The 124413-nt window shown below is 39.2% G+C and overlaps 1 protein-coding gene across 1 annotated transcript; it reads left to right on the top strand.

Annotated features, from left to right (window-relative positions):
* Positions 1–12744: 12744 nt before the first annotated feature.
* Positions 12745–115153, top strand: MRC1 (mannose receptor C-type 1). The gene is made up of 30 exons (XM_080643718.1): positions 12745–12925; positions 28924–29325; positions 32793–32966; positions 38528–38692; positions 45428–45541; positions 48206–48352; positions 53209–53391; positions 58348–58505; positions 59190–59300; positions 65810–65925; positions 68125–68273; positions 70489–70688; positions 73060–73187; positions 73700–73787; positions 74944–75088; positions 76654–76695; positions 78140–78303; positions 79306–79373; positions 80902–81002; positions 81801–81943; positions 82334–82448; positions 86624–86790; positions 88768–88870; positions 91819–92051; positions 95409–95574; positions 96601–96750; positions 106583–106696; positions 107202–107366; positions 110192–110233; positions 111093–115153. The coding sequence occupies exons 1-30, from the start codon at positions 12865–12867 to the stop codon at positions 111344–111346; spliced, it is 4368 nt and encodes a 1455-aa protein (XP_080499844.1). The 5' UTR covers positions 12745–12864; the 3' UTR covers positions 111347–115153.
* The last annotated feature ends 9260 nt before the right edge of the window (positions 115154–124413 follow it).

The following is a 124413-nucleotide window of genomic DNA, read 5'->3' as shown; positions in this document are numbered from 1 at the left end:
GATTAGCTTCTGGCTTTGACTTTGGGCAAGTTCTTTGACCACTGTAAGCCCTAGGTTCCACACCTAACAGATGAACAATTGCAGAGGTGGAGGGGGATGGGAGTGGGTGATAGAGGGATAGAAGGGGTAAAATGGAAAACATAAAATAAACTTTTTGAAAAGATAATTTAATAAGGTTGAGAGGATTAAATGAGGGAACGAATGTTTTTATCACGTTGTCTGGCAAACAATAGTAACTCAATAAATGCTAAGTATTTTAATTGTACCAAATAAAAGAGAGACAGGTAGCTAAATGCATTGTTTTAATTTTCCTTTTGCATTCTTTTCTGTGTCTCTGCTTACCCTCAAAAATAATAATTTAAACCATGCACTTATGAACAATAATATGTAAAGTCTTAAATATACCTTAATAATTCTTTTATCAAGTAGTATTATGTTCCAAAGTGAGAAATGTACTGAATATACAGATTAAAGTTGATGTGAGTTTTTATTAGGCACTTGAGTATCTCCTATGAGTTCTCATAGAACCCAGTTATAGCACTTTAAGACTTTCACTGTATTTTTACTTTTCTGAGTTATCCATTAATTTTTAAATTCCTTAAGGGAAGGCCTGAGAGAATCTTATTTAACAATGTATCTTTGTCTCTGATTTCATCTATCAATCCAACAGGAACTTATAATACTTTACTCTAAAAGAACTTTAATACAAATAATTTCTTTTAAATTATAACTCTATATTAAGAACTTGAAACCAAGTAGTTGATTTGTAATATTCCTAAATATGAAAATATATTGCATAAATGTATATTTATCTTTATATTGGGATATATAGTGTGAACAATGCTCAGATATACTGAAAAGTTTTACTCGAATTTAGAATACATTTTGTATCTCATGTTTGAATGTGGATGTGCCTGATATTTTGGGAAGTTGCAACAATTTATACAAATAATGAAGGCACATATAAAAAATTACATGTAGGAAGAAAATGTAATATTTTATTTTAAGAGTATATACATGTTTATAATATTCAAGTCTGTGGAACATAATAGAAATTGTAACAAATTATGCTAGTGAGACATTCATAGTTCTACAATGTGTGATTAAAAGTTATGCTATTAAAATTATATTGCAATACTCATAGCTTCTAATGGTTATTGATACTAAGGTCCATATCACTTTTGTGTCCTTTTATAAAACTTACTTTTCTGCTATCTGAAAGTATACATGAAAAAAAAAAATGGCAGGTTAGGTAGTAGGCTATATGGTACTGTATTCTAAGCAAAATGTGGAGCCCAGCTGGAAACTGTGTCTTAATTTAATGCCAGGCTCAATAAATGTTGGTTGTAGGAAAGACACACTTTAAAAAGTTCATCTTTTTTTTTTTTAACAAAATCCAACAACTTTTATTGTTTAAAGTATTACGTGTCTCCTTTTTTCCCCCCGATTAACGCCCCCCCCCCCCCCGCAGCTACTCCCACCCCCAGGGCAAGCCCCCACCGCCCCAGTGTCTGTGTCCATTGGTCATGCTAATATGCATGCATACAAGTCCTTTGGTTGATCTCTAATCAACCCCCCTCCCCTGCCTTCTCTCCGAGGTTAGTTCATCTGTGATCAGACGAGTATTGTAAAATAACTTTAATAGTGCCTTTTTCTTTTAAAAGTGAATGTTTAAAATTAAGTGTGAATGTTAACAGTCTTGCTTTTCTTATTAGAGTCCCATTTTACAGAATGACAATTTATATAGTCATGAGAAAGGAAATGGTTTGTTGAGTAACTACTATGTACAGGGCACTGTGCTGTTGGCTTAACGAAAAATTATCTTGTGCAGGGGAACTTGGAGCAGGACTTAGTGAATATATCAATAATGTTTCCTCTTCATAAGCATTAAAATATATTGAATTAAATTTACAAAAAGAATAATCTACTACTTAGAAGCTACAGTACTTAAAATAACTACTTATACTCATAAAGAAGGATGTAGTAAATAACAAATGAAAAATATATTAAATATATATAGCTGAAGCTATTTTATTTTACAAAAGGGTGACTTTTTTCATGTTAATAATTATATGTTTAAGCATATCTTTTTTGTGATGCCTTTTTCATTATGGAAGGGTGTGTTTACTCAATTTCCAGTTCCTGGTTGGCTGTCTCTCAGCCATCTTCCCAATTCTTTAGTAATCTGATCGCAACACACAAGTAACAGAATCAAGAGATGAAAAAATAGAGAAACACAGAGACATGCACACCTGCACACATAGAAATATCTAAACCAAATGCACCCGCATTAGAAAGGTATTCCAGTGTCTCATGAAGAGATTAATTCATGAGCTCTAAATCATGCTGCTCCGTGAAGTTACCAGAACTGCCACCTATGACTGCAGTGGCCTGAGGACAGGGTACCCCTTCAGGTTGAGCAGTGCACAACCTGCAAGTACTTGTGCAGTGGCCCTGAGGAAATGAAACCAAAGTGCCTGTGCTTGGTTGTTTTTGTAACAATAGAGATTTATAAACAATTGTTTACAAGAGCTTTTACATATATTCCCAAATATTTTCTGTTTTTAAAAAATATTTCATCAATTCATTCATTCAACAAATTTTAGTGTCTTTTATATGGTTTTTATGATTAAGTAACCCACAAAAAAAGTCTTGGTAAAATTTACAAAATTACTTTAGACATAGGTTAGGCTACTTCTGGTTTCTAGTTTTATGTATAAGGAGATCAGAAGTTGCCACTATGTACTAACAACAAGTAAAAAGCTAAACAGACTGAAAAATATTAACTCTTCTGAGATTCATAATACAGGGAGTCACAGCTTCTCGGCACAGAGACTCACCAGCTGAAATGTCCATGGAACCAGCACCCAGGTAGGAAAACCTGAGCTGCAACTGACCAAGTGCTGGAGGCTCTGTGTAGATAAATCTTAGTTAAAAGCTGTAGAGCAGTGGTTCTCAACCTTCCTAATGCTGCGACCCTTTAATATAGTTCCTCATGTTGTGGTGACCCCCAACCTCAAAATTATTTTCGTTGCTACTTCATAACTGTAATTTTGCTACTGTTAATGAATCGTAATGTAAATATCTGTTTTAAAATAGTACCATCAGTTTTCCTTCATTTTGCCTCTCTTGATCCGTCACAGTTTTTATGCGTTGCCAAGTGGTGGCATGGATGTGCGTATCTTCATTACCTGCAACATGTTTATATTACTTACTAGAGGCCCAGTGCATGAAATTCATGCATGGGGGGGGGGGAAGAGAGGGAGTCACTCAGCCTGGCCTGCACTCTCTCCAATCTGTGACCCCTCGGGGGATGTCCGGCTGTCAGTTCAGACAGGGATCAGGCCTAAACCGGCAGCCGGACATCCCTCTCGCAATGTAAATATCTGTTTTCCAATGGTCTTAGGCTCTACAGCAGCGGTTCTCAACCTGTGGGTCACGACCCACAGGTTGAGAACTGCTAGCAGGGTCGCCTTAGACCATCGGAAAACACAGATATTTACATTACGATTCATAACCATAGCAAAATTACAGTTATGAAGTAGCAATGAAAATAATTTTATGGTTGGGGGTCACCACAACATGAGGGACTGTATTAAAGGGTCACGCATTAGAAAGGTTGAGAACCACTGCTGTAGAGGGACTCGGTCATTACGGTTCCCTCCAGTATTGAAGGATCTAAATGGAGAAAGAAGAGTATTAGAAAATTAATGTGATGGTAAAATTAAAATCTTTCTTTTTCTTATTCTTAATTGATCTAATTATAGTTTGTTCAAAATAATAGTAGAAACAATGTATTAGACTATGTGTGATTAAGTATATGCTTATACTAGTATATGTGTATATGTATACACATATATGCTTATGATATTTATATATTCGTGAAATGAATGATAGCATGACACAAGGAATGGGAAAAAGGAATTAGGATTATTATATAATACCTTACCTATAAAGTGTTATAGTGTATTTAAAAATATACATATTATTATTAATTTCAGAGAGGAAGGTAGAGGGAGAGAATAGAAACATCAATGATGAGAGAGAATCACTGATCAGTTGCCTCCTGCACACTCCCTACTGGGGATCAAGCCTGCAACCTGGGTATGCACCCTGATGGGGAGACAAACTGACAGAGTTGAGAGTAATGGTTATAAAGATGCTAAAGGAACTTAGGGAGAACTACAAAGAACTAATGGGAACCATAAGGAACTTGGTGGGAATAACCTTTGAAAAGGTCAAAGTAACCATGAATAGGAGCCATCCAGTCATAAATGAAGAATACCATATCTGACATCAAGAATACACTGGAAGGAATTAAAATAGGCTGGATGAAGCGGAAGATCAAATTAGTAATATGGCTGAAAAGGTTAAAAAACACTCAATTAGAGCAGCATAAAGGAAAACACTTAAAAAGTGTGAGGAGAGTTTAAGGGAACTTTGGGACAACAAACTGCACAACATATGCATCATCAGGGTACCAGAGGGAGAAGAAAGTGAGCAAGGGATATAGAACCTTTTTGAAGAAATAATGACAGAAAACTTCCCTAACCTGGTAAAGGAAAAAGTCACTTAAGTTTAGGAAGCATAGAGAGTCCCAGTCAAGATGAACACAAAGAAAAACACACTAAGACATATTATTAATAAAGTGGTGAATGTTAAAGACAAAGAAAGAACCTTAAGGTCAACAAGAGAAAGTCAGTAACCTGTAAGAGAGCTTTCATAAGGCTGTCAGCTGTTTTCTCAACAGAAACACTACAGGACACAAGAAAATGGCATGAAATATTCAAAGTAAGGAACAGCACAGATTTGAAACCAAGACTACTCTATCCAACAAGGCTATCATTCAAAATTAAAGGTGAAATAAAGAGTTTCCAAGACAAAAAAAAAAAGGCTAAAGGACTTTATTATCACCAAACCAACATTGCAAGAAATGCTATAGGGATTGTTGAAAGAAGAAGAAGAAATGAGAGAGAGAGAGAGAGAGAGAGAGAGAGAGAGAGAGAGAGAGAGAGAGAGAGGAACATAAGCATAAAGCAGGTGTGGGGAACCTTTTTTTCTGTCAAGGGCCACTTGTATATTTATAACATTATTCATGGGCCATACAAAATTATCAACTTAAAATTTAGCCTGCTATATTTGGTGAAACATTCAATTAACCCACCCCTAATGCCTTGGCAGGGCCAGACAAAATGATTTCGTGGGCCTTATACAGCTTGTGGGCTGGATATTACCCATCCCTGGCATAAAGAATAAAGATGGAAATATAAAAGTAACTATCAATAATAACTTTAAATGTAAATAATTAAGTGCTCCAATCAAAAGACATAGGGTAGCTGAATGAATAAGAAAACATGACCCATGTATATGCTGTCTACAAGAGACCAACCTCAGAACAAAAAAATCACACAGGATGAAAGTGAAGGGATGGAAAAAATTTTCCATGCAAATGAAAACAAACAACAAAAAAAGTGGGAGTAGCAATACTTGTATCTGACAAAATAGACTTCAAAATAGAGGCCATGAAAGAGATAAAGAATGTACATAATACTAAAGGGATCAATCCAACAAGAGGATACAATCTTGGTAAACATATATGCACCCAATATAAAAGTACCTAAATATATAAGAAAGCTCTTGGAGAACTTTAAGGGAGAGACAGATAGCCATACAGTCAGAGTAGAGCCCTTTGACACCCCATGATACCACTGGATAGAAATTCCAGACAAAAAAAATCAATAAGAAAACAGTGACGTTAAACAACACACAGGATCAGATGGATTTAATTGGCATCTAGAGAACATTTCACCCCAAAGCTGCAGAATATACATTCTTCTCAAGTGCACATGGAATATTCTCAAAGACAGACCACATATAAGGAAACAAACTCTCTACAAGTTCAAGGAGATTGAAATCATATCAAGCATCTTCTCAGATCACAGTATGAAACTAGAAATCAAGTATAATAATAAAATTCAAAGACATGGAGGTTAAATAGTATATTATTAAAAAGTGAATGTGTTACCATGAGATCAAGGGAGAAATAAAATACTTCTTGGAAACACATGAAAATGAACACACAACACCCCCAAATATATGGCACACGGTAAAAGCAGTTCTGAGAGGGAAGTTCATAGCAATACAGGCCTACTTCAAAAAACAAGAAAAATCTCAAAAAAGCAACATAAACCTACAACTCTAAGAATTAGAAAGAGAACAATAAGAAAAGCCCTGAGTAAGTAGAAGGAAGGAAATATTGAAGAACAGAAATAAATGACATAGAAACAAAAACAATACAAAAGATCAATGAAACCAAGAGTAGGTTCCTTAAAAAGATAAAATTGATGAACTTTTAGAGAGACTCATCAAGAAACAATGGGAGAGTACCCAAATAATTAAAATCAGAAATGAAAAAGGTTACACCACAGAAATACAGACAGAATGTCCACTTTCACCACTTTACTTTTACATAGTACTGGAAGTCTTAGCCACAGCGATCAGACAAGAAGAAAAAAATAAAAGGCATCGAAATGCAAAAGGAGGAATAAAACTGTCATAATCCACAGATGACATGATATTGTACATAGAAAGCCCTAAAGACTTCACCAAAAAATTACTAGATTTAATAAATGAAGGCATTAGGGGTGGGTTAATTAAGTGTTTGACCAAATATAGGAATAAATTTAACCAAAGAGGCAGAAGACCTGTACTCAGAAAATTATAGAACACTAGAGGACTGGTGCACGAAATTTGTGCATGGTCGGGGAGGGGGTGTTCCCTCAGCTCAACCTTCACCCTCTCCAATCCGGGACCCCACAGGGGATGTCCAACTGCCGGTTTAGGCCCGACTTCCCTCTCACAATCCGGGATCACTGGCTCCTAACTGCTCACCCGCCTGCCTGCCTGATCACCGCTAACAGCGCCCCGCCCCCCTGCTGGCCTGGTCACCCCCAACTGCCTCCCCTGCCAGTCTAGTCCCTCCCAACTGCCTCCTCCCCCCCCCCCCACTGGCCTGGTCGCCCCTAACTGTTCCCCACGCCGACCTGTTCACCCCTTACTGCCCCCTCTGCTGGCCATATTCACCAATAATACATCTGATAAGGGCTTAATTTTCAAAATATATACAGAAGTCATAGTACAACTCAACAAAAGGAAGACAATTCAATTTTAAAAATGGGCAAAGGCCTTGAATAGACACTTCTCCAAAGGGGATATACAGATGGCCAAGAGACGTATGAAAAAATGTCCAATGTCACTTATCATTATAGATTTGCAAGTTAAAACTACAATGAGGCATCAACTCACACTTACCAGATGGCTACCATCATTAAATCAACAAACAGCAAGTACTGGTGAGGATGTGGAGAAAAGGGAACCCTAGTACATGGTTGGAAAGCAGACTGGTGCAGCCACTCTGGAAAACAGTACAGTTTCCTCAAAACTTAAAAAGGGAATTTCCATTTGACCCAGAAATTCCACTTCTGGGAATATATCCTAAGAATCCTGAAGTACCCATCAGAAAGAATATATGTACCCTTATATTCATAGCAGCATTATTTACAATAGCTGAGATCTGGAAACAGCCCAAGCGTCTATCATTTGATGAGTGGATAAAACAGCTGTGGGACATTACACAATGGAATACTATGCAGCCATAAAATAAGAAGAAAATCTTATTTTTTGCAAAAGCATGAATGGACCTGGAAATTATTATGCTAACTTAAATAAGCCAGTGAGAGAAAGACAAATAACATATAATTTCACCTATATGTGGAGCCTAATCAACAAAATAATTTAACAAAATAGACACATAAGCATAGATACATAGAACAGACTGACAGCTATCAGAGGGAGAGAGGTTGGGGGACTGGGTGAAAAAAATAAATGTATTAAGCAAAAAGTATACACACACACACACACATGTATGACATATAGACATGGACAACAGTATGGTTGGTGATAACCAGAGAGAAGGGGGGAAGAGGTGGAAATGGGCAAAGGGAGAATAAATGGTGGTGGAAAGAGATTTGACTGTGGGTGCTGAGCGCCAGATGCAGTGTGTAAATGATGTTTTATTGAGTTGTACACTTGAAACCTGTATGGTTTTGTTGACCAATTTCACCCCAATAAATTTAGTTTAGAAAAGTGTTCCATCTTTTAAGTTTTTAAATTTTCACTCAGCTGCTTCATTATATCTTCTGTTTCTGAGTGAATCAAAATTATCTTGATACCATTTGTGCAAATTTGTCCATTAAAAAGTGGGTTTCCTTGAACTAAACAAATTTGTGTATCCATCACCAGTTTACTGGATAAAATGATAGAATTTGTTGAGCTAATTTTCTTGGAACCATTTCAAAACAAAGAGTTCTCTAAGTTCATCTTATATGGAATTGAGTGGGTGTGAGTACATGATGTTTGCGACAGAGAATGACTAGGAGGAAATGAAATAGTTCAGTAATTGTCTTGCAAATTACAAAAATGAAGATTTTCTTTATTTTATAAAAATGCTTCTTAAGCTTGAAGAAAATACTAGCTAAAAACAACAATCATCATCAATAACTAAGCAAAAGAGCAAAAACCAGAACCAAAACATAGAAAAAGGATATAAAAAGAATGGTTAAGCGTTGTATTTTATTTTTATTGTGTAAAATATTTACAGCATGAAACTTACCATTCTTTCCATTTTTACATGTACAATTCAGTAGCTTTAAGTATTTTCACAATGTTTTGTAACTATCACCACTACTCATTTTCAGAATACTTTATTATCCCAAACAGAAGTTCTGTACCCTTTAAACAAGAATGCTCACTCTCTTTCTCCCTCCCCACACAGCCCCCCCAGCCCTCAGTCCCTGGTGACCTCTATTCTTTCTGTCTATGGATTTGCCTATTCTATATACATCATATAAATGGAATCATAGAATATTTGTTCTTTTGTGTCTGGTTTCTTTCACTTAGAATAATGTTTTCAAGGTTGTACATGTTGTAGAAGGTAGAAGAATTCTTTTTTATGGCTAAATTAGAGACCTGATACACGAAATTCATGCAAGAGTAGGCCTTCCTTCCCCCAGCTGCTGGCACCAACTTCCCTCCGGCACCTGGGACCCGGGCTTCCCTTGCAGCCCTAGCTTCATCCGGAAGGTTGTCTGGAAGGATGTTTGGTCTAAATAGCATATTATGCTTTTATTATTATAGATAATATTTCCATATACATACAGATTATTTATCCATTCATGGGTCTGATGGACACTTGAGTTGCTTCTATCTTTTGGTTACTGTGAGTAAGTGCCGCTATGAACAATGGTGTACAAATATCTTTTTGAGTCTCTGTTTTCAGTCCTTTGGGGCATATACCTAGAAGGGGAATTGCTGGATCATATGGCAATTCTATGTTTAACTGTCTGTGGAGCCGCCAAACTGTTTTCCACAGTAGCTATGCCATTTTACATCCCTACCAGCAAGGCACTAGGGTTGCTTTGTTGCAATGCTTTGCTTTGTTGTTGTTGCTGCTGTTGAGTTGAACTCCTTTATATATTACTAGAGGCCCGGTGCATGAAATTTGTGCATGGGTGGGTGTGTGTCCCTCAGCCCAGCCTGCACCCTCTCCAATCTGGGACCCCTCGAGGGATGTCCGACTGCCCATTTAGGCAGTCGGACATCCCTCTCACAATCCAGGACTGCTGGCTCCCAACTGCTCGCCTGCTTGCCTGCCTACCTAATTGCCCCTAACCACTTCTGCCTGCCAGCCTGATCACCCCCTAACCACTCCCTTGCCAGCCTGATCGATGCCTAACTGCTCCCCTGCCTGCCTGATTGCCCCTAACTGCCCTCCCAACTGCCCTCCCATGCATGCCTGGTCCCCCACAACTGCCTTCCCCTGCAGGCCTTGTTCCCCTCCCGCTCCAACTGCCCTCCCCTGCCAACCTGGTCGCCCCTAACTGCCCTCCCTTGCCAGCCTGGTTGCCCCCAACTGCCCTCCCTTGCAGGCCTGGTCCCTCCCACCTGCCCTCCCCTGCTGGCCTGGTCGCCCACAACTGCTCTCCCCTGCTGGCCATCTTGTGGTGGCCATCTTTGACCACATAGGGGCAGCCATCTTGTGTGTTGGAGTGATGGTCAATTTGCATATTACCTCTTTATTATATAGGACTAGAGGCTGGTGCATGAAATCTGTGCACTCGCGGGGTTGGGGGGGGGGCGCGGTCCTAAGCCCGGCCTACACCCTCTCACACCCTGGGAGCCCTCTGGGGATGTCCGACTGATAGCTTAGGCCTCTTCCCCATGGGGAGCGGGCCTAAGCTGTCAGTCAAATATCCTTAGTGCTGCTGTGGAGGTGGAAGAGGCTCCCACCACCGCTGCTGCGCTTGCCAGCCTTGAGCCCGGCTAAGAACTTCTGGCTGAGCGGTGCTCCCCCTGTGGGAGCGCACTGACCACCATGGGGCAGCTTCTGCATTGAGTGTCTGCCCCCTGTTGGTCAGTGCATGTCATACTGACTGCTCATTCCACCATTTGGTCGATTTGCATATTAGCCTTTTATTATATAAGATTATTATATAGGATGGATAGTAATTCCTCAATCAGATATACGATCTATAAATATCTTCTCCCATTCTTTGGGTTGTCTTTTCACTTTCTTGATAGTCAACTTTGGTGCACAAATTTTTTGATCTTGATAAAGCCCAACTTATCTGCTTTTTCTTTTATTGCCTGTGCTTTGGTGTCATATAAAAAAAACATCATTCCCAAATCCAGTCTCATAAAGATTTTTCCTGATGCTTTTCCCTCAAAAGTTTTATAGTATTGGGTCTTCCAGAACACCCAACTCTGATATTTGGAGGACAAGGTCTGTAGTGTCCACCCTGTTTCCAGCGAGCTGCACCAGGAAACATTGTGCCACCCTCACTGCTACCTGCCACAAAGCTGGGGAACGGAAGATGGCAGCCACTTCCGCCAGGAAAGGTTGAAAATCACCAACATTTACCAGCCTCTCCACTGAGCTCTCTACTGGATGCCCCAAGTTTTCTACTAGAGTCCAGAGTCCAAAAGAGTCACTTCAGGCCGTTCCTGTAGGTTCAGTAGTTGTTTAGGTGGAATGAACTGGTCGCCACTCTTCTAGCCTGATAAATCTTTATTTCAGTAAAGTCAAGGTCATGGGGTAAATTTCTTTGTGAGAACGCTGGCTTACTTTTGTTTTAAAGCCACAGATTTTACCACTGATCCTAGTTGGTCATATGACACATTTATAAAATACAAAAACACCCTGAATGTGAGTATAAAGAAAATTCAATTAAATTGTATTTGCTTCTGAAATGGATGTAAATCCAAATTAGGCCAAACAATTTAAATTTATACAACTTATTTACCTGTAAAAGCCATGAATGACTCATTCAAAATGCTTTTTTTTTTTCTTTCATGACAAACCAGTGAAACAATGTTTTAGAAAGAAACGTTTTTTGTTCCATCTGTTCTGTTTTTTAACCAACCTTTTTTTTTTTGTCAGTTAAGCATAGGCTTAATGAAAAGAAACAATTTGTCCTGCGTCCTATATTTTCACCATCTTTTTCCTCCTGTCAGAATCATCTTCAATTTTGAATGTTAAAAACAAGAACAACAACAACAACAAAAACAAGCCAGTGAGAGAATAACACATTTCTTATCAGGAAGAAAACTTTATAACTTTAGCATAAAGACAGTGAATCTTGGAGCTGTCCACTTGAAAAACCTCTTTAAACTTTCAGAAAATACACTTGCAGCCGCTTCTTTCAGAATTGCTAACATTTCCCACGTTCTAGTTGTGGGTTGCCTATCTACTAATATCTGGTTCAAAATGTTCTTATTCATGTTTTACTTCTGAAAAATAACAAAATAGATGCTCAGGGGTTAGTATTGTGCTCAATGATAAATTTGTTACCATTTTTTTAAAGAAAGAATTTCACCTGTGATGTAATGACTATATATGTCTTTTTGATCAAACAAGCAGATTTTCTGCTAGCAACAGGGCACAGTGCCTTCCACACTTGAAGAGGATCCCCTGGGGGAGGCTGGACAGCAAAGCTTTTTTGCAAATCCTTTGTGATGTTTTCTCTGGTTTTCTCCAGAACTTTCAAGAGAAAGACTTCTAGAACTTTCTCCCTCCCGGCCATTACTGTAATTCCCTTAGGTTTAGCCTCTCGTTCCCTCTTCTCCTAGCTAAAGGAACAAAGCTATATGTGATCGGTTTCTCTTGAAGCTTTCTAAGAAAAAAAGATACCCATAAGCACTGAATATGGAGAATGAGGGCCATTGATTTCAGCCACTAAGAAAATGTTTCTACCAAAAACTCCTTTTTTAGCTCCTGCCATTTCTGTCCCCATAGAGTGGGGTTGTCTGCCGAGGGACCCTGGGTTCAGCTGCTTTCCTGCGGGAGCCTCCTGTCCAGCCCAGGTAATGATGGCTCCCAGCGTGCTCTCCACAAGCCCCAGGGCAGAGGCTGGAGGTCCCAAGCTGTTTCACTTCTGCCTCCGCCGCCAGCTCGCCCCTCCTCTCTCCCATCGCCCGTTCACCTCCCCCTCTTCCTTAGCTTCTCCCACATGTGTCCCGTTCTCCCCTTCCTCTGTATCTGCTCTTCTCAAAAGTTCGCTTACGAAGCAAAGTTGTAACTTTGAATTCCTGTTTTTTCCAACCACCCTCATGTGACAGGATATCTCCTTATTGGAGGTTTTCCCTAATTTGAGAAGCCCTTTAAAAGGGAGAGCTTCCTCCACCCTTCTTTTCAGCAGGGCTGCTCTGAGAGTTGAGGCTGGGAAGGGGTGACCCAGCACCCTCCTGGCTTTGGTTCTTTTGCACGCCTTCCCCCCCATCCCTGGAAGAAAGGATACACTCTGGGCCATGAGGCTGCCCCTGCTCCTGACTGTGCTGCTTCTCATTCCAGTTGCTGTGCAGCTGATGGGTAAGTCGGCTCTGGGTGGCTTGGCTCTATGGCACCGCTTTTTTTGGGTCCTTGTCAACGGATTCCTTTCAATACCTGTGCTGAGGAGGAGAGCACAGCTCCCCTGGCCACCAGCTCCCCTGGCCACCAGCTCTGCAGGCCACCAGCTCCCCTGGCCACCAGCTCCCCTGGCCACCAGCTCTGCAGGCCACCAGCTCTGCAGGGAACCTGTTGCCTCTGCCTGGACGCCAGGCCTGGGGCCTGAGCGGGGACAGGGCGCTGCTTCTCAGGCAAGAGGTGCCCTGAGCCCCCGGGATCCCCTGTCCTCCTCCTGACTCCTCTCATCAACCGTGTTCCTCCCTGCTGTATCCTTGGAGGGAGTTCTTCTGTGGTCTGTGCAGGCTAGTTTCATTCCACAATATTCCTGTCTAGCCCCAAACATCTTCCGGGTGTTTCTGGCTGAAGGAGGTGCAGCTCTGGTGTCTCTCCTTATCGGAGAGCTAAGGACAGGATCACAGATCAACCCCCACAGGCATTCCATGTCATTTCCCTAATTTGTCTTTTTTTCTGTGAACCGTTTTAATCATTCATAGTTTTTATTGCTAGAAAGTTCATCCTTCTCTGGAGTCCAAGTGGTTCAAACTGATTTATTCCTGTGGTGTTTTTTTTTTCTTCTCTTTTGTTTCTTTTTTTTCTGGAGACTAGTGATTACTCAGGAGGGACAGATTCAGAGCTTTTCAAATTCTCAAAGACATCATTTCTATTTCTTTAGATCGGTAATTTTGAACCTCTTTCATCTCATGGCACACAAAAACTACTAAAATTCTGCGGCACACCAAAAAAAATATTATAGTTTTTGCTTATCTGACAAAAAAAATAGGTATAATTTGATTCATTCACACTAGATGGCTATTGTGTTGCCTGTTGTCATTTTTTTGTTTGACAATCCAAGGGAAAAGAGGTCAATGCCCCTAACTAAATAGTTAAGTATTGCATGTTTCAAAAATTCTTGCAGCACACCGGTTGAAAATCACTACTTTAGATTTAACCTGCTAAAACTTCAGAACGAGAGCGCCTGGAAGAGTTTTTGCTCCCAGTTCTCTCTCTCTTTCTGATCATAAATGATCTTTGTTAATGAATGCATAGTCTTGTGATTCAAAATCAAATATTTTAAAAAATTATATACCTAATAAAAATTGATATGAATGTGTTTTATTTAAGATTTTTATTATAAAAAGTAAATAGACATTTAGAAGATATTTGCTTCATTTTAGAAAACACAGGCTTTAAGGATTAAAGATAACTTTCCAAACTCATTGCCTGGATAGGGTCTTTCTTTCTAAAATTAATGTTCATTTTCTATTGTTGTTTCATCAGTTCATGATTTTTTTTTGGTATAAAAAAATTAGAAAGCTTCCAGTTCTCCTTTGGGATAAAGAGGGATCTCAACTTTGAATATTTGACCCCTGACTCCCCTTCATTTCTCTCAAATCTACAAACACTGACTGCCACGGTGCCAATGGCACTCCATGTGCTGCTGCAATGGTGGGGGCAGGACTGGGGGGACACGGGTAAGACGGAAGCTCCCATGTAATCGGGAAGCATTGCAGGGAGAGAGTATTTGATCATAGAAAATGTTCAATTGTAATGAGCATTAAGTCGTAGTATTATAAAAACACAGGCGAAGGCAGTGTGGTTTGCACCCTGCCAGGAAGCTACTTAATTTCTTTGTGCTTTGGTTTCCCTGTCGGTAACATGGGGAGCTTGTTAATATTACCTGCCCCATCCGTTGGTTGCAGTGATTCAATGAGTGTTAGCTATTAATAGCAGTGACTTTCCCTCCATACCATAGTAGTAATTAATTGTCCAATAAAACAATATATTAAGTATTTAAGGAGAGGTTTCCCAAGAAACAAGGCTGAGAAAAGATTCTTAGAGCCTGAGGAGATAATTTCACCTTAATCCTGACTGCAAAGCTATTCACACCTCAGCCGGTAAGTGGTGCTGAAGGTGAGCAGCTCCGTGCTGGGGAGACCGCAGCATGGGGTTAGCCGTCAGTGTCCATCTTGAAAGCTTGTTTGTGCAGGAGGGTTACTATATCTTCCAAGGGTGTGCTGTCTCCAATAGAATAGTCTGCTTAAGAGAAAGTTCCCTGTCACTAAAGGTCTTCACACAGAAGCTGGATGACCAGTTCAAGGGCTGTGTCTGGAACCCAGACTCTAACTCAGCTCAGTGCAATCCTATATAATAAAAGCCTAATATGCAAATCGACCGAACAACAGGATGACCGGCTGAATAAATAGTCGCTATGATGCGCACTGACCACCAGGGGGCAGATGCTCAACACAGGAGCTGCCCCAGCCTTCAGGCTCCAGGCTGCACAAGGCGGGTGCAAGAGGGGGGCCCCGATCACCCCACCAGTCACCCCAGAGATCGGCCCTGATTGCCGGCCAGGCCTAGGGACCCTATCCGTGCACGAATTTCGTGCACCAGGCCTCTAATAGAAACATAATAGGCCACATTACGTTGCCACATTAGAAAAAGTAAAGAGGCCTGGTCGGGGTGGCTCAATTGATTGAGCCTCGTCCCCTGCACTAAGAAATTGCAGCTTGTATTCTGGCCAAGGCACATGCCCAGGTTGTGGGTTCCATCCTCAGTAGGGGATGTTCAGGAGGCAGCCAACTGATGTTTCTCTCTCCCTCTCTCTTCCTCCCTTTCTCTAAAAATCAACAAAAAACATATTTTTTAAAAAGCAAAAAGAAACAAGTGACATTGATTTTATGAATATATTTATCTAACTCAATATATCCAAAATATTTTTAGTCAACATTAAAAACTAAAATTTAAAAACCTGGGGTGTATTCTACATTTAGAGCACATCTGAATTCAGACTGGCCTTGTATCACGTGTGCTGTAGATCCCTGGGGCTATGGATACCACACTGGGCAGCACACACACAGCCCCTATTTTTCTTTAAACTGACTGTTAATGCTTTGGGGGGGAAAGTGTTTCTTAATTTGTTGAGGGATTTTTCCCTCCTTGAAATAGCAGGGTACCTTACCCGGATGAATGTCTTCCTCTTGATAGGCATAATACGGGAGAACTGGGAGGTGCTGCACATCTGTTTATCTGTTTAGTTAGAGAATAAAAAATAAACAAACAAAAATGTGGGCAAGGGAGCCCCTTCCAGTGTTATTGGTTTTGTTTTTGTTTTTTGAGACTATAATTCTTATTTTACCTTTTCTTGGCTTAAGTGGCACGTGATCAGAGGTGTCTGAATAAAAGTAGAATACCTGCTTAGTTAGCAGGAGAAGGTCGGGTGTATGACTCCTTAGAAACTCCTTCCTGGTTCTTTATTTACTAAGAAAACCCACAGAAAGGTCTCCCTTCTTCCTTGTGGATAATGTCTTTTCCACTCAGAACCCTTTTCCCCACATCCCCGAGAGCAGCTCACATCATCAGCGCCATGAACATCCATGCCACACCCAGCAGGCCAAGCTTAACAGAAGGAGCCACTCTCCTTTCTTAGTTTTTTCTTTAATTAATTAATTAATTTTTATTTATTTATTTATTTTTGAGAGAGAGAGAGAGAGAGAGAAAGAAAGAAAGAAAGAAAGAAAGAAAGAAAGAAAGAAGAAAGAAAGAAAGAAAGAAAGAAAGAAAGAAAGAAAGAACGAATATTGTTGTTCCACACATTCATTGGTTGATTTTTTTTTTTTAATTCTCACCTGAGGATATGCTTTTCATTGATTCTAGAGAGAGAGGAAGGGAGAGGGAGAAAGAGAGAAACATTGATCAGTTGCCTCACCCACAAACCCCAACTGGGATCAAACTCACAACCTGGGTATGTGCCCTGACCAGGAATCAAACATCATGACCCTTCAGTGCACGGGAGGACACTCTAACCAATGAGAACACTGGCCAGAGCTCATTGGCTGATTCTTGTATATGCCCTGACTGGGGAATGAACCCTCAACCTTGAGGTATCCAGACAACACTGAGCTGCCTGACCAGGGCCCCCTTCTTACTCTTCCTGCTCTGCTTTTAGCAGAAAGAACTGCATTCAGTGTTGATGTTTAGATCTCAGCGGGGATATAATCAAAGCAGGGATACAGTGAAAGTTGCTTAGACGCAGAGATTGGACCACAGCAGAGAAGTTTATTTTTATTTTTATTTTTTTAAATATATTTTTATTGATTTCAGAGAGGAAGGGAGAGGGATAGAGAGCTTGAAACATCAATGATGAGAGAGAATCATTGATTGGCTGCCTCCTGCACGCCCCCTACTGGGTGTTGAGCCCACAACCCAAGCATGTGCCCTTGACTGGAGTCGAACCTGGGACCCTTTAGTTCGCAGGCCGACGCTCTATCCACTGAGCCAAACCAGCTAGGATCACAGCAGAGAAGTTTAGCTTGAAATGGCATGGTTTGGTTCATTGGCATGGTTTGGTGTTTTGGTAAACTTAACAGTTGGTTCTCAGAAGAAAAAAAGCATTGATTTGTGGCATTTACCGATTTCCATGATGTAACACTCCCACCATGGTTGATTTCAAACTACCAATGTGATGTCCCTGGGGGCAGAGTTGGGAGGAGATGCCAAGTGCAGGCTCTCACTAGCCAGTGAAAGTGAAAAAAAAAAAGTGTAAACTTGATCTCTAGCACAGACCCATGCTGCATCCAGCCTCCTTGGTTTATGGTTAAAAAAACTGGGTTCCTGACAGGTTAAGTGATCTTTCCAGGGTCTCCCAGCTCGTTAGTGCAACAACCTGTCTAGTACTCAGAATCCTGACTTCCAATGGAGAGTTTTATTAAAGAGAAGCAATGCTTCTCTTTTCCTCCAGGTCCTGCAACTTTCCTTCATAAAATTTAGAGTTCAGACCCTGGACACATCCAGAACTGAACATGATAATCCTGTTGTGATACGACCTGAGCAGAGAAGGGGGCAAACCAGTGTATCTGTGGTGTCCTTAGTTATATCCAAGTTGTTATGTGGAAGAGGTGATGGATCTGTTTTGTGTCAGCACACACACTGGAAAGAGAGTGCTATCTAGAATTAGAGGATGCATTAGATTTGCAATTCTTTGACTAGCCATGTGACTTCACGTCTGAACTTTAATTTCCTCTTCTCTAGTGTAAATAAAAATTAATAATAAACATAGTCTATTTTAAAAAAGAAGCAGTTCATATTTGCTGAATGAATGATTGATTGGTTTAATATCAATGTAGGATTTCTTCAAGAAATAATTCCCCACTGCCATTCCCTTACTAGTTTTAATTTTCACAAGATTTTCCTTATAATATTTCTACTTTTCTTTATTTCTATTCTCTCATCTCTCTGCAGTTGTTAAGCAAAACCAAGTTCTTGTCATTTTTTATTTTTAATTACTCTTATATTTTTCTGTTTTTCTTGTTATTGTTGTAAATGACATCAGATTTTTCTATAATCTGTGTGTGGAGGATATTGGTAAAATAATTGCTTTGTTGCATGCATTTTGGTGTCTTCTAAGCATGTTGGACCTAATTTCTAAGTAGGAAAGTCATCACAGGTTAAATGTGAACTTTAAATAATCAAAAGTGCTCAATCTCAGGTAAAGACAAAGGAGATGGGATCATAGTTATCCTTCAATGCTCACAACCTACAACGCGGCCTCTGAGACTGAACCTTGAGCAACTAAGGGAGAAGTAGGTCTCAGAGGCCACAGGTGAGTTGAACATAGGAAAGTAGCTTCTGAAGTAGTGTGTGTCTTCACAGCAGAGAGGGAGTAAAACTGATGTCAAATGAGAACGGTAGTGACATCTTACCTCTTGGCTATCATCAAGCATTGTTGGATGAAAAAAAGTATGGTTAGGTTGGTCCCCAGAGGACAGCAGTGGAAATCAGGTTGAACAAAAGTGAGAGTAGAAGGAGATAAAAGGACAAGGACCCTTCCCAAAAGAATTGAAACTGACATCAAAAGAAGAAATAATTTGAAGACAGTGTTCCAATTACAAACCAAATAAAGGTCACAGAGCACTTTCGGATCCTTAACCATATGAATTAATCACTTTCACATCCTTCGTCAGATCCTTACAACAACCCCTTGAGACGGGCTGGGTAGGTATTACTATCTATCTTTTACTACACGAAAAAGCTGAGGCTTAGCAGTCAACTAGCCAGTAAGGACCAGAGCTCATTCCTGATGCTGGCCCCGAGGCTAAGCAGTAGATCTAATTTACCAGCTGGGATGTGTTGATTAAGAAAGACATAATGTGCTTCAAAACTACAGTACGTGGAAGACTCAGTCACTCTGTTTGTATCAATTGTTAGACTTTTCACTTGGACAGGGAGGGAGGGCATTAACATCGGAGTGTTTACTACATGCACATGACACGTTGTGCACTTTATATAAATTATTTCATTTAGAAATTCACAGCAACTCTGTCAGAAAGCATTATGATCACCATTTTACTGATGAGCAAACTGAGGCTAGAATGATTAGTTTAACCCAGGCAACATAGCTAGTAAATGGTGGAACCGGAATTTGACTGCAAGTGTGCTGAGCCCGAAGAGCATACCTCTCTCCATCGCATCACCAACGTCCTGAGGGTGGAAACTCTGGTTCTCCATTGTCCTTGTCCTTCTGTCCCTCTGTGTGGGCTGCTCAGCAGGGCTGTGTTTTCTCTTGCTTCATCCTGTTCTGAACCCTTTCGCACTTTCCAAGTTAATGACAATAATGAACTAACATGTATCAAGCAAATTTCTTTGTGTCAGAAATGTTCTAAGCACTTTATTTGGATGACCTCATTTAATTCTCACAACAACCAGCAGGTCCTGTTATTTTGCCTTTATTTTTCAGATGGGGAAAAGTAAGAACAGAGTAGTTTAGAAACTTGACTAAGGTCACACAGCCCGTTAGCCGTGAAGCTCTAATTATGTCATGATCAGGTTGAAATGATACATAAAGATTTTTTTTAAGTCCTCACCCAAGGATATTTTCTCCCATTGGTTTCAGAGAGTGGAAGGAAGGGAAGGAGGTATGTAGGGGGGAGAGAGAGAGAGAGAGAGAGAGAGAGAGAGAGAGAGAGAGAGAGAGAAACATCCATTGGTTGCCTCCTGCACACACGGTCGGGACTAGGGATTGAACCTGCAACCCAGGTACATGCCCTGCCCGGGAATGGAACCTGAGGCCTGCTGGTGCACAGGACGACACTCTAACCCACTGAGCCACACTGGCCGGCTGCATTGAGACATGCTGCATAAAGGTTAATTAGTTAGTTAGGATGGCTCTGAGTGGAAGAAGAAAGAGTGGCGTAGTGTCAGGCTTTGTTTGTCTTAAAATTGGGGGAGAAGCTGGCACTTGGAGGTTGAAGATATAGGAGAGAAACAAAGGACAGTGAGTGGAGAGGCAGGAGGGAGTGGGATCCAGGACACAGGTGAAAAGAGCAGGAGGCTGAGGGAGACCTACTGAGATGGGAGTGAAGGAACCCAGGAAGGGTGAGGTATTCATATCTTTAGGGAGGAAGGCAGGAAGCTGGCAGGTTTCATACTCCTGGCTTCTGTTTTCCTCCTTGTGGTCACAGCCCATATGGATGCATAATTGTACCTCCCCTAATGGGCAAATGCAGTGACTTAAAATAGTAGGTTCTCTGAGTATTTGATGAGTTAGTGATAGATTGAAGTGAAACATAAAAGAACTCTCAAACTTTCCTTTAATCGTTTGTCCGGCACTGCAAAACCTAGCACTGTGATCCCAGTTTTCCCTCCGCTCCCCGGAGTGGGCATAGTCTTTTGGTTTGTTTGTTTTTGTTTGCATGTACTAGGTACTTGATAAATATTTGTTTTTTTTACTTAATTTCAGATCTGTGGGGACACGTGTAGGTTTTGCATACATCGACAGGCTTATAGATTTCTTTGTTTGGGTTGGTCAAGACTGACCTTTTCCAACAATGTGAGTGGTTTATTTGGGAGGTGGTCCCAGGAAACACTGGAAGAGGAGGGGGCAGTGAGGCCAGAAGCGAAGGCACTGGTCAGGGTGTGCTCAGGAGCCAGTGACCCCTGTGGACAACTGGAGCTGCGCGCTGCTGGGGTGCTCTGGGTAACAACATTGTAGTATGTGCCTCAGAGGCATCCTCCCTGAGGGCAAGGACGTGGCTGTTCATTCATCAACTCCCACTGATCCCTGGTGAAGGGCCACTCTACTCGTAGGTGGCATTAGTTCTCCGATTCTTCTTGTCCCCACAGTGTGTGGGCACAGGGGGCTGTGATGGCCAGAAAATGCCCTCAGGCCCAGCGGTGTGGTGTAGTGCTGTCACTGAGGACTGGAGCTGGCATGCACTAAAACGGCAAAAGGCAAGAAGAAATAAGTGGAATGCTGACACTATTTGCTACAAAATAGCCATTTACTTTACTCTTTTCCAGCTTCTTTATCTTCCAGAAGTTATTTTCTTCTTTTTATTCATGTCATCATTTTATTCATTGACAGGGAAGATCTAAACATGTATAAGGGAATATAGCATATATCCAAATGGTCACCTTTAATAACCTAATTTTCTTTGGTGGTAAATTTGGAAATTTAATTACTTGCTCAATGTTATGGAATCATTTCAAACCCACTTAAAAGAAAATTTACACCCATGTTACTGCATGTCAGTTACTTTTAACCTGAGATATTGGGTTGAAATGGATTGCTTCTTGCCTCAATGTATTTTGACCTTTGATATTCTGCCCCTGAATTAACCACAGTGGAGTGAGAGCTCACTGTGGCAGGGAACTTGTCTCTCATTTTGTCACCAGCACGCCACCTGGCACATATGTGTTGAAGGAAATATGTGAGATTAGCAAGATGGAGTTAAGATGGAAGGAAGTTCTCTTCAATTCTGTAAATAAATTTCTGACGTGTGTTAAAAAAAAAGAGAAAACACACATTTTAGTCTGTAAATGAAATTGCAGATAAATTAATCTGGCTATCCAACTGTCCTCATTTACTCACCTTTTTGCAATATTTCAATTACAGCGTAATTAACATAAACAAAATGTACAATATTTCTACATATGGGGTGGGCAAAAATAGGTTTACAGTTGTGAATATGCAAAACAGAGTTTATTTTTATATTACTATTTATTAATTGTTACTATTTTCCATGCAAACATCTATAAACCTACTTTTTTTTTTCACCCCGTGTAAAACAATAATGTGGTTCATAGTGGCAAAAAGGTCACCAGCTGCTTTTTGGTCAAGGCCCTGAGTCAGAGACGGTGCACAGGAACAGTGATAAAAGCTGTTGTCTAGTTGTGGAGAAGAATAATGTATGAATGTAGGAACATGAAATGATAATTTTACATTTCCTTGTATTGTCTGGCAAAGGCAATATCAAACTTGCACTGTTTTCTAGTATTAAAGATAAATACAGGAAACAAGAATAGATAAATTTGTTTTGAAATAGAAGCTTTTCATTTCCAAGTACTCCTTTTATAAGTACAAACATTTTTAATTTGCTCTTCAGTACAAATAAACTTTCAGGGGGAAAACTAATATGAAATAGACTGCTAATCATAATCAGTTATTAAATAAAATAATGTATCTGGGTTACTAGGGAACATGCTTCAGATTTAATAAAAACTCTTTCATTCATTCAACTATTACTTGTTGAGAGATGATTATACTCCAAAAAAGAGAGAATACAGTATTAAACCAGAAAGGTAAAGTCTTTCTACTCTTGGAATTTATATTCCATCAGGGAGACCAGACAAAACATAAGTAAATAAAATTTTTTTAAAAGAATATACTTTAAGATGGTTATGAATATTATATAGAAAATAAAAGTAAAATTAGGACAGTCAGCTTGCTGAGGAGTTAACACGTGAGCTGGGACCTTACCGAGCATTCCAAGAAGTGGGAACTTGAGATATGAAGTTTCAAAAGTGGAAATGAGCTTGAGGTGTTTGAGGAACAGAAAGGCCCTGTGGCTGGAGGTGGTGAAAGAGGCCGAGAGAGGGAGGCAAGTCGGGCAGAGGGGTACGCCTGCTGGATCCTGCCCCTTCTAGTGAGCTGTGTTGTGGAGGCTGGTTATTATTTCCCCCGTGTGCAGTAGTACACTCTTCAAGGGTTTAAAGTGTTGGGACAATGGCGTTTAAAACAAAATCTCCTCCCAACCAAGGAAACCTCTCACAAAGGTAGAAGAAAAAGAAATCAATTTTATTACTGAATAAGCATTCACATCACAGGCAATCTGCTAAAGAAACTGCATAGACAGAAATCTAAGTATAGCTAACTGGAAACCACCCGTTACATTAGTTTGTTTTGCCAATTGTTTTGCAATTTGGAGTCAGGTGATAAGTTAGAATATCTGGGGGGTGGGGGGGGGGGTCAGGCATTATCTTCTTTGACAATTCCATTTCAAAGACAGGAAGACCAGAGCAAGACCATGGTGGAGTGGTCTAGGGTGGTGGCAGTGGAGATGGAGGGAAAGAATGGATTAGGGGATATGGTTCTTCATAGTCAGGGTTCTCCAGAGAAATTGAACTCTGTGTGTGTGTGTGTGTGTGTGTGTGTGTGTGTGTGTGTATGTTTATATCTATCCATCCTTCAAGAGAACGTTATTTTAAGCAGTTGGCTCATGCAATCATGGAGGCTGGCTATTCCAGAATCTACAGGTGAACATGCTAGAAACTCAGCAAAGAGGTGATATTTCAGTTCAAGTCCAAAGGCAGTCTAGAGGTTGAATTTCCTCTTCTTCAGGGATCTCAGTCAGTTTTCTCTGAAGGCCTTCAACTGATTGGATGAGACCTACCCACAGAATGGAGGATAATCTGTTTTACTCAAACCCTATGATTTAAATGTTAACCTTATCTAAAAAGCAAAACAAAACAAAAACAAAACAAAAATATCTTAACAGCAACATCTAGATGAGTTTGACCAAAAATTTGTGCACTGAGACCTAGCCAAGTTAACACATACAATTAATGTAGTATATTTAGGGGTAAAGCCTATAGAGTCTGCTTTTGTCGAAGAAAGTAAAGGAAAACTGAGAATCCAGGATTACTCCTAGGTTTTTGGCTTATGGACTGGGTGGATGATGGTACCATTCATGAGAAAGAGAATATTGAATGTTTGTGCATTAAATACAATCATATTTAGATTAAAATTAGGATGAAACTACACATGAAAATTAAGTACATGAAATAAAAGTCAAATAAGTATAAAAACCTCTGAAAGAGGAATACTGTTTGTGCATAAAGACTTTCAAGCACCTTTTTGTTAAATGGCTGATTATCAATTGGTTGGTTGACTGAATCTGGGTGGTTAATAAGTGTTGGGTGCTTGACAATACAGTCAAATGACTGAAAGTATGAGGTGGAAGATATATTGATGATGAGATGTTACTCTGAAAAGTGGAAGATAAGTCTAGATATGAAAACAATAGGTGGAAAAGCAAACACAGATTAAATTTAAAGGCAGTATAGTTGAGTTTATAGATGTATATGACAAAATTTTCAGAATTTATTACCTTTTTAGATTAGAGGAGCCTAGATTTACATTTGCATGTAGTAATATTTTAAAAGAACCTTTTATTTTTCTGATTTTTTTGTATTTTACTGTGAACAAAACACCATATTATTAAAATTTAACTTTATTGCTAGTGCAGAAAGGTACTCATTTTGTCATGCTAGGACAGCAATTTTCAACTAGTGTGCCTCAAGAATTTTTAAAAAACATGCAATACCTGACTATGCAGTCAGGGGGCACTGACCTCTTTTGTCTTAGATCATCAAATAAAAAAATGCCAAAGCCAGCACAATAGCCATCCAGGGTGAATGCCCTGTCTTGAACCATAAATATATAGGTCATATAACAGAGTTGCATCTTATTGGTCATGTCCCATAATAAGGTTGTATCTGATTGGTTAATTCTTGATACCAGAAATCCTTATATATAAGTATAGGCACATGATTTTTTAAAATAAGTTACTTTGGAGTAAAAAGGGTAGATCATTACTGTTATTATTATTATTATTTTTGTAAATCAAAAATTATAACCAATTTTGTCAAACTGGCAAGAAATATAATACATTTTTTGGTGTGCTGCAGAATTTTAGTTATTATTTTATGCATGCCATGAGATGAAAAAGTTGAAAATCACTGTGCTAGGACATGGGCAACAACCAAATGATATCAAACCTGGGCAGGAGTTCAGCTTGATGGGAGGAGATTCAGCCTGGCATTGCATGATGGGTTGACAGATGTCAATTTTAAGGAAGACAACAGAAACAGATGTTCTGAATTCAGTTTTTGTTGAACCCCGATTACAAGAAATAAAACCAACAGAAATGAGGAACCCATCCCAGGAAGTAGCACTGAATTAGGAACCCAGAGGCAGGAGGTCTCTAACAAGTGTGGGTCAAGAACAGATATAGGAGTGTGGCAGGAGAAAATAGTCTTTTGAGGCAAAGATCCATGATAAGGTTTGAGTTGGTGGTTCAAGAACTGACCTTGCAATGTAAGTGGTGCTAACCTCAGAGGGGTGTTGAGGCCAATAAATACAATATGGCTGATAAAGTGCTTTGTAAACAGTGAAGGAATCTGCTAGTGGTACCATTATTACTATGTTATTTTTCATGACATGATTTGATTTAAAATAATGAGTTCATCTAGTTAGCTCCTCAAGAATCTGTAATACTACCAGCTCATTTTGAAAGAATCATTTAAGTAGAAGGAATTTAGTAAAATTTCAGATATTTTCACAGGAATGGTAAAGTGTGTAATTTATATTTATGTCTTTCATTTGTCTATTCTTAAAAAAATAAACAACAGAAAAGAAGAATCTTTACATAAATTCAATTTTGATTTAAGGAAAAAAAAAACAAACATGCTTACCAGACCTTTTTCTTTTTCTTTTTTATTTTTGGCAAGGGGAAGTTGAGTTTTGCCAGCCAGCAGAAGTGTATTATAAGCATAAACCACCTATACTTATTTATTTAAATTGCCAGCCCCAAATCACAAGCATAAACAATAGATATTTGGAAAGTTAGTCTTATAAATATTACCTTAATTGATATAACAACATTTATTTAACCTGTGCTTCACAAATTATACTTTTATTTTATTTATTTATTTATTTTTAAAATATTTTTATTGATTTCAGAGAGGAAGGGAGAGAGAGTGAGAGATAGAAACATCAATAAGAGAGAATCATTGATCGGCTGCCTCCTGCATGCCTCCTACTGGGGATCGAGCCTGCAACCTGGGCATGTGCCCTGACTAGAAATTGAACCAGTAACCTCCTGGTTCATAGGCCAACACTCAACCACTGAGACACACCAGCTGGGCACAAATTATTATGCCTTTAAATACATTGTTGTATCTTTTTATTGTACATAGGTGAGAATGAATATGCCAGTGAATCAAAACTAAAATTATATACAGATATGAACTTATTTCTAGATGGTAGGTCTCTAAGTTACCCTGGAATTGAAAACAAAAAATTTCTTTAGTTACCCAGACCTAGGCTATGAGAAAGCCCTTAGTTCAAAAATTTGCTGGACCTAAAATGAAAGTAAATTTTCTAACATAAAATTATTTTTTAAGTTATGAAAAACCTCCCTAATGTTATAATTAGAATAATTATGCATTAGTTTCATCTATCTTAAAGAGGGTAGAGGTGAGTCAGACTTCAAAATTCTATTTCAGGATATACATGCATTTAACTTTATAGCTTACTAGAGGCCTGGTGCATGAAATTCGTGCATGAGGGCAGGGGGTCCCCTCAGCCCAGCCTGCACCCTCTCCAATCTGGAACCCCTCGGGAGATGTCTGACTGCTGGTTTAGGCCCGATCCCAGGGATCCTGGACCACTGGCTCCTAATCACTCACCTGCCTGCTGGCCTGGTCACCCCTAACTGCCTCCCCTGCCCCCCCACCAGCTTGGTTGCTCCTAACTGCTCCCCTGGCCAGCCTGATCACCCCTTACTGCCACCCCTACTGGCTTGGTCACCCCCAACTTCTCCCCCCCGCCCGCCAGCCTAGTCACCCCTCACTGTCCCCTCTGCCAGCCTAATTGCCCCCAACTGCAACCCCCCTGCTGGCCTGGCTGCCTCCAACTGCCCCCCCTGCTGGCCTGGTTGCCCCCAACTGCATCCCCACCGCTGGCCTGGTCACCCCTAACTACTCCCCCCAGCTGGCCTGGTCGCCCCCAACTGCCCCCCTCTGCTGACTTGGTTGCCCTTAACTGCCGCTCCCCCCACTGGCCTGGTCACCACCAATTGCCCCCCCGCCAGCCTCATCACCCCACACAGCCTGCTGTTCAGTTGTTTGGTCATCCCTCACTAACCCCCCTGCCATCCTGGTCACCCCACGTAGCCTGCTGTTCAGTCATTTGGTCGTCCCTCACTAACCCTTGCCAGCCTGGTAGTAGGCAGTCATCTTGTGAGGGTGTGAGGGTTAATTTGCATATTACCTCTTTATTATATAGGACTAGAGGCCCAGTGCACGAAATTCGTGCACAGGGATGGGGGGTCCCTCAGCCCAGCCTGCACCCTCTCCGATCTGGGACCCCTTTACAGTTGAAACATTTTATTGGAAGGGAGAGCACATCATTCCCTCCTCTTATGAAATAGGAGAGGAGGATGGTTTGGTCTTCCAGGATCAGGCCTAAACGGGCAGTCAAACATTCCTCTCACAATCCAGGACTGCTGGCTCCCAACTGCTCGCCTGCCTGCCTTCCTGATTGCCCCTAACCGCTTCTGCCTGCCAGCCTGATCACCCCCTAACCACTCCCCTGCCAGCCTGATTGATGCCTAACTGCTCCCCTGCCAGCCTGTTTGCCCCTAACTACCCTCCCCTGCAGGCCTGGTCCCCCCCAACTGCCCTTCCCTGCAGGCCTGGTTGCCCCCAACTTCCCTCCTCTGCCGGCCTGGTCATCACTAACTGCCCTCCCCTGCAGGCTTGATTGCCCCCAATTGCCCTTCCCTGCAGGCCTGGTCCCTCCCAACTGTCCTCCCCTACTGGCCATTTTGTGGCGGCCATCTTGTGTCCACATGGGGGCAGGATCTTTGACCACATGAGGGCAGCCATCTTGTGTGTTGGAGTGATGGTCAATCTGCATATTTCTCTTTTATTAGATAGGATAGAGGCCTGGTGCATGGGTGGAGGCCAGCTGGTTTGCCCTGAAGGGTGTCCTGGATCAGGGTGGGGGTTCCCTTGGGGCGTGGGGCGGCCTGGGTGAGGGGCCTGTGGTAGTTTGCAGGCCGGCCATGCCCCCTGGCGACCCAAGTGGAGGCCCTGGTACCTGTGATTTATTTATCTTCTATAATTGAAACTTCGTAGCCTTGAGCGGAGGCCTGGGCCTGCCAGGGCAGGCAGAAAGCTTGGCTTCCTCCATTGCCAGGGGCAACCCAAGCCTCCTGCTTTCTCCAGCTCCATGGCTGCCGCCATTTTTGTTGGGATTTATTTATCTTCTATAATTGAAACTTTGTAGCCTTGAGTGGAGGCCTGGACCCGCCAGGGCAGGCGGAAAGCTTGGCTTCCTCCATTGCCGGGGAAACCCAAGCCTCCTGCTCTCTCCGTGGCTGCAGCCATCTTGGTTGGGTTAATTTGTATACTTGCTCCTGATTGGCTGGTGGACGTGGCTTGTGGGTGTAGCAGAGGTATGGTCAATTTGCATATACTCTTTTATTAGATAGGATTGTATTCATATCCGGATTTTTTCTCTGATGGGTATTATTTCTTTTCCTATTGCCTACTGTTTATGTTCACTCCATTATAATTAGTATGCATTTAAGGCAGGCCTTTTCATAATGTTCCTTATAATGGATGATTGCCAGCAGCCATGTATTCCCCTCAACCCAGCCTCTCTTTCCAGACTCAGGGATCCCCCAGAGGCAGCTCGGCTGGCTCAGGGAGAGCCAACTTCACCCTCTTCTGGTGACCATAAGTCTTTAAGGAAATCAAAATATTGGGAACTTTTGACCTAAAATACTGTCTTTGTCACATGTATCTATTTAAACATCTTTTCTTTCTTTTTTTTTCTTCTTTTTTTTAAACAGATACTAGGCAGTTTTTAATATATAATGAAGATCACAAGCGCTGTGTGGAAGCAATAAGTCCCAGTGCAGTCCAAACAGCAGTTTGCAACCCTGACAATGAAGCACAGAAATTCCGATGGGTGTCAGAATCCCAGATTATGAGTATTGCCTTTAAATTATGCTTGGGGGTACCATCAAAAACGGATTGGGTTCCTATCACTCTCTATGCCTGCGACTCAAAAAGCGAATTTCAGAAATGGGAATGCAAAAATGACACACTTTTGGGGATCGAGGGAGAAGATTTATTTTTTAACTATGGCAATAGACAAGAAAAGAACATTATGCTTTACAAAGGATCTGGTTTATGGAGCAGATGGAAGATCTATGGGACCACAGATGATTTATGTTCTAGAGGTTATGAAGGTAAGAAGCACAAATTTTTTTACCTTTTTGTCAATTTTGTTTTCATCTTCTCAGTTGAAAACTAATTTAAGAATATAAGCATATTTTTGTTAAGTCTCTACTAGAAATATTGATGATTACTTTTATTTTTGAACTAAGTTTGTGTTCTTGAGAACATGACAGTGAATAAATTTGGTAAAAAGTCCTCAGTGACATTTTAGCTTTTTGTAATTAATGGAGAGACATTTTTTTAAACTTTAGTTAATATTTTTTTAAACATTTTTTATTGCTTCTTACAGAGAGGATGGGAGAGGGAGAAACACAGATATGAGAGTGAAACATTGATCAGATGCCTCCTGCATGCCCCCTACTGGGGATTGAGCCCAAAACCAGGGCATGTGCCTTGACCGGGAATCAAACTGGCAACCTTTTGGTGCCTGGAACGATGCCCAACCAACTGAGTCTCTCCAGCCAGGGCTAGGTAGGATTTCTTTTTAAACGATGGGTTACAATTTTTAGAAATAAATTTTTGACTGAAAGCCTCCCATTTGACATTATGCGGTTGTAGTGATAAATTAATTTAACAATGTTTATTTTCCTTGGGTTTAAGTTATCCCTGGAGAAGTGACCCAGGGAACAACGTTCTTTATCAAGTCAGGTTGCCTAAAATGAAATATTGGCATTGCTTGACAGTTAGGGTTTCAAAATGTTTCTGATTAGTCACCTTATGTGTATTTATAGACTGCAATAATTTACAGAAGATTTGAAAAGCTGAGGAATTAATTTGTAAATTAACATGCAGCATATTTAGTCAGCTATTTTATAAATTAGTAGCACCAGTGGGGCAGGAAATAATTTCATATGTAGTTTGTTCATTAAGCTCTTGAAGTTTAAATAAAAATCATCAGAGTATTTCATCTTCTCTTGGCCAAATGTCATTCTGGTGGCTGCACAGAAAAAGGCAAGACTAAACAAAAAAAATTTAAAAAGAACTGGAAGCCCTTTAGAAGGGCTTCCTGAGTCAGATGGTGTTAAACCACATTCCAAGTTTGGACACTCAGTTATCGTAAAGTGTTATCTAGAAGGGCCTCAAGATCAGAGAAAGCACTTGCCTTTTTTGGGACAAGAGAGTACCCATCTCCAAAACTCCTATGGTGCTAAGGCTGTGAAGTTGAATCTAACTACCATCCCTAAACAGGGCAGAGGAATTTAGATATTTGTAAGGTGATAATTTATCAGTTTTCCTTCTATATAAAGAGGCGGGAGAGTAGAAAATAAAGAGTGAGAAGGAGGGTTCAGAAAGAAGTTACCCCAAGGCATTTATTGAACACAATGTAAGTTTAGAAGTTACATAGTGACACCTATGTGTAGTATAATCTTTCAGGAGAAGCTTGATGGAAAATTACAGGGCAGAATAAGGGTGAACCAGACTTGTCTGAGTCAAATTCCAGACAGGACAATAGTCCTAACTGAGAGATTCAACACAAGTTGGATTGCTGCTACAACATCGGACTTCTTATCTTATTTTAAAATATATCACTGAAGTTCTGTAGCCCCATCCCCTAGCTGTTCTTCTGTTTGCTTTGAGGAAAATATGCATAGGATTTAGGATAGTGGTTCTTGAACTTCAATTGGCTTAAGAATCATCAGAAGAGCTTGCTGAAAATGTAGATTCCAAGGTCCCCTTCCCACCCAGATTTTAAGCTAGCATATTGGGGGGAAGGGCCTAAAAATATGTTGGGTTATTCTTAGGAACACCTAAGTGGTTAGATGCAGATGGCTCAGTGACCACACTCTGTATACTCTCCAACTGTCTCCCTGTGCTTAAGATATTCCTGGTAGAACATCTAGCCCTTCAGAGTGATCTTGGAATTTATTTATCGGAATATATATGAACACTGAAGATAATGTGGAGTGAGTATATGATGAGTTTCTAAAGAAAACTAGCTGAGACCAGGTATTATTTTAGAATAACAGAGTCAGAATTGTAGACTTAGAAGGATCTAAGGGTTGTCTAGAAGTTTGGACCACAAGAGGAAGAGTGAATTGACTGCAGTCACATTATTTGTCAGTGAAGTGGCTGGAGTGTAGTTTGGTTCTTTTGGCCTCATCAGAGCTTTGATAAGTAAATCAAGTTAGTCCTGAAAAGGCCATTCCTGTTTGACATCTATAAATCCAGCACTAAAATTCCTAGGCTAATTTAGTGAACAGTACAACTATCCTGAGGTGGACTTCACAAGCTTTTTTCATATGAAGGAACAGGTACCCCAGTGCTTAACAGTGGCATAATTATTTTTGAAACCAGCATGTTCCTTATACAATATGTGATTTGGAAACTAGTCCTATAACTTAGTGGGAAAAGGACTAAAGTCAAATTAGTTAATTGACAAAAAAAAGTAATCTTGAGGTATTTGAAAATATCCCTAGTTTTTAAGAAGTACTGGAGAAGTATGAGTAAAGGAAAAGGAAAGGAGGTAAAAAACATATTTATTTTACTCTTAATATATTAGGTGCTGTGATAATTATTTTATATACTTTATATTATGTAAATTACTTTTAAGATGTCTTTCAAGAACTTTCTATAGTCATTGAATCCACAAAACTTAACTAAGAAAAGTGTATGCTTACCTGGGACAAATTCTGAACATCAACTGACAGAAAGAGGCTAAACACTTCAGTGTAGAGGGTCATCTCCTAAAGGGAATCTCCCTATCAAGATAGAAACTTTGAACATACTGGAGAATTTAGTGAGGTGAATGGTTTGGTTGTCAATGAAGATTTGAGCTTCTCTAATCCTTTTGGCTTAAGCCAAACCATAATGACCAATGGTTTTTTGTGGTTTTTTTTTTTTTTTTTTTCCAAATTTCCTTTCTAGATGAACCCAGAGCTTCTTATTTTGATCTGTTTGAATTCAGTTTTAAAAAAAGGACCGTATTGATTGTAAATGGTATCTAATGGTTTTGAGTGATGAGGGTTAGAGATATGCTCAAATCCTTTTCCTTCCCATAGCCACTGTTGAGGAACTCAAGTGGAGGCTGGCTTGGCAGAAAGCGATTGTAGGGGATTTCAGTATGAATGGTGTGCTTGGGTTACACAGCTATAAGATAATTTTCAATCTAGAGATTTCATAATTCTCTGCTTCCCACCATGAAGAAGGATGGCCTCTTCTCTGTTCTGGAGGAAAGGCAGAGGTCAAAGCTGGTGTCAATTGAGCTGACGACTTTTGCCTTGCAAGAGGAAAGAGGAAATTTGATTGAAAAGACAGCAGAAATGAAGTGGTGGCAGAGTTACTGCTAAGTAAAGTCCATTATACCTACCCAGCAAAGGCTGGGTTAGAGAGAGAAGAGAAATTAAAAGGAATCCCTCGCACGGGGATACCAAGTGTGATCAGAAGAGTAAGACCAGTGTTTTGGAATGCTTCTTATCGAAGAGTCAATGTTCAGAAGCATCACTTATATTCTAAGTGCGAGTCAATATGTTTCTTTTAGTCATGTACACACTACTGGGCAATGCAAATGGAGCAACCTGTGTATTTCCATTCAAGTTTAAAGAAAAGTGGTATGCAGATTGCACAAAAGATGGATCATCGGACGGATGGCTCTGGTGCGGAACCACTGCAGATTATGACACAGATAAGCTATTTGGATATTGTCCATTGAAATGTAAGTAATTTTATCATCAAGAAAAGTTTTGCACATTTAGTATTGCAATGTAGCGATAACACCTTGTATTTATCTAGAACATTTTCCCTCAAGGTTATTTCACATTAATTATTGCCTCATGCCCTACCACAAACCATTATAGATGTCATTGTCCCCATTTTATAATGGAGAAAATCCCCCACTAGCTGAAGATTAGAACACAGATCTTCTGACTCTTAGCTCTGGACTGCATCCAATAACTCCTTTATTTTAATCAACTACTTTTCTTCAACGTCCACTTTTACTGTCAGTAATTTCCTAAGACTTTAGGTCAAATTATACTGCATATAATTCAACATATATTTAAGAGTAGAGGTAAACATGCCATTCCCCAAACTTTCATTGATGCACCCTTATTAAACATAGATTAAAAACAGAATGTAAACCATGTCAGAAGCATATGATTTGATGGAAAGACACAGAGAGCTATGAAGAGCTTCTGAATTTTGTATGAATGTAATGGAAAGGGCTTCTTCACTGTGAAAAAATGGTAGTAATGATACTCTTTTTAAACTTAACTAAGAAGAGTATTTAACACAGCAATGAATCAAATGAAAGTGTATTTAAAATGAAATTTTACATAGTATTGCAGAAATGCAAAATTGGAAAGGGAACAGAGCATAAGAATTCTTGGTGTTCTTTCCACACTCAAGAGTCTATAAAGGAAGAGTGCAGCAGGGTTGGGGTGGGGTGAAGGGGAGAATTGTATTTGGAGGCAGGGATGGGGCTGAAGAAGAAGGAAAAGCATACATTCTTTTGCTTTACTTCTCTATCACCCCATATCCTCCTCCTGCTGCCAGATGCCCCTTTCCAGTTCTTCCTCCTAAACCTCTTACCCTCTGACCTCTTGCTAATTCAGACTTCATGGATCAGAGCAGCTCCTGGTTTCTGCTATTACCCAGAATTCTCTCTACTGCCAACCTATAAAGGGGTGGGTACAGAGGAAGAACATCAGATGTGGTCTGGGATGGGTGTGAGGCCATCTGAACTGAAATAGCATTACTTACAACTCAACTTTTGGGACCACACATCCATACACAATCACATTATTCCAAGCATTATTGTACAACAGCCCAATTTATGAAAATAGTTTAGTTTGTCAAGTGAAAGCCAGAATTTCAAGAATTGTGCTTATTTATCTGTTTTGATTTACAGTCCCTAAACATCTCATTAAAAATAAATTTAATTTGTCAACTTCATGTATTGTAATTCTCTTCTGTGTTTAGTCCCTCTGTTCTGGGTGAAGACCAAACAAAACTCACAGGCATCTCATGCATAGTGACACTGCTCTCTCATTCTTGAGTGAGGTAAAATACATCCACCTCTCTCTTTTTAAAAAATAGTTATTTAATGATTTTTTAGAGAGACAGAGGGAGAGGGAGAGAGATAGGAACTTCAATCAGCTGCCTCCTGCACGGCCCCCACTGGGGATCAAACTTGCAACCCGGGCTATGTACCCTGACCAGGAATCTAACAGGTGGCCTCTTGGTGCATGGGTTAACACAACCGCTTAACCACACCAGACCATGATATTCACCTCTCTTATTAGCAACCTTTAAAGGTTTGCATAACATGAAAGGTTTATAGGTGTCTGATTTCTGTATTAGAAATCTTTTTGTCTGAAGGCAAAATTGAGCTTATATTTTCCTTAATATAAAGCAACTAGAGGCCCAGTGCACGAAATTCGTGCACAGGGGGTGTGTGTCCCTCAGCCCAGCCTGCACCCTCTCCAATCTGGGACCCCTCGAGGGATGTCCGACTGCCCGTTTAGGCCCAATCCCGCAATCCCGGTAGGATTGGGCCTAAACGGGCAGTCGGACATCCCTCTCACAATCCAGGACTGCTGGCTCCCAACTGCTCGCCTGCCTGCCTTCCTGATTGCCCCTAAACGCTTCTGCCTGCCAGCCTGATCTCCCCCTAACCACTCCCTGCCAACCTGATTGATGCCTAACTGTTCCCCTGCCAGCCTGTTTGCCCCTAGCTACCCTCCCCTGCAGGCCTGGTCACCCCTAACTGCCCTCTCCTACAGGCCTGGGCACCCCTAACTGCCCTCCCCTGCAGGCCTGGTCCCCCCCAACTGCTCTCCCCTGCAGGCCTGGGTCCCCCCAACTGCCCTTCCCTGCAGTCCTGGTCCCCCCCAACTGCCCTCCCCTGCTGGCCTGATCACCCACAACTGCCCTCCCTTGCAGACCTGATCCCTCCCAACTTCCCTCCCCTGCTGGCCATCTTGTGGTAGCCATCTTGTGTCCACATGGGGGCAGTCATCTTTGACCACATGGGGGCAGCCATCTTGTGTGTTGGAGTTATGGTCAATCTGCATATTACTCTTTTATTAGATAGGATTAGATAAGATAGAGGCCTGGTGCACGGGTGGAGGCCAGCTGGTTTGCCCTGAAGGGTGTCCTGGATCAGGGTGGGGGTTCCATTGGGGTGTGGGGCGGCCTGGGTGAGGGGCCTGTGGTGGTTTGCAGGCCGGCCACGCCCCCTGGTGACCCAAGTGGAGGCCCTGGTACCTGGGATTTATTTATCTTCTATAATTGAAACTTTGTAGCCCTCAGCAGAGCTAAGCCTCCTGCTAGCTCCGTGGCCGCAGCCATTTTTGTTGGGATTTATTTATCTTCTATAATTGAAACTTTGAAGCCTTAAGTGGAGGCCAAGGCAGGCCAGGGCTGTGGGAACTTGGCTTCCTCCATTGCCGGAGGCAACTCAAGCCTCCTGCTCTCTCCAGCTCCATGGCTGCCGCCATTTTTGTTGGGATTTATTTATCTTCTATAATTGAAACTTTGTAGCTTTAAGCGGAGGCCAAGGGAGGCCAGGGTGTGCAGAAAGCTTGGCTTCCTCCATTGCCGGGGAAATCCAAGCCTCCTGCTCTCTCTGTGGCCGCAGCCATCTTGGTTGGGTTAATTTGCATACTTGCTCCTGATTGGCTAGTGGGCGTGGCTTGTGGTGTAGCGGAATGATGGTTAATTTGCATATTACTCTTTTATTAGATAGGATACTTGTTTTCCAGTGATTGAGGAGTGTCTTTCTCCTTTACTGTAAGAATGGTATTTTCTAAATGTGTTATTATTGAGTTTCTTAGGGGTATGGACTTCATGGGTCCAACTATAGCATCCTGCACCTAAGTGGTACTGACAAAGAGGTTGTTGGGTGCAAGTATGATTTAATCATTTAATGGAGGAGAAATGGCCAGTCACTAATCGCAAAAAAAAAACTCACCATCTAGGATAGATGTGTGTTGGAGGCGTATCCTGCGTATATTCTAGAATAATCTTTAAGTCCTCTTACTTGTAGCTTATGTCTTCCAAACCAAATTATTTTTTTCTATAAATGTAAAAGTAAAATAGCTATAGAAAATAAAAAAATTATATGAGTTTCAATATGCATTAAAAATCTAAAGCAAATTTTATACATTTCATGCCTTTTTAAAAGGGCTTTTCAATTTCCTAACCTATTTCATTTTCCTTGCTTTGTGTTCCTTTTAAAAGAACATTATATTTTATATTAATCTTAAAACCAATAGATTCAATACAAGAAAATGAAACTTGTTGACCTAGTTATAGTTGACATATATCTTTTGTATTGTTCATTGTAATGTTTAGACACTTATTTTCAAATATTATGAGAACAGGAAAAGAAAAAGATTCCTTTCTCTCAATTCTTCATAGCTTTCAGCTTTAGCTTTCAAGATCAGTTGTACTGTTTTACTGTGGGTTTTTGAAGAATTGGGGGAGACATATAGTCAGCAAACCTATACATTCAGTGACAAATAGGTTTTAATTCCTTGATTTAAAATGCAATATACTCTTTCTTTAAATGAAGAGAAAAGTCAAATTGCATTTTCTTCTTTGGTCACTTATATCCCTTTTCTCCATTCCTGGATAAGAAAATAATCCCCTCTTTTATTTGATATTTCACATTTTTTTACTATATTATAAACAAAACCTCTAGTTTCTAAAAATATTTAAACATTTCCATCTTCAAATAAACATCATTCTCATTTGAATGATCTCTTGTGGAAAAGAATCCATTTGGACATTTAAAATAACAAGGCCTCACACCATGCTAATTTAAGTTTAATATCACTAATTCAGACTTATTTTTAACATAAATATACGTATTGATTTTATACTTAAAACATCTTAGAAATTTCTATAGTGTTGCCTGACTGAAATTTTGATTTGCTTTTCTTCTCTTTGGTGTACCATGGGACCACAAGTTTCATATCATAGTATGTGGTGCATGCATGATAAAGGTCACTTCCTGTCAAATAAGAGAAAGAATCACAGCAGCACAGGCTATGTGCTTATGGAAAACTGCCTAATCTCTTAGCAAATTGAATCCTTCTCAGATAATTTGAGAAGTTACATAATCCTCTCTCACTTCCTTGAAAATAAATGAAAAGATTATTACTCTACATGGCTTGTAAGTAGAATTTTATATTCTTAAAAAGACAAAAGAGAAATTTTCATAACATGAAGCACACAAAATATTTCATTTGTTGACTAATTTTCCAAACGTAAGTAAAAGGCTATATATCAAATTTATCTACCTATATTATTGGCCTTTCATATAGTATAACCAAATTTATAGAATACATTGGAAATCATAAAATAACCTAAGAAAAATAAGCTAAATATTTATTTTTCACTCTAAGGGGAGAAAAATTAACACTCAGCATCTACTGTTGCTAGGAGCTACCTTTATTGACTGTATTCTAGAGATGAGAAAGTAAGACTCCAAAAATTAACAGTGGACTCAGGTCAAACCACTGGTGAATGACAGGGCAGAAAGCAAGTCCAGATCAGTTGATCTATGGAGTTCACGACCTTCCCTTAAAAAAAAAAAAAAAAAGCCCGTGCTGCTGTGATTTCAGAGAGGAAGGGAGAGAGAGAGAGAAGTAGAAACATCAATGATGAGAATCATTGATTGGCTGCTTCCTGCAGGCCTGCTATTGGGGATTGAGCCGGCAACCTGGGCACGTGACCTGATCGGGAATCGAACTGCAACCTCTTGGTTCACAGGTCGATGCTCAACCACTGAGCCATGCCGGCCACAACCTTCCCTTTGGTGCCTGTGTCTTTGGTCTAAAATGACCAAACTAGAATGTGCAGGCAATATATTTACTTGCTGAGAGAAGGCATATACTTATTTTCTCTTCTCTCTTTACATTTTTTTAGATGAAGGAAGTTGGGATGGTATCTCTATTCTTAGTTTTTGCAATTGCCTCACTTCCCAATTCATCTGATCCCAAACGTGCCAATGGAAAAATAGGGAGATAATGCCCCCCTTTTTTTCTTTAGGCACATACGAAGGATTGGATGTGGTTTAGCTTTTGAAAACTGCCCCTCTTCATCAAGAATGAAGAAAATATCATAGACACTTTAAAAATAAGTAAAAAAAAAAAAAGGAAAATAAATATAAGGCTTGAGGCAATAATGTATTAAGGATTTAAAAAAAATATTGTTCACTGAAAATCTTTTCTAGGCATAACAGCCAATTCCATTTGACTTCTTTTACAGTTGAGGGCAGTGAAAACTTTTGGAACAAAGATCCACTTACTGGTGTTTTCTACCAGATAAACTCCAAATCTGCTTTAACTTGGCACCAAGCATGGAAGAGCTGCCAACAACAGAGTGCCGAACTCTTGAGCATCACAGAAATACATGAGCAAACATACATGACAGGTAATGACACGAAAAGAGAAATTTGTAAGTAAAGATCATGGTTATTTTCTTTCGGTATAGTTTAAGGTAAAAGCAGACAACACAATTGACTATAGACATCGTAATAGAATCAGTCCCTAAGCAGATGGTATGACAAATTTGCATTTTGAAACGACTCTGGGAGGGTAAATAGGTTTGTTCTCAGGAGCCAACTTTGTTCTATCAGTCGTGACAGAACCTGTGCTAATAAGGACTCTGGGTGTTCATCTCGGCTCATAGTAGATGATGCCACAATTAATTAGTGATGTGATTCTTGGACATAAGACATGGATACCATGCTGGTCAAATATTGAGGGACTAACCTGAAGCCAAAGATCTTCCATTAGCATCACAGAGCTCACAATGTTAAATGCAATGCTGCCACCACAAGCAGGGCACGCCAAGAGCTGCTCTGAAACGGAGTCCTCCGTCTCCCCTTTCTAGAACTCCCAGGCTCTCTAACGGTTTGCAGGTCTTAATGACACTCTTTCCACGATGTGGTGTTTGTTTTTAGAACTTCTGTTCTTGTAGGATTGTGAAGATTAAAAAGGCCAATGTTTGCTTGAAATGAAAGAATTGGTTGGAGTTTCGACAATCGTCTTGGGGAACAGAAATGAGTGTGAGAGAAAAGCACCCCCAATTCCTTGCTCCAGATACCCGCCCTCTCCCCAGTTTACCCTGGCATTGCTATTAGACTAACATAGGGTGTCCCCCCAATTGTCTACACACACTTTGAATAATTATAAAGGCAGTGTTTATTAAAATAGATTTCATTTTCAAACTTGAGCTATAAGCTGTTAAAGGGTGCATACATTTTTGGGGGACACCCTGTATATCTCTGATCCTGTGACTACCATGTTTAAAAAACCCTTAGTGGCTTCTCCTTTCCTATCAAATAATTCACAAAACACCTTTGCCTGACATTCAGTGGCTGTCATCTGCCCACTGACCACTGTTCTCCTTCATGCATTTCTTAGCCTTGATAAAGGAAAAGTTTTGGATTCCTCATCCACGTGCCATACTTTCTCACTTGCACATTTCCCCCCACGGCATTTCTTGTACCTAGAATTTCACAAACTTTATACAGCTGAAATGCAGTGCTTCTCCATTTCCATCTACATTCCTCTCATTTGTTTACTACTTTTATAACAGTTCATTACATATATGTCCCGCTTCCTCTACAAAGGTACGAATACATTCATTTGATATTTTTATTCATTCATTCAACAAGATGGCTGGTATCTGTGGGGAAGGCATCATGCTAGGTCCTGGTGACACAGTGGTGACCAAAGCCAGACATGTGCTGTCCATCGGGAGCTAAAAGTCCAATGGGGAAAGCACACACAGCGAGAAAACCAACCAACAAATAAATGCAAATTATAGTAAGTGCCATCCCGAAAACAAACTAAAGGCTGTGTGGAGAATGGGTTATGCAGGTAAATGGCTGAAAATGAGAAATGTCTTGTGAATATTTTTGTCCCCACCCCAAAGGGCATCATACAGAATCTTCCAGGGGAAAGAGTTTCCATGAATGTCTGCTGACTGACAAATGATGATGCAGCACAATCAGAATAATTATTTAGCCATCAGCCTCATATTTGGACAAATGGTCAATTTATGGCAAGAGGGCAGTAAGAGTGGTAGTTCCTAAATGTTAAGTTGCTTACTTATTACCAAAAACTTTGTTACAGTGAAGGTGCCTGGTGCAAATCTAGAGATTCTAGATTATTAGATGTGCTGTGGGGCCAGGAATTTGCATATTCTCAGCCCTCCAGATGATTCTGGGATAAGTCATTGGAGGACCACACTTGGCAAAACGCTACGTTAGTACCTGCTGTATCAGCAGTACCTACAATTCCATCTGACCGGTCACCAGGCAGCAGAGTGAAAGGGAAAGAGCATGGACTGGAGCCAGCCAGCCTGGGTGCAGCGCTGTGAAGCTGTGTTACTGACTGAGGTTACAGGCTGGGACCTTGGTTCTTCTCATCGACGCAGAAAACATTTTTTTAAATGTATTTTTTATTGATTTCAGAGAGGAAGGGAGGGGAAGAGAGAAAGAGAAACATAAATGATGAGAGAGAATCACTGATCGGCTGCCTCCTGCACGCCCCTCACTGGGGATCAAGCCCGAATCCCGAGCATGTGCCCTTGACTGGAATTGAACCTGGGACCCTTCAATCCTCAGGCTTACGCTCTATCCACTGAGCTAAACTGGCTAGGGCCAGAAAACATTTTTAAGATCAACAAAAATGAAAGTAAAGCAAAGTGGGATTTATTGCAGATATACTCCAAGCGAGGAGCAAGACAGTTGAGAGAGACAATGGCCCCGAAATCCTGGGTTATATGGTTTAAATGAGGGATTTTCTGGGTGGAGACTTCATTTGCATTCAAGGATGATTGACAGAAAAGGGTTACATAAGTCTATTTCTTCTGGGCATGCCTTATCCATAATGCATACAAAAAACCCCAAGGGGTGGGGAGTCAAAACCACAATGAAAATTTTATTGTAATTAGTCCAGGGCTGTAGTAAGGTTGCATTGAGGTCATGTCCTTTTCCTCTGAACTTGCGCCAAGAACCGGCTGGTTCTGAACCTGCCTGCTGGCGGTCTGCTGGCTGTTCAGGACCCCAGGGCCCCATGCTCAAGTCTAACTTCCTACCTAACAGTTGGGGAACCTTGGTGAGATCACCTGAGGCTTCTATGCCTCAGTGAGTTCATTTGTTAAGGGGAGAGTTAGAGCAGGTTCCCAGTCTTACCTCATTCTCTAAGATTTCACTTTCTGCAACTCTTTTCAGATGATACTTTACATCAGCTAGAACACATTTCTCCCATAAGTAATTCGTTTTTAATTGAATTTGAAGATGTTTATTGCATTCTATTTTTGGTGGAAATTATATGACATACATTTATTTAGCACAACCTTGTGAAATACACAAACAAAATGTAACTGGGTAAGAAATATTTATCTATTCCTAGTCCATTTTTGAGAACTATATCATGGACTGTTCTACTGTAATTAAGTGTTTCTTGCAATCCTTGAGAACCAAGGTTAACATTTATTAATTTTCTCCTTTCAGTCGAGGCAGCAACTCCCCATTTTCTTTCCGTTATTATTAAGGAGGTTGGCGATAGAAAAGCAGCCTGACCTCGCTGTGTGCATTCATAAACTCAGAGATGAGAATATGCCTCAGACTGCCCAATAATTCTGTTTGGGATTGGTGTTTTGGGTCTCTCTAATATTGGGACAAAGTATCAGGGTGATTAATATTTACAACCATGTATAAAAATAAGAAGGAGAATAAAGCACAGAAAGAGACAAAACTAAACTCATGTAGATTATTAAGAAAGAGAAAAGATGATTTAAGACAATCCTGGTGTTACTTGCGCACACTTGCATGAGGGAGAAAAATCTACCAGAGTTGAAATGGTTTCAATTGGCTTTTTTTTTTTTTAAATTTTAAGGAATTTGTTTTGGGGTTGTGTTATCTTGACTCTTTCAAGTTTTACTTGTTTTCTGGCTTGTGGGAAGCCAAAGGACCGGACTTAGATTACTTTTTAACTTTCTTCCCCACTTACACAGAGGAAAGCAGTGATGTTGGCAGGACAACAGCTCTGCCCAGCTCTAGACTCATTCCCGGTGCCTGGCCCCACTGTCAGGCTCCAGCTGCAGGAAATGCTTCCCTAATCAATGGGGGAAATTGTTGTGTCCCTCGGGAGAGCAAACAAGCTCTAAGAGATTCAGAGGCTGAGTTCAGCTCAGATTCTTATTTAAATCTTATCCAACCCTCCAGAATTTTAGTCAGCATATTTTTAACATTTCCGGCTTTTCTCCAAATCAACAATATCATACACTAGTGGAGGGGGTGGGGGGAGAGTCTGATGAAGAATTAAAAAACAAACAAGCAGACTTTTTTTTCTTGGAGGGGAGATATTCATGATATTTGATATTTACTGGGATAGATCAGGGAAGAATCTAAAAAATAATGGTGTAAATGGGGATGTTGATCTACTCCATTTTGGGAAACATGCCACTAAAATGAAAAAAACAAACAAACCCCAAATAGCTATACTTTTAAGATAAGATTTCTTTTATGTGAGGATTTTTGGAGTAAATATCATTTTTAAAAAATGTGTAAACCCACCTGGCCAGTGTTGCTCAATGGTTGAACATTGACCCATGAACCAGGAGGTCACGGTTCTATTCCTGGTCAGGGCACATGCCCAGATTGCAGGCTAGATCCCCAGTAGAGGGCCTGCAGGAGGCAGCTAATTGATGATTCTCTCTCATCATTGATGTTTCTCTCTCTCTCTCTCTCTCTCTCTCTCTCTCTCTCTCTCTCTCTCTCTCTCTCTCTCCCTCTCCTTTCCTTTCTCTGAAATCAATAAAAATATTTTTAAAAAGTGTAAGCCCATTTTATGACTCAGATCAAATGACCTGCCATTTATTGAACAGCTAGTGTGTGCCAGACAAGTGACTTTATTTCTACAGCTCACACCCACCTCCGCAATGAATATTATTGTCCTCAACTCTGTAGATGAGATAACAGACTAGGAATAGTAATGAGATACTTGCCTAATGTCTCATGTTCAGAAAGTGGCTGAATTGGAATTCAGTGCTGTCTTTCCATTTCACTCTGCCTGGGTCTCACTAACAAACAGTAATCAAGGATCTGGTGCTCCCCAAAGCACTCAATAGAACCCTAAATTATATGTCAACACTCCTTACTCCAGTAAATTTATTCTAAACTGACAATCTGAATGCACAGTATCTGCAGGGCTAACCGCTTCTGCCCAAGCCCCCCATTCTTATAACACTCACCATCATTTCATCATCCTCACTTCTGTTTCTAACCTCAAAAATGTTGGCACACTGCATTTAATCCTCAATTCCTGAATCAGAATGATAACTACATTTGTGCATGATTAAGATTTACAGAACTGAAAGGAGATATAGGAAGTGAAATTTGGCTTGTTGTTCTGATTGTTTTTGCCAGTTTCCATTGTTGCTGGCTGAAAAACAAATTGGACCTCAATATAGAAAAAATTGCCAATGTAATATTGGATATTAATGCATCCTCTGTTATAACTAAGTTCAAAAGTAGGTACAGAACTATTTCAGATAATACATTCCGAAAAATCAATAATCAAAATGTTTAGCATGTGGAATTGATGCTTTCTATAGTAATGTCATAGAAAATAATGCCATAGTAAAAAAAAACTTGGTCTCATAAAATTACAGAAGCACATCAGAGAAAGAAAGTGTGGCTGATGCTCATCGGCTTTAAGTGATATATTTGACACAAAGTTTGAGTTTTGTTTCTAAATCACACTTTTTGCCAAACTGACTTTCACATGGAATAATAATAATAATGAAAATGGCAGTAGCTTACATTTATTGGGCACATACTATGTGTCAGGTCTTATTTTAATACTTAATTTAATTCTTCAAAAGCCTAGAAGTGTTCCAGGATAGGAGAGGGCCTCTTCTCCCCCAGTTGCTCATGGAAATGGGGTTCTTGGGGTGCCACTAGAATAAGCATTTCCTGAGGCCCCCATGGAAGGATAATATATAGTAGAAAGCTTTCTTTTTATGGAATTACACCCCTGAGTTTCCAAAGTCCCATTTCATTTTGCCCAGTCATAGAAGAAGTGTAGCTGGGGCTTCGGTAGAGCTAAAATCAGAGCCTGTGTCCAGAGTTTCCTTTCCATGTCTGCACAGGCTAATCCAGCAACAGGCTAGCGTACTTTCTGTAGTTCATCAGACCATTGCATATAGGGTCCACAGGTAACCATGGCTGTGGAGGAAACACAGGTGAATGCAAGGAAGCCAAGAGTGAGCCAAGAGCATAAGAGCAACAAGAGAGAGAATTCCTTTTTTTAGAAGATTATGTGTTCCCAAATTTTTCCATACTTGCAGTGGCCACTGCTCATTCTGGCCAACCATCTCTGTTCCAGGTGTGATTGACAGGCAAGTACCTTTTCTGTGTCACACCAAGTTTTCTGGGCATGTGTCTATTTTTCCTTTTTTTTGATCCCTTTCCCATTGTTTTGCAAGGAATAGAAGGGTGATTCCCTGGCGAGTGCAAAGCTGCAGCTTCTTGGTGAAGCTGCCCAAATCACATGCCTATAATGAATGTCTGGCCTTCCTATTCTGCTCCTTTCCTTTCCTATATAATAAAAGCCTAATATGCTAAGTGTCTGGTGGTCTGCTCTTCCGTTCAACCAATCAAAGCATAATATGCTAATGATATGCTAAGGCCATTCAACCACTTGCTATGATGTGCACTAACCACCAGGGGGCAGATGCTCTGATGAGTAGGTTAGCTTGCTGCTGGGGTTTAGCCAATCGGGACTGAGTGAGACGGGCTGGACATGCCCTGGAGCCCTCCTGAGGTCCCTCCACAGCCCCGATAGTACACAGGTGGGGTCCCTCGGCCTGGCCTGTGCCCTCTCACAATCCAGGACCCCTCAGAGGATGTCGGAGAGCCGTTTTCGGCCTGATCCCGCAAGCCAGGCTGAGGGACCTCACTGGTGCATAAATTTGTGCACCAGGCCTCTGTTATTAATAACTAGCTAATTACAGCAGTATCAGAGATACCTACAGCAGATGAGGAATGTCAAAGGATAAATATATCCCTTAAAGAGTGCTTACTTCTGAATTTAATTTCACTGTCTTTTCTGAATGTGTTTTGTTTCTGTTTTTGCTTTTATTGTATAGGATTAACCAGTACCTTGACTTCAGGACTCTGGATTGGACTTAACAGTCTGGGTTTGAACAGTGGATGGCAATGGAGTGGTGGCAGTCCATTCCGCTATTTGAACTGGTTACCAGGTAGGGGAAAGCTTGTCTGTGGTTGAATTCATCTAAACTTAATTTTTCTTGATACCATGGGGACCTTCATCATCTCACGTGTAGGTCTAAAAGAGAATAAATAGTTGGGAGACTATCAAATTCCGTTCATTTCTCACCTTGATTTGAAATCTGCCAACTAGATTTGAATAAACTAAAACTGTAGGATTATACCAGCTTCCTGGGATGAGGACTTGTCAGGCAGGATTATCACACAAATCAATACAAGTCTCTATTACAGTATGAGTTCTAAGACTCTCCTTGATTTGCTAGGTATAAAACATTTGGGGATGACCAAGCCTTTCACAGCTTTTAATTTTCTGGAGGACAGAAAATGCTCTGAACTAATTATTTCTACATTGTCATAACATACAGGTAACAGAACAAAAAAGGAGACTAAATAATAAATATGTTCCACATATACAGCAATTATTCAGAGAAAACAAGAAGACCAATGATGACAAAAATTTTTCTTCTTATTCACCAATACTAGCCAATGTTAGAAGTTGCATGAGGCAATCAATTGAGCATGGTTCTGAACCCCCGCCCCCATATCAATCTTGTTCATCAAGAAAGAGTGCAAAGAACAATTAGTGATGTCTGCCATACACGTGGGGAAGTCATAACCTATAGGTCACACCCTCATTTACAGGTTCTGCTATGGAAAAAAACTGATGTGCTGTTTGTTTGTTTTTTACATTTATTTTTTAAAGCCATTAAATGGTTCTTGCATTTGGTTTAGATAACTAAGCTCTCCATTTTTGTTATTGAGGTATGCTATTTAAAAGAAAAAAAACTTCAGAAAAATAATATTCAAAATATATGCTGAAACATGGGAGAGAATTTTTAGAGAGTCTATCTTGGTTTAAATTGCTTAGATTTTACTATGAACTATAACCTTCAATGCATGATGGTTACAAGGCTGTCACTAGAGTCCTACAAATAGCATCAGCTCTATCTTCTTCTAGATCATGGGAATAAAAATTGCTGCAAAGGAATGTGAGGTGTCCTTTTTTATGGGTGAGGATTTGATTTCTCTGCCTACTCACTCAGCCAAATTAAACGGGAGAATACCAGTTGGGGTCAATCAGATCAATAGACAAAAATAATCATTTATGAGGGGATGAGTTTATTCTTCTTTGTTGCTTAATTATTGTACAACATTAGGCAGGACGTGTCACTTTATTTGTTATTCTTTTTGGGAGTGATGATTATAATATTTAGCCACCTGCATTCTAAGAGTTCAGTGAGAAAATTTGGAGGTTAACTTTAATGAAAGTGAGAAATGAAATTAGGATGTTAATAAGAAAATAAAAGAAGTGAGCTTCCTTATTAAATCAAATTCCTGCGAAGTAAGTCCAAATTAAATCACCTTATGAAATAGTATGAGAGTTTCAACTAAAATTAGAAACCTGGTGGGATATTAGTAATTTTTATTATTTAAAGTGTTCAATCAAGCATTCAATTGAGTAGTTATGACCAAGTAACACATTTATTTAAATACATTTATTTGGTGATATAGAAGTATAAATTCAAATATATAACTATGGTAACCATTTAAGGACAAATAATTGATATATTAAAGTTGGTCGTCATGTTGTACAATAAATGTATAACATGATTTATTAGTTAATATATTAACCAATAGCTATAAAATTTATTATTGTTTCTTGAAAGTTTCTTTCTAGTACTGACACCTTACCTGTTAGTTCAGTTATATTGTGAGTTTTGTCACAATATCAATACATTTTTAAAACATCCTTATTCTTATCACTAACAATTTTTTTTTCTTTGTATGCTATTCAAGCAACTTTCAAAAAATTTTGACAAAGGCTTTATGGAGCAGGTAACATAATTCCCATCTTACAGAAAGGGAGAGTGAGGTCCAGATGCAGGTTATATACATGTCAAAAGTCAGAAAGCAGTCATTAACAAAATGTGGCTCATTCACCCTGTCTTCAGGTGTGCAATGGAACTAGCTTATACCTCCTGTGTTAACAAAGTTGACTTTATCTGGTTCTTTAATCAGATTCTGATTAAAAATGGGATACGGGGTCAGATGTTAAAAATATTCTTTGCAGGCTGAGTTGAAAATCTTGAGTCATAGTTCTGGGTGCACTTTTCAGCACACATTACTGCTTCCAGCAACCCTTCCCTTGTCAGTCTCCTCCCCATCATCTTTCTTTTCTGTCTCCTCTTTCTAATTGGAGAAAGTCTTCCCATGTCCAGAAACGCTCTAGTCTGGTCTTCACAGTGAGCTTGACTTTGTTTTCATGGTAGGTATTGACAGTGCTTAATAGAGCTGTTTTTTGGTTGGGTCCATCTCTATGATACATCCATACCCCAGGCTGAAGATTGTTCAGGTTTTAAGGCCCAACTTTATTATTTGGTATTATGAAAAGAAGTTATTTTAAAGAAGTAAATTTGCATAATTAAAATTTTAGTCATTGAAATGATCCAACAAGAAAACAGACATCCAACGTGGTTTTTACTCTGCAGTCAATAAACATTTATTTGTGAATGTGTAGCAAAAGATGGGATGGGGATCCATTAATCCCCGAGGATGGAGATGTTGGCTGAGGGGGCTATATACTTGCAATAGCTGTAATACTCCCATTTTATTTATTTTTTTTCTTTTCCTCAAAGGAAGTCCATCAACAGAACCTGGACAAAGCTGTGTGTCACTAAATCCTGGGAAGAATGCTAAATGGGAAAATCTGAACTGTGCTCAGAAACTAGGCTACATTTGTAAAAAGGGCAACACAACTTTGAATCCTTTTGTTATTCCCTTAGGTAAGTGGCCTATTTGATCTGAAGCACACATAATATTGTAATTTAATGATAAAGTTACAGGTGAGTTATACTGTATGAAAGGACAGGTTTGGTGGATAATTTATGGAGGCAACTTAATGATATTCCTACAACATTTCTTTTTGTTGATTCCTACTCCTGACCACTGCCATTTCCCGAGTGTGCTGTGGGGTTCAGGCATGTGCAAAGCCTTTGACAGAACACAAGTTAGAATTTTATCTTCACAGCAGCCCTGTAATTTAGGTATTCTTATTCACACATTATAGGTGAGGAGGAAGATATGCAAAGGCGGTATAAAACATGCACATGTGAAAAAATCAGAATCCAAGCTAGGAAATATATGTCTGAAAGAGATTTTTAAAGATATATTTTTATTGATTTCAGAGAGGAAGGGAAAGGGAGAGAGAAATAGAAACATCAATGATGAGAGAGAATCATTGATCGGCTGCCTCTTGCACACCCCCTACTGGGGATCGAATTTGCAACCCAGGCATGTGCCCTTGACTGGAATTGAACCCGGGACCCTTTAGTCTTTGGGCTGATGCTCTATTCACTGAGCCAAACCAGCTAGGGTTGAAAATATATATATATTTTTTAATGTCCTCACTATTTAGGGTCTATCTGGGCTCTACTGCTATTCGAATTAACATTGTACACTGAAGTCTTCACAAAAATGGAATAAAACATCCCAAAAGTAATAATTGAATTTTATATATAGGCTATAACAGAGGGAAAAATTCAATTATGCTCTCTATCATAATTTTATGGAAGAATTTGACTACTAAGGCAAGACTGCATTCTTTCTACAAATTGGCCAAAAGCAAACAAAGTACATATTTTTCACTAACAGCTATTTTTGTAGGAACACAGTACTTTAAATAAATTTATATATGTACATATGTATATATGTATGTATGTATGTATGTATGTATGTATTGTGCTTGGGAAATCTGTCATTATTAACTTCTTTCTCCTTGAATTTTAAAAGCAATTTTATTTATTTTAAAATATGATTGACATGGCTAGAAAATAAAAAAGTACAAATGATAAATAATAATATTTTCTTCCAACTTCTTACTTCTAACTCCCACATCCCATCCCTGAGTAACTGTTTCTGGATGTATATCTTTATCTAATTATTCTATGAATATATAAACAAATATGTTTATGATTATTTTTATCTATTCCATACAAATGGAAGCATGCTAATTATATATTCTTTACTTTTTTCACTTAATGACAATTTTGGACATCATTTTATATAGTGCATAAAAATTATGTGTGAATTTTTATAGCCATCATAGAGAGAGAACATATATATATATATGTGTGTGTGTGTGTGTGTGTGTGTGTGTGTGTGTATATATATATATATATATATGACAAGTGCCCTATTAATGGATCTTAGTTTACTTCCAATTTTTATTGTTACAAACAGTCCTACAGTGAATAACTTTATACACATGTAATTTCATACATGTGATAATTCCTAGAAGTGAAGCTGCTGATCAAAGAGTAGCTGTGTTTGCAATTTTAGTAGATGGAGATATGGCCAAGATCTCCAGTGAACATGCCAGTAGATGAGGGTCCCGGATATTGGCCCTGATCATACTTTACAGGATCACCATTATGACTCTTTCATTCTTGTACTTTATCTCCTTTGTTGCTCCCATGGGAGAAATAGTATCATTCTTCCTCCTTGGAAGAGCTTGTACAATTCTCCTTCAGAAGACTTGGAAGTGCCCCTTTGGGGAAGAGGAGAATGGTTGTTTCATAGTTTCCCTGGTACAGGAGGAAGAATTCTATAACTGGACCTTGTTGCTTAATCCCTCAGTTTTAGGATCCTCATCTATGAAGTGGGAATATTGATACCCATTCCTCCTATGAACATTGGTTCATATTGTCAAACACATAGTAAATTATTCCGATTTCTCTACTGTTCCTCAAATTACATCACTTGCTAACACTTCCTGTCCCAGTGGTTTTTAAGTGTCTCTATATACTTCCTGGGTTAATCATGCTATCTTATCTATAAAGTCAAGTAAACCAGATTTTGAAAAGCATATCAGAGATCAAACTATACAGCACCTGACTGGTGACCTCTTGGGCAAGGATTCCACCTCAGACCCTGTTGGTCCTTGCAACATCACCCTATCTGTCCATAATTCCTGGGCCCCTACAGTTGCACTGTCTAGTTCAATTGCCTCTTAACCACATGTGGCCATTGAGCACATGAAAGTGGCTAGTTCCAACGGATATGTGCTGTAATGTAAAATACATACTGGGCTTCCAAGACTTTTTAGGCAAAAAAAGGGAAATAGCTCATTGTTAATTTTTTAAAATTAATTGCATGTTAAAATGGATATTTTGGATAAATTGGGTTAAATGAAATATATTATTAAAATTTAACTTACCTGCTTCTTTTTATGTTTATTTCACATCACAACTAGGACATTTGTAATTGTGCATGTGGCTCACATTATATACCTATTAGACAGGTCTGCTCTAGAGGAACAAGCCATCTTTTGTGGCTGCCCCGTGGAACTCTCTTTCACTGCCTGTTTCCATGGTTTAAAAGATTTTTAAAAGTTCATCTGTTCAGGATTAGAAGTCCTGAGCATTTGCTGACATTATTTTCAGCTTCATAGGCAGCAAAATTAAAATATCCCACCAGAGGGCTCCAGAGATATACTAACATATTTTCTTTTTGGTAACTACTGGAAGTGTGCAAATGTATATTGCATTGAGAGAATTTCTGAAAATATGCATTTTCCTATTACAATAATAGAGTGTTTGGTCATTATAACTATCTATTGACTTGAATGACTACCGTGCACAGAATCCTGGGCTTACACAAAGATGTTGCAGATAGTCTCAGTCTCTAAGAGAAAATAGGACTGATACATTAAACACATAACAGAGGTGCCCTATATAGAACATTTACTCAGGCAGCATACTTGAGAACAGTTAATATCAAATTTAAATATATAAATTGACGTTCACTTGGTAACATAACCCCTCTTTAAGCAAAGTGTGATGTTAAATTGCTGTTTGAAATAATGTCTGTAAAATGGTAATTATAAAGTGCTGTACATCAGATATAACTTCAGTTCCTTTTCCTGACCAACATTCACTACACTTACCATGTGCCAGGCTCTGTGCACATACGTAGATGAATTTGGTGAGTCTCTGTCTTCCAAGGTATTACCTCCCCCAGCTCATTACCATTATAATATACTAGAGGCCCGGTGCACAAAATCATGCACTTGGGGGGGGGGGTCCCCTCATCCTGGCCCACGGCCTCTGGCAGTCCGGGAGCCCTCGAGGGATGTCCAACTGACGGATGTCTGATTGATGTCAGCTGACAGGAGGACATCCCCCGAGGGGTCCTTAGCACTGCTGCAGAGGTGGGAGAGGCTCCCACCACCGCCACTGTGCTTGCCAGCTGTGAGCCCAGCTTCTGGCTAAGCAGCGCTCCCCCTGTGGGAACACACTGACTATCAGGGGGCAGCTTCTGTGTTGAGTGTCTGACCCCTGGTGGTCAGTGAGCATCATAGTGACTGGTCTTTCTGCCATTTGGTTGATTTGCATATTAGCCTTTTATTATATAGGATTATAATATATTTTTGTAATGTATAATCAAAATTATGAAACTTGACCATAACCTATTAGCAGCAATAATTAAGATATTGGCCAATATTCCTGGTTTGATTAAATAGTAAAAGTGTGGCATTTGTAATTTACAGTCCCATTATCTCAAATACTTTCTAATTCAGAAAGAGTGAGAATGGGTAGCTTAATGTTAGCATTAATATTAATATTATTAGAAATGCTTTACATATATGGACACTTTGGCTCATGATGTGACTTGCCCATGATCACACACTTGTGGCAAATTCAGGTTTTGCCTGAAAGACTTCTGAATCAAATCCCTGTGATTTCCACAATATTACATGTCATCTTTTGGGAGCAATGGTAGTGGGTTGGTTCAGAGGCTTGGGTGGCCAGCTCAAACTGCTGAAGTTTCAGAATCTCCTTGCTGGCCCCCTGGCCTCCCCCCACCCAATTCTATTCCCTGTTTCAACACCTCTTTCTCATGCCTACCTAATAGTGCTTCTCCAAGGAATGCCTGGCTCCCTGATGTTCACAGAATAGAGATAAATTGGAATCTTTTAAGCAATGCATTGTATGTCAAACCATTTGTGCTTCCAGCATTTACATAACATGCTTAGTTAAGATTTGTTGATGAAGAAACACAGATAAAATGAGACAGTCTATTGTATCTCCATGTGACCTGTACTAAGTACAGGTTTGTTTGTTTTTTTAAAAAAAGTATTGATTTTAGATAGAAAGGGGGGGGGAGAGGGGAGGGAGGGAGGGAGAGAGAGAGAGAGAGAGAGAGAGAGAGAGAGAGAAGAGAAACATCGACCTGAAAGAGAAACATAGATTGATTGCTACTCACACTCGCCCCTATAGGGAATCAAACCCAAAACCTGGATATGTGCCCTGACTGGGAACTGAATCCTGCACCTTTCGTTGTACAAGAGGATTCTCCAACCAACTGAGCCACACTGGCCAGGGCAGTATAATTAAAAAAAAGAAAAAGAGATTTCCCATTTAGCTTTATTTTAAATGAAAGATGCATTCACATATTTTTAGTCTTAAAGCAAGCACAATGTAGTTTTTTGTGAATGGCAAGAAGTAAAAAATAATCTCACTTTTATTTGTTCATAACTATGAACTGTTTTCTATGTAGAATGGTAGAAAATGTTATTACAATAAAATTAACACCAACACCTTCCCTTTTAAATGGTTTCCAAATCCTTTTTTTCTTCTAGAAAGTGATGTGCCTACTAACTGTCCCCCTCAGTGGTGGCCATACACAGGTAACTGTTACAAGATTCACAGAGAGAAGAAAATCCAAAGAGATGCCTTGATTGCATGTAGGAAGGAAGGTGGTGATCTAGCAAGCATCCATACCATTGAGGAATTTGACTTCATTATCTCCCAGCTGGGTTACGGTAAGAACTTACATCAATAATTTGCTTGACTTGAGTCTTTCCCACTCGCTGCTCATCTCTGGAAAATTTAATCATAAGTGTGAAATATAATAAGTTCAAACTAATACTTCAATGATCAATTTAATAAATTTAATAATATATATGAATCATGCCTAAAATGTAAAAATTGTATATGTTTTTAAAGAATTTTTATCACTAAGAGCTCATTGGATTTATTTTTCTTTTACTATGTAATCCCTTTATGAATACTTTAAAAAATGTTTTTCTATATATAATCTGGATTCAGAGCAGTCTACCTTAAATTTCTCAACAGTATTTCATTTTTTTGTAGTTATTTGTGCATGTGTGTGTGTGTGTATACATACTATATATATATGTATATATACATATATTTAAGGCCTATAGTTTATCTCACAAGCCAGGTCTCTAAATGAAGCATCCCATACTTTGGACTTGTTCATGCTGCTGGAATGTTGAGCAGTGCAAGAAATAGGATATTTTATTGGATGTTGGCCTCAATGTTTTAAAGAAATTTATGTCTCCATTTTAGATACATCACTTAAGAAATGTATAGAAAACATCATAACTAAAATATTGTAAAGTTTTCAAAAATTGAAAAAGTTTATTAAGAGAAGTGGGGAGAATGAGTTGGGGATTCAGTCTCACCCTGAAGAGGAGGGTGAGGAGGGACCTAATCATAATGAGCTTCCTCGGTACTTGCTAATTAAATGATGATCATTTTCTGCTTCCACTGATGAGACTTTTGAATGACTGCAGCTGCTCATTTCCAGTGAACAAAACAAGAGGAAATGGATGGTGGAGATGGTGGGGACTGCTTCCTGATGCTGCCTGACAATGGATAGGAGTGGGGGGAGGGAAAAGGAAAAGCAATTGACAAATAGAAAAATAGTTTCAGAGAAAGGTGTAAAAGACCCCCAAATCCTAGTACTCCTGGCACCTGTGCCAGACACAAATCCTTCCTCTGCTTACCTCTGAGCTTACTGGGCCCGCTGACAGACTGCTGCAGCCTATAAGCGACTTCTTGATTATTCTCTATCTACCTCTTCTCTCTTTACCTGGATGATAATGTAGTCACAACTGATGTATCGGAATAATATCATGACATATAAATTATGATACTTATAATAAATAATAAAGTTTACAAATGAATCAGTGGAAAACAGGTTAGTTGAGATGCTGTAGGGGTAACGCGCAAACTTTGCTCTACTTTACGTATTACTAGTAGCCCTGCGCACGAATCCGTGCGCCAGTAGCGCTCTGTGGGGCCCAGCCGCTCCGCGCCCATTGCCTAGAGGCTCTCTGAGGCCCAGAGGCCCATCCGTGGCTGGGCGCAGAACGTATGCCTCGTCGCCAGGGCAATGACCCCCCCACCACCCCGTCCACTCCATGCCTGCTGCCCAGAGGCCCTCCACGGCCAGGGTGTAACGCTTTCCTCATCATTGCAGCGATGAAGCAAGCCTTCCGCCAGGCCGCTCACACTGCCTGCTCTCAGCGGCTGCGCCCCTCCCCCCACCCCCCCACCCCCCGCCAGGGACTGGGGGACTCCGGCAGGGCTGAGAGGACTGGGTGCCACCATCTTGTGGCTATGGGCGCCTCTTTGTGACAATGTGATGGTTAATTTGCATATTACCCTTTTATTAGATAGGATGATATAATAATGGGAGAACCTTATATGTTTATGGCTATAGTTGGGAAGTTGGATGACAAAGTTTGCTTTTATTCAGCTTGAAAATTCATAAATTTTTACTTAGGAAACCTCTTTTTATTATCTATAATGATTTATTTAAAACAATGAAAATAATATTGATAAAAGTAAATAATAGTTATAAAATTGAATTGTTTCTAAATCAAAAGCCTGCCCTGGCCAGTGGTTAGAGCATTGGCCTATGTACTGGAAGGTGAGGGTTCAATTCCTAGTCAAGGGAAAGTACCTAGGTTTCTGGTTTGATCTCTGGCCCCAGTCAGGGTGAATGAGGGAGGCAACCATTCAATGTGCCTCTCTCACATATCTGTTTCTCTCTCTCTCTCTCTCTCTCTTTCTCTCTCTCTCTCTCTCTCTCTCTCTCTCTATCTCTCTCTCTCTCTCTCTCTCACCCTACCCTCACTTCCCACTTCTTTCCACTCGCTAAAAATCAATGGGAAAAAAAATATCCTTGGGTGAAGATTAACAACAACAAAAGAACAAAAACAAAAGTCTAGGAAACCTTTTTTATTTATTTATTTTTTATTTATTGACTTATTTTATTTTATTTTTTAATTTCTTTATTGATTAAGGTATTACATATGTGTCCTTATTCCCCCATTACCCGCCACCCCCCCCCACTCATGCCTTTACCCCCCTGTTGTCTGTGTCCATTGATTAGGCTTATATGCATGCATATAAGTCCTTTGGTTGATCTCTCCCCCTTACCCCCACCGTCCCCTACCTTCCCTGAGGTTTGACGTTCTGATTGATGTTTCTCTGTCTCTGGATCTGTTTTTGTTCATCAGTTTATGTTGTTCATTATATTCCACAAATGAGTGAGATCATGTGATATTTATCTTTCTCTGCCTGGCTTATTTCACTTCGCATAATGCTCTCCATCTCCATCCATGTTGTTGCAAATGGTAGGAACTCCTTTTTTACTGCAGCGTAGTATTCCATTGTGTAGATGTTCCACAGTTTTTTAATCCACTCATCTGCTGATGGGCACTGAGGCTGTTTCCAAATCTTAGCTATGGTGAATTGTGCTGCTATGAACATAGGGGTGCATATATCCTTTCTGATTCGTGTTTCTAGTTTCTTGGGATATATTGCTAGAAGTGGGATCACTGGGTCAAATGGGAGTTTCATTTTTAGTTTTTTGAGGAAACTCCATACTGTTCTCCACAGTGGCTGCACCAGTCTGCATTCCCACTAGCAGTGCATGAGGGTTCCTTTTTCTCCGCATCCTCGCCAGCACTTGTCATTTGTTGATTTGTTGATGATATTCTGACAGGTGTGAGATGGTATTGCATTATTGCATCTCTCTGATGATTAGTGACTTTGAGCAGGTTTTCATATGTCTCTTGGCCTTAGGAAACCTTTTTTAGCTAGTTGAAATATCTTTTATGTGACTCATGGAAAGACAGTGGGTAAATTGGGACCTGCACATATAAATTATGGCTATATCAACTGAGACAGCCTCCCTACTGATTTATAAGAATCAGCTTAACACTTTTACACTTGCATCTTATATATTTTTGTAGGGTCAAAATTGTGCTTTGGAATTACCAAAGCTGGAGGAGGAGAACAGTTCAGTGAGAAAAATATTTATAGAAAACTCTTAATACTTTATTATAATTGTGGTACTTGGGAGTTAGGTTTTCATTAGTATTTAACCTAAATCCTTGAGGTGTGGGCACATGAGGCCATTTTGAAGCCTATATTGGGCTGCTCAAAAAGATTATGATCTGCCAAATTAGGTGAAAGGAAAAGGGATCCTGATGGCAATGTCAGCCACTCTTTATGGTGCTGGAAACATCTGCGGGTGTTGGCGCTAGGCCAGTCAGGGACTTCTCCAAAGCAAAGTTGAGTGACAACTTTAGGAGGAAGAGATAAACTATTTAGGGAAATTCCTATACAGTGTGGCATTTTTCTCATTTTCTACTACAAAATCATCTTTAAAACCCTTTGGCAGGTAATTTTATTTTACAGCTTAAAGAACATAAATCAGGCACTCAGGATGGAATTCACAGTAGTGCAATTGACATTGAATTGTGTATTCTTTCATTTTATTAAATTTGGAATTGTATCTGTTTTTAGCTGCAAAATTTCAGGCCTTCAATATTGTCCCGTTTTAGTCATGATATTTAGAATTATAACTACTGATAAAATCAATAATGAAAATTGTAGTATTTTAAAACAAAATAATTACATTTTATATCTAGTCCTGGTTGTTTTTATTTTAACTTTTATTTGCTATTTGGGTTCTTCTTGTATTTAATGGTGAAAATAATTCCAAACTCATTCGTATTTATAGACTAATAAATAAGTGCCAAATGTTGGGGCACAGCCCAACTCCTCAGTCTATGCATCTTTTCACTGTATAGATCATTTTCACTTGACAACAATAGTCAATAAAATAAAATGTTCTTGTTAATAGCACAGTCAATAAAGTAAATGTGGTATTTAATATTTATTGTTTTGAAACACACATAAGATTTAATAGTAGTCAGGTAGATTTATATATAAATAAATGCCATATTTCCAACACGATAAGTACAGTTGTTATACATTTTTTATAACAAAAAAAATAGCTTCACGATATAGAGGGTAATGATAGACCCACCTCAATTTCATTTTTGCAATTCTTAGGAGATACAATTTGCAGTAGCACAACAAAAGAATACAGTCACATTCACTTTGTAAAGAGTACATTACACAAAAATATATAGAGGCAAAGAAGCATCGAACAGACTGTCAAACTACAGTGGGAAGGTAGGGGAGGGTGTAAGAGATCAATCAAAGGACTTGTATGCATGCATATAAGCACAACCAACAGACACAAGACACTGGGGGGGGGCGGGGGTGAGGGCAAGTGCGGGGGTGGGGGCGCAAGAGGTAGGGGAGGTGGGGGGAAGGTCAATGGGGAAAAAAAAAGGAGACATATGTACTACTATTTGTAATACCTTAAACAATAAAATAAAATTTGAAAAAAAGATTCAAGGGAAACAAAACAAAACAAAAAAGAGTACATTACACAATTCAAATTGACACCATCAGGTATCGCCCACATCTCAGTCTACAGCATGCAGATCAGATTAATACTCAAGAGGACGATCCTTTATGTTAGTTACAGAATCAACAGACTAGAAGCATTGTTGATAGCAGAGGGCCTTTCCTTCCAGATAACCTCCTGACCTTGGGAATGCAAACTTTGTGTAAATTGCTTCTGTGTTTTTCTTCTTGTTTAGAGCCAAATGATGAGTTATGGATTGGCTTAAATGACCTCAAGATTCAAATGTATTTTGAATGGAGTGATGGGACCCCAGTGACATTTACCAAATGGCTTCGTGGAGAACCAAGCCATGAAAACAATAGGCAGGAAGACTGTGTGGTGATGAAAGGCAAGGTGAGGCAACGTTAATAACTGAGAGCTACCAAAAGCCACAGGAAACTTTCCCCGCTTACTACATGTGGTTGTTTAGATGGTTTCTAGTCTAGGTTAATTGACATAGATCAAGGTTGAACTAAAATTCAATTTCTTAGATCTCTTTCAATTGTTTAGCAGTCAAATTTTCAAGAGGCCCAACAGAAACTTTCGAGTCAAGGTTAAAATTAACCAATAAGTAATATTCATATATTGTTCCTGTGCTGGGTTCTAAATGGTAAATTGGTTAATCAATTAAGAGCTTTGATTCTCCTTTCAACTGATTGCTCTGAGTAGCCATAGACCTGGTTAGACCTATTCTGGGCTCCACAGCGTTGAATCTGTGCTTGGAGAGTTACATTAGTTTGTTTTTCTTTTTTTGCTTATATGGAGGTGCCAAATATGAAAAGATCCCTCTAAACTGTGGGTTAGATATCTAAAATATAAACACATATTGGGGGCTGCAATCTCCCTTTACATCTTTGTAGCCAGAGTAAAATTTGCCATTACTTGTAAAATGTCAATTTACCTTTCCTTCGCATAGGTGCCATTTTCTTTTAATAACCTCAAATCTTTGTTTTTCCTTTTCTGAGGCACAATTATGAGAAAATAGCGTCACAGTCAAACAACTGATAATCATTAAGGTTTCCTCTTTGCTTCCCGCAGGATGGGTACTGGGCAGATCGGGCCTGCGAGCGGTCTCTGGGCTACATCTGTAAGATGAAATCACAAGCCCAAGGGCCAGGAACAGTGGACGTAGAACCAGGCTGCAGGAAAGTGAGTTCCGACACACCCGATAACTTGAGATCAGCAAATATTATACGTCATACTTGGCTTTATTTTTGCCTGAGATAGCCAAGTGTTTCAACTGTTTAAAAATGTAATGGTTTATTGTTAGTGTTTTGTATCATTGTTCTCTCTAAAGCCTTCTTGACAGTTAACATGGGGTGTGTGTGGTCAGTAGCAACTTTCAGAATGCCATGGGGATTGGAGAAAGAGAACGGGGAATAAAATGACACACCGAACGGAGCCTGGAGAAGGTAACAAGATTAAGGCAGGTCATGGGACAAGTTATCATTGGGGTATTGGTAGTCTAGGACCTATGGGTTGTCAAGGACATTTCCAGTAGAAAACCTTAGGTTGTAGATAGCAAACAATCCTTAGTCACTTTTCCATTTATAATATTTCTGATGAGCTACTTCTACTGGAGATTTCTCCCCATAGAGACAGGAGATCTAAACTCTAACTGCTAGTGGCCGGCAGTAACTGCTTTAAACTATTGAATAAAGCCATGCACTCCTACTGTGTGTCAATCTGACCTGTATAACAGTTAGCAATATCTCCCTGTGGTCTTATTTTTCTTTGAGGTTAAAGTAAATGACCTATGTAAAAGTGAAAAGAAACTACAAAATCCAGGTGTATGGTTATTATTTTCCTGGTTGCTGAGTGGTCCATCTTCCGCTTTTTTCCTTTCTCACTTCTCTTGGATAAAAATAAAGCAGAAATGAATTTTCTTTCCAAGAGTATCATGTTGTGATCAAATCATCTTATACCAAACACCAACAGGCTGAGAATTCATGAATCATAATTTAGTGCTGTACAAATAAACCATGAAGCAACATGGAGCAGAAAATCACAGTCTTTTAGAAGTATAAAGGATCTTAGTGGTGACAAAATTCCCCTTTTAATTTGTTGCATTCTGGAACTTTCAGTTCAGAGAAGTGATAACTTTTTTAGAGTTACACCAAGGCAAGACTAACTTCCAGTCTCCTGTCACCAGCCCACTGCACTTTCACTACTGGTTTCATTCCCACTACACTTATATAGTATTTGCCTAATCACATGTGTATGTATATTATAATTTTCTATAAATAAATAATCCTTAAATTTTATTACTTCTATGCAATCAAAGTTATAAATACAGTCTATTAATTCTTAAATTTTTTTAAATTTTATTTATTGATTTTAGACAGAGAGGAAGCAGAGAGAGAGAGAAACATTGATTTGTTATTCCACTTATTTATGCATTCATTAGTTGTTTCCTGTATGTGTCCTGACTGGAGATTGAATCCACAACCTTGTGGTATCTGGATGATGCTCTAACCAACTGAGCTATCCGGCCAGGGCAATTAATTCTTATAGCCATCTCTATATATAAAAGCATAATATGCTAATTGTCCCTCCAACCATTCAACCATTTGACCAGTTGCTGTGATGCACACTGACCATCAGAGGACAGATGCTCTGACTAGTAGGTTAGCTTGCTGCTGGGGTCGGACAGACTGGGACTGGCTAAGACAGGCCAGACATGCCCTGGAGCCCTCCCGCAGTCCCGCCCCGGCCCCAATCATGCACTGGTGGGGTCCTTCAGCCTGGCCTGTGCCCTCTTGTAATCTGGGACCCCTCAGGGGATGTCAGAGAGCCGGTTTCAGCCCAATCCCCACAGGCCAGGCAGAGGGACCTTGCCGGTGCATGAATTCATGCATAGGGCCTCTAGTAATCTGATATAATCTAATTTAATCATTAGGATGAGAATAGAAAAATATTTTAGTAAGAAGCAACTGTTTGTTGAGTGCAGTTATTATGCTCTCATTGACTATAAGGACACACGTTATAGTCCTAATTAGATAGAAGAGGAAACTGAAGCTCAGAGATATTAAATAATTTGGCCAGTTTAAAAACACCTGCTCTAGGAAGTGACTTCCTCTAAGGTCTAGGAAGACTAGAAAACAAAAGTCCACTAGAAAAAAAGGAATATAAGACAGTTTTTTTTGTGTCTGGGTAGGCCTGGGCACTGGGTGGTGGTGTAGGGGTCTTTTTAAGAATTCAAAATCATGGGCCTGCTGTCATACTGATCTGGGATTCAGTTTTCAATTCATTGCTTACCTGTGTGGGAAACATCGAGCTAAGAAATTAACATAAAGTGGTCCTGTGCTACTAATATTCTAGGATGTCTGCCAGATGCAAATGTGAATTCTCTTTATACAGAAGTCTCTTTTTCCAGGCTGACCAGGAATCCCACAGATGAGTTTGAAATTCAAAAACATAAAATACTAGAGGCCTGATGCACGAAATTTGTGCAAAGGGCTCGGCCCTCACAGCCCTGGCTTCGTCCGGAAGGTCATCCAGATGGTTGTTCTGCTGTTCAGTCTAATTAGCATATTAGGTCTTTATTATATAGGATACCATCAGGAGCTTTAGATGATGGAATTAATGGCTACAATATTAAAATGAATGTATTTTAAAATACTTACAGAAGTAAAAGGTATAATTGAAACTATGGAACAGCCACCATGTTTTGTTATGTAGTGTTTTATTGTGATTCAATTATAAATTTGAAAAATATATAAATTATATATTTTTTATTTCCATTAAGATTTCTTTCACCCAGGAATGATTTAGAAGTGTGTGTGTGTGTGCGTGCACACACTTGAGTGCACGCATGTGTGCATATGGGTGTGTATGTTAATAGTGATGGGGGTTTTGGTAGTAGTTTGTTTTCTAGTTTCTAAATAATTGGGAGGTACTATTGATTTTAATTTCCCTTAATTGTGAGCATATAAAGGTGTTGTTTCTGTTATTTGTTGAGATTTTTTAATGATCTTAGTCATAGTTGGTTTTTGTAAATATTCCATGTGTGCTTGAATAGAATGATATATGTTGACTAGATAAAATTTAGCACTTATATTATCCAGATATTCTATATTCCTAATATTTTGTCTGTTTGACAAAATATTCTCCTTGTAGTTCTGTCAATTTTTGCTTTAAATACTTTAATCTGTGTTATATTTTCCTGATGAATCTGTTCTTCATGTAATTACTTTATTCATAATAATGATTTTTTAAATCATAAAGTTAATTTTAAATGATACTAACATTGTTACAGAAAATATCTTTTGCTTGATATTTTCCTAGAACCTCTTTTTCCAACTAATTGCTTTTAATCATTCTATTTTAGGGACTGTTCTTATAAACATGTATCTATATTTTTATTTTTAATCTAATTTGAGGTACTCTGCTTTTAACACGTTAAGCGCCATGTCAGTCACCAGTGACTGAAACGGAAAAGAAGACAAAACAGGCTTGGCCTTTAACGTGTTAACTGGCAAACTTAGAGTTTAAATTTGTTTTACATACTGTTATATTCTTACTAGAGGCCCGATGCACAAAATTCATGCAAGGGGCTTGGCCCTCACAGCCCAGGCTGCCTTGGCTGGCCCTCACAGCCCCTCGCAGCCTTGGCTTTGTCTGGAAGGTTGTCTGGACAGTCATTCAGCTGTTTGGTCTAATTAGCATATTAGCTCCTTATTATATAGAACTAGAGGCCCGGTGCACAAAAAAATAAAATAAAAATTCGTGCACAGTAGGGGGTCCCTCAACCCAGCCTTCACCCTCTCCAATCTGGGACCCCTCAGGGGATGCTGGTTTAGGCCTGAGCAGGGATTGGAGCAGTCCCTCTTGCAATCTGGGACTGCTGGCTCCTAACTACTCACCTGCCTGCCTGATCACCTCTAACCACTCTACCTGCCTGCCTGATGTCCCTAACTGCTCCCCTGCCTGCCTGATCACCCCTAACTGCCTCTGCCTGCTGGCCTGATTGCCCCTAACCACCTCTGCCTCAGCCCCCGCCACCGTGGCTTTGTCTGGAAGGACGTCCGGAGGGATGTCCAGTCTAATTAGCATATTACCCTTTTATTAGTATAGATTAGTTTCTACTGTCTTATTTTGCACTTTATTTTGTTGACAATTCAGTTTTATTTTCTTTCATCTCCTTCCCTGCACCTCATTGGTTCTATTGAATATCTTTATTCCATTTTTCTCTCTTACACATTTGGGAATTATACAGGCTACTTCTGTTTTTTAAAAGATTAACCTTATGCTTTTAACATGCATTCCTGACTTGAAGTTAAAGTTATTAAGTATCTCTCTCTTCTTTATGAACAAAATAAAGATTATTATTCTACTTAAGCATTAAAAATTTTTTTAATTTTGAAAAATGTTAGACTCACAAGAAATTGAAAAAAAAGAACACATAGAATTCCCCTCTACTATACATTCTGTTTCTTCCAATAATCACATCTTATCAAACTAGTGTACATTATCACAACCAGGTAATTGACATGAATACAATACTATTAACTAAACTACAGATCTTATATTCCATTATTTAACTTTCCACAGCCAATTAGCTATCTTTGCTATTTGTACATTAGACCTGGATTTATGAAGACATTTATTGATATCTTTGTTCAGTGTAGACTTTTAGCCCACTCATTCCTCCTGATTTAAAATTCCTTCTTGCCAAAGTAAACCTTTCAGGAGTTTTTTCACTGGTGATCTGCGAGAGGAAAATTCTCTATTTTGTTTGAAAACGTCTTGAATTTATCCTCTCTCTGCACAATAATTTAGACAGGTCATTTTAGAGTTCTAGATAGAAAGCTGTTTTCTGATATTACTTTATATATTGTTTTATTTTCTCCTGGCCTTTATTTTTGCCATTGGAATTCTTGTTATTAGACTAATCTTTCCTTTTCAAAAAGTGGGTCATCTGTATTTTCTTTCTGGTTGATTTTAAGATTTCATTGTTTTTGTCGTTCTTCAGGCTTAGTACCATGTGGCGAGATTTGGATTGATTTTATTGGGTCTGTTTGCCTCTTCATTTTGAGGACTTGTACCTATCTTTCAATTCTTAAAAATTATCAGTCATTAATTTTATTCAGTGCTTCTGACATTTATTTTAGATTGATTTTCTTGTTCTATTTTCATCAATATACTTTCTAACCTCTTTTCATTCCTCTGCTACATTTATCCAATTTGCTAATCTTTCTGAAAACCTATTTTCAATGTTTAATCTGGTCAGTAAGATTTTTTTTTGAGGAATATTTTATTTGAATGTTGTTTATGTAGAGAATGGCCATGGTCAACTATAATTCCCTAGTTGCCTTGTACAAAAGGCAGATATTTGAATATGCCCCACTTGAAATGCACTATGATTTTGTTAATCACTCTTTTTTTAATAATCAGTTTGAAAACCATCTGAAAAGAAAGGCTATTTTTATTCAATTTTAATTTCTGAAATTTGGTTTGTTTTCAATTTTGAAGTTTCACTTTTTAACTTTATATTTTTCTTTTCTTGCTATCCTATTTTTTTGTGTGTGTTTTCAAATCCTCTTGTTTGTTGTTCATGAAATTTTGATCTTCCATTATTGATTTTATTTCTTCTTTTGTCACTTACATAATCTCAAACATACTTATTTTTATATTTTTCCAGGTGTTTTATTATATTGAATTATTAATTCTCCCTTGAAAGGAGACATTTTCTCACATGATTTGTAATTTTTTATTTTGAATTAGTCCACTCTAACCTTCAAATCACATACTCTCACATGACCTGCCATGTAGAAATATTTCTGTTGTGTAGTTTTGCATTTACTTCTCTGAGTACCTAGGAGATTATCTTTTTGTAGACCAAGTTTTACTTTTTTTTTTTTTTTTTTTTTTGGCTGTGAGTTCTCATACAGTGTGAATAGTGTAAAGTTGGGACCAGCACCCAACTGTGGCACAGACTTTATATTCATTTTCAAACAGAATAATTTTTTCTCCTGCCCCTAGAACTCCAGGCATATGACAAGAATTTCCTTGTCTTGTGGGCAGAGAATTTTGCTCTCCTTTCCCAGAGGGGTTACCTTTAAATAATATCATCTGTATGCAAGGATTTCAGTTCCATCTCCCAGGTCAGGTGGGTTGATGGGCAATATCCTAATCTGTGTGGACATTAAAACCCCAGACCCTGGGCTCTAGTACTTAACTAGGTTTGATGCGCTCTGGACAGCCCTCAGTCACAGCTGGTGCACTTTCCATTCCAACTTTTAGGTTTCTACTGCTTTTTGGTGCCTGTGACCAGATGATATAGATTTATACTCACCACCTACTGTTGACCTCAAAAGTCAACAAGTCTTGTTATTTTGCAAATTATTCTCTGTGGTTATCTATTCTGAAACTAAAATTTAACCTTTCTGTTCAGTTGCTTTGGTAAACATTTCATGAATCATTTTGTTGGAGGATGCCTCAGAAGGAGAGAGAATGACTGTTCCCCCCACTTTGCATCATAATTTGTCATATGAGGAATAACACACTACTGATTTCTTTACTCATATAAGTGCTTTTCACTGCATTTCAAATTATTCAAATTTGTATTTAGTTCTATTGTTTATCTCATAACAGAGGGATTATTAAAATAATATTATCCAATAAATATGTGATAATCTGTTTGATATCATTAATAGGGCTGGAAAAGACACGGCTTCTACTGCTATATGATTGGACACACACTTTCAACATTTTCAGAAGCAAACCAAACCTGTGTGAAAGAGAATGCTTACCTAACAACTGTTGAAGACAGGTGTGGAATAATTTTAATCTTATTTTAAAATGTCAAATAATGAAAAGTTTTCAGAAATCCCAGGTCTCAATGTGCTCTAAATTTCTAAGTAAATTGCATGGAATCATGACGTATGGTTTGTAAAAGCAGAAGATTGAAAATCATATTCTTATTTGAATTCTTTTTTAAAAATATATTTTTAATTATTTCAGAAAGGAAGGGAGAGGGAGAGAGAGATAGAAACATCAATGATGAGAGAGGATCATTGATTGGCTGTCTCCTGTATGCACCACACTGGGGATCAAGCCTGCAACCTGGGCATGTGCCCTTACCGGGAATCGAACCATGATCTCCTGGTTCATAGGTTGATGCTCAATCACTGAGCCATGCCACTTGGGCCTTATTTGAATTCTTCATTGCAAACATTATAAAATACTTTGCTACTTTTAGTACTATAAGGCAATATTCTAAACTGTTTATTAATACTCTAATAAATGTAATTATATATACCTTTTTTTGATATATCAGGAAAAATAAGTACAAAATTTAAGCTCATAAATCCCACTTTCTATCTTTACTATATTTCCCACCAAAAAAAGAGGGCAGAGAGGTTTACTGAATATTTTATTCATTTTTCCCAGTCTTCTATTTTTCTTCTTTTCTTTGCTAGGTTTACTAGACTTATAGGCCAAGGAAATTATATGGATATATAGGATTTTATATAAATTTTGACATCTAGAGTCCCATCCATTTTAAGATTTTAGTGTTTAGTCATTTTCCCCTACTCTTTGTAAAGCACTGGAATAAGTCTAGGAGAAACTTAGAAGAAAATTTAAAATGTCCATGTCATTTGCAGTAAAAAGGTAAAATATTGAGTTTTAGTTCAATAAGTTATATTTAGTGGCCTTTCAAGGCAGACTCAATAAAATGTAGAGGATGCCATTGATATTAAAAATCCTTTGATACAAATGAAAGATTTGATACAATTTGGATGGTCTTTGTAAAAGAACTTATATTTCAACCCACATCCTTCTTTCATGTACAATTAAATGTCTAATACAGTGTAGCACCCTGATATAATGCTAACATCTGAAAATCAGAACATAGATACTCTTATGACAAGGAGATGAGCTGCACATCGTTAAGTAAGGTGGGGACATGTTCTGATCTACACTGTCATTGATCCTTTGATCTATTGCAGCAGAGATTTCCCTATATTTTATGTTTTAGGTACATTTTTCTTTGTGTTTTCTATGATATTTATATCTAGGGAGGGTCACTGCCTCTGTGGTTAGACTTGATTTTTAGAAATTTAAGAAAAATTGACTTTGGAACTTTAATTTCTGGAGGGGTGCTTGTTCAGTTTAGGGAATGGAATTATTCAGTCTGGGCAAGCAAATGTTCTGTTATTGTAGCTTTCTTTGCATTTCCCTCTCTGTTCTCTCTGGAGTCATTCACACCTCTCTTTGTTCCTGGAAACTTTGGGCACCACTTTTCTGACGTCCCCAAAAGAGCATTTTGCGTACATTGCTACCTCATTGTCTAGTGCTTGTCCATTAAGACAAACTTTGATACCCGTACTAACCAAATTGTATTATGCCAGGCACACAGCTGAGTTGCGGAGGGAGAGAAAATGTTGGAATTTGTGATTTTGCTCCCAGTTCTTTCTAGAGATTGAATCTCTGCTTCTCTGTATTTCTTGATAATTTTCTGTTTCTGAGAGTAGATAATGAGGATGCAATTCAGGGGGAAATCCACACAGATTTTTCCATTTGTATCATCCTTGATTACATTATGACCTCTCAACTTACTAAACCAGAAATTGTGGAGAACGTTTGAAATATTTGAAAAGTGGACTGATTTTTAAACAGTGTATTTTAAAATGCTATAGTTTTCTCTTTGCATTTTCAGAATTCTCTTCCCTTTTGAGAAGGGCAGAGGGGCTGATGAGGAATAGAGAGACATGTTTGAGTATATTTAAATTATTTTATTCAGTCACCTGTTTAGTATTTTTTCTTCATAGGATCACATTTTCTTAGTAAATTTTGTGTAATACAAATGACACATAAATATAAGAAAATACGTTTGAGTTACCAACCAAATCATAGCTCAAACATAGAAATGACATACATTTCATGTTGATAATTAGAAAGTTTACATAAATATTTACAAAATTTAGTTTAACTGTTTAAAAATTTATTTATTATTATTGCTTTTTAGATATGAGCAAGCCTTCCTCACTAGTTGGGTTGGATTGAGGCCTGAGAAATACTTTTGGACAGGCCTTTCCGATGTCCGGAACAAAGGGATCTTCCAGTGGACCATTGAGGAGGAGGTCCAGTACACTCACTGGAACTTCGAAATGCCAGGTATGTGCAGAGCTTAGGTCGGAGGTTTGTATTCATTGCACACATCCATCGTGCAAAACCTACCTCCTTATGTACCTGTGCAAATGGACTATGTGAATTAATTGTGCTTTCAGTATTTGCTATTCTGTCCTATTTTTCTTTAATCCTCACCCGAGGATATTTTTCCATTGATTTTAATACAAATTGGAAGGGAGGTGGGAGGGGGGAGAGAGAGCAAGAAAAATCAACATCGTTTGGTTGCCTCCTACATGCACCCTGACCAGGGGTGGGGAGTGAACCTGCAGTCGTGGTACATGCCCTTGACTGGGAATTGAACCCCCAACCCTTAGGTACGTGGGCCGACACTCTAACCACTATGCAACTGGCTAGGGCTTTTTTGTGTGTGTGTGTGTGTGTTTAAGTTCCAATTAGTTTGCAATGGTCTAAGTCTAGAAAACAAGGAAAGCTGCTAGGTTATCGGATACTGCTCTTATTTGAAAAATATTTATGAAACCCTAAATGGTCACAAATGTTCCAAATGGTTAACTTATTTCTGAAGGCTTACAACTATACTGAAGGACTACAAACCATCTCAGTGCAACTATGAATAGCAATATTAGTGTGCTTGAGTTGGTGGAGCACAAGGCAGTGCTTACGTGGGACTCATTTCTGTATCTTGCATGTGCTGCCCTGCTTAGTCCTTTATCTGCATTGGATTTCATATTATCTTTATAAGAAACGTCCAAGATAAGTTTAAGTGTCTTCATTTTAAAGATGTGAGAACTGGGACTCGGAAAATTGATGTGACTAGAAAGCTTCCGACCATGAATTTAGACTAATCTGTGTAATTCCCAAATCTGTGCTGTTTGCACCAATACCACTTGCCTCCCTATAAGTGCTGATTTGCTTCCCTACTAGGTAGTTTCTGAAATAGCCTCTGAAAGATTCTGTGCCTTCTTTATACACTGATATCACAGTTTATGACCTTGTTTAGTGCGACAGCCCCAGGAAATTCAACATCCTTTATAGCTAATGTTTTATTGTGCCTGGGCAAAGAGCTAAAGAAGGAATAATAGCTCGAATGTGTGAATTTACTACTTAGTCAAACAAGTCCTAATCTTCAGGCGTTCATTTAATTTGTATTCTCAGCTCTTAATGAGGTAAATAGATCAGTATTTTGGATAGAGTGATTCTTTTTAAATTATTGCATGTTCTGAAAAATGGTATGATTTCAGTTCATCTTTAAATAACTGGGCAATATATCAAGAGCTGAGCGCACACCTTAAAAATATTGGTAGGAGTGGTAATTATTACTCTAGGACAAACTTCTAATTTTGCAGGTGGAGTTAATTCAACCATAGGATTTGGAAAAATTAATCCTGGAATGTTCTTAGAGAACAAAAATGGATTAAACTGGAGTTGTAGGGAGTCAGAAATCTTAATGAAGATGTTTTGAAAAAGATGTACCACCCCAGAATTTAGAGAGTTACTCTAAACACTTAATGTCCTTTAAAAGAATAGTGATAAAAGATGACCTCATCTAAGCAGAAGGAATCCTAATGTTTTCAAAGCTCTGTCTTAATTAATTACTATTTGGAAATAATCACAACTATGAACCAGAATTATAATTTATTAAGTTTGACATAGTCCTCAGTTTCTTTTACGTACTTTTTTTTTTTACCATGAAAAAATTCATTACAACTCTGTAAGGTAGGTAGTGATATTTGCATTTTAATATGAGGCAACAAGTTCAAGGTGATTGAGTAACTAAACTTAACTTAAAATCTCTCAGATGTATCTCATTTTCAAGTCCATAACAAACTTGTGTTCTGGAAAATCTTCATGAACCCTAGAGGAAAAAAGGGACCTTAGAGAATTTGTTTTTCAAAAAGAAAAAGAAATGTTGCACTACTATTTTTGCCATGGCAGTAAATTTTATTATGCAAAAATTATTGTATCATTAAATGTCTATTAGGCGGCACCTTGCCAGATGTTAGAAATACAAAATGATATCAAAATCGTGACCTTTGAGATCATAATTCAGTTGGGGTCACAAAGGTAAATAAGGATTCCAAAGAGCACACATAAATTGCCAAATGCCACAGGATCTCTCCTCTTCTTTTCCTCAGCACATGGAGGTTTGACCACACAATTTGAGTCAGGTTTGTACTGTCTCTTGTGAGCATGGCCAGCCTACAGCAGCACCTGTTAAGTGAAGTCTATGTGTTCAACACAGGGAGAAAAGCTGGGTGTGTTGCCATGAAAACTGGGATCGCAGGGGGCCTGTGGGATGTTTTGAGTTGTGAAGAAAAGGCAAAATTTGTGTGCAAACACTGGGCAGAGGGAGTAACTCGTCCACCGGAGCCCACAACAACACCTGAACCCAAATGTCCAGAGAATTGGGGCACCACCAGTAAAACAAGCTTGTGTTTCAAGGTAAGCTGCAATTGCAAAACTAATAAAGAATTTGGAATATCCTTCAGCCTAAAGAATCAGTTAAGAAATTAAAGCAAAACAAAACCAAATACTGCCATGTTCAGGCTTCACCTGTAGGAATTCTGACTTGATTGATCTGGAAGGGGTGCTCGGCATGGTTTATTTGTAAAGAGCCTTCCTTGGATGAATGCTAATGACCAGTTGCATTTAGACCAACAAAGTAACCTACAGCACCACACAGATCACAGCAGCTGCCTCTCCTTTCTCCTAGTCTTTCCGGCCCTAGTCTGAGCTAGCATTTCTTTTCATCTTAATGAACGTTTTTTGCTTCCCCTCATTCATTTCCATTGCATCTCACTTTTTGCCCTGTTCTTACAGACCAAGCTTTTAGTTAACTGAATTGATAAATGAATCTGTAAATAATGCCCCATGGGTATCCTAGAGGTAATGCTCCATTATACTGATGTAACCCCTGGTTATTACGCCTCTGGGAGATGGGGCATTTCTGGGTAGGAGTACATGGGTGTTTCATGTCCTTTAAATGACAATTTGATATTCTGCAATTGTTTTATCCACTCCTGGGCTGGATCGTCTATTTTCTCCTTATGCAAGCAAGTTCACCCAAACAAATGAACAAAGAAAAACCCCAGTGACTTTATTTGGGGCTTTCCCCCCTCTCTTTCTTATAAGTTCTATTCTTTCTAGAGAAGGGTAGGATTAACTAAATGAGAGATTTACTTATCTACTGCTTAATAGTGTTTAAAGTTACACTCTCAAGACCTCTGTTATTCAGTCCTGTGAATGGCATATGGCCATGGCATGCCTTGTAAGACATGTAGGGTTAATGAAGAACTTGAATTATCAATGTGTGTTGGAATTCTGTTGCTTAATCTTCTCTAACCTGAAGGGTGTGACTAGTTGGGTGGGAAACTCCCATTAGTAGCAATAGAGTTGAAAAACTATGCAATCCAGATTAGCCAGTCTGGGTTAAAAGCATAATTTATGTAGGAGGGACTACTAGTATATTGGGCTAAACAGGGGAGGATTCGATATTTATTGTTGTTGCTAGGAAACTTTTGAGTTACTACACAAAAGCCAAATTTATTTTATATAAGATATTTGCCTGAGGGTGGTAGGCTGAAGGGATTTGTTACAGAATTTTGAGAGAAGCAGCAGAATTCTCCAGAGCTGGGAAGGGAACCAAGGTTCCAGGAGATGACCCAGGTGTATATTCAACAAATCCACAGATGTGTGTCACTAAAAAGTCTACGGTTTTAGAGGTGCTTGGGGTAGGGTTTGTTTGGAAGTATATTGACCATCTTTGTACAAGTTAAGATATGGGCCTTATTAATAAAATTCAGCTGATAGTAAATTGATTTAATAAAATAAAATCTTATCTCACAGTCTAGCAAGTTGAGGCATCACAGAAGTCTTAGGATTACTTAAGTGGAAACTTGGTCAGATCACCTTTGTCTAGATGGCTCAAGTGAGGGTCAAGGTGAAGGTTGCCTTGGATTGCATGATGACAGCTGGGCAGCCACAGTTGGTTGGAAGCAAATTTCTTTTTCCACAGGCCTTGGGTGATGGGGCCAAGACTCATGAGAAACAATGAATAAATGTTATAAATGTTGGTGGAGACAATGAACTCTTATACTGTTTGCATACTGATAGGTGTTTCCTAGACTGTCACTGTGTATTGCTTTTCATTGAAATCTTTTGGATAATATGACATATTCCCTAAATTATTAAACTATTAAATTGGGTTTAGCTTATACCCCACCTTTTTAGATGCTCTGACAGATTAGTACAGAGCATGTGTGCCAATAGTTGTGAAAATATGCATCTATAAGGAAAAAAGACAAGGCGGTGTTGAAGGACACAGCCAACAGTGTTGAAAGGCTGCCAGATTATTCCTTGTTTAAGCCTAACAGGATAGCAATCTGTGGCATAATATCAGGGAGGTTATTTTCCTTAAAGTTTTCTTTATTCATGTATACTTTCCCTGTATCAAAAATTTCTTTCATTTTTTTCCATCTGAATGCTACTTTTCACACTTAACCAAATTAACCTTGTCTTCAACAATGAGCTGTATGCTTAGCCCATATGCCTAAAGCTTCTAAGATTTTAAGCTAATTCCTCCTGTGCTATCAACTTTATTTTTTAAAATTTTCTTAACAAAATCATCTCCCAAAGTTTGTTACCCAAATATTCACTCATAAATTGACTTTTAGCCAAGAGAATTATGTTTTGTGGGGTCATTGCAATGTCTTGCTTTTCTGTAAAGGAAAGCTCACCAAAAGTAAATAATTATTTATCTTGAGTTAATAAGCTATGCAGTGTAAAATAACTCCTGAAACCATATCATCTTTAGCTGTTTACAAAAGGAGTACATGAGAAGAAAACATGGTTTGACTCTCGAGATTTCTGTAGAGCTATGGGTGGAGATCTAGCGAGTATCAATAATAAAGAAGAACAGCAAGCAATATGGCGATTAATAACGTAAGTATCTTTTCTAAGTAATACTTTTTTCTTTCATCTATTTGGTGCTAATTATGTTGAGAAACATTTTATGTTCCCAAAATTGTTGGCTCATGGTGCTGCTATGAGTTCATATATTGTATTCCAAATCTATGGGCCCTTTTTTATTTTGTTTTCTTTTTTTTTGGGGGGGGGACCCTTTTTAAAATCTAGTTTCACTTCTGAATGCCTTAATTTTGTAAGTATAAATCCTGTGATGAATGGCTCTATAAAAGCACAAGACACTTAATACATATTGTTATATGAATAACCAAATGATTATCTTTCAGTGCTTTACAATTATTTATTCTCAAAGGGTGGCTCATTTTTAGGATATTTATGGGTTCTACCAAAAATGTACATCTATTGAATAATGCTTATATTTAATCATTGAATCTCTTTACCTGTGTAATTTTCAAATTTGATTAGTCTTCATAGCTAACCAAATTTGTTTCATGCATACATAAGCTTTCTTTATATCTTGTATATTGCAGGGCTAGTGGAAACTACCATGAACTGTTTTGGTTGGGGTTGACATATGAAAGTCCTTCAGAGGGCTTTACTTGGAGTGATGGTTCTCCTGTGAGTGATTTGATTTAATATATCATTTTCTTACTTTATCATGTAGTATTTATTTTAATGTTATCCTTTGGCTTAATATACATTTTTGGTAAGACTTTTTATTATGATAGCTAGAGACATTTTTCTGTGAAAAGTAAATGCTATTTTAGGATTATTATTCTGTCTCTGCCCCAGTATAGTTCTCCTATTCACCCAAGTTGTAATCATGTTGGCTAGATGAAAAAAAAAATTGGAAACTCATTGTAGTAGTTTACATAAAATAATATATTTATTTTGGTATGCAAAATTGACATGAAAGTAGTTAAACTTCTTAAACATTGAGTGTTCTTATAGATCAGGAGATCTGGAAATAACTTTTGACATTTTATTAATATCCATTAGGTTATGTCAGACTTCTCCATTCTTAGGAATGGAGAAGTGAGAGGCTTGGGCACTTGCTGGCACTAGTCATCACATTTTTCGTGTGATTTTAGTTCTATCTCCTCTTACACCAGCAACTTCTCAAGGAACTTGGGTAAAATGGTATATTTGATGGATCCATTGATATTAGATTTTATATATCATATCTCTGGAAAATAGGTCATAATGCTTAGTCTAAAACCCTATGGACTATGATTCCACATTGAAAACATCACAGGGGACCTAAACCCAGCCCCCCCTCTTTATTTCCACTGTTCATTTTGGTAAGATTTGGTAGCTTTGTTAACAACATGTCAAAGGTCTGTTTCTCTTGTAAAAAAAAAATTAATGCTTATCTTTATGCTACCATCTAATAAAGAGAAAGTTCCCAACATCACACTGAAATATTATCCATTACGAATGGGTTATAAATGTAAGAACTTCCTATACTGATCAGTGGAGCTCTTTGCCAAGTTTTTTTCTAAATATAAATCCCATTTTTATGGTTCTAGAGCCATTCTATTTAATTAAAGAAAATTTTCTAATAATCAATAGCATACTCTACTCAACTTCAAAAGTTTCCATGTAATGAAAGCTCTTTCCCATTCATGTTTATAAATCTTGCTGTAGAAGCAAAGCTATGGTGAAAAAAAGGGAAATGGTTTTAAAAATGTAAATATATCTTTACTTTCTTGTTTGGGTAAATGATTGGCATTGGGCTGATATAAATGGTTGCTGTATAATGTTTCTAACATAGGTTTCCTATGAAAATTGGGATTATGGAGAACCTAATAATTATAGAAATACTGAATACTGTGGAGAGCTGAAAGGTGACCCTAGTATGTTCTGGAATGATATTAACTGTGAACATCTTAAGAACTGGATTTGCCAGATACGTAAAGGTATGATAACCTGTTCTTTCCTTTATCTTAGCTCAAACTAACCTCCTGACATCCCAATAACTCCCCTTTGTTAGCAGAACCAAACAAACAACATAAAAAATAAAGGAACTGGCAGGAGCCATCCTTTCACAGGATGAGAATGAAGTCGCTGAACACAGATAAATGTTCCAAAGGAACAGAAGATCAAAAGGCCACTGGGAATCCTAGACTAGAGTCACGTCCCTGGGAATAGTTCCCATGAGCTCCGATTTCTGGCTCAGTCTCTACAGTGGTAGGAGTGGATCTTCTACTCTGTGAGCAGAGCAATGACTATGCCATTTCTTTTTTGGAATTGTCACCCCTAGACCTACATTAGGTGAAAAATTTCCTAAGTCCGAATATTCTAAATATTGATTTCTCGAAAAAATGTTCAACACAAAGAACTGACACCATTTGGAGGACCCACCATGTTACTAATGGTCAAAAGGTAGCAGTGATGCTGTGAGTCATGACCTTGACTCAGAAAGGTCCACATATCCCAGTCAGGCAGGGAGGTCAGAGGATCCAGATTCTTATGTTAAAAAAAACACATACAAATAGACCCACCCTTGAACCAAAATATACATCAACTTGTTCTTTGTAAACAGATAAATGGAACCACATTGCCCTCTGCTGTGGGGAAACCTTGGCCACTGTCTCAACTCTTACTGCTCGAGACACTGTGTTGCTGTCTGTCTGCTTATTTTCCTTACTCCTGCTTAGACTAGTGTTTTCAAAATGGAGGAATAACCAGTAGCTCATTTTTCTTTAAAGTCCTAGCTACAAATGATTTTATTATGTCTTGTTTCTTTATGGGTCATTGGTACTTCTATTCTTATGGATGTTGACTATATTAACCCAAAATCTAAGTAACTTGAGTCCTTTTATCAGATTCCAACAGAGTCCAGATATATCAACAACTACTTGAAAAGAAAATTATTTTATTTAACTTTTAGTAAAACATACATTTAATAAAAATACAATTCTTTAAAGAAAATATATTTTATAAATAACTAGTTCATATGTAATTATTTCAAATAATGAAATTTGAAGTAATTTCATAGCTAATAATAATATGTGTGACTATAAAATTAATATCTATTGAGCACCTTCTCAACACAAATAATTCATGTATTTTACCTCAGCTATTTACACATAATTACTAACGCCTTTTTACAGTTGACAAAACTAAGGGCAAGCATTTTAAACCCAGGTCTGGAATTTGAACCTAGGCGTTCTGATTACAAAACTGGTTCTCTTTCCTTTCCTTTGTGTGACACTGCTTGCTGTGCCTGAAGACTCTCTTTTGATTTCTGCTGCTATTATTGTACCTACTTTGTTTATCGCTTCACTACTACTTCTGTTTTCCTTCACTTTCCTCCGCCATAGCATGATAAAAGAATTGGAGAGTAGAAGTGAGGGAGAGGAAAAGAAAAGAGAACAATTAAGTTTTTAGCTATGTTGCCCCATGAAAATTGTGAAACTACAAGAATACGTAATAGCAGAAGAGCAGCGTACTTTATATTAATTTTTTGTTTGTTTTCCAGGCCAAACACCAAAACCTGAGCCAACACCAACTCCTGAAGACAGTAGGTGTTTTATTTTCTGATCTCTATATTGATAGCCTTTCTCCACTCCTTTTTCTCACAATGAAAAACAAAACTTGCCCTAAGAAGGTGGAGAGCAGAAGTTCTTAATATCTCTGAAAATCTCATGGAAGTTTGGATCTTTCTCTCCAGATAGATGTTCATGAACACAAATATCAAGCAGTTATTAGTACAATGAATGTTAATAAATCAAATCCAAGCTCACTTGTTTCTTCTTTAGCACATGTATTAGTTTCCTAGGGCTGCTGTAACAAACTTCCACAAACTTGGTGGCTTAAAGTGACAGCCATTTATTCCCTGACCTGGAAGTAGGAAATATGAACTCAGATTCACTGAGCTGTAACCAAGGCATTGGCAGGACGATGCTCCCTCCAGAGACTCAAAGGGGGGACCTATTTCCTTGCCTTTACCAGCTTCAAGCTGCATTCCTTACATTGTTATTTCATGGCCCTTTTCTTAATCTTCAGAGCCAGCAATGTGGCATCTTGCTTCATTTGTCACATTGTTTTCTTCTTCTGGAGTCAAATCTCCCTCTGCCATTTAGGGCCCAACCACATAATCTAGGATAATCTCTCCATCTCCCTTCATTTAGTCCCATCTACCAAGTGCCTTTTCTGTGTAAGGTAACATTCACAGATTCCAGAGATTAGGATCTAGATATCTTTGGGGGCTTCTATTCAGCCTACATCAGCACAGAATTACAGAATTTTATGGTTTGGCAGAAGCCTTAGGAGCCTTCCTGGTTTGTGAATTCTTTGGTTTTCCCGTTATACATGGAAGCACCCTGGTCCATCTGTTACAAGTTGTTTGTTATATTGAGATAAAAGATGCTTTCTCACAGCCTCCACTTCTTACACCTAGAACATCACTGGTGCATGGATGTAAATTCTTCCAGCCATGTGATCCTATTGATGAAGGTAAAGCTGGAAGTTCTTTTACCCAATAGAGATACCAGTTCATGGAACTGAGTTGGGAAGAGAAAGTAGTGAGCTGGTACAGAGTTGGTGGCAAGTGGCAATCTGGCCTTAGGCATTTCAGTCTGTATTTAGCATAAGCATCCTGCTGACTCTGGGCTCTCCGACAGGGGTGGGCAAACTTTTTGACTCGAGGGCCACAATGGGTTCTTAAACTGGACCGGAGGGCCGGAACAAAAGCATGGATGGAGTGTTTGTGTGAACTAATATAAATTCAAAGTAAAGGAGCGGAGGGGAGAGCAAGAGAACCCTCCGCTCTTTCGGCTCCGCGGGCCAGATAGAACAGCCGAACGGGCCGGATCCAGCCCGCGGGCCGTAGTTTGCCCACGGCTGCAGTTGAAGATACCCCTGATAAAGTAGCTCTCTGCTCTTTTCATTTGTGTGTACCATGCATACCACATTCTTGAATTCACCAAAGTAAAATCCATCACCTTTTTCCATGAATTTTTCAGATCCACCAGTCACTGAAGATGGATGGGTTATTTACAAAGACAACCAGTATTATTTCAGTAAAGAGTCGGAAACAATGGACAATGCACGAGGATTTTGCAAGAGGAATTTTGGTGATCTTGTTTCCATTCAAAGTGAAAGTGAAAAGAAGTTTCTATGGAAATATGTAAGAAAATGATTAATTTAAGAATGGACCAGTGACATGTGTTAAGGAAAGATAATGTCTATAGTTGGTACCCTGCGGTGCAATTTTTGAATTATGTGATGAATTTGCACCTTCTAAGGTCAGGGTAAGGACATAAATGTGGGGGTGTTGGCCATCATAGGAATGAATGACCTGTTGCTTGAATATTCAGTGAAGAATCACAGAACCCAGCGACAGTTTGTTTGTCTGGGCTTTGTGAGGATCCGTACTTCATGGCTTTAAGTTCACTAGTTTGATGTTCAAAGATTGTAATATCTAACTAGTTGTTTATATCAATTCTTTGTGAATAGTGCAGGTTGATCATTAATTTAAAAATCTATTTTAGTTGGACCAAATTGTTGGTTAATAGATAGTACAGCTTGATTATTCATATAAAAATCTTTCTTGTCAGCTAAGAGTGAAGGTGTAATTTGTTTTTTCTAAGAGTTCTTGGTTCAGTCTTTCTCATTAAAAATCTTCATGGCATCTTGGTTTTTTGCCAGAAAAAGGATAGGAAAAAGAGCAGGAAAAAGTTGAACAGTAATGAGAAATAAATATTTATTTGATTACAAAGGTGGTAAGAGTGTAGTCTGACTTATCTTCATCTTTGTAGATATTCCTTGGTTTGAAATTCTCTAATATTGCACAAATATATGCAGGGATCAAGAAGTCTTTCCTTAGACACATAATCCTAAATGGTGACTTTGTTTAATAGATGGCCTTCAACAACCTAATTACTATAGACATTCGACATTATAGAGCTACTTTAGATATTTTATAAATGCAAGTTGTTAGATAATGTGCATATTTTTCTTTTTCTTTTTATGAAAAACATAACATTGAATATACCATGAAATTTCTACATGAATCTCTCCCTCAGAAAAAAATCCCAAATAGACTGCTTCATTAATGTATAGGTTTTATTTAAGAATTTGCTTATTATGAAAATATAGACTGAACTATATGTAAACTTCCATGTTTTAGGTAAACAGGATTGATGCACAGCCAGCATATTTGATTGGTTTACTGATCAGCTTGGATAAAAAGTTTTCGTAAGTAAATAAAGATAAAACCATTTTGCTTAAGATAGTGATCAGATAAACACCTAAGTTATTTTGAGGATTTTATTTTGCTGAATGCATTTTTAAAAATCCACCCGGGTTCTTAACCTAAAAAGCATCTTTTATAAAATAAAAAAGAATTAGAAATAATCCTGTTAAATGTTGTCAGCATTCTAGTTTTCGAATAACTCAAAATCTGATTTAATCTTGCAAAACTTTACCTGTCTTTGTTTTTGAATGCTGTCACCTGTTAGTAAATCATCTGCTAAGAAGATGTATTATATACATATGAACAATGAATTTATTTTAAAAATTACAATTTCCACTTGGATGCCTTGGCACACAGAACCAAAGGGTCCTTTTATGTTCCTCCACTCACTGCTTTAACATCACAACTTTGAAAAACTGTTAACTGCATGAGATGCTTTCCTTTCAAAGAAATGACTCTATTGTTTTCCATAGGGTACTGGGCCCAGGAAAGCTATGGGAGGGAGGAAATTAGTAAGTTTGGGGGGTTTCTTTGCTTGTTTATTTATATACGTGTTCTCCTAAGTTTGAAGAGCAGATATGTCTTCCTGGCTCATGCACAGATGTTTTAGCCACATATGTTCCCTCTAGCTATTATTGCCATTTTTGTGAAATGAGACCTAAACGCACACTCATTATTTTTAAAGATCAGAAATGTTTGAAGCTCTTTTAGATAGGCATGAGAGATCTCTTCAATGATCTCATGGTCCTTTTCCTGCTAAATGTCTCTGAATTCCTATAATTTATTAAAATAAATATTGGTCCATATAACTTAAGAAAAACCAGAGAAAACATGAAATTTAGAGAATGGGCTTCATGAGAAACTCTATATTCTCAGCCTCTCTATGGTGGTTGTGTTTTGTGGCAATGATGCCTAAGAAGTATTATGGGAGATGAATCAGGAAGCGGGCTCTCACCAGACACCAAATCTGCCAGAGCTTTGGTCTTGGACTTTCGGCCTCCAGACTGTGAAAAATAAATTTCTGTTCATAAAAAAGAAGAGGAAGAAGAAGAAGAAGGAGGAGGAGGAGGAGGAGGAGGAGGAGGAGGAGGAGGAGAAGGAGAAGTAGTAGTAGTAGTAGTAGTAGTAGTAGTAGTAGTAGTAGTAGTAGTAGTATAGGGAGGATTTTTGCTCTGACCCACATCTGAAGTAATGGGCATCTCCATTCCTTCTCCCACTTCAAGGCTAAAGGCAGCGTCTTCCAGGGAGGGCAAAGAAAGCAGAGTAGCCAAGGCATCAGGTTGCTCCAGGAGCACAATGCACCAGAAGCACCAACCACCTTTGGGGTTTTCCTGCTAGTCTCTCCAGAACCTCTCTCAGAACCCTCTGTCTAGAACCCTCTCTCTAGAACTGCTCTCTAGAATCCTCTCCTCTATCAGCTTAGGATCCTGATTCCTTCATCTTGATTGACTTGCCTGTTCCCACCACTAGGCTGTAGCCAGTTATTCTAATGATTGGACTGTTATTAAATGCCTGAATTTTGTTTTCCAGTTGGATGGATGAAAGCAAGGTGAATTTTGTGGCTTGGGCCCCAGGTGAACCCAATTTTGCAAATGACGATGAAAACTGTGTAGTCATGTATTCAAATTCAGGTAGACAATATACATTTCTTGAGTTTGGCTTGTGGTGTGATGTGTCATTTGCTACCTCCTTAGGCTAAAAGTAGAAGGTTGTGCAATTAAGTCAGAAAGAAGAGAGAATAAAGGAGAGTTCTAATTTTAGCCACCTAATCATTGAATTTATAAAGGGAAGGGATGCTTAACATTTATTCTATTAAATTACACAATCATCTCACTTATCATTTTATGAAATATTTTTTTATGTTCTGATTTTAAGAAAATATCCAGAATGTTTATCTCCTTTCTCTCTCTCTCCAGTTTTTGTCTTCTAAATTGGAATAAAGATAGAACCTATCTGCTGAGAAAATTAAACAAGATAATACTTCTAAAACACTAAATAAATGTTTGGTATATAGAAAGTTTGTTATAACATTATTAGCATTTGCTATAACTGGCTATTTAGATACTATATCTGTAATTCCAAGTGTGTACATGGCTCATAGGAAGCTTTTTATAAAGTTGAACTATTATTAGTTCAAGTGAAAGAGTGAAAGGATATTGCATTGGCTTTTTGAATCACTTGTATTAATTAAAGTTTGATTGTAGTCTAAGCCACTTTTGAGAACCCTTCATATATATGTGTATATATATATGTGTGTATATATATATATATATATATATATATATATATATATATATATATATACACATACACACATATATATACATACATGTGTGTGTGTGTATATATATATATATATATATATATATATATATATATATGCATTTTTAAACATGCAAATCTAATTTAACTATTTTGTTCTTTGCCAGGGCTTTGGAATGACATTAATTGTGGTTATCCAAATCCCTTCATCTGCCAACGACATAACAGCAGCATCAATGCCACAGTTATTCCTACCGTGCCCCCACCCCCAGGAGGTTGTAAGGAAGGTTGGAGTTTCTACAACAACAAGGTAAGAAAAAAATGAGTTGCAATCTTGGACACTGATTCTTATATGGAGAGTGGCAATGCAAATCTTTCAGCTTAAAGTTAACTTTTGCTTTACTTCATCATTTTAGAAAATTTTAGGCAAGAATTGGTGGAGATTCCCATGTCAAATTCTTTACGGAAATTAAGAGTATATATGAATATATTATCCAAATTGTTGTACCCTTTTTCCAAAAAGAGAAAAGAGGTTTGCAAAAACAGCTTGTAATAAGACTTACTTAATATTTTAGATCTCTATTTGGTTGTGAGGAAATTTATATTTAGATTTAATCTTTATAAATAATTTTGATGTATTTTAGTAGACTTTTTACTAGTATCTTTACTTAATCACTGGATTTTCCCCCTTTCATCCCAGTGTCTCAAAGTCTTTGGATTTGTTGAACAAGAAAGGAAAACATGGCAAGAGGCACGAAAAGCTTGCATAGGATTTGGAGGAAATCTGGTATCCATACGCAATGAAAGAGAGCAAGGTATACAGGCCATTGTACAATCAGTTGTGCATTTGAACATGTAATTTCCTCATAAAATTATGGAATACTAGAGGCCCGGTGCACGAAATTCATGCACTTGGTGGGATCCCTCAGCCTGGCCTGCGCCCTCTCGCAGTCTGGGAGCCCTTGGGGAATGTCTGACTGACGGCTTAGGCCTGCTCCCCACCTTAACCAGCAGTCAGACATCCTTAGCACTGCTGCGAAGGCGGGAGAGGCTCCTGCCACCACCGCTGCATTTGCCAGCCGTGAGCCCTGCTTCTGGCTAAGCGGCACTCCCCCTGTTGGAGCGCACTGACCACCAGGGGGCAGCTCCTGTGTTGAGCGTCTGCCCCCTGGTGGTCAGTGTGTGTCATAGGACTGGTTGTTCTGCCATTTGGTTGATTTGCATGTTAGCCTTTTATTATATAGGATTGTGATTGTAAATGAGTTTGTGGTTTTCAAAAGGAAAATGTAGAAAGGGGAAAAAATCAAGCCCGTAGTGAGAACTATTTTATTTTATTCAGTTGTAGGCACCATGCTGGACATCTATGTATATAAAAGCCTAAGTGAGTGTTATGACCAGACAACCAGATGACCAGCCAGTAGCTATGATGCACACTGACCACAGGGGGCAGACGCTCAACACAGGAGCTGCCCCCTCGTGGTTAGTGCGCCTCCACAGCCAATCTCCTGTGGCTGGCCAACCTTCTGCGGTCCCTCCCCCTGGCTGGTTCTGATGGGCCCCGATTGGGACTGGGTGAGACGGACCCAATTGGCTCTGATAGCTGGCTAGGCCGAGGAACCCCACCCATGCATGAATTCATGCAGCAGGCCTCTATTTTGCATATAAAATTCCTCTTCATTGTCAGAACAACTCTGTAAAGCAGATATCACTATCCCACTTTGTGACTGGGAAAGTGGTGTTCAGAGAGCCTGGAATCAGGAGCTTGCTGAGTAAACAATAGGGTTGGGAATCAAGCTGGGTCTCCCAGTTTACATCCCATTCTGTTCCCACCAAACCAGCTTGCTCCCCAAAGAGGCAAAGAAAAACAGAGTCATTCTAGCAGTAAATGAGAAATTGCTGATTTCCCATTTACTGCTTTTCTAGTCATGTTACCATATAACTTCTAATGCAATAAAATTGATTTTTGAATATAAACTTGGAACAAATTGAGAAATGCATTTTGATAAAATGTAAGGATAAGCCGGAGCTCTAAAGAAGAGCACTGAAGGAGAAAACATACCCAAACCATATAGCAGGTTGTAAAATTCACTGCTCTCAGATGGAAGGTGCTTGACCACTTCTGCATGGACTTCTCTGAGCCACCTTATCTGAAATGGATATTAGGCTGGATTTGTGACTTGCCTCTTTAAGGAGGATGTTGACCAGCTGTAGGCTATTCAGATGAAAGTGACTAAACTGACGAAGGGTTGGAAACCACAGCAAGTAGCAAGTGAGGAATGTTTGAGAGGTACCTCTGGTTTCACAGCCTAGAAAAGAGAGGATGGGCTCTTCAAGGATCATCCTATGTGGTTCCAGAAGGAAGGCCTAGAACCAATGAGTGGCAGTTATAGGGAAATATATTTAGGCTTAAACTTAGGAGGTCATTCTAGCAATTAGAACTGATTGGATGGGCTGCTTCATGAGTTCTCTAACAGGCTGTGAAAATGCTTAAACTGGAAGGTACTCAAATGGATGCTACAGAGTCCTATGTATTGACTAGTACCGTGGTCGGCAAACTGCGGCTCGCGAGCCACATGCGGCTCTTTGGCTCCTTGAGTGTGGCTCTTCCACAAAATACCACGGCCTGGGCGAGTCTATTTTGAAGAAGTGGTGTTAGAAGAAGTTTAAGTTTAAAAAATTTGGCTCTCAAAAAAAATTTCAGGGAAAAAAAAAAGAGACATATGTACTACTACTTGTAATACTTCAAACAATTTTAAAAAATGTCAAAAAAAATAAAGTAAATGCTTTAAAAAAATTTTTCAGTCGTTGTACTGTTGATATTTGGCTCTGTGACTAATGAGTTTGCCGACCACTGGACTAGTACATAGTGTGGAAGATGCTTAATAAATGTTTGTTGTACAAATGAATTGATGCAATGTTGTAGGTGAGAGATGTGGTCTAGGTAATTTCTAAGTTCCTTTTTGGTTCCAAGATTCTTTGACATCTAAAATCACATTCTGGATAAATGGTATTATCTCAAAAACTACAAGAAAAAAGAAAGACACTAGACCCTGTATGGCAGGCTCCCAAAAGTTCATTTTGCTCCGTCAATGTGCTGTCTGCCCTCTTGGAACACATTGTATGCTAAACCAACCACGCTTTCACTGAGCACTTTCGACAAGTTCAGTAATGTGCCAGACACTAAAGCAAGAGGGTCAAACCATAGCATACTACTACAATAAGAAAAATTGTAAGAATATAATATCCACATTTCTCTAACTAGCCTACCACATTTTGGGCTTTGCGACCAGCGGAGGAACATAATAATTGATCCCTCTCTTAACCACAAAGGGCTGATTCCTGGCATAACAAAATTAGAACCTGGGTAATAGAGATGTGCAGAAGGAAACAATTTTCACATAAAATAACATTATTCCTGGCAAAACAGGCACACGTTGTTGAATTCTTATTGTGGTTTTTGGCAGAAAAAAAAGTCAGTGCTGAAATATTGGCAGTAGAGCTTTTCCACATTTAATTTTGAGTTGGGGATAGGGTAAAAGTTATGATCTTCTTTAGGAAATAAAACTAAATAAATATCTACCCATGCTCTTCTCTCTCTCTCTCTCGGAAAAATGTTAGAAGACAAAACAATTTTTTTAACCTTTAGTTAATTGAAAAATAGCCACATCCTTGAGCATCTACTGCTCTGCAAAAGAGTAATGTCGGAGCAATGGGCTTTCCATGGAATTGTTTGTTTGTTTTTTAACATTAGCACTCCTTTAAAAATTTATTGATTTTTTTACAGAGAGGAAGGGAGAGGGATAGAGAGTTAGAAACATTGATGAGATTCAATCAGCTGCCTCTTGCACACCCCCTACTGGGGATGTGCCTGAAACCAAGGTACATGCCCTTGACTGGAATAGAACCTGGGACCCTTCAGTCCATAGGCCGACTCTCTATCCACTGAGCCAAACCGGTTAGGGTGGAATTGTTTGTTCCTGAATAAACAGATAATTGTGTCTCTGCAGGCTTCTCTGTATTTTGCATTTTCTATTAGTAACTTTAGTGCTTAGTCATTTAGTTTTCCATTTGCACTCAGGAGTCGTGTTTGCACATAAATATTTAGAAATTGTTGTTGTGTGGAATTGGTGTTTATCTGCCTCGGCGCCCACAGGTGCCAGCAGGTGTTCCTGGCCCAGAAGATAGCTGCTGTGGGAAACATGGGGAGGGCCTCAGGGAGGCGGGAGGGGCGCATGCACATTTAGGCCTTTTACTGCTTCTAGATATTTTCCACCATCCCCTCTGCCACGGGATTGATAAGGATGCAAGAGGCCATATTTGTTCTACATTCTTTGAATTTTTCTCAATCTCTCCTAATGATGTGAGTGCTTAGCATCAGGGTGCCCTCTGAGTCCAAGCACACTCACTGGACAGCTGCTGACCCCTAGGAGTTGGCTGCCCAGGAGGAGTTCCAGTTGGGCCGCTCTTTTGGTTTGGCAAACCAAAGTATCTTGTTTTGATAAATAGTGTTCATTGAAAAAACTTTTCTGGATGAAGAGCCCTCTCTGCCCCTAGTGGTTCTAATCAGATTATTTTATTTCTAGAATCAGGATGTCTGCTAACTCAGCATGACTGGGTATGAATTAGAAAAATGTACCTCTTCTGCAGGCTTGTCGGCAGCTGCAACGCAGATCGGGGTGTGGGGCAGACTTTAGGCTCCCTTGTCCCAGGGCCCCAGTGCCCTTGAGCAGTGCACAACCTGTACGACCGTCTGTAGTGGCTCAGATAAAACCTAGACTTCTATTGTACGAAACTTTTTAAAGTCCCGAGCTGAAGCAATAACACAATGCAAGGTTAGAATGTGTGTGTTTTCATGGTATGCACTTTTAAATAATAATAAAGACATTAATCACATGCTTGATATTTTCAAATTAATGTATTTTGAATATTTTCCATATTTTCAGTATTTTCCCCCTGAAGTTACAAATTATCTTGTGATACTTTATTTCAGCATTTATTACCTATCATATGAGAGATTCCACTTTTAATGCCTGGACTGGGCTGAATGATGTCAATTCAGAGCATACTTTCCTTTGGACCGATGGGCGAGGAGTTCACTACACCAACTGGGGTAAAGGTTACCCTGGAGGAAGAAGGAGCAGTCTTTCATATGAAGATGTAAATATCACTTTCAAGTCACCTCTCTATACCCTACCAGTTTGTTTAAAGTCATCATATTCGCGATTAATCTGTGAAAAATCAACCAGCGTGCTTCTTGGTCTGATTCATTCTTGCGGATTTGAACTGTTTCAGACTAAGCCAGCCTTGAAAGAAGGGGTACAGATTCAGCTAAGAACTCTTCAGTGTGGGGGTGGCGGCAGTGAGGGACAGGGAAAGCCAGCTCCATGGTGGGCCTAGGTGGTAGGCAGGAGGGAACCGGCGTTATCAGCTGCCCCTAAACTCCTGAAGCTGTAGTGTTTGGGGTGTAGTCTGGAAGCTACTGCTACTTCTAAAGATGTCCTCCTCCTCCCCATCACCATTACTGAGCGAATGTCTGCAGAATGCTTACTGTGTGCCAAACACTGTGCTCAGGGCTTTAGTACATTAACCTAAGAGACAGATTGCTTCTTTACTACTTCTAATCTCATATCATCGAACTGTCAACTAATCAGTGTTAAACACCATGCTGAGCATTGTGAAAAACATTAAGATTTTGTTCTTAAAGAAGCTCACACTGAAGCTAGACCACAAGTATTATATAAGAAAGAAGACAGCAAAGAAATGAAAGTGCATAACTAGCACCAGCTCTAAAGCATGAAGTAGTTCGGAGGAAAGAAAGTTACTATCTGACTGAGTGTTTTAATTAGTCAACACTTACCCGTGGAGCCCCTCACGGGGTGGGGGGGGGGGAGGGAAGGAATATGAGAAAGAATCGCTAGGGGTCTTTTTCTCGAGAAGTTTAAAACAGAATGGCGAGGGGCACTTGGTAGGAGGATGGGGAAGGCCCTGTTAGGTGGGCAAGGTGAGTAAAGTCTTCCAGAGAAAGGCACAAGGTAGGTTTGTTCAGGAATAATTGGTTTTGGATGTAGCAGGGGTTTTATGCAGAAAAAGGAATAGGAGTAAGCTTTGAAAGGTGAAAAACAGAATTTAGAGAAATTTAGATGCCCTGTGAAAGGTTTGAGCAGGAAACTGATCTGATCAAAATGACTTCTTTATGAGAATTAATTTGCAGAGTGGGTACATTTTGGTGATAGGTAAGTGATTTTCTGTGGAGAAGTTCTTTGACCCCTCTTTATGTTAATGAGGCCTGAAAAGTTACTGGAGAAACTAAAGTAGAACAGAATGAGATAGATTTTGCTTAGCAAGATTTCAGATATGAGAGGTGAATTTCATGTAAAGAAAAAAAAATTTATTATTGTACAAGTGTTTTTAGAACATAAGGAAAAGCAGAAACAACAGAAAGAAGCAAAATCAGTAATCTTACCCTTTAGTTAAAAAGCATTGTTACTTTTTGTTGATTTTATTCCTAGACTTGTTCTTAGAGTGTCTAAAAATTTATATTTCAAAAAAAATGAATCAAAACACATGTATGGTGATGTTACAATTTCAGTACTTGAAAAATGGAAAGATGAAATACAGTTTGATAAAGAGAGTGGAAGAGAACTTTCCGTATGCATTTTGTGGTGGAAACATGCTTATTGTATACAGGTTTTTAGGACTACATTAGAGATTCTGAACTAGGACGATGGAAGATAAATACAGAAGTGAGATGAGGATGAGGGAAGAACCTTTGAAATATAGGATTGGGGGTTCCTAACTGTCAAGATTCTTGGGATAGTGAGGTTGGAGGCAGGGAGGTGGAGAAGACAATCGTAGCTGTGTTAGCTGTGGATATAGAAATTAATGAAATTTCTGATAGCAGAGTTTCTCAGAACTATATACAAAATTTACCAAACTCTATTTGGTTTTCAGTTAAATGGCAAGAGTTCATTGTGAGGGATCCACCTGGAAAGTTGGAGCAGTGCATGGAAAATAAGGATGAATTGAACTTGCTGTAAATGAATGAGGACAATCTTAAAATTTGGAATTTTGGCTTATTAATGAGTTTATTTAAATAATTGTTGATTCCCACTCTCCCTCTCCCTAAATATGCAGGCTGACTGTGTTGTTATTATTGGAACGAAGTCCAAAGAGGCAGGAAAGTGGATGGACGACACCTGTGACAGTAAGCGAGGCTATATATGCCAGACACTTCCCGGTGAGTTCTACAGCCTCCCCACCTGTAAGAGCTGGAGCTTTTAAATATGTTTTTAAAAATATGACACCCTCATTTTTTTTCTGGGAACCTTAAATTGCTCTAAAAACTAAAGCCTTATTTTTAAAAAGGATCCCCTTACATACCGGCGGGTTTGATTCTTAATATCATCCGTGCATACCTGTGTCAAACAAAATGGGTGATATTTTCTGTAAATCATGAGTGTGCCTTCTCATCCATTACCAGAAAGTTTTGTGCAAATTAAACATGAAGTTGAAACTCTTTCTAATTTTGCTAGAAACTTGGGATGTTTGCTTACTTGTACTTAAAAAAGAAGTCAGAGTAAAAATATTCCATTTCAACTTGCATAATTTGATAAACATTGACACAAAACATAATATATACTTATATGGTCTGTTTCTTAAAAAATGTAGCTACATGATTTGTGTTCCTTTTTTCAGCTTAGAAAGCCTGTTAAGTGAAAATAAAACAGAGTATGTGGATATTTACCGAGATTCAAGATTATGGTTGTATGCATTTTACTTTCCGGTGAAACTAGAATAAAAATGTCTAGCTACACAAGAAGAATGCCAGAAATTAAGAAAATCAACTAGAGATAAGGGTTGAGGTGGGGTTTGCTGTCATCCTAAGTACAGCTCTTGGGGGATCAGTTTGAGTTAGAAAGCACTTCTTCCAGAACTAAAATGTTTTTCTACTTCCTGGGGAATCCGGGAACTAGTGCCAGCTTCTGACTAATGCCAACGATGACTGAAAATCACTTCAGGAACTTGCTGATGATTGAAAAGTATTGCAGACATTCTAACCTTTATTAATCCCAAAGCCAGTCTCTTCCAGACTCAAAGTACCCATATATACCGTGTGGCTGAGAAAAGAACTGTTTCAATGTCATTAAGAATTCTGTATCAGATTTAGATGTAAGCCTTGCCAAAAGTTACAGAAACTTTAAGTACTATGACATGTTATCTTTTTTGCTATTTTTAATAGTCTTCTATTTTCACTCATAATTATCTTGTAAAATTGTGATTGCGTCAGCTTTAAATTATCATTATATCATCATTTTTATTACATGAATGAAATTGAGGCAGCTATTGCATTAATGATTATAATTTAATTAAACAACTGTACTATATATATATAAAAAAAGGCCATGCCACTTTCCTCTCTGCACTGTGTCCCACAGGACCAGAGTCTTAGGCCCAGTAATGCCATCTGTGCCTCTGTTCTTTGGGCAAAGGGAAGAGGCTCCTTCTAGGAGTGAATGATGATTCACATGCTTACTTAAAATCTTTTTCTTATTATTATAAATGTAAGTGATAGAGTATTTGCCAACAATGAAAATATTTTGAAGATTTAGGCTTAAGGAAAGGTGTTAAAGTATTAAAATGAAAAAGGCAGACCATAACATTTTATAGACTGTCAATCATGCAAAACAAAACAAGACACTATGAACCCCCTTTTGAATAAAGACAGTGAAAATAAGCATAGTGGCTGTATTTGAATAGTGGGGTTAGGATGATGTTTCATGCCCTCATTTATCATATTTTTCACAATCTCTATATATAACATATACAAATATATGAATAAAAATATAAAATATATGTAAATAAAAATACTATTTAAAATACATATCTTCTCTGTTGAAAATTTATAAAATACAAAAAATATAAAGAAGAGAAAATATTGCCCACAATTTAACCTCTCAATATTTTCGGTTTTTTTAAAATAAGTTTTTCATAAACAAGCCAATTGGACAGACGAGCTAAGCTGCCTAGTTATTGTTGTTGTTGTTTTTCTCTATCTCAAGCCTCATTTTCTACTTTTCATGGTCCCAAAATTTCCCAACAACGTTTAAGACAAATCCAAGCTGGGAAATGTAACATTTTAAGGACCCTGGCCTAGGTCTCTTGGTTTAATGATATTCTACCAACACAAGGTGGCAGCAACAGCAGAAGAAAGAGGAAGCTGCCTCCACCTGCTGAACTGGAGTTGTTGCCTTCCCAGCATAACCAAAAGGAAGTTTGGCATTTATGTAGTGGCAGAACAAGGCGGATGGTGGGTTGGGCTGATATACAGTGGAATAGGCAGAAAAGTGGCCAAGACAAAATCGATAGGCAAGGTTATCTAGAACCCTAGCCCAGAGGTTGGAAAGCTTTTCATGTAAAGAAACAAATCGTAAATATTTTAGGCTTCGCAGGACACACAATCTCAACTGCAACTACTTAACTCTGGAGATTGAAGAGGAAAGCTCAGAAAGCCAAAATGATTCTGACTTAAAAGGGCTCCAGTCCCTGAGTCATTTTGGATAAGATATGGGATTTCTGGTGAAGGGCACAGGAAGTCATGAGTAGGGACAGCTTGATCCTGAGATCAAGGGTAAATGAACCAGGCAGTCATGGATGGCTTTATTCCAGAACTTAAACCTGTCTCTTGAAGGTGTGTTACTCACAGGAGGGCTCGCTGAGATACAAACAGATGCAAATTCATGGATAGAGTGGAACAGATCGGGGAGGGAGAGGAAGACTGTTCTTGACTTTGAAATTTGACCAACTTGGAAAAATAAAGATTAGCAATGATAGGATGATAGATGGTCTTTAACTGATGGAATTAAACTGTGTCATTTATTTCACCCAGATACTATATCTCATTCAACTTGAAAGCTTTTTTTTTTTTAATTTAGAAACTTGATTATATAATTACCTTAATATTCTAAATACAGTTTGGAGATTATTTAATTCAATCAGGCACACTGACTAAAAATAGAGCTTTGTTTTAGGTGTGAAATGGCTCATGAAAATACTTTTAACACCCGATGGTTTGGATTTGTGCTATTGCGATTGTTTTTATGATGTATGAAATATAGTAGATGTGTATCGATGGCACTCAAGTAATGTTTATTGATAATACTAATGAAAATAATCTTTGTACTCCAGATGCTTCCTTGCCTAATTCTCCGGCAACAGTTCCAACAGATGGCTTTATTAAGTTTGGTGAAAGTAGCTATTCTCTCACGAAGTTAAAGTTACAATGGCATGAAGCAGAAAATTACTGCAAGCTTCACAATTCTCTTTTGGCTAGCATTCTAGATCCCTATAGTGATGCATTTGCATGGATGCAAATGCAAACATTTAATGAACCTGTGTGGATCGGCCTGAACAGTAACTTGGTAAGATGTGGACACGTGTTTGACTTGACATGATTGATAAATTGTGATAAAATATGATTCTCTTTCTATTGATCTTGTTAAACACTTGTTATGTATAAGAAACTGTGCTGGGGTATATGAAGAATACTAATATGAACAAGACCCAGTCTTTCAAATATCCAATGCCTTCAAGGATCTAGTAAGCTAGTGATGTATGTCGAAAATCAAACAAAGACTTATCTAACTTATATCAACTCTTACATTGCTTTTTAAATTTATTTTGACTTATAGTTGACATAAAATATTATATTAGTTTCAGGTGTACAACATAGTGATTTAACATTTATATATACCTTGCAGAGTGATCACCACAATAAGTCCAGTAACCATTTGTTATTGTACGAAGTTATTAGAATATTGAATCTATTCCCTATGCTGCACATTACATCCCTGTGACTTATCTAAAAATGGGAAGTTTATACTTCTTAATTCCCTTCCCCTTTCTGCCCATCTCTGCACCCACTCCCCTCTGGCAGCCATCAGTTTTGTCTCTACATCTGTGAGTTTATTTCTGGTTTTATATGTTTGTTTGTATTGTATGTTATATTACACATATAAGTAAGTGAAATTATATAGTATTTGTCTTCCTCTGACTTATCTCACTTAACATAATACCCTCTAGGTCTATCCATGTTGTTGCAAATGGTCTTTTTTATGGATGAGTAATATTCTATTGTATATATGTACCACATCTTCATTATCCATTCATCTATTGATGGACAACTCTCCTATTGCTTTTTCATTTGCTTTTAAAATTAAATTCTGCAGCTGAACAGTTTTATTTATTAATTTGTGTCACAATGACAACTATGGCATGGGAATTAAGAAAGCAGGTCAGGGGTATAATTCCTGGATGATCAGGATACTTTTTATCTTTTGGGGCAAGCCATTCCAGAGTTGTTTTCAGTCCTGAAGTTGTGGAGCTTCCATCCATGTGTAAGAACTACCATTGCAGTCAATTCCCTGTGTTCCATGTTGGCAGAGAATAGGGTGGAATGAGAGATGAGCTACAGAACTAAGAATGGTGATGGAATTGCCAAAACGTCCTTAAAATGAGTTGTTTCTGATGCCCTGTGATCCACCTACCCACTGTCCATACATCTATTCATTTAGCTAGTCAACCAGAACCAGAAGTGTCAAGAAGTAATCCTATCTAATAAAGAGGTAGTATGCAAATTGACCATCACTCCAACACACAAGATGGCTGCCACCATGTGGTCAAAGATGGCCGCCCTCATGTGGACACAAGATGGCCACCACAAGATGGCTAGCAGGGAAGGGCAGTTGGGGATGATCAGGCCTGCAGGGGAGGGCAGTTAGGGGTGACCGGGCTGGCAGAGGAGGGCAGTTGGGGGCTACCAGTCCTGCAGGGGAGGACAGTTGGGGGGGACCCAGGCCTGCAGGGGAGGGAAGTTAGGGGCAATCAGGCTGGCAGGGGAGCAGTTAGGCATCGATCAGGCTGGCAGGGGAGTGGTTAGGGGGTGATCAGGCTAGCAAGCAGAAGTGGTTAGGGGCAATCAGGCAGGCAGACAGGCAAGCGGTTGGGAGCCAGCAGTCCTGGATTGTGAGAGGGATGCCTGATTGTGGTGGGATCAGGCCTAAACGGGCACTCGGACATCCCTCAAGGGGTCCCAGATTGGAGAGGGTGCAGGCTGGGCTGAGGGACACACACACACACCCATGCACCAATTTTATGCACTGGGCCTCTAGTTAAGATATAATACATGAAGAGTCAAAGAGAGGTTATAAAAAATGCTTCAATAGGAGAGAAAAGGGGTCAATTAGCCATGAGAGAGGACCAGGAGAGCTTCTCAGAAAAAGTAAAACATAGTCTGGGATGTGAAACATAAGGGAGGAGTACCAAAAAGAGAGAAAGGATAGAAGGGGATAACACTGGAAAGTAGGTTGGTGTCAGATTTTATAGAGCTTCTAATGCCATGAGGCAGAGATTAAAATTTATACTTCATGCCACAGGTACTTCCTAAGTAGGGCAGTGAATATTTAAAAGTAAGTAGTTCCATAATGATTTCTGTTATTAAACTTAGCAAGACATGTTTATGTCTGTGTTGACTATTTTTAGTAATTAATTCATTTGATAATTCTTCTTCTCACAGATGTAGTCATAATTCTCTTATGAGAATTTTATTTGTTTTTAGAAAGATTAAATGGCTTTCTACTATACAAGTATTTATAACTAAAACATACTATTGTTTTCCTTACATCTATGGAGTTAATGATTATATAAGCACTTGAGGTCCGATGCACAAAATTTGTACATGAGTAGGCCTTCCTTCCCCCCGCTGCTCGCACCAGCTTCCCTCTGGCACTAGGGACCCAGGCTTCCCTTGCAGCCCCTGCTTTGTCAGGAAGGTCGTCCAGAAGGACATACAGAAGGATGTCTGGTCTAATTAGCGTATTACACTTTTGTTATTATAGATTATTTGATTAAACATGGTAGAATACTACAAAATTCTAACTTGAGATAACACAGGCTTTTGAGTTTTTCATTAAATCTATGGTAATTGCCTTGGTAAATTAAATAATGCATTTAGAAATGGGATGATTGTTTGAATTGTTTAAAAATTCTATTTTCTCTGGTTAATGTTATATACCATGTATTCTTAGGCATTACATATGAAATCTCTTTTAGATGGGTTAAAAGGATTATTGATAAGTGATGTTTTTCATGTCATCAATTAACTTTTATGTGGCCATGAATTTGACTAAATTTAATAAGAAAGTAAGTGTGCAAATTGAATAAAACAGTTAGCTTTTAAAAAATGCCATCATGACCAGTTATAGTTGAAAGACCACATAACTGGAAGGCAAGACCTCGTCCCTCTATTCTTTATTCATAGGGCCTTACCTAAATCATTTGTCACTGGCCTGTTTTAGCAGCCAAACAATAAGATTAGAAGAAATGTTTCTTTCCAGGGCCCATGAGTTCAATGAAAATTACTTAAGTTTTATTAATATTTTAAGGTGATATAATACATATTTTATTTGTTCAGGAGATAAAAACTTTTATTTGGCACTGAAAGCTTACAAACAAGAAGAATTTCATAGAATATGACATAGCTTTTTAAGTCAGTTTTTAAAATTATCTTCCAAAGATTTATTTATTGTAGCCTCCTTTTTAAGAAGGGCAGCATTTACTGAGTTTGAATGGGTAGAAATGATTCATGTTGTTTTTTAAAATTCCTAAATGTCGAAAGCTCTCTGTAATATCATAGTCTTAAATATACTCTTCACTTGGTTCTTCTGATATTTTCTAAATGAAGCAAGACTTCACATTAATGGTTGTTTTTGTTCTTGCAGACCAATGGTGAATACATTTGGATTGATAAATGGAGGGTGAGGTATACTAATTGGGCTACTGATGAGCCCAAACTGAAATCAGCATGTGTTTATATGGATCTTGATGGCTATTGGAAGACAGCACATTGCAATGAAAGTTTTTATTTTCTCTGCAAAAGATCAGATGGTAATTGAATACACAAAAACAATCTAGAAATTTTCAATTTTCTCAATAAGCTAATATATAACACTGTTGACATTATTAAACTGTAACATGTCTTGGGTAGCTTAAGAATAAGATAAGACATATTCCTTTACCTAACAAAAGACTGGCTTGGTAATAAACAAATGTACATAGATCAAAATAGTGGAGATAGAAATTTCCTTCATTGCAAGAGTTTATTTGCTCTTTATAAATTTCTGAATTCTTATTATTGAGATTTTTTTCTGAATCTATGTCACATTCCCTAGGAAATTATGATTACTTTGATGTTTATAACCTGTCGATTCATCAGTTAGTGATATTACGGTGAGAGTGTCCTAGAATGCAGTCTTAGAATTGGATAAAGGTGATTAAGTCCTATAGTTCTAACTATAGCACTTAGTTATATCACAGATGTCAGTCATAACTAAGAAGGGTTTACAGGGATGAGGATTCCCGCAACCCCCAAAAAAGAATGTCTTGAAGGGGGACTGACTTTGCAAATTAATTCTGGTGATTTTGTTCTTTGGAACTTAACATCTACTTTCTTAATTATCAGTGTGATTGATTGCCACAACACCTTAGTACATTATATTGAAATATATTTAAAATGAAAAAAAAAGGGTAAAATAAAAAGAAAACCCAATAATAAAAATGGTAGATTCAAATGATTGGCATTAGAATTAAAAAAAAAAAAATGATAGGGTCCTAGCCGGTTTGGCTCAGTGGATAGAGCATTGGCCTGCAGGGTTTATTCTGGTCAGGGGCACATGCCCGGGTTGCGGGCTCAATCTCCTGTGCAGGAGGCAGACGATCAATGATTCTCCCTCATCACTGATGTTTCTCTCTCTCTTTCCCTCTTCCTTCTCTCTGAAATAAATTATAAATATATATTAAAAAAATAAAAAAATAATGGTAGGTAATGAAATTTCCCGTAGCTGCTAATATATTACTCTACACACTACAGAAACTTCAGGTTGTACTTTATTTTGAATGTCTTTTTATTAACAGAAATCCCTGCCACTGAACCTCCACAACTGCCTGGAAGATGCCCGGAGTCAGACCACTCAGCATGGATTCCTTTCCATGGTCACTGCTACTATATTGAGTCTTCATATACGAGGCACTGGGGCCAAGCATCTCTGGAATGTCTTCGAATGGGTAAGTGCCATATTTACTGTGTGAAAATCCCACAGTCATCTATTCTGGATTACCATGATATGACTAACATTGTACATTAAAAGCACAAGGAATGTAAAAATACATAATAATTTATATTGTAAAATTCTTAATAATTTATATTGTAGCAGAATGGTCAACATCATGCCCTCCCCAAAATAATTTCTAATATTGTAGCTTAATATACTAAACTGTTAGGATTCTCATTCTCAGTCATTCAGAGTATTGTATTCATGTCCTATCACCAATAAGCTCAGGTTTCACAAGAACCATTTTGCTTTACCATTGACAGAAAAGCATTCATATCTGGGTATCTTATTTGTAAAGAAAACTCAGGTAGACATGACATAAGTGAATAAATTTCCCCTTGAAATAAAAATGTCAAATAAAGTTAATTTTTTAGGGTATGTCTAAAAATTCACTGAATTAAATTTCATTGAATATTTTACTGTTTTTCTTTTTTTGTGTTTTTTTTTTTTTTACTAAATTTTGATTATGCCCTTAATCAGTGTTCTTCATCCAACAATGGTGTGCAAGAATTATAGCCTCATTTCCCTCAGGTCCATTCAAATTTAACCTTGACTTTTGACTTTTATGTTTATATTTTTCAGTTTTATTGAGGTAAAATTGACATAAAGTTATAATATATTTAAAGTGTACCACATGATAATTTGACATACATGTATTGTGAAAGGACTTCCAGCATCAAGTTAATTAACACATCATCACCTCACATATAGGGTGGGGGGCAAAAGTAGGTCTACAGTTGTGAATACATGAAACACAGAGTTTATACTTGTATTTATTTATTAACTAGAGGCCCGGGGCACAACATTCGTGCACTGGGTGGAGGGGAGGGTCCCTCAGCCCAACCTGTGCCCTCTCACAGTCTGGGAGCCCTTGGGGGATGTCCAACTGGGGAGTGGGCCTAAGCCGGCGGTCGGACATCCTTAGTGCTGCTGTGAGCCCGGCTTCTGCTCCTTAGCCAGGCTTGCTGCTCCTTAACCCTGCTGTGAGCTTGGCTTCTGGCTGAGCAGCGCTCCCCCTGTGGGAGTGCACTGACTACCAGGGGGCAGCCCTTGCATTGAGCATCTGCCCCCTGGTGGTCAGTGCACATCATAGCAACCAGTTGTTCCAACATTTGGTCAATTTGCATATTAGTCTTTTATTATATAGGATTATTGTATTATTTTCCATATGAACAACTGTAAATATACTTTTGTACCACACTGTATTTACTTTTTTTTTCCTTTTTTGGTGAGTTCTACTTAAGTTCTACTCTCTTTAACAAATTTCAATTATATGATACAATGTTATCAACTTAGTCACCATATTTTTACATTAGATCCTTAGGCTTTATTCATCTTATAATTGGAAGTTGTACTCTTTACCAGCCTCTCCCCATTTACCCTACCCCTCAGCCCCTACCAACGACCATTCTACTTTCTGTGAGGCTTTTTTTTTTTTTTTAATTCCACTTGTAAAGCTGATATCATGCAGTATTTGTCTATCTCTGGCTTATTTCACTTAGCATAATGCCTTCCTGGTTAATCAGTGTTGTTGCAAATGGCAGGTTTTCTGTCTGTTTAAGGACTGAGCAATATTTCATCATATATATATATATATATATATATATATATATATATATACACACACACACATACACACACACCCATTGATTGTTCAGTGGCATGTTTTTAAATCTCCATATATATGTGGATTTTTATTTTCTTCTTGTAATTGATTTCTAGTTTTATAACATTGTGGTTAGCAAAGATGCTTGATATTATTTCAATATTAAATTTATTGGGATTTTTTTGTGGCCTAACATATGATCTACCTTGAGAAAGTTCTGTGTTGTTGAGAAGAATATGTATTCTTCAGCTGTTGTATGGAATGTGTCATTATTGATTTTTTTTGTTTGAATGACTTATCTATTGTTGAAAGTGGGGTATTGAAATCTTCTACTGTTATTGTTTTGAGGTCTGTTTATCCCTTCATATCTGTTAATATTTGCTTTATATATTAAGGTACTTCAATGTTGGGTGCATATGTGTTTACATATGTTACATTCTTTAACAAATTGATCCCTTTAGCGTTATACAAGAGGCCCGGTGCATGAAAATTCATGCACTGGAAGGAGGGTCCCTCAGCCTGGCCTGCCCCCTTTCACAGTCCAGGAGCCCTCAGGGGTGGGAGGCGACCCGGCAATCAGGGGAAGGCAACGCCCCATCACACCTCTGCTGCTGCCACTGCCGGCAGCGCAAGCCTCGGCTGGCCCTGGTTACCTGAGCCTCGGCCGGCTGGGCAGCCGCCATTCGAGACTTGCCTGTGCCTTGGACCGGCCCTGGGCGTCTGGGCAGCTGCCATTCAAGGCTTGCCTGTGCCTCGGGCCGGCTCTGGGCAGCTGGGCAGCTGCCATCTGAGACTTGCCTGTGCCTTGGGTATTGGCTGGGCAGCTGCCATCTGAGGCTTGCCTGTGCCTCGGGCCAGCCCTGGACGGCTGGGGGGCTGAGGGGACTGGGGAACTCCAGAGGCAGGTGCGCGGCGGGCCCGGCCTTGCCATGCACCTGCCACCCCAGTGGGGCTGAGGGGACTGGGTGCGGCCATCTTGTGGCTGTCGGTGCCGCCATCTTTGAGGGTGTGGCAGTCAATTAGCATATTCCCTCCTGATTGGCTGTGGGCACTGCCATCTTTGAGGGCAGGAGCCAATTAGCATATTCCCTCCTTATTGGCTATGGCGTGATGGTCAATTAGCATATCCCCTCTTTATTAGACAGGATAATGACCTTTTTTGTCTCTGATTATAGGTTTGGATAAAGTCTATTTTTTTTCTGATACAAGTATCCAACCTGCTCTCTTTTGTTTTCCATTTATATGGAATAATTTTTTCCAGCCATTCACTTTGAGCCTATGGGTATCCATAAAGAAATGAATTACTTGTAGACAGCATATAGTTGGATCTTGTTTCTTTTAATTTATTCACTCACTTTATATCTTTTGATTGGAGAAGTTAGTCAATTTTCATTCATAGTAATTATTGATAGGTATGGACTTACTATTGCCATTTTGCTCATTGTTTTCTGGATGCTTTATAGTTTCTTTGTTCCTTTTTTTCTCTTTTGTTCACTTCCTTTGTGATTTGATCATTTTCTGTAGCAGTATGCTCAAATTCCTTTTTCTTTATCTTTTGTGTATCTACTCTAGGTTTTTGCCTTGTAGTTACCATAGACTTACATGAAATATTTAATAGTTATAATAACCTATTTAAAGCTGATAATAACTTAACTATAAATGCATACAAAAGCTTTACATTTTTATAACCCCTCCCCCCATTTTATGTTTTTGATGTCACAATTTACTTTTTTGTTGTTATTGTTAATTCTCAAGTATATTTTCTCCATTGATTGTTAGAGAGAATGGAAGGGAGGGGGAAAGACACAGAGAGAGGAACATCAATGTGAGAAAGACACATCGATTGGTTGCCTCCAGCATGTGCTCTGACTGGTGCAGGGGATTGAACCTGCATGCCCTTTACTGGAATCAAACACGCAACCCTTTAGTCTGAGGGCTGATGCTCTAACCACTGAGAAAACTGGCTAGGGCACAATTTACATTTTTTAATATTGTGTATCCATTAAAAATTATTATATTTATAGTTATTTTTAGTACTTTTGTCTTTTAACTGTTATACTAGAGTTAGAAGTGATTTACCAACCACCATTATAATATCAGAGTATTCTGAATTTTACTTTATATTTACCTTTATCAGTGAGTTTTATATTTTCAAATGTTTTTGAATTACTAATTAGTGTCCTTTTGTTTCAGTATAATGAACTCTATAACAATTCTTATAAGACTGGTTTATTGTTGATTAACTCTTTCAGCTTTTGTTTGTCTGGAAAAGTTGCTCTCATTTAATTCTGAGGGAAAACATTGCTGGGTAGAGTATTCTTGGTTGGCAGTTTTTTCTTTAAACATTTAAAATATATTATCCCACTCTCTTCTGTCCTCATAGTTTCTGTTGAAAAACCACTTACAGTCTTATAAGGGTTCCCTTGTATGTAACAAGTAACATTTCTCTTGCTTTTTTAAGAATGTCACTCTGTCTTTAACTTTTGACAATTTAATATATGTTTCAATGTGGGTCTCTTTAAATTAATTGTATTTGGGACTCTGTAGGCTTCCTGGATCTAAATGTTTCTTTCTTTCTCCAGGTTAAGGAAGCTTTCAGCTATTGTTTCTCTGAATAGCCTTCTGCCCCCTTATTTTTCTCTTCCCTTTCTGGGACTTCTATATTGGTTTACTTGTTATTGTCTTACAAGTCTCTTAAGGTAGCTTCACTCTTTTTCATTCTTTTTTTTTTTCTTTTTGCTTGCCCTGATGTATTTGACTGTCCTTTCTTTGAGTTAACTGTTCTTTTTAACAATTTATCTAGTTAACCCTTGAACCCATCTATTGAAGTTTTTATTTTTTATTTATTTATTCTATTTTTCTTCTATTTAAGTTTTTAGTGTATTGATTGTGATCTTTAGTTCTGTGATTTACGCTCTGTCAGGTAAGTCAGTTATCTCTATTTTATTAACATAAGTTTGGAGATTTATCTTGTTCTTTCGTTTAGAATATATTCTCTTATTTCATCATTTTCTCTGACTCTCTGCATTAGTTTATGCACATAAGATAAAACAGACACCTCTCCCAGTCTTGAAAGATTGGTCTTGTTCAGAAGATGAACCTCATCAGTCAACCTGACATTAGGTCCTGCTTGTCTCTCAAACCTTTGTGATTGTCCAAGCCACCAGCTTTGCTTTAAGTAACTCCTAGTATTTGAGGTGTGCCAAGACCTGACAGTATCCAAAGGGAAATGCAGGCTGATTAGAAGCTGAACCCTCAGGCAGCAGTTGAGAAAGTATGTGAACAAGCTCCTTTGAGACAGATGTTGATGACCTGGTTTTACTGTTGCAGCAAGCCAGAGGGAAGAAGTGGCAGAAGTGTTCCTCAGCTCCTTCAGGCTCCATGGAAGAACACAGCTAGCCCCTAGATGCATGCAAATTAGCAGCCAAACCCTTGGGCAGCTGGTTGTAAAGTATGTGGTCAATCCTCTTTCATGGAAAGACTTGGAGACTGGCTTTTTTTACTGCTTTCTTTTAGCTAAACCCGTGAGGAGGGTAAGAGGGATAGCTGCAATGAGTCCTTGGGTACCATTAAGTATTGCTTCTTTATTTTCTATAGTCTCATGGGTTATGTGGCTGCATGTACCATTGACTTCAGAAAATGTGTTTTTGGGGAATGTCCCTCAGAAGGGAGCCTTAAAACTTGGGGTGCTAGATGTGTGGTCTAAACCCTTCACTCCATTTCATGAAGAAGCTGGAAGTTGGGGGTTCCCTCCTTATTATATAGCACTATTCTGGGGGTAGGTTTTATGGAGAAAGTATGTCTTAGTCTTTATTCATTTAGATGTGGGCATTTTCTGTCACCCAATAGAAAGGAGTTACTCAGCTAGTGTCTAGATTTCTCTGTGGGAATTGTTCCATGTGTAGCTGTTCATTTGGTGTGTCCATTGAAAGAGAAAAGTTCAGGAGCTTTCTATGTTGCCATCTTTGTCTCTCCCTATGAATTTTGACTTAAAATTCTAAGTCAGATGAAGTCTGCTTTTTCAGTTATTGGGACTTTACTGTTAGATACATATCTGTCTATGATTGTCACATCTTTTTTATGAATTGAAACTTTAATCATAGTAAAATGTATTTATTTATCTCTATTAATGTTTTGTTTAAAAGTCTGTTTTGTGTAATATTGGTAAAGCCAAACCAACTCTTTTTTTTAGTTACTATTTGCTTGGCATATCTTTTCTATGCTCTTACTCTCAACCTATTTGTGTCTTTGAATCTCAAATGTGTCTTTTGTAGGCAGCATATCCTATATAATAAAAGCATAATATGCTACATGTCTGACCGATCGGTCGACCATTCAACCAGTTGCTGTACACACACTGACCACCAGGAGGCAGATGCACTGACTGGTAGGTTAGCTTGCTGCTGGGGTCTGGCTGATCAGGACTAGGCCAGAGGGCCAGACATGCCCTGGAGTCCTCCCAATGTCCCTCCCCAGCCGGGCAACTCCTGCAGTACCTCCCCCGCCAGCCAGCCCCCATTGGCACCAATCAGGACTGGGCAAGATGGCCCTGATCACCGGCCAGGCCGAGGCACACCACCCGTGCACAAATTTGTGCACTGGGCCTCTAGTAATTAAATAACTTAAAAATTTATTTTTATTTATTCTTCCAATCTCTGTGTTTTTTTTAATTGGAATACTTAAACCATTTATATTTAATGTATCTGCTGATAAGGATTTATTCCTGCCATTTTACCATTTGTTTTCTATATGTCTTACATCTTTTGGTTTCTCTATATGATTTATTCCTTCTTTCATATTAAATGTATGATTTCTAGTGTACCATTAATTTTCTTGTTTTTTAATTTACTATATTTTGTTTAGTTATTTTCTTAGTGGTTGCCCTGGGGATGACAATTAACATCTTAATAATATGCAACAATCTACTTCAGATTAATATCAATTTTGCTCTTATATAGCTCTATTCCTCCTGCAATCCTTTGTGATATTGTTGTCATACAAGTACACCTTTATGCATTGTATGTCCATCAGCACAGATTTATTATTATTATTTTATGTAGTGTCCTTAGATCAAATAATGTTTTAAAAAGAATTATAATCTTAAAAAAAAAAGACAGTTTAAAACTCTGTCTTAGCCTTCACTTCATACTTGCGCAGTGCCTCAAGGTCAGCCAGAGGTGAGAGTTTAGGGACTTCTCAGATCTCTCATGAGAATGCACATAGTCCTGGGCATGTGCCACTTCAGTGCATGTCTGTGGCCTTCTAGGTTCCCAGAATAGGTCAATGCTTTTTAAAACTTCATATATATATCTTATTCCTCAGTTTTTCCTTTTAAGTTTTTTGGTTAGCTTGTTGTTTCCCTCAACTATTATCACTGCCTCAGGAAGCTGCAATTTACACAATTGCCCCTGATAGTTGTTGAGAAACACTGCCAGGGAAAGAAAGGCTGTTTACATTACATGAGTCTGAGTCAGGTCAAATAAAGGCAGGTTTTACAGGTGAGGTTTTCCAGAGAACTGTCAGGGAGATCAAATAATGGGATTTTCGAAGAACTCCAACACCATTTTGACTTTTCCAGTGTCTTCTAGGCTAATGGTTTTCACTTTTATTTGAGGGCTGTTGGTTTTTAAGACAGCCACAGAGCAATGAGATTAGCATGAATGATAACACCATGAAACTCAATGTTCTTACCAAAATCCAATATTCATTTATTTATTTTTTTTAATCCTCACCAAAGGACATTTTTCCATTGATTTTTAGAGAGAGTGGATGAGAGAGGGAAAGACAGAGAGAAACATCGATGTGAGAGAAACACATCGATTGGTTGCCTCCAACGTGTGCCTCAACCAGGGCTCTGGCCGGGAAGGAGCCTGCAACCAAGGTATGTGCCCTTGACTTGAATCGAATCCAGGACCCTTCAGTCCTCAGGCTGATGCTCTATCCACTGAACCAAACTGCCTAGGGCCAATCTTTATTTTGAAAAAAATGCTTCCTTTGGGTATTTACACATCATTGATTCTGAAAAAAGTTGATTTTGACAAACTTGTTCATGTTCTTATTGCTTTTGTGGAGCAGAGGATACTCAGGGGTCCTTACTCTGCCATTCCTTATGATGTCAACTGAATTCTGTTTTGGATTTTTTAAATTAAAATATGTTTTATTTTATGTTTGAGTATTTTTTTAAATTTTCAATGAATATGTAGAAACTTTGTTTTAGGTGACTTTATTTTTCTGTAAGTAATGTAAATGATTCTCATTTATTAAAATACATCACAAATATTTTGAAATAGCTATTGTCTATAAAATATATTTACTAATGGACTATGTAATATGTAATCAAATCAAACATCCAAAGGACCCAGTAACATGGGATGCAGGCATATGGTTAAGTGCTCAACATTTAGAATGCCTGGATCATGCCATGACTTTGCACTCTATTATCATTACAATCTTGGCAAATTATTTATCGTCTGCATTTATATTTTATTTAACTATAAAATGGGTACTAATAGTACCCATTTAATAAGGTCGTTGTTAAATTTTGGTGAGATCATGCTTATAAAGCCCAAAGCAAAATGTCTGGCAGGAAGTGCTTAAATTATATTAGTTGTTATTATTAAAAATATAGCTATTTACTATAAAATCTAATGCTGACACTGAATCAGACTTAATCTAATGTATGTTGTCAATGTCATAGTCATTGAACCAGTCTTTCAGTTTTCCCTCTTTTTATTTTGTACAGTCCTATAGATAACAGCTGGATTAATATTCCTGTAGTGCATTGCACCATTCTGTTGCCTGAAAAAACTAAATGATCTTTATTACCACATTGCCCTAAATACCCATTTCCTGCCATCAGCAGTGAGGCCTAACCCATCTTTTTTCACCCACTTATCATATTAGCCAAACTGCACTATATGTTAACACTACTAGTTCCTCCCGATATCTATCTATCTATCTATCTATCTATCTATCTATCTATCTATCTATCTATCTATCTATTTATCTATCATCTATCTATCATCTATCTATCTATCTATCATCTATCTATCATCTATCTATCTATCTATCTATCTATCTATCTATCTATCTATCTATCTATCATCATCATCTAGCTATATCATATCACCAATATAGAGGACTCCAGTGTTTGTGAACCATCACTATTCCTGAAGAAGCTCTCTGCTTCTCTCTTTTCCTTGTCTTTTCTTTTATTCTTCCTCTTCCTGGGATTATTTTCTATTGTTTCTACTTGAAATCCAGTGCTCCTTAATATCTTAAATTCTATTTCCTCCATGCTGCCTTTTATCTGTTTCACCTAAAACAACTCCTCTCCCACTTTGACACGTCAATAGCATATTGTATTTATGTTACCTTCTAATACATTCTTTTATACTCTCAACTCATAGCTACCTATATTATCACTAGAGGCCTGGTGCATGAAATTCATGCATGGGGGGTCCCTTCAGCCCAGCCTGCACCCTTTCCAATCCAGGACCCCTTGAGGGATGTCCGACTGCCAGTTTAGGCCCCATCCCGGGGATCGGGCCTAAACCGGTAGTCAGACATCCCTCTCACAATCCTGGACGACTGGCTCCTAACCACTCACCTGCCAGCCTGCCTGTCCACCCCTAATTGCCCCCCCTGCCAGCCTGATCGCCCCTAACTGCCCCGCTGCTGGCCTGGTCACCCCCAACTGCCCCCCCCACCGCCAGCCTGGTCCCCCATGCAGCCTGCTGTTCAATCGTTCAGTCATCCCTCACTAACCCCCCTGCCAGCCTGGTCACCCCATGCAGCCTGCTGTTCAGTCGTTTGGTCATCCCTCACTAACACCCCTTCTGGCCTGGTCATAGGCAGCCATCTTGTGAGGGTGTGAGGGTCAATTTGCATATTACCTCTTTATTATATAGGATAACCCTCTTAAGACATTCTATGTCCTACTCATCTTTGCACAGCCTGCAGCAACTCAGTGTATGTACACAAATGATGCTTAAAAAAATGTACTTTCAGAATAGAAACTGAAATTCTGAAAAGACAAATGTCTACTCTTTAAAGTCTTCCCCTTAAGGGGACATGTTAGAATGATTTATATTGGTCGTAATATAAAAACTTTCGTGATAAAAATATTTTCAGCTTCTTAAATGTACTTCCAGCATATTTGTTCTTTTATATTTTGCAGGTGGTTCTTTGGTTTCTATTGAAAGTGCTGCTGAATCAAATTTTCTGTCATACCGAGTTGAGCCACTTCAAAGCAAAACCAATTTTTGGATAGGATTGTACAGAAATGTTGAAGGTAATTTTTGCAGGATGATTATTTAATCACAAATATTTCAAACCATTGTGTGGTAAACAAAGTTTCCATTTCAGAAAGTCTTGCCTTAAAACAATGGTTAATTAGTGAAGAGTTTGAATATACAAACATATTTTCATTTGATATAAGAACTGAAATTTTAAATGACCCATATATTATGCTATCCTGAAAGATGCTAATTAAAAAAATAACTTCAGTAGCTAAGTTAGTTTAAGAAGCTTTGAAAATATTTTCTGCCTTTGCCAGAATAAAACTTAGGGAAGGATACGTATTCATATTTGTATTAATTAGTAATAAATTTTCACCTAAAGTTGTATAAAAAACATATTCTCAGTTTACTTCCCTGTAGTCATTATAATCTTGCCTATTAAAAGTCTGACTATAAACAATTATTAATTATAGTGTATAATATGCTTACAAGTTTTACTTGGATAAATTGAACTTAATTTAAGATAGGTTATTTTTAACCTGTGCATCTGATAAACAGGAAAGTGGCAATGGATAAACAATAACCCACTCTCCTTTGTCAACTGGAACACGGGTGATCCCTCTGGTGAACGAAATGACTGTGCCTCTTTAGTTGCATCTTCTGGATTTTGGAATAATATTCACTGTTCTTCCTACAAAGGGTATATTTGTAAAAGACCAAAAAGTAAGTAAGAATTTGCCCTATGGCACATATGTTCACAGGCTACCATTGCTTTGTAATATTAAGATGTCAGGTTTAGGATTATAATGTGAATACGGCTTCCTTGTGAGCTCTCTCCTGCATAAGTGAGAAATTCAGTCTACTGTGGTGACCTATTGCTGTCTGCAGCTCTGAGGGAGCAAAAAACACTCCCTGCCTGCTTAGCTGACAAAATGGTTTTGATTTATAATGGGATATCCATTAATATGGATTTGTGAAATTGCAGCAGTTTGGAGAGCCAGCCCACAAAAGCCTTATGGCATGAGAAGAAAAGGGTGAAACAGTCACCTTGGCAAACCAGAAGGGGCCAGGTTCTGGAAGGAAAACAGGATTTATTACAGCAAGTCCTGTATGAGATTAAACCATGTAAGATTTAAGGAATAACTCTTCCAAGACGAAGTAAGCCTCTTACTGAGACTGAGTGGCAGACCATGGGAGGATAGGGATTGAGCAAATAGTGTTATTTGCTCATGATGTGATATTATCTGGACGTTAATAATGTTTTTATCTATCCCATTTCACATAATATTCTTCCCAACAGATAAAATTGTTAATTTCATAATAGATGTAAGTAAATGAATTAGATGAATTATCACTCCACCCCCGTAGATTTCATTATTTTAGAATTTTGTAGTTCTTCAAGTCAAAAACTCTGTTCTAAAATACTATCCACCCTTTGGTGCAATACTGGAGTCTTATTTCACTTTCATTTAAATGCTTTGTAATACCTAAGGCCTCCATGGGTCAGTTTCAAAATTGCTAGCCTAGAATACATTTATGGATAGATTGGGTAGATTTTTGAGGGTCAGTATCAGAGACTCAAATGCAAATTGGAGGACTGTACAGGGGTGGGCAATAGTAGTTTTATAGTTGTGAGTATGTGAAACAGTTTATTCTTGTACTAGAGGCCCGGTGCACGAAATTCGTACACGGGGGTCCCTCAGCCCAACCTGCACCCTCTACAATCCAGGAGCTCTCAGGGGATGTCCTACTGATGGCTTAGGCCCACTCCCATGGTTCTCTGCTCTCTGCGGGGCCTGGGGGTTTCATTGCAGCCATGGAGATGAAGCCCCCATGCCCTGCTGCCCGCTCTCTGTCTGCCGCTGCCATGTGCCATGCAAAGGAAGCCCCAATGCCCTGCAGTGTGCTCTGTCTGCCAGGCCTGGGGGCTTTGCCGACATCAACACACTAAGGAAGCCCCCATGCCCTGCTGTCTGGGCTCTGTCTGCGGGGCCTGGGGGTGTTCCCGCCATCACCCTGCGAACGAAGACCCCATGCCCTGCTGTCTGGGCTCTGTCTGCGGGGCCTGGGGGTGTTCCCACCATCACCCTGCGAACGAAGACCCCATGCCCTGCTGTCCGGGCTCTGTCTGCTGGTCCTGGGGCTTCCCCGCTGCCAACGCACTAAGTAAGCCCCCAAGCCCTGCTGTTCGAGTTCTGTCTGCCGTGTCCGGCGGCGGATCCAGCCTCGCTGCTCCGGCGGACAGGCCCAGAGACTCCAGCTGCAGGGCTGAGGGGACTTGGTGCCACCATCTTGTGGCTATGGGGGCTGCCATTTTGTCACAGAGTGATGGTTAATTTGCATACTACTCTTTTATTAGATAGGATTATTATTTACTAGAGGCCCAGTGCACTGGGGAGGGGGTCCCCTTAGCCAACCTGCACCCTCTCCAATCAAGGACCCCTTGGAGAGTCCCCAGGATCAGGCCTAAATGGGCAGTCAGACATCCCTCTCACAATCCTGGACCACTGGCTCCTAATCGCTCAACTGCCTGCCTGCCTGCCTGGTCACCCCTAACTGCACCCCCACCACCGCCAGCCTGATCACCCCTCACTACCTCGGTGTGCTGGCCTGATTTGCCCCCACCTGCCCCCCCCCGCCGGCCTGGTCACCCCACGCAGCCTGCTGTTCCATCGTTTGGTCGTCCCTCACTTACCCCCCTGCTGGCCTGGCCGCCCCTAACTGTTCCCCCTGGCAGCCTGGACACCCCCAACTGCCTCCCTTTGCTGCCTGGTCACCCCTAACTGCCCCCCCCACCAGCCTGGTCACCCCCAACTGCCCCCCCCCCCGCCGGCCTAGTCACCCCTCACTGCTCCCCCTGCCAGCCTAATTGACCCCAACTGCCCCCCCTGCTGACGTGGTCACCCCCAACTGTACCTGTTACTGCCCCCCCTGCCAGCTTGGTGGCCCCCAACTGGCCCCCTCTGCCAGCCTGGTCACCCCTAACTGCCCCCCCCCCACTGGCCTGGTCACCCCAACTGCCCCCCCTGCTGGCCTGGTCACCCCCAACTTCCCCCCCCCACCACCAGCCTGGTTGCCCCATGCAGCCTGCTTGTTCAGTCATTTGGTTGTCCCTCACTAACCCCCCTGCCAGCCTGGTTGCAGGCAGCCATCTTGTGAGGGCGTGAGGGTCAATTTGCATATTACCTCTTTATTATATAGGATTAATTATTGTATTATTTATTTGTATTAAAGCTGTAAACCTTTTTCCTACCCCTGTATTTTCAGATATTTCAATATATTCAAACTCATCATACAGCTGTAGGATTCTGTTATAGAATATGTATAAATAGATACAAATAAATCTATCTATATCTGTATATCAAATCTATCTATCTCTCATATATAGGTAATATATATAATATATAATACATGGTATATATATTATGGTGATATTACCATAATCCAAACATGGAGGATATTATGTATCTGTGAACCAAATGATACTATCTATATGCAATTATTATGGATTTTATAAGTATTTAATAAATTTCTTATTTTACCAACAGTTATTGATGCTGAACCTACCCATACATTGAAGACAGAAAAAGGTAAGGCCATTATGAAATTTCAAGTTCCTTATTAGTAATGTATCAATATAGTTTGTTTAAAAAGCCATAATAATCCCTTCCTATACTCCTTTCTGAAAGTAGTTAGTTAAATTGAATAGATGAGTAGTTGGGTTTTATATAAAAACTTTGTCATTATGGCATCAGCCTCCCTTGATTGATGCTCTCAAAAAGCAGGCTTTGGAGTCAGAGTGGTGGTTTTACCATTGATGTTTATAAAGACATTGATTTCTCTGTTACAAAGAGTTGCCTTATAAGAACTCATAGAAGAAATTTCTCTCAATAATCCCTGTGGCTGTTTTCTTTTTTTAAGCAATGGTTTTAATTTTAATTTTATACTTAACTTGAATTATGGCTGCTAAAAAGTCAGTGAGATTTATGGCTTGCTGCAACCCCCTTATTACCTCATGAGTGCTGTTTGTTAACTAATTACACTCATGAGCCCAGATTTCTGCTGCTTTTACTTTATTTTCCCCCTAATATTTTCACTGGCTTTTTATTGTCATCATCATTATTATTACTATTCTATTTATCTTCATATAATGTATTTGTAAGCAGCCTTAATTATTTTGAAACAGGTATAAATATTTTAAAACATTGATTATCTATGTAGCTCTATACTACATAGATAAATAAAATATTCTTGCAACTGAATAATAATCTTAACATCTAAAATAATCCTCTATTCTGTTTTCATGTCCTGCATTTCTGTTGGACAAATATCACTGGAAAGAATATTTATGTATTTTAGTTTTTCAAAAAAGGAGTTTATGTTTTTCTGCATAGCATTCTACCCTCTGCCTCCCTCCACCTTTTTCCTAATGGTTTTATTTATTTCTAGCTGACCCAAGGAAAATGGAGCCTTCTAAACCGTCTTCTGGTGTGGCAGGAGGAGTTGTCTTTGTGATCCTCCTGATTGTAGTGGGTGCTGGCCTTGCGGCATATATGTTTTATAAGAGACGTGGACGTGTGCATTTACCTCAGGAGAGCACTTTTGAAAACACCCTCTATTTCAACAGTAGACCAAGCACAGGAACTAGTGACACAAAAGATCTCGTGAGCAACATTGAACAGAATGAGCATGCAGTCATCTAGAACCACAATGTGATTGAGGAATATTTGAATTCCATAGGATTATAACTAAAATGTTAAGGTCTTTAATTCAATCTGATAATTTTGTTTAAAATTAGAATTGTGTTGCACTGGTCTGTCCTTTTTCTTTGCCTAATTGCAGAAATAATTGCTCATTTTCTAGCCTAGCAAGATGTTTTCACAAAAGAGAGATAATGTTGACTATCACTTTAAAAAATATCTTAGGTGAATATATAGCACAATAATGCCAATATTTAAGCATCATTGGTATATAGCTATTGTCAACTGCATGTAGATTATAAGAACCCCAGAAACAACTAGGCTTCTTGAAATAGTTTAAGGAGCTCCCAAAGAAATGTTACCTATTGAATAATAATTCAGGAATTAGAAGACCATTTTAAAAATTAAGTACAAATAACCTCAGGTGGCATAAAAATTTAGTCACTTTTTTGTTGTTGTCAATCTTGAGTTTTCACTCCAATTATTTAGAATTGTATTTGTACCTGAGCAGAAAGAATAAGGCAGCTGAGAATGTTGTTTTCACCAAGCAGGATTTTGAGGTTGAATATTGCAAAGGTGTTCTTTGTCCTGTTATATGTATATCAGGAATGCAAAGATGTGAAATAAGAGTGTAAATTTGCATAACTGGATGTACTTTGATAATGTGAAATAAACATCAAAGACAAGGTCTATTTTTAAAAGGTTTGAATTTTGGTGATTTTGGTAAGTGTAAATTTTTTTTAAATGAGCTATATTTACCCATTTACTTTACATTTAAGTTTACCATTAAAATAAACAATCTTATTAGTAGAGGAATTCTTTCAATTAAACTCTTCATCTCTTTAGAACAGAGAGGGTGCTAAAACACTAAGTATAAAATGAATTTTACTATAGTGACTTGCATAGTTCCCCCAGATCTTCCTCAAAACATTGACCCAGCTCAGAATTCAACAATCAAAGGCACTATTATTGGGAATTAGATCTCTAAATGTCTTATTCTCAATTTAACAAATAATTTTTGCTCAATAATTTTGCCTTGAAGTTTCATGTCCTTTGTGAAATACATCAGAGGTTTCACATCTGACACATGAACCATATTGCCAGCTCATCCTTGCCTCCTTTCCCAAGGGGTTGTTCTCTCTCTCTATGTATCATCTGTCTATCTTTCTTCTGTATCATCTATTTATCGATCAATATATTTTAAAGAATTGGCTCATGCTATTGTGGAGGCTTAATCAGTCCAAACTGTACAGGATAGGCCAGCAAGCTGAAGAGTGAGAGAAGAGCTTCATTTGGAGTCCAAAGACAGTCTGTGGACAGAATTATTCTGGCTCTTTGTTCTATTAAGGCCTTCAACTGATTACATGAGGCTCACCCACATTTTGGAGGGTGATCTGCTTTACTCAAAGACCACTGATTTAATTTAATGTTATTCTCATAAAAAAAACCCACCTTCATAAAACCATCGAGAATAATGCTTGACCAAATATCTGGGCACTGTGGCTCAGTCAAATTGAGATATAAAATTAAGTATCACACTCTTTTATATAGTAATAGTTTTGTAATTATTTTTATAGAGGGAATAGAAGGATAATGCAGTCTTTAGCATGACTGATCAAAAATTTAAAACACATTTGATAGTTTAGAAAAGATCCTTTTACCTAAACATCTTCCTACTGAAAATATGGTGCAAATTTTTAGGATTATGGTGAAATATAGAAAAACTTCTATTGAATTGCATTCATGCCAGAAACCAATCATTCTACCACTGATGGAAGGATGTGGACAGGAAACTGGGAAGGCTGGTCAACAACCTTAAATGTTTTAATCACTCACTCTTTAGTTGAAACATTGTTAGCTGAAGCAGCCTCCACCTCTGTTTGCTTCATGTAAATTTTTGTTATTGGAATTTCCTGCCTAAAGGTTATGGGCGTATCCCATAGTCTCAATAAAAGGGATTGCAAGGCCAGAGCAAAGGGTAGTCCTTCCACTAGAGTTGGGCTCCCGCCTGGCCCCCAATATTCCCAAATTAATACTTTTCCAAGTCTCTTTTCATTTGTGTGCGGCCTTCTCCAGAACCCGAACCCTGAACCGGAACCCTGAACCACGCGGGACGTGAAAGGGGTTCCCACATCTGGCGCCCAACGTGGGGCATAGGCTACCAAGGAGACAGAACTGAACCTCACATCACTCTGCTTGGCCCCGGAGGATGGCTGGTTAGCCAGAGACGGGTAAGATTCCTCAAGGAAGGAACAACCTAAGACAGGCACAGTCGCAGAGGGGCCATCAGGAGAGAACTTGGGGATCAACAGAGGTGGGGCACAGTCCCTCACCCCCCCAACCTTGCAGGGGCTTGAACCCTCGCCACGTCTGAGGGAGGTCTCCTGCCCCCATGGCTGCTTCATGCTACCCACACCCAGCTCAGATTGGGAGCCAGACAGACTTGGCCAACAGCAGTTGCCCTATATCTAAATCCAGCCTAGCACCAGGAATGCTCAGGGCCTACTCAAAGAATGCAAATAATCATTTCCATTAATATTTACAGGGTAAACTAAGATTGTTAAGAGTATTAAATTTGACAGTAAAATAGAAGCCAAGTTTTCAGATTAATTTAAATTGGCTAATTGAAATAAGTGAATATTCAAGAAAATTTAATTGTACTGGACAAAAAGCTGTTCCTAAACTATTAACTAAAATTTCTATTGGTAGTTTCTCTCATGGTAAATTTGTTTAACATGCAAAGAACCTAAAGCAGTCATATTTTTGTGCAAAAAAATTAAAACTTAAAGTTATCAAGACTGCATTATAAAATTTCCAAAAGCCTCCATTAATCAAAAAAGGGGGGGATAGTGGAAAAATAGCATGTAAGGAAAAATATTCTGTAAGTAAATTACATCTAGAAAATTTTTACTTTAAAAAAATTTAATTTTCATTTGTAATGCTAACAGCAAGACACCAATGAAAAACATATGGTATCAAATAGGCCAAAAGGAAAATCGTCTGGGCAAAAAAATAAAAATGATCCCAAGTAAAATTTATAGAAAAGATTCCTTTATTAACTTTTGGTCGAGAGTATGGTTGTATATTTTCAGAAAACAACTCCAAGACCATGTGGATTCCTGCAACAGAGAGGAATTGACAGTAATCCTCCAGCCATGAAGACAAAGAGGAGAAACAGTCTAGAGATGGAAGACGCTGCAGTCAGCAGCTGTGCGTCGCTGCAGGTTGCCTAGGACCAAACCAGAGAGGGTCGGACCTGCATTGCCACCATCCAGATATCATTGCTGACGTATACACATAAGGAACTGTTTGACACTGAAACTGGGACTCACAACTGTTTGACACTGAAACTGGGACTCAGAACTGTTGGACATTGAAATTGGGACTCAGAACTGTTGGACATTGAAACTGGAACTCAGAACTGTTGAACATTGAAATTGGGACTCAAACATTTTTTGTTCTTATGTGTTTAATTCTGGTCTGCAGATGTAAGATTTTTTTTTAAGGAAAGAAACGGGGGAGATGCCGGAGACCAATCATTCTACCACTGATGGAAGGATGTGGACAGGAAACTGGGAAGGCTGGTCAACAACCTTAAATGTTTTAATCACTCACTCTTTAGTTGAAACATTGTTAGCTGAAGCAGCCTCCACCTCTGTTTGCTTCATGTAAATTTTTGTTATTGGAATTTCCTGCCTAAAGGTTATGGGCGTATCCCATAGTCTCAATAAAAGGGATTGCAAGGCCAGAGCAAAGGGTAGTCCTTCCACTAGAGTTGGGCTCCCGCCTGGCCCCCAATATTTCCAAATTAATACTTTTCCAAGTCTCTTTTCATTTGTGTGCGGCCTTCTCCAGAACCCGAACCCTGAACTGGAACCCTGAACCACGTGGGACGTGAAAGGGGTTCCCACACATTCATATACAAGTACTGATATTTCAGGGTACTGGTTTTGAGGTGTTTTGTGGTGGTTTTTTTTTTGGTATGTGCAGCGAGTAATCCTATCTAATAAAAGAGTAATATGCAAATTAACCATCACTCTGCTACACCCACAAGTCACGCCAATCAGGAATGAGTATGCAAATTAACCCAACCAAGATGGCTTCAGCCTCGGAAAGAACAGGAGGCTTGGGTTTCCCTGGCAATGGAGGAAGCCAAGCTTTCCATACACCCTGGTGGGCTCAAGCCTCCACTCAAGGTACAAAGTTTCAATTATAGAAGATAAATAAATCTCAGATACCAGGGCCTCCACTTGGGTCGCCTGGGGGCGTGGCCGGCCTGCAAACCACCACAGACCCCTTACCCAGGCCGCCCCAGTCCCCAAGGGAACCCCCACCTTGATCCGGGACACCCTTCAGGGCAAACCAGCTGGCCATCACCCATGCACCAGGCCTCTATCCTATCTAATAAAAGAGTAATATGCAGATTGACCATCATTCCAACACACAAGATGGCTGTCCCCATGTGGTCAAAGATGGCTGCCCCCATGTGGACACAAGATGGCTGCCACAAGATGGCCAGCAGGGGAGGGCAGTTGGGAGGGACCAGGCCTGCAAGGGAGGACAGTTGGGGGTGATCAAGCCTGCAGGGGAGGGCAGTTAGGGGTGACCAGGCCAGCAGAAGAGGGAAGTTGGGGGCAACCGGGCCTGCAGGGAAGGACAGTTAGGGGGGACCCAGGCCTGCAGGGTAGAGCAATTAGGGGTGACCAGGCTGCAGGGGTGGGCAGTTAGAGGTGACCAGGCCTCAAGGGGAGGGCAGTTAGGGGCAAACAGGCTGGCAGGGGAGCAGTTAGGCACCAATCAGGCTGGCAGGGCAGTGGTTAGGGGGTGATCAGGCTGGCAGGCAGAAGCAGTTAGGGGCAATCAGGAAGGCAGGCAGCTGAGCAGTTGGGAGCCAGCAGTCCTGGATTGTGAGAGGGATGCCTGATTGTGGTGGGATCAGGCCTAAATGGGCAGTCGGACATCCCTCAAGGGGTCCCAGATTGGAGAGGGTGTAGGCTGGGCTGAGGGACACACCCCCTGTGCACCAATTTCATGCACTGGGCCTCTAGTCTTAAATATTATTGAATTTGATGACACTAATCAGTTTGTTGACGTTCTTTTTATAATGGAACTAGGGGCCTAGTGCATGAATTCGTGCACCTTGAAAGGAACTGTTGTTGAAATGCAGATTCCAGGACTCTGACCCAGCTCTAATCAGAATCAGAAGCATGGGCCCCAGAGACTCTGTATTTTGAATAAGCTCTCCGTGTGGCTCTTATTTCTCATCAAAGTTTGAGAATCTATGCCAAAACCCCAAGGAATTCGTGCACAGGGGTGGGTCACAGCCCATCCTCTGCTCCCCCGCCTGGCCCCTCCCACAATGGCCCCCGATCCCCTGTCTGCCAGCAACCCCACTCCCACTGCTGCTCCCACTGATGGCACAGAGCTATTGGGGCTGACGCCAGCAGCGGGTGTGAGCAGGACTGGCACCGTCAGTGAGTGCGAGTGGTAGCTGCTTCCCCAATCGCCCCTCAAGGGGAGGTGGAGAAGCCCTCAAGGGCAATCGAGGCCAGCAGCCACTCACACCCACTGACAGCGCCGAGCAATTGGGGCTGGTGCCAGGCGCCAGCAGTGGGTGTGAGCAGGGTCAGCACCGGCAGCAGGTGCGAGTGATGGGTGGGACTGCGGTGTGTGGGAGCAAAGAATTTTCAGTAACCACCAGAGGCTCCCTTCAAAGACAGTGACCAATGCCCTGCCTTGGTCTGGCACCCTGCGCTCACCTGCTCCACCATCCTGCTGCGGCTGATGCCTGCCATGGTCTGCACGCCCCCTGGTGGTCAACGCACATCATAGCAACTGGTTGTTCAGTTGTTCCACTGTTTGGTCTATTTGCATATTAGCCTTTTATTATATAGGATATTACAATTTTTGGTGGGTTTGGTATTTTCTGTCAAATCAGCTAAAACTTTATATCTTTTTCTAGTATGTTCATATTCTAAAATATGCTCGTACGATTCACTTTTCTCCATTCTCTTCATTAATTACCTTACACTATAACTGAAGAGTCTCTTCAGTACTTCCAACCAATTGACATTGACTTGGAAAGGCCCTCTGAATAGGCTGGAGATCCTAGTTGAACAGTGGGGACTTTAAAATAGTAAAGTTATTCATGGCATCTCTGCATGATAGGTTTTGGCAAAGATTATTGATCCCATTCAACTAGCTCTGCGGGTTGAGTGAAAACCTTTCCTATCACAGTTGCTCCTGAGGGTTCTGATCACAGCTTCTGTACACAGAGTTCTTTAGCAAATTTAAAGAACCATACAAAGGGGCCAGGCCATTTTTTCTGTTGACTTAACTTTTTTTTCCTTTAAGGGCAAGAGAGTTCAAGACTCTCTGGGCTTGCTCCTGATTTGGGGTTTTGGCATAGATTCTCAAACTTTGATGAGAAATAAGAGCTACACGGAGAGCTTATTCAAAATACAGAGTCTTTGGGGCCCATGCTTCTGATTCTGATTAGAGCTGGGTCAGAGTCCTGGAATCTGCATTTCAACAAGCACCCAGGAGAGTCTGGTGCTGCCAGGCTCTGACTTTGATGAGCACTCGATTTTGGAATCATTCTGCATTGAGATTGCATTTTCCAAAGCTGTTAGAAATCTTACATAATCCATGGGTTAAAGAAAGTACAGCCAAATATCATGGGAGCTAGCAAAAGCTGTAGTTTTCCATTCTGTCTGTTAATTAACCAGGAACTGTAGATGCTAAAATCTACTTCTATACGTTTTTCCTGGACTCCCTTATATTCTGCTATGGACTGAATGTTTGTGACCTCTCCCGAAATTTCTATGTTGAGAACTAACCCCATATGTGATGGTGTTAGCAGGTGGGAGATGATTAGGTCATGACAATGAAACCTTCATGAATGGGATTAGAGTCCTTATAAAAAGTCCCATTAGAGTCTAATGGGATTAGAGTCTGTGAGGACACAGAGAGAAGACAACTGTCTATGAACCAGAAAGCAGGACCTCACCAGATACTGAACTGCTGACTACTGGATATGGACCTCCAGCCCACAGAAGTGTGACAAATAAAGTTCTATTGTTTATAAGGCCTGGGGTATTTTGTTATAGCAGCCTGAATGGACTAAGACATTCTCCCAAGGCTGTGCTGTTCCCACATCCCCTTTATAATCACCATTAATAAGGATGTGTGAGTTGAGGATTTATTTATCTTATGTAATCTTAGGGTATACATTTAATCCAGGAGGGGGAAGGCCAGAAATTATATGGTCCTGGGTAGAACCCTAGATATTTGTGAAAAGAACCATTTTTTCCATGCTGTGTGCAATGATAGAAAATGGTTCCTCTCATAGAGACTCCCATCTCATAAAGGTGCCAGTTTCTCTGGGTCAGAGCTGGCCCATCTTATCAAAGGGAGCACAGGGAAACCTAGTGCTCATGACCACCAGCACTCGGCAATTCATTTTATTCTCTTGAGAAGTGAAAGAGCAGAAGAAACCTCATCAGCTTCTTTGAGAAAAATTGTAATAAGTACTTCAAAGACCATTGTCTCTTATTTTTCCTGAACTTTCTGGAAATCAGAGTCAAGCTTGGCTCTAAAGGTAAAGGGGAAACTGATTAAGTACCTATGATATGCCAGGCACAGTGGCACATATTCAAATGCATTCCAGATGATCCTAAGTGTATTCTGCTGACTGCCACGTGCCAGCCTGAGGGTTTATTCCAAAGCTCATAGGCGACAGAGAAAAGGGACTTAAGAGTTTTCGGTGGAGGAGAAGGTGGGTAGGAAATTGATAGTCTCTAGGAACCTATTTCTCCGAATAGGACAGTCTGTTCATCTGGCAAGGTTTGTCTCCCTCAAGGAGGAACCGGGCTAAGAGATGGGCCAAACCCCTACAGTCTCAGCATGTTTTATATTATTGATTTGGGTCTCATTATAAGAAGGCCTGGTTTTCCTCCGGACATTTCGAGGCTTTTCTTGGGACCTTGCTGCCATGTGTCAGTAGGCAGTAACACGAGACAGATAATACATGGATGGTTTTTGTTAGAAGAGTGTGTTCGCATATTCTACGTACCCTGCCAGCCCTCTACCTCTGCTATGAGCCTCCTCCCCGTGGGGAATGCAGCCCAGCTGACACCCCTGTGCTGGCCTCAAGCAGCTGTGGTGTATTTATCACAAAGCTGGTACTGGGGCTCCTCCTTGATCCGCCGGGCCCAGTGTGGACTGCAAATCCAAAGCTGCAGAGCATGATGGAAGAAGACTCCGTTTAGGACCTTCGCCTGAGCAGCTGACACAGACTGGAGTCACTGCCCAGCAACAGAAAGTCTGGCACAATCTCCAGCGGCCTCAGCCAACTGGAACCTCTGCAGCCACAGCTTTCCTCTGAGCAGCCCTTCAGGATGTATCTAGTCGTTGTGCCTGTTCAGTTCCTCCTTGCTCTTGTCCAAAGCCAGATTTCTTCCTTGAAAGTCAGCAAAATCTCAATACTCTGAGGTTTCCATGCAGGCAGAGAAGAGCAGAGAACAAGTTTAGGGAAGCCAGGAAGTATCAGCTAACCTTTCCTGAGGTTGATCTTCGGAGAATCCAAGCCACTGTATTCTTTTGGACTATCTTCAAGCAAGTGTATTTCCCAGTGCCAAGCCTCAGGATATCAAAGAACCACTTACAAAATACCTCCTCTCTCATAAGAAACAGAACAATTTAGCCAAGAGGGCATCCCAGCCCATACATATCACATGGGCTGAGACAAAACCCCCGAAAGCCGAAAGACAGTGGGAGGGTGTTCTTGGTGGATACAGCCACGGTCACTCCTCCGCTATCAACCAACCAAAGGAAATCTGAAGTCACAGAAAAGATGACAAAGTGAAAAATGTGGCGTTTCAATGACTGTAATAGATACAACACGGTACCTATCAACATCTATAATTCATGCATTTTTTTTCAGCTCTGACTTTGTTCTCTTCAACTAACGCAATTTCAGTTTCTACTGTATCTGATATTGAAGTGTCAAGCAGTAAAATTCTGTGGATAAACAAAACAGAGAATTGACAACAATCTAAGCTACAAACTCAAAAGCTGTTGCTGGGACCTAGCCAAGGGCAAGTGGTTACACACCCACACACTGTTCTTCTGAACATGCCAGTCGTAGCATCACAGTTCTCCAAACATTTGACACATCTGTAAAAGGTATCACCCTGGAGATACTAGCAAGCTATTTCAGAGTTAGCATAGAAAACAGGCTACAATGATTTGGTTGAGCTTGGAGGCCAGAACCATTATCACAGGGATGATCAACACCATCACCCCCAAGGATTCCTGTCTAAGGCAGTGATCACCACTAGGGAATGAAGAGTCGAGCCAACAACAAATGCCCCACCCATTCTGACTATGGGCCACCCCCCATATCATATGGAGACCAGCAAACCTTACAATTTTCAACAAAGATGTTGACATATTATGCAGATTATTGATGACAAAGAAATCTGGGGTTGAAGCCACTCTCAGTAATGTCTTAGCAGAGCTTGTAAAGATGCTGGAGATGCCATCCACCTTCAAAGACCCCAACATGTGGTTAGGGATTCACACAACACGTGCTATACATACCTTATCATAGCACTTACCCTGGTGCGTTCAGTTGAACTGTTTATCAGGTTTTCTTCCTCTGACAAACTGTGATTGTGGGCAGTGGTCACATCCCATTCATCACTGTATCACTAACATACAGTGACATCGGAAGATGCTAAATAAATATCTGAGTATAACACCATGAAAATATATAAATCATGCTTACCCCTCATCAAGCACTTTGTATGGGGCTGTATGGAAGTCATTAATTGTATTGCTGTTTAATTTAATTTATGTAAATCCTCACAGCAGCTTCACGAAGGTAAGTTTCTGTTGTTATCCTCACTTCATAGTTGAGATAACTGAGAGACCGATTAGCAAATTGATCATTGGAGGGTTGGGGGGTGAGCCCAGAAGAGTGTGTGTGGAGAAGGTGCAAAGGCCAAAAGGCACAGAATAAGCAAGGCGGAGGCCCCATTTCTTGGCTCCCAGTCTTTACAAACCCCTTGTTGGGATTATCTTTTTATTTTCCTTTCAGTTCTCCAAAGTTTAATTAAAATGGAAATCTCTGGATTGAGTTATTTTTCTCATTGGATTTTGTCCACTAAAAATGAAGCACTACCCTTTCTCCTTAATCAGACAAAGGAATTCCTTCTCCCACACAGAACACACCCTTCACCACTTTGTATTGGGGTTGTTTGGGGCTGGCCAGGGTCTCCCCCTTAGACCAAGCACATGTGAGAGCAGGGCCTTGATACCACAGATCTGTGTATTTCACACAAACTATAACAATAACTTGCACATAACAGATTTTAAGCCTGTGCTTGCTGAATTAAGTTGTTATTATTTGTTGAATTAAAGGTTTGCTGGAAATTATTTCTGGGAAATGTACTGTTAAGGAAACTTTCTCTAAGAAATGGTAAGGATAACTTTCTATTATTAACTATTCCGGGATTATTTATTTTAAAAAACACACACACACACACCACATCTGTTTCCTGCCCTATCCTGAACCAGAAGTTAACATTTTCGTGTTCCTCTGTGTCAGGGGTTTTGCGCAGAGAAGGCTGAACTGTATGACATCAAAGGCTCCTCCTGTCTTTTAGAAGAGCTAACTGGCATCAGGGGCATTATGCCCTGAGTCCCTGAGGAGGAGAGGAGAGAAGCAAGACTCTCCGGGAGAAGACAGAGAAAGAAGGAAATATCACTCTCATAGGCACTGGGTCCAGTGAGGACCCGAAATTAACTCGCTGCATTGAAGTGGTGCCCTGGGGTAACAAGATTTCAGAGAAGTGCCTAAAATCAAGACAGTGGGTGCTGGTCTTGGGCAAAGATTCAGAGCCCCACATGCAGAGTGGGAAAGCAGAGGCAGTGAACAAAAGCAGACCACAGGGATTAGGATGACCTTTTACAAGTCTGAAGATTACAAGACATATCATTGTTGTGTCAAGGTGTACAAGTGCTGGCGTTTGGTGCAAATCAACCGAAAACTGGACAACCGGATCTCACTCAACCCAAACTCCCAGCACAGGCAGCCAGGACTCCTGCAGTGACTTGGATGATACCTTCAGGGCCCAGGCTCCTTCTTCGGACTTCCTGCTCCTCCAATTTGAGTGGGGAGGAGGCGCCTTGGTCTCTTGCTCCTTACCTCACTGGGGCCACATGGGGTGTCAATTCCAGGTAGGAGGCCCTCTCTTTGATGTCCCCAGCAAACTTCCACTCACATTGACCTTAAACTCTGCCATGTGAACCTCACTTATAATGAGTCTGGAAAAGTGAAGGGTTTTAGTTGAGCACTTTGCTGCCCCAAATAAATGGAATAGGGAGGAATGAATATCAGGTGGAATCTAGCCAAGTCTGCCACAGAAAGAATCAGGAAAGACAAGAAAAATTAGGGGAGAAAATAACAAAAAAGAGTAGAAATTAATGACGTGGAAAGCAAGTTATAATGAGGATCATTGAAACCAAACTGAAAGGTGAATTTTTGAAATGACTAATAAAATAATTACATCTCTAGAAAGACTGACAATGTAATGAGTAAAAAATACGAGCTTCAAAATAATGCATATAACATGATCCAAATGATGTTTAAAGAATAAAGCAAGAGCCCTAACCGGTTTGGCTCAGTGGATAGAGCGTCGGCCTGCAGACTGAAAGGTCCCAGGTTTGATTCCGGTCAAGGGCATGTACCTTGGTTGCGGGCACATCCCCAGTAGGAGGTGTGCAGGAGGCAGCTGATCGATGTTTCTCTCTTATCGATGTTTCTAACTCTCTATCCCTCTCTCTTCCTCTCTGTAAAAAATCAATAAAATATATTTAAAAAAAAAAAGAATAAAGCAAGAGAAGCTACAACAGATATTAATATCTGTTTTCTTTGGTAGAGAGGCCACATTTTTATAATATTCAGTATTTTCTCAGCTTTTTAAAAGTTAGTGATCATATATGATTGTATAAGGAGAAGAAAAATATTGTTTAAAAATTGCACATAAAATGTTTCTTAAAAATCATTTTTACTATCAGCTTCCAAATCAGAGAATGTAAAGGTCTGAATTCAAAACAACTGACACTTTCTAATTGTTGGAAATCCAGGGATGTTGGCAGTGTCTGAATCAGAAGATGTGTGAGTCCCTTGCCTGTGGGAGCTGCCTTTTCAGCGGTACACTCTGCTTCTCCTCTAAGAAATAGGTTAGAGAGGGAGGAGCATTTGTTTACAATGTCTGATGAGTAGCCTATTGATAAGCATCACCGAAGAGGAGAGCCTAAGGTTTTATTTGTTTTAAAGTTCTACATTTTTCTTAAATTTCTTTTCTCTGAGAATTTTTGGGCTGAAGAGGCTTTGGGGAGAAAGCAATAAACAAAATGTAACAGACTATTTCCTTGATGAGGGCTCTTGGCTGATTCCCCCACCCCCTCCCCTGTGCTTCATTGTGAAATGAGGCTTGGACTTACAAATAAAAACACGGGATGGCATCGCAACAGACCATTGCTTAGTAGACATTAAACCTTCAATTTTGTGGATCTCTATTTATTTTTTTTATTTTTTATTGTTTAAAGTATTACAAATAGAAGTACATATGTCTCCTTTTTTTCCCCATTGACCTTCCCCTGTCCTCCCCTACCCCCTGGCACATGCCTTCACTGTCCCCCCACCCCCACCCCCCAGTGTCCTGTGTCCATTGGTTGTGCTTATATGCATGCATACAAATCCTTTGGTTGATCTCTTACCCGCCCCCCCGCCCCCGCAATACTCCCCAGCCTTCCCGCTGTAATTTGACAGTCTGTTTGATGCTTCTCTGCCTCTGTATCTATCTTTTTGTTCATCAGGTTATAATGTTCTTTATTATCCATAAATGAGTGAGATCATCAGACCTCGATTTATTAATGGACTTTGAATTTAATGGACAAAATTTCCGGTCCGCATGTCTTATGTGAAAATTAACACCCTGTTGATTTTAAAATGCTTTGAACCAAGATTTGCTTATAATTAAATCAACAGGTTATTTTTG

The sequence above is a fragment of the Plecotus auritus genome (genome assembly GCF_963455305.1).
Source record: "Plecotus auritus genome assembly, chromosome: 1".
NCBI lineage: Eukaryota > Metazoa > Chordata > Mammalia > Chiroptera > Vespertilionidae > Plecotus > Plecotus auritus.
The sequence above is the reverse complement of the archived record's forward strand: the minus strand, read 5'-3'. Positions and strand labels throughout refer to the sequence as shown.

Coding starts and splice junctions, on each gene's coding strand:
- MRC1 (XM_080643718.1), top strand. CDS start 12,865: ATGAGGCTGCCCCTGCTCCTGACTGTGCTGCTTCTCATTCCAGTTGCT. Junction 95,575..96,600: donor TCTCTGCAAAAGATCAGATG/GTAATTGAATAC, acceptor TTTTATTAACAG/AAATCCCTGCCACTGAACCT. Junction 106,697..107,201: donor ATTGTACAGAAATGTTGAAG/GTAATTTTTGCA, acceptor TCTGATAAACAG/GAAAGTGGCAATGGATAAAC.